Source organism: Colletotrichum gloeosporioides (assembly GCF_011800055.1).
Source record: "Colletotrichum gloeosporioides strain Lc1 chromosome Unknown consensus_113, whole genome shotgun sequence".
In the NCBI taxonomy this organism is placed as follows: Eukaryota; Fungi; Ascomycota; class Sordariomycetes; order Glomerellales; family Glomerellaceae; genus Colletotrichum; species Colletotrichum gloeosporioides.
The window spans coordinates 1-116,633 of NW_025544758.1; the positions used below are offsets into that span (position 1 = coordinate 1).

General features: G+C 50.3%; 38 protein-coding genes and 2 pseudogenes across 40 annotated transcripts; 24 read left to right on the forward strand and 16 right to left on the reverse strand.

The window, feature by feature from the left end:
• Positions 1 to 1,183: 1,183 nt before the first annotated feature.
• On the reverse strand, positions 1,184 to 3,104 carry GCG54_00008532 (Cytochrome P450 monooxygenase; the record flags this gene model as incomplete). The annotated part of the gene is made up of 6 exons (XM_045408497.1): positions 1,184 to 1,315; positions 1,372 to 1,855; positions 1,917 to 2,042; positions 2,109 to 2,455; positions 2,519 to 2,715; positions 2,816 to 3,104. 6 exons carry the CDS (start codon positions 3,102 to 3,104, stop codon positions 1,184 to 1,186), a joined length of 1,575 nt encoding a protein of 524 aa, XP_045256704.1.
• Positions 3,105 to 5,285: 2,181 nt separating this feature from the next.
• On the forward strand, positions 5,286 to 7,098 carry GCG54_00008533 (putative methyltransferase tdiE; the record flags this gene model as incomplete). The annotated part of the gene is made up of 8 exons (XM_045408498.1): positions 5,286 to 5,336; positions 5,884 to 5,971; positions 6,112 to 6,170; positions 6,243 to 6,280; positions 6,355 to 6,492; positions 6,543 to 6,805; positions 6,860 to 7,016; positions 7,068 to 7,098. Coding segments are annotated over 8 exons (825 nt in total), but the record flags the coding sequence as incomplete, so codon positions are not given.
• A 664-nt stretch (positions 7,099 to 7,762) lies between these two features.
• GCG54_00008534 (uncharacterized protein) lies at positions 7,763 to 8,935 on the forward strand (the record flags this gene model as incomplete). The annotated part of the gene is made up of 1 exon (XM_045408499.1): positions 7,763 to 8,935. The coding sequence occupies one exon, from the start codon at positions 7,763 to 7,765 to the stop codon at positions 8,933 to 8,935; it is 1,173 nt and encodes a 390-aa protein (XP_045256706.1).
• A 1,067-nt stretch (positions 8,936 to 10,002) lies between these two features.
• GCG54_00008535 (MFS-type transporter) lies at positions 10,003 to 12,103 on the forward strand (the record flags this gene model as incomplete). The annotated part of the gene is made up of 4 exons (XM_045408500.1): positions 10,003 to 10,712; positions 10,784 to 10,809; positions 10,863 to 11,797; positions 11,891 to 12,103. 4 exons carry the CDS (start codon positions 10,003 to 10,005, stop codon positions 12,101 to 12,103), a joined length of 1,884 nt encoding a protein of 627 aa, XP_045256707.1.
• Positions 12,104 to 12,808: 705 nt separating this feature from the next.
• On the forward strand, positions 12,809 to 14,075 carry GCG54_00008536 (uncharacterized protein; the record flags this gene model as incomplete). Its single annotated transcript, XM_045408501.1, has 2 exons — positions 12,809 to 13,322; positions 13,375 to 14,075. 2 exons carry the CDS (start codon positions 12,809 to 12,811, stop codon positions 14,073 to 14,075), a joined length of 1,215 nt encoding a protein of 404 aa, XP_045256708.1.
• Positions 14,076 to 16,389: 2,314 nt separating this feature from the next.
• GCG54_00008537 (uncharacterized protein) lies at positions 16,390 to 16,865 on the forward strand (the record flags this gene model as incomplete). The annotated part of the gene is made up of 2 exons (XM_045408502.1): positions 16,390 to 16,455; positions 16,515 to 16,865. The coding sequence occupies 2 exons, from the start codon at positions 16,390 to 16,392 to the stop codon at positions 16,863 to 16,865; spliced, it is 417 nt and encodes a 138-aa protein (XP_045256709.1).
• A 721-nt stretch (positions 16,866 to 17,586) lies between these two features.
• GCG54_00008538 (uncharacterized protein) lies at positions 17,587 to 18,289 on the forward strand (the record flags this gene model as incomplete). The annotated part of the gene is made up of 2 exons (XM_045408503.1): positions 17,587 to 17,870; positions 17,896 to 18,289. The coding sequence occupies 2 exons, from the start codon at positions 17,587 to 17,589 to the stop codon at positions 18,287 to 18,289; spliced, it is 678 nt and encodes a 225-aa protein (XP_045256710.1).
• A 944-nt stretch (positions 18,290 to 19,233) lies between these two features.
• On the reverse strand, positions 19,234 to 20,001 carry GCG54_00008539 (uncharacterized protein; the record flags this gene model as incomplete). Its single annotated transcript, XM_045408504.1, has 1 exon — positions 19,234 to 20,001. The coding sequence occupies one exon, from the start codon at positions 19,999 to 20,001 to the stop codon at positions 19,234 to 19,236; it is 768 nt and encodes a 255-aa protein (XP_045256711.1).
• A 1,284-nt stretch (positions 20,002 to 21,285) lies between these two features.
• Positions 21,286 to 21,945, reverse strand: GCG54_00008540 (uncharacterized protein; the record flags this gene model as incomplete). Its single annotated transcript, XM_045408505.1, has 1 exon — positions 21,286 to 21,945. The coding sequence occupies one exon, from the start codon at positions 21,943 to 21,945 to the stop codon at positions 21,286 to 21,288; it is 660 nt and encodes a 219-aa protein (XP_045256712.1).
• Positions 21,946 to 23,112: 1,167 nt separating this feature from the next.
• GCG54_00008541 (uncharacterized protein) lies at positions 23,113 to 24,444 on the forward strand (the record flags this gene model as incomplete). The annotated part of the gene is made up of 1 exon (XM_045408506.1): positions 23,113 to 24,444. One exon carries the CDS (start codon positions 23,113 to 23,115, stop codon positions 24,442 to 24,444), a length of 1,332 nt encoding a protein of 443 aa, XP_045256713.1.
• Positions 24,445 to 25,127: 683 nt separating this feature from the next.
• GCG54_00008542 (uncharacterized protein) lies at positions 25,128 to 26,321 on the forward strand (the record flags this gene model as incomplete). Its single annotated transcript, XM_045408507.1, has 1 exon — positions 25,128 to 26,321. One exon carries the CDS (start codon positions 25,128 to 25,130, stop codon positions 26,319 to 26,321), a length of 1,194 nt encoding a protein of 397 aa, XP_045256714.1.
• Positions 26,322 to 27,990: 1,669 nt separating this feature from the next.
• GCG54_00008543 (uncharacterized protein) lies at positions 27,991 to 28,286 on the forward strand (the record flags this gene model as incomplete). The annotated part of the gene is made up of 2 exons (XM_045408508.1): positions 27,991 to 28,212; positions 28,266 to 28,286. 2 exons carry the CDS (start codon positions 27,991 to 27,993, stop codon positions 28,284 to 28,286), a joined length of 243 nt encoding a protein of 80 aa, XP_045256715.1.
• Positions 28,287 to 28,934: 648 nt separating this feature from the next.
• Positions 28,935 to 29,366, reverse strand: GCG54_00008544 (uncharacterized protein; the record flags this gene model as incomplete). Its single annotated transcript, XM_045408509.1, has 1 exon — positions 28,935 to 29,366. One exon carries the CDS (start codon positions 29,364 to 29,366, stop codon positions 28,935 to 28,937), a length of 432 nt encoding a protein of 143 aa, XP_045256716.1.
• Positions 29,367 to 30,711: 1,345 nt separating this feature from the next.
• GCG54_00008545 (DNA-directed RNA polymerase) lies at positions 30,712 to 34,863 on the reverse strand (the record flags this gene model as incomplete). The annotated part of the gene is made up of 1 exon (XM_045408510.1): positions 30,712 to 34,863. The coding sequence occupies one exon, from the start codon at positions 34,861 to 34,863 to the stop codon at positions 30,712 to 30,714; it is 4,152 nt and encodes a 1,383-aa protein (XP_045256717.1).
• Positions 34,864 to 35,767: 904 nt separating this feature from the next.
• On the forward strand, positions 35,768 to 37,603 carry GCG54_00008546 (ATPase synthesis protein 25; the record flags this gene model as incomplete). Its single annotated transcript, XM_045408511.1, has 1 exon — positions 35,768 to 37,603. One exon carries the CDS (start codon positions 35,768 to 35,770, stop codon positions 37,601 to 37,603), a length of 1,836 nt encoding a protein of 611 aa, XP_045256718.1.
• A 1,101-nt stretch (positions 37,604 to 38,704) lies between these two features.
• On the forward strand, positions 38,705 to 39,634 carry GCG54_00008547 (Nuclease S1; the record flags this gene model as incomplete). Its single annotated transcript, XM_045408512.1, has 2 exons — positions 38,705 to 39,528; positions 39,592 to 39,634. The coding sequence occupies 2 exons, from the start codon at positions 38,705 to 38,707 to the stop codon at positions 39,632 to 39,634; spliced, it is 867 nt and encodes a 288-aa protein (XP_045256719.1).
• Positions 39,635 to 40,337: 703 nt separating this feature from the next.
• On the reverse strand, positions 40,338 to 41,607 carry GCG54_00008548 (putative exopolyphosphatase; the record flags this gene model as incomplete). The annotated part of the gene is made up of 2 exons (XM_045408513.1): positions 40,338 to 41,443; positions 41,493 to 41,607. The coding sequence occupies 2 exons, from the start codon at positions 41,605 to 41,607 to the stop codon at positions 40,338 to 40,340; spliced, it is 1,221 nt and encodes a 406-aa protein (XP_045256720.1).
• A 524-nt stretch (positions 41,608 to 42,131) lies between these two features.
• On the forward strand, positions 42,132 to 42,956 carry GCG54_00008549 (putative glutamine amidotransferase-like protein C13C5.04; the record flags this gene model as incomplete). Its single annotated transcript, XM_045408514.1, has 2 exons — positions 42,132 to 42,605; positions 42,669 to 42,956. 2 exons carry the CDS (start codon positions 42,132 to 42,134, stop codon positions 42,954 to 42,956), a joined length of 762 nt encoding a protein of 253 aa, XP_045256721.1.
• Positions 42,957 to 43,835: 879 nt separating this feature from the next.
• On the forward strand, positions 43,836 to 48,171 carry GCG54_00008550 (DNA repair protein RAD5; the record flags this gene model as incomplete). Its single annotated transcript, XM_045408515.1, has 8 exons — positions 43,836 to 45,391; positions 45,447 to 45,637; positions 45,822 to 45,901; positions 45,950 to 46,002; positions 46,222 to 46,954; positions 47,003 to 47,053; positions 47,111 to 47,435; positions 47,492 to 48,171. The coding sequence occupies 8 exons, from the start codon at positions 43,836 to 43,838 to the stop codon at positions 48,169 to 48,171; spliced, it is 3,669 nt and encodes a 1,222-aa protein (XP_045256722.1).
• A 2,192-nt stretch (positions 48,172 to 50,363) lies between these two features.
• On the forward strand, positions 50,364 to 51,379 carry GCG54_00008551 (annotated as a pseudogene). The gene is given in 4 exon segments: positions 50,364 to 50,530; positions 50,560 to 50,772; positions 50,786 to 50,972; positions 51,040 to 51,379. Coding segments are annotated over 4 exon segments (907 nt in total).
• Positions 51,380 to 51,549: 170 nt separating this feature from the next.
• GCG54_00008552 (uncharacterized protein) lies at positions 51,550 to 53,116 on the reverse strand (the record flags this gene model as incomplete). The annotated part of the gene is made up of 10 exons (XM_045408516.1): positions 51,550 to 51,616; positions 51,676 to 52,095; positions 52,145 to 52,282; positions 52,337 to 52,374; positions 52,437 to 52,459; positions 52,513 to 52,661; positions 52,692 to 52,722; positions 52,841 to 52,931; positions 52,985 to 53,026; positions 53,081 to 53,116. 10 exons carry the CDS (start codon positions 53,114 to 53,116, stop codon positions 51,550 to 51,552), a joined length of 1,035 nt encoding a protein of 344 aa, XP_045256723.1.
• A 432-nt stretch (positions 53,117 to 53,548) lies between these two features.
• Positions 53,549 to 54,439, reverse strand: GCG54_00008553 (putative hydro-lyase C5H10.01; the record flags this gene model as incomplete). The annotated part of the gene is made up of 1 exon (XM_045408517.1): positions 53,549 to 54,439. The coding sequence occupies one exon, from the start codon at positions 54,437 to 54,439 to the stop codon at positions 53,549 to 53,551; it is 891 nt and encodes a 296-aa protein (XP_045256724.1).
• A 603-nt stretch (positions 54,440 to 55,042) lies between these two features.
• GCG54_00008554 (Aldo-keto reductase) lies at positions 55,043 to 56,191 on the reverse strand (the record flags this gene model as incomplete). The annotated part of the gene is made up of 2 exons (XM_045408518.1): positions 55,043 to 55,619; positions 55,677 to 56,191. 2 exons carry the CDS (start codon positions 56,189 to 56,191, stop codon positions 55,043 to 55,045), a joined length of 1,092 nt encoding a protein of 363 aa, XP_045256725.1.
• Positions 56,192 to 57,125: 934 nt separating this feature from the next.
• GCG54_00008555 (uncharacterized protein) lies at positions 57,126 to 57,986 on the forward strand (the record flags this gene model as incomplete). The annotated part of the gene is made up of 1 exon (XM_045408519.1): positions 57,126 to 57,986. The coding sequence occupies one exon, from the start codon at positions 57,126 to 57,128 to the stop codon at positions 57,984 to 57,986; it is 861 nt and encodes a 286-aa protein (XP_045256726.1).
• Positions 57,987 to 58,540: 554 nt separating this feature from the next.
• Positions 58,541 to 61,362, reverse strand: GCG54_00008556 (Lymphoid-specific helicase; the record flags this gene model as incomplete). The annotated part of the gene is made up of 4 exons (XM_045408520.1): positions 58,541 to 58,652; positions 58,705 to 60,428; positions 60,484 to 60,797; positions 60,852 to 61,362. 4 exons carry the CDS (start codon positions 61,360 to 61,362, stop codon positions 58,541 to 58,543), a joined length of 2,661 nt encoding a protein of 886 aa, XP_045256727.1.
• Positions 61,363 to 62,299: 937 nt separating this feature from the next.
• GCG54_00008557 (tRNA-aminoacylation cofactor ARC1) lies at positions 62,300 to 63,577 on the forward strand (the record flags this gene model as incomplete). The annotated part of the gene is made up of 1 exon (XM_045408521.1): positions 62,300 to 63,577. The coding sequence occupies one exon, from the start codon at positions 62,300 to 62,302 to the stop codon at positions 63,575 to 63,577; it is 1,278 nt and encodes a 425-aa protein (XP_045256728.1).
• Positions 63,578 to 63,970: 393 nt separating this feature from the next.
• On the forward strand, positions 63,971 to 65,540 carry GCG54_00008558 (uncharacterized protein; the record flags this gene model as incomplete). Its single annotated transcript, XM_045408522.1, has 2 exons — positions 63,971 to 65,161; positions 65,223 to 65,540. The coding sequence occupies 2 exons, from the start codon at positions 63,971 to 63,973 to the stop codon at positions 65,538 to 65,540; spliced, it is 1,509 nt and encodes a 502-aa protein (XP_045256729.1).
• Positions 65,541 to 66,085: 545 nt separating this feature from the next.
• On the reverse strand, positions 66,086 to 68,200 carry GCG54_00008559 (Pre-rRNA-processing protein ESF1; the record flags this gene model as incomplete). The annotated part of the gene is made up of 1 exon (XM_045408523.1): positions 66,086 to 68,200. The coding sequence occupies one exon, from the start codon at positions 68,198 to 68,200 to the stop codon at positions 66,086 to 66,088; it is 2,115 nt and encodes a 704-aa protein (XP_045256730.1).
• Positions 68,201 to 69,585: 1,385 nt separating this feature from the next.
• Positions 69,586 to 73,362, forward strand: GCG54_00008560 (putative ATP-dependent helicase C23E6.02; the record flags this gene model as incomplete). Its single annotated transcript, XM_045408524.1, has 10 exons — positions 69,586 to 70,754; positions 70,811 to 71,001; positions 71,053 to 71,070; positions 71,184 to 71,263; positions 71,325 to 71,377; positions 71,433 to 71,540; positions 71,596 to 72,112; positions 72,180 to 72,660; positions 72,728 to 72,879; positions 72,949 to 73,362. 10 exons carry the CDS (start codon positions 69,586 to 69,588, stop codon positions 73,360 to 73,362), a joined length of 3,183 nt encoding a protein of 1,060 aa, XP_045256731.1.
• Positions 73,363 to 74,536: 1,174 nt separating this feature from the next.
• GCG54_00008561 (G protein-coupled receptor GPR1) lies at positions 74,537 to 76,204 on the reverse strand (the record flags this gene model as incomplete). Its single annotated transcript, XM_045408525.1, has 2 exons — positions 74,537 to 75,887; positions 75,966 to 76,204. The coding sequence occupies 2 exons, from the start codon at positions 76,202 to 76,204 to the stop codon at positions 74,537 to 74,539; spliced, it is 1,590 nt and encodes a 529-aa protein (XP_045256732.1).
• Positions 76,205 to 85,898: 9,694 nt separating this feature from the next.
• GCG54_00008562 (uncharacterized protein) lies at positions 85,899 to 86,337 on the reverse strand (the record flags this gene model as incomplete). Its single annotated transcript, XM_045408526.1, has 3 exons — positions 85,899 to 86,000; positions 86,081 to 86,246; positions 86,306 to 86,337. 3 exons carry the CDS (start codon positions 86,335 to 86,337, stop codon positions 85,899 to 85,901), a joined length of 300 nt encoding a protein of 99 aa, XP_045256733.1.
• Positions 86,338 to 88,340: 2,003 nt separating this feature from the next.
• GCG54_00008564 (uncharacterized protein) lies at positions 88,341 to 88,743 on the reverse strand (the record flags this gene model as incomplete). The annotated part of the gene is given in 2 exon segments (XM_045408527.1): positions 88,341 to 88,444; positions 88,458 to 88,743. The coding sequence occupies 2 exon segments, from the start codon at positions 88,741 to 88,743 to the stop codon at positions 88,341 to 88,343; spliced, it is 390 nt and encodes a 129-aa protein (XP_045256734.1).
• Positions 88,744 to 91,417: 2,674 nt separating this feature from the next.
• On the forward strand, positions 91,418 to 92,162 carry GCG54_00008565 (D-lactate dehydrogenase [cytochrome] 1; the record flags this gene model as incomplete). Its single annotated transcript, XM_045408528.1, has 2 exons — positions 91,418 to 91,665; positions 91,850 to 92,162. 2 exons carry the CDS (start codon positions 91,418 to 91,420, stop codon positions 92,160 to 92,162), a joined length of 561 nt encoding a protein of 186 aa, XP_045256735.1.
• A 70-nt stretch (positions 92,163 to 92,232) lies between these two features.
• Positions 92,233 to 92,624, forward strand: GCG54_00008566 (annotated as a pseudogene). Its single transcript has one exon. A coding segment is annotated over exon 1 (392 nt).
• A 150-nt stretch (positions 92,625 to 92,774) lies between these two features.
• On the reverse strand, positions 92,775 to 93,966 carry GCG54_00008567 (Nitrilase; the record flags this gene model as incomplete). The annotated part of the gene is made up of 3 exons (XM_045408529.1): positions 92,775 to 93,380; positions 93,437 to 93,812; positions 93,896 to 93,966. 3 exons carry the CDS (start codon positions 93,964 to 93,966, stop codon positions 92,775 to 92,777), a joined length of 1,053 nt encoding a protein of 350 aa, XP_045256736.1.
• Positions 93,967 to 94,713: 747 nt separating this feature from the next.
• GCG54_00008568 (Low-affinity glucose transporter) lies at positions 94,714 to 96,459 on the forward strand (the record flags this gene model as incomplete). The annotated part of the gene is made up of 3 exons (XM_045408530.1): positions 94,714 to 94,924; positions 95,029 to 96,135; positions 96,203 to 96,459. 3 exons carry the CDS (start codon positions 94,714 to 94,716, stop codon positions 96,457 to 96,459), a joined length of 1,575 nt encoding a protein of 524 aa, XP_045256737.1.
• Positions 96,460 to 97,049: 590 nt separating this feature from the next.
• GCG54_00008569 (uncharacterized protein) lies at positions 97,050 to 97,973 on the forward strand (the record flags this gene model as incomplete). Its single annotated transcript, XM_045408531.1, has 1 exon — positions 97,050 to 97,973. The coding sequence occupies one exon, from the start codon at positions 97,050 to 97,052 to the stop codon at positions 97,971 to 97,973; it is 924 nt and encodes a 307-aa protein (XP_045256738.1).
• A 3,132-nt stretch (positions 97,974 to 101,105) lies between these two features.
• GCG54_00008570 (Tyrosinase ustQ) lies at positions 101,106 to 102,327 on the forward strand (the record flags this gene model as incomplete). Its single annotated transcript, XM_045408532.1, has 4 exons — positions 101,106 to 101,227; positions 101,296 to 101,451; positions 101,503 to 101,932; positions 101,995 to 102,327. 4 exons carry the CDS (start codon positions 101,106 to 101,108, stop codon positions 102,325 to 102,327), a joined length of 1,041 nt encoding a protein of 346 aa, XP_045256739.1.
• A 749-nt stretch (positions 102,328 to 103,076) lies between these two features.
• GCG54_00008571 (uncharacterized protein) lies at positions 103,077 to 104,442 on the reverse strand (the record flags this gene model as incomplete). The annotated part of the gene is made up of 3 exons (XM_045408533.1): positions 103,077 to 103,392; positions 103,449 to 103,909; positions 103,966 to 104,442. 3 exons carry the CDS (start codon positions 104,440 to 104,442, stop codon positions 103,077 to 103,079), a joined length of 1,254 nt encoding a protein of 417 aa, XP_045256740.1.
• Positions 104,443 to 105,989: 1,547 nt separating this feature from the next.
• Positions 105,990 to 108,267, forward strand: GCG54_00008572 (putative alpha-L-arabinofuranosidase A; the record flags this gene model as incomplete). Its single annotated transcript, XM_045408534.1, has 8 exons — positions 105,990 to 106,130; positions 106,194 to 106,708; positions 106,760 to 106,843; positions 106,900 to 106,967; positions 107,026 to 107,058; positions 107,115 to 107,257; positions 107,319 to 107,801; positions 107,872 to 108,267. The coding sequence occupies 8 exons, from the start codon at positions 105,990 to 105,992 to the stop codon at positions 108,265 to 108,267; spliced, it is 1,863 nt and encodes a 620-aa protein (XP_045256741.1).
• Positions 108,268 to 116,633: the final 8,366 nt, after the last annotated feature.

Sequence of the window (116,633 nt, forward strand, 5' to 3'; positions counted from 1 at the left end):
ATTTATATATTAGCCCTCTATAAATAAGAATAGACTAGTATTACTTTTATAAACTTATAAATAACTTCTATAGGTATAAACTACCTAATTTAAGAAAGGTAGAGAAGGGTAAGATAAACTTTTATAGGGGGGTAAGCTGAGGTGTTAACCGCGCGAGCACGCGGAAAAGAATTGGACTCCATCGTGAGCTAAAAAAGAAATCCACTCGCCCACTCGCAACGTGGACGAGGTCTGCTTACACCCCCTGGGATCCAGGTCCATCCATCCTTCGTCACTCGTCAGCTTTTCCCCGGACCAATCATCCTTGCAAATCTTGGGTCGCCAAACTCCCACGCCGCAATGCAAGAAACAGCTTGGTTCCCAAGCTTTCCTCTCTCTCTCTCGCTTGTGTCAAGTTTTCCTGGTCTCTGGGAATCCCGAGACATGACGGGGTGGTGTTGCCAGAACGGTGGGTGTGGGGGAGATGCAACTCGGTGGCTGTTGCCAAGGCAGCCTCGCCAGATTCTGGGACGCGAAAGGTACGATGCGGGCGGACATTCGGGCCCCTCTAATGTGCGAGGGTGTAGAGACATCATCTGGGCCATGTGGAGGAGATTAAGGCAGGTTTGTGTTTCTTGATTCTGCACGACGCCGCTCGCTTCCGAATCCGCGGGTTCAGCCTGACGGCAAAACATGGGCGATAACGACTCACATGACTTGGATCACGACGTTGTCGTCAAGGGGAGCGAGCCGACGACGCCTTCCTGAGATGCCCCATACTTACCGAAGCCAAGCCCACTTCCCGGCGTCCTAATGTTCGACATTCTTAACAGGCCAAAAGCCAGGTGACCATTTTCGTCCATGAATCGTCCCAGGAAAGATGCCTCTCTTCGCACTCACATCTATTCCCTTGCCGACGACGCCGAAAATGGGGGCCGTTGTTGACGAAACGCACAACATGCATGATGGTCTCACGAACAACCCACAGTCGTGACTCGTGACTCGCGCGCGGCAGCTTCTGGGTCAAAATTCTACGCTTGCTCATTAACAAATTAACCGCTGATAGCTACAGTCATAATCATCGTAAGTCCCCGTACCGCGGTACCTGCCCAGCCTGTCTACCAGAACACCTGCTTCCCCAAAAACCGGATACAATTTACACACAAAGCCTCCATCCGCTCCAAAGCTGGCTGGCTGGCCAGCACTACTGCTCTTCCGTCTGAAAATCGCGCTTGTACCCTCTAAGCCAGAACTCGTTCTGGACGAAAATGCCGTAGTTGCGGGAGTTCCACGGGTTGGTCGGGTCGACCAGCTTCCAGTCGTATCTCCTCAGAAGCTGCACACCCAAAAGTTAGTCAACCCGTCTTCCTTTAGTTTATCAGGGGGGCTTACCTCGACAAAGATCTTCCTCAACTCCATCAAAGCCACGTCGCGGCCCAGGCACTTCCACTTGCCGTACCCAAACACCAGCTCCAGGGTGCCCTCCATCTGCTTCAACCGGTCCGGGTCCGCCTCCAGCCAGCGCTCGGGCCGGAACTCGAGGGCATCGGGGCCCCATACGTCGGTCCGGTGAAACATGCCCCACGCGCCGTACCCGATCCGCGTGCCCTCCGGAAGGTACACGCCCTTCCACGTGTCGCCGCCCTTGGGCACCTCCTTGGACATCTGGCCGACGACGGGCGGGAAGATGCGCAGGCCCTCCTTGATGACGGCGGCGAGGTAGGGCATCTCGCGGGCCTCGGACTCGGTGATGATGGGCAGCGAGGGCTTGGTGGCTTCGATCTCGGCGCGGAGGGTGGCGACGACGCTGGGGCTGGTGATGAGGTGCAGGAAGGTGCCGCGGATGGCGGTCGCTGTTGTGTCGGAGCCGGCGAGACTGAACGACGCGATGTGAGTATTTCATGTAATCTGGCGTTGGGCGGCGGGCATGGGCTTACATCTGCATGAGGATCTCTGAGGAAGCTTCTTCTTGGCTGAGACCGTGGGCGATGAAGGAGCCGAGCATGTCTCTCTGCGTCTTCTTTTCGGGTCCGAATCGCTCGGCGACGACCTTCTTGGCAATTCTGTCCATGGTTAGCCGCTGTTGTTTCATCGTAACCACAATGCGGTTATATGCTGATGGCACTCACCCAATAGTCTTGCCAACACCAATCGCGTCCTTCTCAGAGGGCAGCATGCTCCTGAAGAGCGGCGACGACATAAGCGACAACAACCAGGGCAAGACGGCGGTCAATACCACGTTGGGCATGTTATGCTCCATGGTGTGGATGTACTCGTGCACATCCGAGTCGCTCGCCAAGTCTCCAAAGGGTTCGCCAAAAGCCAGGTCGGAGATGACGTCGAGGGTGAAGTACTGGGCCTTGAGGCCAAAGTCGAAGGGCGTGTTCTCCGAGACGTACTTGTCGATGAGGTCCATGAAGCGGAGGATGTTCTCGTTGATCTTAGACTCAAAGTTGTCGACTTCCTTTCCGGAGTACTGGACCGTGAATTAGCCCAACAGGTTTCTCCAACCACATTCCGGGGATGCAACATCACTTACACCGGCAGCCATCTGCGCCCTCAACTTGGCATGCAACTCATTGTCTCTCACAGACAAGACGTTGTCCTTGCCGGGGTCAAGCCTCATGGCGTCGTACCATCTCGACCGCTTGTAACTCGTGCGCACGCCCAACATGCGCTTCCACAGCTCCGGGTCGCTGGTCATGAGATCATTCGGCCCAACCCGCACAAGCGATCCTATCAAAAGACAGGCAAGTCAGCAAACGCCTATCTCTTTACTTCCGTCACACAACAACACCGGACGTCTGCTGGATCGGTTGAGCAACGTTACACGTACCGTACTTGAGGAACGCATCGTAAAAGTCGAGATGCTGGCGGCCGCCGTACACGGTCCGGACGAGCCACCACTTTGAGAACCCCGCGCCGGGCGGGCCCTGTACGTGCCGCAGACGCGCATACTGGCGGACGACAGACGTCACGGCGTACAAGACCAAGATCGAGAATGCGACGGTCGCATAGCTGACCAGGCTGTGGCGCAGCAGCGGCTCCTGTTCGTTCGGACGACTAGCATCGACACTACTCATGGCAGTATGCACGAACTCGACGGTTTGATTCATGTTGTGCATTGTGTAAAAGAAGGGAAAGAGGGAAAAGAGGGACAAAAGAGAGGAAAGGAGGGAATGATCAACACAGGAAAAAAATAAGATAACAAAAAAGACTGAGCGTTTCGTTTGGATGGTCGCGTCCGTGTTCCCGCGCTACTGGGAAGACCTGGGAAACGGGGGGTGGTGGGCAACAAAAATCGACGAGGGAGGAAACAATAGTCTGGGACGAGACGGTCGGTATATGAAGAAATCTTGGAAAGGATAAGAAGGTTAAATTCGGCATATGAGACATCAAAACACCAGGGCTCCAGTTCGTCGAGACCAGCAATACGGGCAGATCATTTTAAAAGATCCATGAGGACTGGGGGGAAGGGAGGGATTGATAGGGGTTCAGCTGTCCGTGCTTCACGGCGGGTGACTTGGTGCAAGATTCCGGGTTGCCATCGTGAATTTTTTTTGCCTGGATGGACATGGACTGTGGCCAGCCGCTGGTGCGCTGCCCCCATCACACCTCAACGTCAGAGCACAATGTCACTTCATCTTCCGCGCTATCTGGCCGCCACGATGGATGCAGGTAAGCTTGCTTTGCGTGCCCAGCCTTTTGGCGGCGGTGATGTGCTGCCGCGTGCGTGAGTTGAGTGGAGGTGGTGGTGTATGTGTGTGTGTCTGGTGGTGTATGGATCATGGTGGTGTGTGGTTTATTTGTTTTTTCTTCACAGCCAGCTGCAGCCAACCTGATACGTTGGAGTCCAGACCCTCTCTCGCCCCTTCCAGTGACATGCGTTCATCTGTGTGCAATGTCTGTGATGGGCCTCATATCGTCGTCGTGGACACACACACAACCACGCCGTCCATACAGAGACAGACGCACAAGACCTTAAACAGGAGGAAGATCAGGTAGGGGGCGATGACTGGGTCGCAAAGGGGGGCCATCCTGGGCCCATGCGGCTACCCGCAACGGCACATCGGCGAGGTGGATATGGGCCAATGGTTCCCACTGCCGCCTTGCTTATTTCGCATATGGACGCCCGGTTCGCAAAACGTCCAAAGGTCCATAAACAGCAAACCGAAGTCCTCTTACTCAACGGGTCTCTGCAGATTACCGCACTCTACAAACCTTACGAAGCCATGTCCTCGGGGGTCGTCGGGGGCGGGCGGACAGCGCCAGCACACCGGTTGACTCCTGTCATGGACCCCATGGATGCTCAATTACGCCACTCACACAACCGCTTTGTGGGGGGCACACTGCCTTTTTGACGGCTGCTTGCCTTGTAGCTCCCCGGCTTAGTGTGTGATGATGCAAGTTGACACCTGCCGGACCGCGGCGCGGCGGAGCGGGGAGGGGGGGGCCGCCATGAAGGAAGGACACGGTCTGTTTTTCTGGGTGTTCGGGGAGGACCCGACGGAGGAAAAACTTGGGCCATCTCTCTTCTCATGTTGGATGCACAATCGGTGATGTATGATGGACAGTGATGGAGGGCGCTGCGGCCACCAACGGCCCCCAGGGGCGGTTTGAACTCTGATCGACGGGCGACAGGACGTTTGAGAGTAGACACACTTTTTCTTGATTCTTGCTTCTTCTACCCCGTTCAGTCATTGGGGTCCGCTGGTCTCCCCGCGGAGACAGACAGACACACACTCACACTCACACGCTGCAGTTGCCCGAATGCCCGGGCGCTTTATTGGGCTGAAGCCGTGTGTCTTGGTTATGCCTGAGCATCCGCGTGGGCACCACCCCTTCGCCGAGGTCCAAGACCAAACCCGCCCTCCAAAAAGGTTCCAAAAAAGTCCCCAAAAAGCAACGACGATTAGGCGATACTGTCTCTGCGATCGTTTCTTGTCATCGTCCCCCGTTTTCTTATTCCCGCGCATGCACCTCTTTTTGTTTCGCTCGTCGACTCCCACGTACGACTAATCAACTCGCCGTTGGATCATCAGGTCATCGGGCAATCATCTCGTTCTTTCAGATTTTCTGTCGTTTTCCTGTTTTCTTCTGCCGAGAGTTGAGTGATGGCGAGTTCGGGGGCGGCGGGGTCGGATGCGGGCGCGGGTGCGGGTGTGCATCCGGCAGCACCAGCGGCGGCCGCCACGGCGCCTTTGGAGGCGGATGTGAGTATGGAAGATGTCGCTGTTGGGCTTCCCCACCACCCCATGCGTGGCTTTTTTTTGGTCAACTTCTGGGCTGATCACTTTTGGGGGCAGGTTGGTGATGATGAAAATGACGGCGGCGATGCAGATTCCGCCATGGGGGAGGTGAGCACTTTGCCGCCCGCCCGGCCCCTCTCTCAGTCGCATTACGTGTCTATTCGGAAATTCGGATACTGACTTTCGGTTTTCTTGTTTTGGAGTCTGTGCTTGGGTCTTCAATGTCAATGACCAGCAGCATCATGCGATATCGCGAAGAGAACGGGAGGACTTATCACTCCTTCCGGGAAGGCAGTGAGTTATTCGTATTCATCTGTCATAACCCTTCATAGCCCATCTGCCGAAAATTGTGCCAAAACTGACGGGGCCCCCCTTCCCAATTTCCAGGATATGTCTTACCCAACGACGCGGTAAGTGCCACAATTCTGTTCCAAGCGAAGGGAGCCGAGGCCACGGAACCCGAGAGAAGAATAATTGCCCGTTGACGCCCGAGTCAGGTTGAAAACGACAGACTAGGTCAGCCAGACCCCTTGGCGGGAAAAAGCCGATCGCGAGATTGTTAGACATTTTGGAATTAGCGCTGACGTTTTCATACGTGTGTGAGGGAAAAACAGACCTCCAACATCACTTGTACACCCTCACGTTTGATAACCAGTTGTTTACGTGTCCGGCCGGCCGGGACAAGCCGCTCCGCCGGGTACTAGATGCAGGAACGGGGACGGGGATATGGGCCATGGACCTTGGTACGAAAAATGGGCACTCAGCCACGCTCTCTCGCTGTCTTTCGCCCTGGGCCCACTTCACTTCGCTTCCTTCAATTCGCTTCCAACTTCCTTCGTTCTCTGGCAGGGGGCTTGGCTTTTTATTTCCCGGATTTTGAGAGCTGACCTTTGGTGGCTTGCGTTGGTTTTGACTGCAGCCGACGAGCATCCAGAGACTCTTGTGAGTTCATGCTGTGTTCAGCTTCCCAGGCAAGGGGGTTGGGGTGATTTTCATGTGGCTTACGGGAGATAGATTACCGGCGTGGACTTGAGTCCGATCCAGCCAGTATTGTCAGTATTGATGACTGCATAACCAATCTGCTAGCGTCGCAGGAGCTAATGCATGCATGACGCCAAAACAACAGTGTTCCACCGAATGTCACATTCTACGTCGATGACCTAGAAGACGAATGGACTTATTCTTACAAGTTCGACTTCATATACGGCAGAATGCTAACAGGCTCGATCGCCGACTGGCCGAGGTTTATACGGCAAAGCTTCGAGTGCGTTCTCCCGCAAATGGCGGGTTCCTCATGTGGCTGACGCGCCCCAGATTTCTTGAGCCCGGTGGGTGGTTGGAGTTGTCAGATATCCTACTCGATCTGAAAAGTGACGACGGCACCGTGACACCCGCATGCGCCGCTCAGAAATGGGCGACGCACATGCTCGAGGCAGCGGCGGTTTGGAAGAGGCCGCTTGATAGTTGCAAGTTTTACAGAGAACAGCTTGCCGCAGCCGGATTCAAGAACATTAAGCAAGAGATATACAAATGGCCGTCGAACCCGTGGCCGAAAGACCCAAAGTACAAAGAGCTAGGTATGAGTTTTCTTAAACGACATGGACATCTGGCTCAAACTAACATTGGGTTAGGTATGTGGACATATGAGAACCTTGGAAATGGCCTTTCGGGATTGAGTCTGGCATTATTTACGAGAGCACTCGGCTGGTCGCCAGCACAGCTCGAAGTATTCCTGGCGGGGGCGAGGAAGGATATGAGGGACAAGTCAATACATGGATGGTGGCCAATGTGAGTTCTGAAATTCAGGTTTGAGTGTATCATGTGCCTAATAGGTTTTAGATATGTTGTGTATGGTCAGAAGCCCGGCTAAATACAACCTCTTCGCCCCGCTCCATCTTACAGACTAGTCTAGATCAAACAAAAGGTTTCTCTGCATTGCTGCTGAGATGATACTTCACGCTTGGCTAGGCTTCTCTTCCTGTTTCGTCAACTTAAACTAGAATTGATATATTACCTGTAGACCATGTTGACTACTGGGTTACTCCGACGGAGATATTTACCAGGAGATTGCCTAATTATCACATGTCTGGGCGGCTATATTTCTTCTGTACTCGGTAACTTTGATGAGGATAATGAGAGTGGACGACAATGGTGGACGACAATGGTGGACGACAACGGTGAACGACAATGGTGGACGACAACGGTGGACGACGACGGTGAAAGACGATAACGGCAGCGACAATAGTAACGATATTAGCGACCAAACCAGCAACGACGATGACGGTAAGGCAGAGTATAGCCACAGGAGATAGTCGCTTGGACTGTGAACAGAGAAATCCCTTAGCTCTATGGCTGTGGACACACCTTTTGGACTACTATATAACTCTGACGGGGAAGTAAGTATTCGAGGGCCAGGATGGCCTACGCTTCACGGAGAAACCTCTATGGCCACCTACGAGGTATATTAAGCGGGCGCGAGTCGCCACGGGGCAGGTCCCTCTTCACATCAACACCTTACTCCCTTCAACGTCAAAATGACGAGTCTTCAGCATATGCCCGGCGAGATCATCTGTTTGATTGCAGAGTTTGTTTTCTTCCCTGACCTTCACACGACCAGTCCGTACGACGATGGGGTCACGGTAAGAAGTAAGTACCGCGCTAATGGTACATTTGATCACTGGCAAGATATTGCCGACATGTCAAAGACTTGCAAAGACCTCTACAAGCATGTTCAGCCTCTACTACACAAGTGGGACAATCTGTACAATCACTCTTCAGCCTTGCTGCTATCGGTCAAGAAGGGCAACTTGGACGGCGTTCTGAGATCGCTGCAGTATGGCGCCGACACCGAGAATCCAGACTATACTCAACGCCAGAACACCAAACCATTCAAAGATGATCCGTACAGTTATGGCGTTTCATCCTCGTCGGTGGCTGTGCATTGGGCAGCGATTGGTGGTAACGCTAAGATTGTAGACGCCCTACTCAATCACGGCGCCAATGCCGACGCCCGCTGCACGCTGAGCACCCGAGCTGACAGAGCAAAGGTTCGGTTCGTGCACGATCAGTTCGCTCTCTTTTCATACTGTACGCAGGATGAAAACTGGCTGCTCCAAACATACGCGCGTCGACGACTTGCGAGATCACTTGGCGTGAACGCTCTCTTCTTCGCCTTGAAGTCTCTTGGCAAGGAAGCTGCTGCTGCTTCTTCAGCCAACAGACTTGTTCTCTGCAGAAAATTGATAGAATCCGGGGCATCGCCGGTGATCCGCACCTATGATGGGCTTCACGCCCTCCACGTAGCAGCTATCTATGGACTGGAAGACATCACGGACTACCTGCTTGCAGAGGGGCATTGCAATCCCAACGTGGCTGACGACAAAGGAGACACTGCATTGCATTATATAGGCCGAAACCTCGCGAGCACCCGGACAGAGGCTATTATCCAACGACTTCAAGAAGCCGGCGCGGACATCAACGCCCCGGATAGGGAGGACATGACCCCCTTGGACCTGGCTGTTCGTCGCGACCTTTCTGACACTGCCTTGTGTCTCCTTAGGAATGGGGCACAATGGCGTCAAAAAACAATTGACTACTACTACAGCTATTCCGGCTCCGAAAGTTATTTTCGTTACGATATTGGAAACGATGGACTGGCGCCGCCCAATGTGGAAGGCTACGAATCTGATGTGCCCGAACCATGGTAAGCGCATGCTGTTTAGACGACGGCAACAACAATACGGACAGAGAGAGACAGAAACAGGGACTTTATGTAGGGGCGACGGGGACGACGGGGACGACGGGGACGACAAGAATAAGAAAACCACCACAATAGAATGAATTATCAGACCTCATTACTATTTGCTTAGTTAGCTGAAAGTATCCGGCCAGATAGTAAGACTCATTAGGTGTTGAACTTTAGTATTCTACGTTGCTACCGGCGCATGATGATAACAATAATAATCGAATAATTTCAGTCTATTGCAATAAAAATCGCGTGGAATACATGTTTTGCTTTTTTTCCACATCGCAATACCGAACTAGTGTTTAATTTCAAACCGCCCAGCCAGACTTTCGCTCATAAGGGCCATTCGCCACGAAATGCAGCATGGCTAGCAACATGGACAGCCGGTCCAGGAACGGAGAAATATTCGTTTCTCGCCATCTTCGTCACGCCGTATTTGCAGCGCATGAGGTTTGTTTATCAACGCCTACTGCGTTTCATTTGCATGTCAATGATGTCATTCTGTTTGCTACCTGTCCCTTGCCGAGTCAGTTCTGGCAAAGGGCAACTTTCACACCCCGGGTATGTTTTGCAACACAGCAATGCTACACGAAGGTCGCGGTGGTGTGAGTTCGGAGTTTTAGTTGACCCAATCGCTGGCCACGGAGCGTTTTTTTCACGCGTCAACGAGCTAGATACTTGTAACGCAGTCATAAGCTAATTTCCATTCTTGAACTTTGCTGTGACCACCGCCATCGATGGTCTTTCGGAGTCGTGCCCCCGGAATGTGCGTAAGCACAATACTGCCAAGCATCCTTCAGAGCCTTGGAAAGTCCCAAGCGCCAATCATGTTCGCGTTATCTCATGCTGCCTTCGAATTGTCGTCGGCCAAGCCAATAATCCGAGTCCGACTTCTTCTGACGGCGTCACACCACTATTTGACAAAGGTCCCTTCAGATCTCCGTTTGATCCGATTTTTGCTGATAAATTATCCAACTTTTCCCTCTGACCTCTTCAAGTTTCTCAATACACATGACAATTGAGGCCACCATGTCGTTAGGACTCGCTGCAATCTATCCTGAGGGAACCGGTGACAGAATCGGGATTTCTTCGCGTTTGCAACAAGATGGAGACGAGATACAACCTCCCGCCCCTTCAACCGCGCCAAAATTCGCGCCAAAGGCCTCTCCTCAAGAAACAACAACGACGCAAACCTCCAAGCATTCTAATGTTGCGCATCCCGATCTGCCCCCGGACGACGACCCCAATACCGACATGCCAAAACTCTCAGGGACGACCATTGCTCTTACTATGACGTCGCTCTGCCTATCAGTCGCCCTCTCAGCGCTGGACATGACTATCGTGACCACGGCTATCCCAAACATCGTGGCATCGCTCGATTCGGTCGCTGGGTATATCTGGGTAGGCTCGGCATTCATCCTCGGCTTCACCGCCGTGACGCCAATCTGGGGCTCCGTCGCAGACCTCTGGGGGCGGAAGCCAATCATTCTCTTGGCTCTGACGATTTTCCTGGTCGGAAGTCTGCTTTGCGCGCTTGCGTCTCATATGGACGCCCTCATCGCTGGCCGCGCCGTTCAAGGAGTCGGCGCCTCCGGTATGGGTGTCATGGTTAACACCATTATCTGCGACATGTTCTCGCTTCGCGACCGCGGGTTGTATCTTGCCATCACCTCCATAATTTGGGCCATCGGTAGTGCGGTAGGTCCCGTACTGGGCGGTGTCTTTGCGACAAGACTCGAGTAGGTCCCGCCCCTATCACTCAAGCAGACGCTGTAAGCCAGATGTCTTTTGCTGACTGTCCTTTTACTAGTTGGCGATGGTGTTTTTGGATTAATCGTGAGTGAATCTGCATGTGTCAATTGGAGCATGAAGACTGATTAACAATCAAGTACCGATCGGCGGAGTGGTCTTCATCGTTCTCTTCTTCTTTCTCGACCTTCCATCCCCCAACACTTCCGTCGCGGCCGGACTCAAGGCAATCGACTGGACAGGCAGTTTGTTTTGCATGGGCGGGTCGCTGATGGTCCTTCTCGCTCTGGACTTTGGTGACGTTACGCACCCCTGGTCTTCGGCCACGGTCATTTGTCTCATCGTCTTCGGCCTCGTCGCCATTGGCATCTTTCTCATGAATGAGTGGAAGCTCGCCGCCAATCCCGTGCTTCCCTTGCGGCTGCTGTCAAGCTGGTCGGAAGCGGCTGCATACTTCGTCTTCGCCTTCAATGCTTTCGTCTTCATTGGCATCACGTACTATCTGCCTTTGTATTCACAAGCGGTGTTGGGCGTCGACGCGTTGACATCCGGCCTGTATCTGCTGCCACTAATTGTCTCCTGCTCGTTATCCGCGGCTTGCGCAGGCGTGTTCATCCAGAAGACTGGTCGTTACCGGGTGCTGATGTACGCAGCGCAGGTTCTCCTGACACTAGGCACCGGGCTCTTAATCAACCTCGAGTTCGAACGCAACCTAGCAAAGCTGTTTGTATTCCAGATCCTCACCGGCATTGGCGTCGGGCTCAATATTGAAGCTCCCGTCCTGGCGGCTCAGGCTGCAACCACAGCACGCGACACAGCTGCCGTACTGGCAACGATGAGCTTCCTGCGCTCCATCGCGACAGCCATCTCTGTCGTTGTTGGTGGTGTCATCTTCCAGAATCAGATGAAGGCAGGGAATTCAGCCTTGGCTCGCCAGATCGGTCACGACTTGGCAAGTCGATTCGATGGGGATAACGCGTCGGCTCATGTTGAAGAAATTGGGCTACTTTCAACAGACCAGCAAGTACCTGTGAGACAGGCCTATTTTGGAGCACTGAGGACGGTATGGATTATGGTAAGTAGTTGCTACTCGGTGCATCAGGTTCACCTCGGCGTGGCGTGCTTCGAGAACCCTGAAAAGCCCTTCGTTGCTAACCTTGTCGAACAGTATGTCGCCTTTGCGGGGCTGGCAACGGTTCTGAACCTGTTCGTGTCGGAATATCATCTGAGTGACGAGAGAAATGCGGTCGTTCTCGGTGTCGACAGGGGAAATCCTGGCCCATCGGATCAGCCAGGTCGAGAAGTCGACATACCCCTGGAGACATCAGGTCGGCAACGCGATGGGGACCAGCAGCATAACTTGAGAAATAGAGGGGTTTGATAGCTAATGGTGGTAAAAGCATTGATTTGAATTACCTGCGCTATGATATAAATCAATGTGGACGGCTCGATCCCACCCTGTCGGTCCACCTGTCTAGCCAGAAGGAAAATGGCTTAGGCATTTCGGTAGCTTTGAAAACTTAGAGGCAGCCTGCAGTACGTTTGCAGCAAACTGGGCCCGGAGAAAAGCATATTTACCTAGGCACACTGGGAGGGTCGTTGTTTTGTTGGGGAAGGTTCTGAGGCTTCACATAATCCGTATGTCCCGCCGAGACCTCCTATCCTTCCTGTGCGATTACGTTTCCTCTCTTTGCTATCATCGTCACCACCGTCGTGACCTCGTATCGCCCATACTATCGTCGTCCATCATCGTCGTCCATCATCGTTACTATTTTCTCTACTACTGTCGTCCTCATAGAAGTAAGTTAGGGAACACTGCCCGGGTAGTCAACTGACGCTGCCTGGCTAGCAAAGCTCTTTGAGCTTTACATCTTATCACCCCACAAAGACAGATTATGATCCCAATATGCCACGACTGTCAGATCAAAATAACGTCGTCGAGAAAACAGCTCCATCCATTACTGCCCTTCCGGCAGACGTTTTTCTTCTAATCACCGACACTATTCTTGAAGTCGAGACCCTTGATATAAACAAGAGTGTGGGAAGAGGCCTCACAATATACGACCACATCAAAGTCGTTGACAATATGGATGATTTATTCCAGTTACTGGATAAGACAGAGCTGAATTGGGGCGCGTTCAAGAGATGGAGAGATCTAGCACGCTTCGCAGCGACATCTAAGACGCTCTATTCGATGGTGACCCCGATATTGTATCGATATGATACAAAGTACGGCTACTCCTCTGCGTTGATGATATCTGCAAGGAAGGGCGTGCTTAGTGGGGTTATCAGGTCTCTGGAGTACGGAAAGGCCGACCCGAACACGGAGGATCACACCCAGTTCTTCCACTGGGCTCGGGTACACGGAATATCTCGAAAACTCCCTCCAGTCCCAACTTTGAGGAAATGGCTCTTGCCCTCCCTTACTGGCTTGCACCTTGCATGCCTCTATGGTCATCCCGAAATTGTCGACGCACTTTTGAATCACCAAGTCGATATCAACAAAAGGGCCCACGCGTGGTGTACGAGAGTTACAAATGGAAGTTCCCATTTATTTTGCCGTTTTGCTCCGTTTGCAGTCACAAATTGGGAAGATTCCAGTCCAATGCCACTGTTTGGGGCGAATGCGCTCTTCTTCGCGCTCAAGGCAAGTCTGCACAAATGTTGCTGGTCCGGTAAGGAGATATCTACACGCGAACCGTGACCTCTTTGTATATGCTAACGGCTATGAAGAACACAGGGATCGTGACCCCATGGAAGATCCTAAGGGTATCCCGGATGATGCTAAGGCTGTCAAGAAAAGTTTCAATCAAAGGGATATCGGCACGGTAATACGCCTTTGCGAAGCTGGATGCAGCCTCATCACAAGGCAGTACGAAAATGTCCATGCCTTACATCAAGCATGCGCTCATGGTCTCATCAATATAGCAGAATACCTGATCCGAGGTTTGCACGTTGACGCCAATGTCAGGGATAGCAAGGGACTCACTCCGTTGCACTACATGGCTATACCTACTAACGTGAATGGGTTCTTTGATCAAGGGCTCGACGTCAATCGACTTGAGAGAACATTTTATCTCCTACTTATTTCCGGCGCAGACGTCAACGCCAAAACAGACTCGGGTGTTCGACCCATTCAAATGGCGTTGGAATCACCTAACGGCTTAGATTTGGCACATTTGCTGCTGTGGAATGGATGCAAATGGGGGCGCGAATACGAGACTATCTTGAACGGGAATCAACGCGCATATGACGAAGAGAAACGAGAGGTCAGGAGGGTGCTTAGATATATCAGGATCAACGGTCCAGTCAAAGGGTATAGATTTTTGGCCGATGGAGGGCAAGACTTTTGAGTGAAGTGGGTGCCCCTCGTTGACGTTCTTTCAACTAGGCGAGAGGCAGAGACCGTGGAAGGAAACAAGCATATTGGAGCTGAAATAGATCGGAGCATAAGGTGACCACACTGCTCGGTCTTATTTCCCGACAGAGTGAACAAACAATGAGATTCTTTACTACCTAACTCCATACCCCGTAAGTGCGTATCCGAGTGTCTGTGCCAGGTTCGCTGGTCATAATTTGGAGAGGATTAGTAATCCCCGATGTTTTGACATTCTTTGCGATAGACTTCCCCGCGACGGTAGCTTCAATGCTTGTCTTGTTCATTCCAAGTGCGAACATGGCATATAGAGGACGAGTATCCCGAGGATGTCTCAATTGTAAGGAAGGTAGAGTCAAGGTAAGAATCTCCGACTTGCCCGATTTTCTCCTGCCGCTTGTTACTCACAGTCCACACACCAGTGCGACGAGGAGAAACCGTCCTGCTCACGGTGCCGTCGCCTCAAATATGTCTGCCCCGGCTACTTAGATCAGTGGACCCTAGTCCTCCGCCAGCAGGACACACACGCCAAGGAGCACGTTCGAAAGAGAGTCGAGAGGGCTCAGAGGCGTCGAGCTGAGTCTGGTGGAGGTCAGCTCCAAGGGAGAAACATCAGCTCACCGCCGCCGGCCTGGACGCCATTCGTCGGCCCCGAGACGCCGAGTGTTTACAAATTCTTCAGTGACTATACCTCGAGGTCTGGCATTGCTTACCTCACATCTTTGAAAGACTGCTATGCCTTGCAGCCTGCTTCATGTCTTGCCAACGCCATCCACGCCGCAGCGCTGGCCAGCGTGGCCCGCCAGCAGTCCCAAGCTGGGCTGATGGATCGTGCGCGGCAGACATATGGGAAGGCGATCCGCGAAGTGAATAAGGCAATCCAGAATGAGGTCTTAGTGAGAGATGACTCGGTGCTCGTTGCGCTGTTTGTCATGGGTTTCTTCCAGGTATGCGGCTGCAGACTCCCCCTAGCTCACAGTTTTAACAAGACCCCGCAGGTCATCGCGGCAGAGTTTGCTCCGGATCTTAACCCGACTTCTGAGCCGGGGTGTCTTCCCCACGCCCGTGGAGCGCTGGCATTATTTCGCTATCGAGCGCAGCACCGGCTAAGCAACGCGCTGGATTGCACTCTACTTGTGATATTCCAGCATCTCAGGGTATTATTGTCCCATTCTACTCAAACGACCGGTCACTCTGCTGACTAGACTATCAGCTGGCAGACCTCTTCACGACATCTTACATGATCCCTCCCCTCTGGTTCGAACTTGAAGCGTTCATCAAGTCTCTTGACCAGGGTTCTTTGCTGGATCCCTTGGCTCGACGGGCCGTGGACATTAAGATCCGTTTTATGTCTGCAACATTAGGGCAAGCCTCTGATTCTCTCACAGATATTGTCAGATCAGGCGTTTCTGTGGCTCAAGACCTCCAAGAGGCTGCCAACAACATAACCTTCGACCCCAAATTCGATGGTCCGCCGCCCGCTGTGTTCAATGCACTCATTACCATCTCGAGCGCCACCCACGCTGCTGTCGCAAAATGCCTCTATTTGACAGTACGACTACACATCTTTGAAATAATCTCAAAAGCAACCAGTGACTCATTGGACGACATGAGCATGCATCTCGACCAGCAGCTGTTAAGCATGCCAGCTGCTGCACCTTCTCTAGTGAATGAACTAGGCAAGGCGCTCGGCCTTGATGAGGGGTCGACCCAGAACGGTCCAGGCGTGGGCATGCTAGTCTTTTCACTCCTCTGGCCGATGACGGCCATGCTTCAGTCTAATCTAGTTGACGAGTACAGTAAAGGCTGGGTCGCATGGAGGCTTCGGGAGCTCGGCGCCGCCTGCGGGTTTGGCCTCGCGGAAACCATCGTCTAAAAGGTGCTTGGTGGCGGTGAAATTGACGCAGTTACATGAAAGGCTCCTTGAAGTTCGGACATGTCGGTCTGCGAAAATGATGAGTACCAGAGTGAAAGTTTTGCTGTTAGCAGCACGACGGCGTGCACGAGCTAAAACCAAGCATTTGACTCGAGACACTGGATTGAGGAGGTTTCGAATGCGACCAATCATAGTTCGCTATCGCTCACACCGCCCGAAATGGTTTAGTCTTGAGGTTCTGTGTTTGCTGCTTTGCAGCAACATCTCAAACCACAGGCGCCATGTAGGAATTATAAAATCAAGGGCATTTGCCAGGAACGTAGTATTACTTCGGTCACTCTCATCTCTTCCAGTTTTACCATCTGACCAATATCTCCTTTCTGTGTTCTCTTCCCGGATCCAAATTGCACCGACCATGACATCTGGAACGTGTCTCTGTGGGGCCGCGAAGGTCACCATCAAGGGCGATCCGTTAGCCGCTGTAAGTGGATAGCTTCCGACCTAATCGCAGAATTTGCAAAGCTCATACAGACTACTTAGGCTATGTGTCACTGTCTCGACTGTCGCAAGACCTCTGGCAGTGCCTTTGCCGTCAACTGGGTAGTTCCAGCCAGTCAGTTGTCGGTCACTGATGGGGCTAGCCTCAAGGAGTTCACCGCTCCCGCACTCAGCGGCAACCCGGTCACCAACCACTTCTGTGGCTCCTGCGGCACGACGCTATGGCGAGAAGGCCCAAAGACGCAGGGGCTTTGCTATGTCAAGGCCGGCATCTTGGACGATGCTGATGCTGTGAACATGAGAAAGCCGTCGGCGGAGATCTTTACGACAAGGAGGATCGAGTGGATGAAGCCGATGGAGGGTGCCCTTCAGAAGAAAGAGTTGATGGAATGAGATGATCTGTATTTCAGAGCTTCTTGCTGACAGGAGGCGGTAATATTAACTTAGGCATCGTCTGATTACTGTTGTTGGACATTAGTGGGAGTTTAATAGCAGGCAGCAAATCTAGTGACTTCTGCCTCTCTGGTTCTAAGTTTGGAAAGCCAGTTGCAGCTACTCCTGCATATTGATACCTTGCCTGAGCGCTGAAGTCGACTTTCGCTCACTAATTAGGCTTGTAGTGAGTGATGAAGTAGAAACGGGATATGTAGTAGAATTCACTGTGATGCTTGACGAGGGTTAGTATGCAGTGACCCACTGTTACGGTGCTTCGTCTCCAAACGGTGCGTGACTGGATCGTCTAGAAAGGATGTCACTGGACAAGAACCCTTGCGATTCCATGAGAATTCACCATGATGAGAACTTCCCCAGACCTTATCTGGGTTTTTTCCCGAAGCAATGACACCACTTAAGAAGCTATTTAGTTTCTCCCCTATCGTAACGCAGGATAATCCCAGTCACTTGAATGAATCCTTCCCGGCGGAGACAAAACCAACATGGCTCGCTGTAATCGCTTACCGAGAAGGGCCACCGAAGAATCTCAAGCCGCGAGAGCCATGAAAGCCGCCAGACGGGCTGCCTCCAAAGAGGCAAAGAAAGCATCAAGGAGCCCCAAAACCCCGAAGCAAACCTCCAATGCATGCCACCCGAATTGGTATTGGAAATAGTCGACAAAATGCTTGAAGAGTACCCTCTAGGTGGCTACACGGAGTATGAAAAGATTAGAATTAGATGGCATGAATCACAAGACTATTTGAGCTTCAAATCTGTCAGAGATGCTGTGCACCTTGGCGCCACGTGCAGTAAAATGCACACAATCATCGCCCCCTTTATCCTCGAACACGACAAGAAAGTCAACTTCTCTTCAGCGCTACTGCTTTCAGTTAAGAGGGGGTCAATGGAAGGTGTCATCAGAGCTCTGAGCCATGGGCAAGACATCAATGCGGCTGATCGAAAGATGTTCGACATTTTCCATCACGGACAGTGATGGGTATGATTACGATATTGAGTATTGGAGAATCCCGATTTTCTCTACTCTCAAGTCTTTGCATTGGGCTTGTTTCTATGGAAACGAGGAGCTCGTCGCATATCTTCTTGCAAACGGCGCGGACTTTCAAGAGCGAGCCGACCTCGGATTTCAACACAGTCTCGAAATATATAAATCTGGCGATCAGTGGGAGTCCGAGACCCTCCACTGGAGCCATTCGCATCGAGCTATGATGACTGCCACAAAAGAGCAGTATGCTGAATTTCCGATATTTAGCGACCTTGAGATCCCAATTGGGGCCAAAGCACTATTATTTGCTTTGGAGGGCAGCCCGAGTCCCATTCATCGCATGAAGTGGGATGCGTCGACATTCAAAGAGGATGACCTTTAAGTCACCGAAGACGAAAGTGGCTGTCGTCTTGCAATTATGAAACTTTTGATTCGAGCAGGCTCCTCTGTCATCACCTGCGATGCAACCAAATTTTACGCTTTGCACCAAGCTGCATCTTATCGTGACATTGATGTCGCGAGATACTTATTGGACGAGCTTAACGTGGATCCAAACGTTCGAAACACAGATGACGAAACGCCACCCCACATTTTAGCCAGAAACCACGAAGATGGCCCATACAAACACACAAACGAGATGATAGAACTTCTAGTAGAGGTAGGAGCAGGCACGAACCTGAAAGGTTCGAATGGCCTTACGTCGGAAGAGATGTGTCTGTCGATTCCTGCCGTCTGAGGAGGGTTACCGAAAGGCCAAGCAATAGTATCTGCCGCTCTTTGCGTACGTATTCTTCAAATAGTAGATAAAAATCATTGCAGATTTGTTTGAATGAAGTTTTTTTTGGCAGCAGCACACAAGATTCTGATAACCTTTTTTGCGGTAAGGTAGATATGTTGCAGCCTAGAAGCCAGTCACGAACGCAGGTTAGATACAATCGAAATATTACATGCTTTGTTACGAAGTGCGACTGTCTGTCGAATTGCAGCCTTTCCCACCGGAAACCATGTTACCGGACTTTCTTAGCACGCCTGCCTTGGAGACACTGCGTGAAGCTCCTAAATGAAAGGTTTTGGCGACAATGAAAAGTGAAGAAGAGGGAGGAGCATGGACAAGACTTTTATTTTGACCTACCATAGAACTATTAATTGATCAACGTAAACGTCCTTGGAAGTTCTGACAATGATTATGTGCGACAGCCGAATCAGCGCAACAATGTAAGAAAGATGGTCCTCGTTTGTAATCTTCCAACAAATTCACCTTACTTCCAAAAATACATTTGGTGCCTCCCATTGAAATGTGTCAAACGCATGTGGATTACCATGGTCCTATCCATTGAGTCGCCACTTATGCTGATACTGAGGTGTCAGGCCATCAGAATTCTGCAGTGTTGGGTCTGCTCCTCGGTCCAGTAGCAGTTTCAGGGTCGTCCGGCCCATAGAACAAGAAACATCTCCTCTTGCCAGATAGTGGAGGGGTGTATTACCGTCCTCGTCTCTGGTATTCGGGCAGACCCATATCTCATCAATGAGAAGCTTGATCATAGCTTCGTTGCCGTACGCAGTAGCCTGATGTAAGGCATGGATCGCTCCGTACTCTCGTGTGAGCAGAGATGAACCATGCCTGATTAGTAATTCCGCCATTGAGGACCGTTTATCAGACTCGTTTCCATTAAGAACACTTTTCTGATCGTCGTAGGGATCATCAACCTGTATGAGCCACCTCAGGTAGTTTGCAGAAGTTGTGTCTGCCTTGAGAGCAAAGAAGAGGGGGTTTGCCCCAATGTGAATAGTGTCTCGTTTGCCGAAGTACCCAGACCTTCTGCTATCATCGCTTTCCTTGTTGGAGTGGCAGAACATGATCATCTGTGGATTGCTGCTATCCAGAGGTTCTTCGACCCATTCTTCAGTGTCGTCCCACAGGTAGTAACGATATCCCATATCGGCTCTGGCGTTGACATCTGCGCCTCTCGCGATCAGCAGTTTGGCCAATTCTTCATTGCCGAAGAAGGCGGCCCAGTGCAGGGCCGTGAAAGATGATTGTACTGGGTAGCGTTCCGTGTTGCTTTCCTCGGAATATGTGTAATAGTCGAACATGGTTCTGTCCTGCGCGTTGATGTCGGCGCCCGCTTGCAGCGACAATAACACCGCACTCGTTATCCCTTTCTTGGCTGCGATGAATAGAGCCGATGAATAGTCATGCTGAACATCGTGGTTGTAGATTGCAGGGGTCAGAACGGTGTGCAGTTTCCTGCATGTCGCTGCAAGGTGAATGACATCCCTCTCGGGGTCAAACCTGGAATAAGCCCCCTCTGTTTTCGTATACCACAATCTTCCTCGTGGTCTCTTTTGTGGGCAACGCACCCGCCATGCGTTGGCAGGATCGCTGATATCTTCCATGTCATATGCACTACGTGATGTTTCTCCAAACAAGAAGACGGCGATAAGAAGAACAATCTCTGGAGGTGTTGTCTCCAGGCTAGGGCGGACTTGTTGGCTTTGAGAGAATGAAGCAATCTCTTCTGTGGTGCGTGCCATCGAACCAAAGTTCTGAGTTTTGCTGTATTGCACCAGTGACTTTGATAAACTGTAATGTAGGCTGCTTCATAGGCTTTTCTTGGGATGCTGAAGGGGCGGAAAATGTTTGTCATCTTGGATATGATGACTCTTTAAATGTACTAAAAGAGGTTTCTCCGCAATTTCCTTTGATCAGGCCCACGGCCCAATACCATGGATGGTCGGTCTATGGTCGCTAGATCGGGACGTGGCAGCCAAATGCAGCGCCAACCTGGATCCATCCGGTCCCCCTAAGGTCACACAACGTACCGTCACAGCACTCAAGGTCGTCCATAAATTTGCTTCTGTTAAGGCAAATGGAACCATTCCAGAAAATACTTTGGGAAACCATACGACCGAATTGAAGGGACTGGTTTCATTCACTGAACAGGCGGAATTGAACAGTGAAGGTTGGAGAATAAGGGAACTGAAAAAGATATACGCAAAGTTCTTCCCGTTTCCAAATCGTTCATGCAGACTAACCCCGCTGTTTCGTTCCACTTTGATTCTTTCTCCATTAGTCACTTTGTCGACTTTGGTGTTTCCTCAAAGTTCACAGTCTGTAAAGATAGCCGATATGTGACATGAAAACTTCAATTTGTGTCTACACGAAGAATCTGAACTCCCATCTGCAATTTGGACTCTTGCATCAGTGTTCAAGATGTGTGCCTAAAAATATAGCATGTGTTATATTGAGCCACTCCTTGAATTGCCATTTGCTCGAGATGCACTCAATGTGATAGACCCTCGTGTTTTATACATCGTTGGTAACACAGCTCCAGATTAGTAATGAGAGAGAAGCCCGACAACCCAAGTACGCAAGGCTCATGCCCGTTCAATACACTTGCGGGGCAAGCCAATCTTTTCTGCCGTGAGGCCCTTGAAGTTCTGTAGGCATGGGTCAGCCCCTCTGTCCAGAAGTAGTTGGGTTGTCATCCACAGGTCCTGAATCTGCATCCCGCCTTTCTTCCCCAGCTGGCTCCCCGCGCCAATCGCCACATAATGCAAGGCCGTGTTGCTGTCCTTGTCTTTGATGTTGGGGTCTGTGCCCAGCTCGTCGATGAGGAACTTGACGATATCGTTCTGGCCATACGCACTTGCCTGATGCAAGGCATGGACCTGTCCATTTTCGCGGGTAATCAGAGAGGAGCCATGCTCAATGAGAAGTTTTGCCATGGACAATCGCCACCCATCCGGAGCTCTTCCCGCAAACTGTTCGACGTGGGGGCAAACGGTTGAGGTTCTCCATCTCTGTACCTCGGCCCAGTCATGAATGGATTTGAGGGCGAAGAATAGGGCATTGGCACCTCCAAGGCTTTCGGTGCTCAAGTAGGAGGAAAATTGGGAGTACGAACCACCGCTTTGTCTTACACTGTACTCCCAGTTCGTATGAGAGAACATTGCCCTCTGCGGGTGTGAAAAGCTCAGTCCGCATTCTTCCCATTCGTCGATTCCGTATCCTTCCTCTCCGTCGACTCCATTCATCGGTAACAAATATGACCGGGTCCCCACGTCAGCTCTAGCATTTGTATTAGCACCCCTTCCGATCAACAAACGCATCATATCTTCATTCCCGAAAAATGTGGCCCAATGCAGCGCAGTCAGCGACGAAGACACGGGAAACCGTTCCGAATCTTCCATATCATCGTCAAGTCCGCAGTAATCGCAGGAATCGCAGGAAACAACACTCAATTCTTGGTCGAAGTCAAAGCCGGTCCGATCAGGGGCGTTCACATCGGCGACTGCTTCAAGCGCTTGAAGTGCCACGTTAGACAATCCTCTCTTAGCTGACAGAATCAATGATGACGAGTAATTTTCTCGTACGTCGTGTTTGAAAACGGCAGGGCTAATGATCTTGTGTAGTCTTTTGCAAGTCGCTGCCAAATAAATGACATCTCGTTCGCGGCCAAAGTTGGAGTAGCAAACGGATTGTTGTATGCAGTTTTCGTGCACGCAGAAGCTTTTCTCGGTCACCTTATATCCACTAGGACCCTTGTCTCCGAATATCACGTCGACGATGAGAAGCAGGATTTCCGGTAGCATTCCTTCCAAGGTCGAGCAGGGCCTTTCTCTTTGAGGAGGTTTGGTAGTGGATTCGATGACGCCTGCTGCGCAAGCCGACTGGGATTGATCGGTATCCATTGCAGTCGTGTCGGTTCCCGCGTCCGGGAAGGGGGCCGTTGACTGACGCTGCATCGCGAAAGTGACGAATTGGAAGGTAAAGAGGGCTCGGTTTGGAAAAGTTTTTGTTGTGTTGCGGTGTCGGAAAAGTTCAGCGGAGATGAGATCAGGGAGATTGGAGAGACGCAAGATGCTGCAGCAGACGAGAGCGACGGTGACATGCCCTTAACCTCTGGGCTCTATTACTATGCTTTATAATCGAAGAAAACTTATCAAGGTTACTGCTAAATTTTGCACCCTTACGGACACCCTGATGTCAAAATGTAATGGAAGTACTGCGAACTGGCCCGTCGTCAAGGTGCTGGACAAAGTTTTCGAATGGATGAGTCCGTTTCGTTTTTTTTGACCTTTAACGCAGACAAAACCAGATGACAGCATCACTTGCAGACAGCTCATTTATCCTGAAGTGTGACCTGACAAGCAGATTTCCTAGCATCAGAATTCTCAATATTTACATGAGATCTCACCGCAATGAATGCTTCATCATGTCCTACGACATCTGATGAATGTCCCACTCGCCAGCCTGACGAGCGCCGGCACACGAACGCTTCTCTAACGACCCTACCAACGGAGCTCATCATCCTTATTACAGAAGCTCTTGTCTATGGAGAAAGTTGGGAATACTACGAACTAGAGGAAGATCATTATTCTTACAAGTACTCATCTCTCGACGACTTACCGAAGCCCTTCCCTTGTGTCAGGGCTGCCACACGCCTCGGGTCGACATGCAGGCGTCTGCGTTACATTACAGACCCCGTCATCATGGGTAATGACATCAAACACTGCTACTCATCTTCCCTTCTTCTTTCGGCAAAACGCGGTTCTGTGAGGGGTGTGGCCAAGGCCTTGGCCTACGGCGCTGACATCAACACCCTCGACCGTACAATTTTCGACTCAGAGTTCATGGATGGTAGCGGCTACGAAACACCACATATCGAGAGAATACCGACGAAATCAACCCTGACTGCGCTGCACTGGGCGGCGTTCTTCGGCCATGCAGATGTGGTGGCGTTTCTTCTAGGCAAAGGCGCTGATGTAAATGCTAGAGCCAATATGGGCATGCAGTGGTCGACATATTGGTCAAATCCAGACGAGTTCCCCGACCCTCTTAATCACGGGCATCCCCAGCGAGTGATGCTTTCTCCAACGCAAGACGATTTCGCATCTGAGTGGAGTCGAAGTCACAGTCACGATGACGCCAGATATTGGATTGGGGCAAGTCCTCTCTTCCTTGCTCTCAGGGCTGTTCAAGATACAAAAATAGAAAGTTCCTGGCGTACTTGGGACGATTGGGGTGTAGAGCCCATCATCGAAACTGACAACAGCGGGTGCCGGTTGCGCATCGCCCGCATGCTCATCGACGCCAAGGCATCTCTGACCACTCGGCTGAGGAGCTCCATCCACGCGATTCATCAAGCCTGCGCATACCGGGACTATGAAGTCGTTCGATTTCTTGTTTGCGACTTGAGTGTGAATGTTTCAACAACTGATCGAGACGGAAACTCGGCTCTGCATTATATGGCGATGCATTTGATCTATAAGCCCTCATCGTCCACGGTTGACTTAATGATACCACATCCGATAGAACGACAGAAGCTCATCTTACGCCTGTTACTCGACAATGGGCTAGACTTTGATTTGAAAAACAATCGAGGATATACGGCCAAAGATATGGGGCTGGATGTTGAGGACGATGGCGGCGGGTTGGCAGAGGGACGTGAACCTCGCTATTCTTGTCGACGTAAGAGGGGCCGGAGGGCTACAAGACTGTCGCAAACGACTGGTAGGGAGCTTGCTAGGTAAAGTGTTCCGTGCTCATGGTGGCAAATGATGAGCCTCTTCACTTTGGGACTTGGGAACCCACAAGATCGGGTGGGCGTGCATTTGGCTTGTGACTTCAGTCATGCCAGGGTCGCCGGAATGGTCAACGAGAGGAGACGTCGAGGTTATTTAAAAATGAAATTTGGGGAAGTACTCAGCTATCTACAATAACCATGGCGTGATTAGTTGCAGCACCCCCAGCACGCGTTCTGGTTGGAATCCTTTAAGGAACAAGACGTGCCTCGAAATCATTCCATCTAGCCACGTCAGCTTATTGTCACTAACTGACATCGGGTCAGACAAAATTTCAAAACTGCAACGCTAAGGATCGCCCATTCAATTCAGCCAGCGTGGACCACGTAGTGTCATTTTAAGGGTGAGAAATTGCGGGAGGCTTAGCTTAAGAATGGCAATTCAGATGGCATTTTTGCAAGAGAAGGTCGGCATCAAGAAATCCAGATCACGGAAGGAACGCTCCGGCCTCCCTGCCTCCTTCCTTCCTTCCGTTGTTCACCATCTAATCCCGCTTTGTCATCCATCATTCTTTCCTATCCGAACACATTTTGTTTTTGTTTTCTCTTTTGCCATCAGCGGAAGACGTGGAAAAGAACTAATCAACACCGACCGAAAATATCGCAAGACGCATTTTCCCAGGGAAACACGCCATGCTTCATACAATTCGAAGCGGAACGCCCCGGGCTTCTATGGAGGGCCTGCCGCCTGAAATCATCCTCGTCATTTTTGATATTCTGGGAGGACATAGTGGCGAGTGTAAAAACAGCAACACGTACGACGAGAAGGAGACCATCAAGACTAGCCACGAGGAGATTCGATTCCATCCCGACAAGGGAGAATACAAGCTGGTCACCTTATTCAACAAGCCGTTCCGAGGCATCGCAGATGCATTGCGCCTTGCGTCAACCTGCAAATACCTCTACAAGATCATCAGCCCAGCAACCTACAAGCACGACATCAAGCACCACTACAACTCTTCTCTGCTGATATCCGCGAAGAAGGATAACATCATCGGCGTGAAAAAGGCTATGTCGCACGGCGCAGATGTCATGGCCTACGACCAGACCAACTTCGACCATTGCCGCGAGCCACCTTTCACGAGGCGTGGCAGAATCAGCGTCGTGAGAGAACATACGCTTCTTTGCATGACCTCCTTAACATGGGCATGCTTGAACGAAAATGCAGAGCTGGCCAAGTTCCTCCTCGACAGTGGTCATACGCAGACTGCGCTGGGTGGCTTCGGGTATACGCGATACATTGGGGCCTGTGGCAAGCTTTATGACTTGGGGCTTCTGATGAAACGTCACCCCTCTCGGGCAATGCTCTGTCACACTCAGAAGGAGTACGAAGAGATGAGAATCGCCGATCGCAGCGGCCAGCGCTGGGACGCTGAAGGTTTCCCTGACGTGGGAGCGAGCCCTCTTTTCTTCGCCTTGAAATCCTGTCCCGACGAGTTGCGGTCGCAATGGCAGTCAACGAGATGGCGCAACAACCACCCCATTGTCGAAAGCGACGTCAATGGCAGACGACTTGCGGTAGCGCGAGTCTTGATCGAAGGCGGCGCGAGCCTGACCACCCGTGAGCGCGGCAAAATCCATGCCATCCATCAAACTTGTGCCGCCCGAGACACTGATGTCGTCAACTATCTCCTCAACGAGCTGAAAGTCAACCCCAATGTCACATGCGAGAACGGCAACACGCCCCTTCATTTCATGGCGATGAGCCTCCTTCACAAGCGGCCCCCCGCGCAAGTCCGCATCGACTTCCCCCCGGGAAATGAGGCGTCGGTCATTGACATGCTGGTCAGCAAAGGGGGCCGACATCTCCTTGCAGAACAACGATGAATGGACAGCGGAAGGAAAGGGATTGCCGTTCAGTAGGCAAAATCGGACAGATTTTATGCAACAGAGGGAGCGAGCAATGAAGATGGAGAAGCTGAGACAAGCGAAGAGAGCCAGAGAAGATGGGAACTAAATAGAGGTGACACTGGAATTATTCGAGGAAGCCCTGAGAGTCATGGAGAGCGAATCATGAAAGAAACATCGAGAGAACAGGAGTGCATCAGCTGATGTTCAACATAGTGTTGTATTTCTACGAAGGACTATGCCAACGAGTTCCCGAAAGTCGAAGAGCCCACAAGTTCGCAATGCATGTCGAAGGCGGTTTATGTGTGTTCTAAGATTTGGTGTGGTGAATATCATACTTGAGAACCGTGAATAGGGGAGGATGCTTACTTTCTCAGCTCACGATCTAGCCACACTTAACCCAGTTCGGGCATCTTCCTCCAGGGTTACACACCTCGGCACAGTTTCCGCTGGCAGGTCGTGGGAGTGCCGCGCACCCAGAGGCATCGGAAGTTCGGTTGCACTCACAGTAGCATGTGCCCTGTGCAACGATGGTGGCAACTTGTGCCGCGACGAGGAAAAGAGCTTGTAAACGCATTGTGAAGCTAGGAGTTGGGGGAGAGATGGTCAGATAGTCAACGAAAGTCTGAGAATATTGGATCAAAGCCACTTATTGCGATAAGCTGGAGAGAAATGAGTGTGATTAAATCACATCGATCGAGTTTAGTCGACGGAATTCCAGCTTTTATAGATTTTGTCTTGCTGGTTTTACAATTGTTGCAATTGAGTCAGTTGGACTTTCGTCTCAGAGTCTTGTTTTCTCTAGATATCTAGAAGTTGCCTTTTCTGTAGAGTTTAAGCAAGTCGTTAAAGGCTGTGTAGGCTGTACAGCTTATTGCATAATCTGGACTCGTATCGTATACGACCCCTAATAGATACCGATGAAGGCAAATGTAGAGTCAAGACACCAGGAAACCCATCACTACATGTTACGTCCTGTGCTGTCTGGAAAGACCTGCGCACAGGACAGCAGGCTTACCGTGACGGCTTCAAGAACTGGCACCAACCTAGACACCAACAATCCTCCTTGTTCCTGGGCCCGGTAAGGGGAAGCTCGGAGACTTTAATCCCAGACCGGAGATCGGGCGAACCATTATTTTGCTCGGGGACTTAAGTCTTTCGATGGGCCTTTGCGGCAGCGCCAAGTTGAAAAATGCGGCGTAGGCATGTCCGTAGAGCTGTCCGTAGTTGTCTGGCGTTTGGGTAAACTTTTGGCCAAGTTGCCGATCCTAAGCAATTGGTTAGAAGTCTTTCGTATCACGCCCATACATGGTAAGTCATGTGAACTTTCTTATATTGAGCCAATGGGGGGACCAACCAGGCAGCATCCCGCCGCCTCCGAGTCAGGGGCCCGGTCCACTAATGAAAATGATCAGTTGTATGCAATTTTGTCTACTCGCAAGATAGCTTGCCGTTTCGAGACGGATAAGGAAAGTAGCTAGAAACCTGGGGGAACCAGAAGATGATATAACATGAGCTCTTTGTTTTCGACACCAACTCTTATAGGCGGATTACTTTTTGCATCAAACGCATTCCATCCGAGCAACGCCCATTACAGAATCAACTCCTTCAGCTTTCATTGTCGCCCTGCAGCTTATACGCCTTAAACATGTTGTTCTCAGAGATTTTTGCTGTTCTTCTTGCGTGCGCCAGTGTCGCGGCGGCAGATTGCCGGACTCAAAGCTACCGAGGCACCGTGTACAGGGACGGCACAGCAGCCGAGTGCACCGGAAGAGCAAGCGCTGTTTGTCAGGCTGGGCAGACTCAGGAAAAGCTGCGATACAGCTACGACGGGGACGTTTACAATGAGGGCAACGGTTGCGCAGTTGCGGTGAGTAACCCGAGTGCTGAGTGGGACATTATTCTAATCAGACAAATGTTTAGGTTACTTGCTGCACGAAGTAATTGACATGGACGTCAATCGCCCTCGGGAGAGATCTATCAAGCGGTGCGTTGATGAAGGCGCACCGACGCAACTTCACCGTTGACGCTGAAGACGAAGATAATCACGGGAAGAGTGGTGGGGTGGAAGCGCAGACAAGGGGACGGGTACGCAGGGTATGGAGAGTTACTACGGGTAGGAGGAGGATAATCATACAGGAGGTCGAGAGATTCGACGATTGAATGAAGGCGACAGCGATGGAATTCGTAGAAGAGATCACCAAGGAGCCGGTAATGATGAGCACAAACGAGGGTGACGGAAGACAGAAACCGTAACATCAAACATAGGGTAATACTGCGCTCTAGCAAAACATCTAGAGTTATGTGCAGGTGAACGAGCAACACAAAATAGGTCAGCGATACCCATCTGTCGTGTTTCATATCATTGAATCAGCTGAAGGAACTAATCGGCTTTATGCTGATTGTACAAACAGGATAAGATGCACTGGTTGACTCAGCATCTCGGCATGAAGCGACCAAGCAAAGAAGCCTTCAAAAACATCGCACAGCCGACACAGCATGAACACCAGTGTTGAAAAGAAGAGGACGAATTATCAATTAAACATCTATCCAAACTTTTCCCCAACCCCCTTTTCTCCCCTCCATCCTCATCTAGTTCCAGCTGCAAGGGACCTGGATAACCCAATCCGGGTAAATCAGGTCCTTGTTCGTGATGCGCGCAGAGTTCATCTGCTGCAGCTTGTCGGCCGTCGTGCAGAAGTCGTAGGCAATGCTGTTCAGCGTGTCGCCCGACTGGATCACGTACGCGCCGTCGGTCGCCGAGTTCTTGGCGCAGTCGCGCTGGCGGCCCGCGTTGTAGTGGCACGGCACCTTGAGGTTCATGCCCGGCTTGATGCTCTGCAGGTTGTTCCACTGCTTGATGACCGCGGGCGACGTGCAGAAGTCGGCCGCGATGGCGTCGAGCGAGTCGGAGGAGGTCGTGTAGTACCAGCCCTCGGAGGCTGCGGTGTGCTTGCAGGCGCGGCGCAGGCCGAGGGTGGAGCCGAAGGTGGCGGCGAGGACGAGGAGGATGTCGGAGCGCATTTTGGCTTTTGTGTAAATGAGCGTGGTTTGAAATGAGTGTTGGTAGTTGGAGGTGGGTTGGGAAAGAAAGGGTCCTGGGATGGAGGCAAGGAGGATGCTCGCGATGTATATATATATATCAGAATATTATCGAGCATGGGCAGTCTTGACCCAGCAAGTTCCGTCTTTCGTATTGCTTAGACAGAGGACCTCTCATTAAAGCTTAAACCACCAAGATGAAAAGCTTCCCGTCTGGAAAGAATGTCAACATGCGCCCGCCCGCCCCCAAAAACCGTCCCATCTTGCGATGAACCCGTCGCACGGACTGCTCCGCCTTCCAGAATGCTACTCTATTAGACTTCACGACAGCCCTACCGCTCATCTCCCGCCGGTCGGTTTCACCGTACCACAGGTGTGGGTGGGCTTGCCGACAGGCCTCATTTCTTCGCCTTGAGAATCGTGAGACGGCCTCGACTGCTCGGTGACTGCGGTTCCTGGGCCACGCCAAATGCGCGTAAGATCGTCCTTCCCGGCTGGCGCTGACTCGTTGGCTCGGGCGCCCGTGTGGGGGAGCCATCCCGGAGCGGGCGGCCGGCACTGGACGGCGGTCCATCAGACAACGACAACTTCCTCTACCAAGCGACGTGAGAGGCTGACCAGGGCTGTAGTTATGATGACCAGATGTAAAGCTCCGGTCGGTTGCAGCGGCAAAGAGTTCTAGAAATTCTGCGCACTTTGGGTATGCGAGGCTGTCCGAGTCAACTCGGGTAATCGGAGCAATCGACTTACTCGCGAAGGCCGTCACCTGTGCGTGACACGGGCCGGCGTGGTGGAGCTGCAATATAACAAGCATTTGACGGTTTGACGCCAGAGTTCTCCCGGCAAATTGCATTCATGTGTTGAGTTTGCGAAGAGGGTGTTGGGGATGGGTGGACGCGTCGACTGAAACTCCGGACGGGATGAGCCGGTCTGTTCAGCAAATGCCGCGCTGTCATCGAGTTCAAACCTGCTGTTGATGCGAAAGAGCGAGTGGTGATAAAGTAAGAAAAGTTGTCTTTTGTGTCGTTGGCTTTTTTTTGTCTTCCATCCACAGATGAATTCTATTGTACAGTTACTTTTTGTCTTCGTCGTGGGATCTAGCACTGAACACCGCCAGGACCGACATATCGTCATCCCATCTAGTTATTTATACAGATGTACGTCCCCAACATCCCACACATCTCCAGCCTCCCTTGCCTATTTTTATTTTTGGTGATCCAACCAGCGAACGCCCCCTCTTCAAATAAACAGGACAACAAACGCCTCCCTAAATGCACCATATATGCAATCGTGACAAACGTGAACCAAATATCCATCGCATGGCTGCTCATGAGAAGAAGTACTCGCTATTCTTGAGCGACTGGACGTTGAAGTCGCCCTTCGCTGGGACAGGGGGAAACTTCAGAGGCATCCAGATCTGGGTGGGGAGCTGCCCTCGTTTCTTGGGTTGCTTCTTGTTCAACACGTCCTGGAAGTAGGACACATTATCGCCCTTCTTCTCGAGCATCGCCGCCAAGATACGATCGCCCACCGAGGGGGTCGATTCGTCGACATCGCCGGCATCAGCCTCCTCGCTGTCAACGGCCCCTTCGTCGGAAGCGTCCTCCAAGTCATCGGCCTTCACTTCAGAGATCTCCCCAAGACCGAACCCTGCCAGCTCTTGGGCCTCCGTTACAACATCCTCTTCATCGGCCATCTCTTCGAAAATGCTGGCGGGAGTCACCATCGCCTTGCCCTTGGCGACCTCCTCAGGATCGGAAGAGTTGAGAAGAGTCTGTCTCTCACGCTCTCGGAGCATCTCCTCCTTCAAGCCCCATCTTTTTGCCATCCGGAAATCGGAAATTTTCTTGTGAACAGGGCCGGGCTTTACTTGTGCCATGTACAGAGAGCCTCCGTAGCGGGCTTCGAACTCGGTAGCGAGACGGCCGACAACGTCCTCTTCGTGAATTCTGATGAAGGCATCTCTGAGCACACGGTTCATGGAGTCAACATCTGCAGCATGTGTCCAGAAAGAGTCATGAACGGCGGCAAAGTCGAGACCAAGTTCGTTGCACTCGAGAGCGGAAAGAAGCATGTGCGTAGCGTCGAGAGAATGGATGAAGTTCGGAGGGAAAGCCTGAAGTTGCTTCTTGGCGTGGACAGGATCTGATCTTTCGGGGACGGTGAAGGACATGTCTTGAAGGGCAGTGTGAATGATACGAGTCCCGTGCTTACGGTACGGCTGAGCAACCGGCATTCGTAGCGGGGTTGTCCAGACGATAGTCGCGCGGAATTGTGACAGCATATCGCTTCTGGAAACCTTGGAGTCTTCAGATAGGCCATCCTGAGAGATGAGCTCTATCTGTTCGGGTGTGACAGCCTTGCAGACGCGCCCACCGATTTCGCCGAGCCAGTACTGGATATCGTGTGCGCCCTTGAACATGGTTGACAGTGCCTTGAAAACAAGACCGGCGATATAGGTAGCACTGGTGAGGTTATTGACACCAGTCTCTTCTCGGAGTTCAGGATACAGGGCATCGAGCTGCTTGCAGATTTGCTTCCTGGCTCCGGCAAAGGTGACACCGTAAACATTTGTCATGACTGTCTGTTTGACGACCTTTCTCGTAATCTTGCCGTTGAGACCCATGGCGATGGGGTGCTTGACTTCGACGTCCTTGGCAATGTGATCCTTGACGATGTTGGCAACGGCGGAATAAACATCAGCAGGTTTGTCGCTGGGCGCGAGGTTCACTTGTTCAGCACCCCAAGTATCACCACCAAGGGCAGCGTAATGCTGGAGACCGTTGCAGGTACCGTCCTGGTGAACAGGCAGGTGAGACACGTATTTGGTTGGCTCCGGTGACTCGAGAGCCGCTTTGAGCTCGTAACACGTCGCAAGACATTGCCAGGGATCCTCCGCCTTCAGCCACCACATGTTGCCGGTCAAGGGGTTGTTTGCCGAGTCGAAAATGTTGACCAAGTTTTCCATCGCGAAAGACTCTCTGTCCTTGAGACTTGCCTTGTCGAAACCATAGACGTTGGCTAGGTGAACCTTGAGCCATTGAAGGCCCCGTTCACCAAGCTCCTTGCCCTTGGCGAAACGCAGGAGACCACGAACGTGATCAGCACCCATGTGGTTGAGGTATGTAGGCAGGGGGTAGGCGCGACCTCGGAAGTCAACGTTGTGCGGAAAGTAGAAACTCTGGTTCCTGAAGGCCCGGGCGATTTCCAACTGGAAGTTCATGAAGCATCGCTGCGAGTGAAGAGCGCCTTTCTTATTTTCGATTGCTTTTACGTGCCGGATCCAAGTTCGGCGCGCCATAGGATCGTCGCTGAGCTCTGGTTCAGGTGGGTACGAGATGTCGGGAGATAGTTCGGGGAAGTTGGCAAAGGCTTTTCCAGTGTTCCACGCCTCAAGCATCACGTTGAAGACAGGGGTGTTGATTCTCCATGCGGTCTTGCCCAGAATATCCAGCCCTTTGAAAACCTGATCCATGTCGCCTCGTGAAATAGCTGCTTCGGCGTACAGCTTTTGCTCCTTGTCGCCCTGTTTGACACGAACAACAGCCGAGGTGCTCTCAAGGAAACCCCCCTTGTTGAAATCCGTCCATGGCTCGGGAGGGACCACCATCGGGAGGTGCTTAGCCAGGTAGTCTCCTCGTGGCTCTGACTTCATAATGGTGACCAGGGTCTTGTTCAGCAGGATCATGCCGATCTTCTTGCCCCGCTTCAACCGGAGAGCGTGGGAGAAGGCGGGCTGGTATTGATGAATCAACGTCTGTGTGACCGGCTGCTCCTGAACGACCTTGATCTTGGCTGTCTCGAGGAGCGACGTGAGGAGCATAGCACCCAACTTCACCTTCACCGCTACCGGCCAGGGAGCCTCGACCAATCTCTTGTCTCTGGCCGCGTCATTGCCCAGGAGAGGCTCGGGCGCATCCTTCGGCTTTGGCGATTTATTGGAGCTTTTGGCGGATTCGGCAAGCACCACACGTCGGCGCTTCGATTTCGACTTCGATTTTGACTTATCATTCGCTAGTTGAACTTGAATGTCTTCCTCGACGAACTTGCTGAGACTCGAGATTACTCCCGCTACCGGGATACCCTTGTCGATGCCCGTAAGAGCCACAGTACTCAGAGCACTAAGAATCGTCAATGCAGAGAGTCGACTGGGGGTTGACAGTCGCATGAAAGGACCATACAAGCATCGGTCGTAGTCTTCAGGGGTCTTCTTCGCAACAGCTTCGGAGGCCTCAATCTTGGCCATCTCGGCCGTCAAGCGAGCCTCCAATGCAGTCTGCCAGTCGTAGAGTCGGGAGTTCAAGGATGAGTGGGAAATGGCGGTGTTCAGGCCCATCTTGTTCAACGACTCGTTCTCCTCTCGCCATCGTGCGATTGCAGCTTCAACGCAATCTCGCTCGAGTCGGGCTTGGATCTCTTTGCGTTCTCGAATCGGCAACGTGGAAATATCGCAGGACTGAGGGAGTTCGTCGAAGAGGCTCAGGGTTTGCTTCAGCGACTTCAATCCAAAGCCCTTTTGTGGCGTGGATAAGACCTCGGGCACCTGGTCAGAAGCAGTGCTGAGATTCTCTTCCCGAGGAGCTGCGAGCTCATCAGGCTCTGGAATTGCCGTGTCGTCTGACGATAGATTGTATGTCGGGCAGATTGCAGTGATGGCAGCAAGGTCCTGATCGGTCAGGATTTCAGCCATTGACAAGACCTCGAGGCCTGCTTCGCCGGGGACCATTCCCATGTAACGATGAACGAGGCGGCTGAGCCTTTCGGGGTCGCGCTCGGAGAGCAAAGAGGACTTGAGCATGCACGCGATTGTCTCGGCGGTTTGCGGATAGCCTTTCTTTCTGATATACAACTCATACCACGTTTGGAGAGCCTCCGCCTGTGCGCGATCTGGGTGCAGGCGCAGTTGATCGAGAGATGCGCGAAGATAGCGGGTGTGCAGTATGGCGAGATCTTCTCTTGGGAAGTGGTCAAACGCAGGTAAAGTCAGCCGCTTCAGGATAGTAGCAGCACGATCAATCTTGCCTACACGAATGCAGGCGTCAAAGAGAGGGATCATTTCCTCTGCACTTCCAGGAATGCCGTATATATTCACGCGCTGTCTCTCGGGGGTAGGGTCGTCTTCTGGCACAACGAGGGGCGAAGAGGGGTCGAATGCCCTTAGCTCGTAGTTTCTTGGGCGGTTGTTGGCATCCTGAAAGGATGGCAAGATGGAATTTTGTAGGCGGGAGTAGCCTGATGGCTCAATCGGCTGGTAGTCGTCGACTGCGGTGGCAAGGTTCCTTCCTGGTTTGAATGTTGATGTAGCGTCGAAGCTCTTTCTTCTCGTCACCGGGCGAGCATCATGCTGCGTGCTCAACAGACGTATGCTCGATTCGGTCGCGGGGATGCTCGTGAGGGGAGATCGCAAAGTCGGTCGGAGTGGTCTGAAGACGACTGCTTGATGGAGGGAAAGGGCCTTCCGGCCATGCCTCAGAAGCATCTTGGGCGTCAACCCCAGTCGATGGGATGGAAGGTGGCGGCGGCGGCGGCGGTACAACAGCCCGGCGTGACTGCTGTGCGTTCAATGGAGACGCTGGTACATTAAATAGAGAATGCGAAAACTAAGACAGAGTATATTACAAGTACAGAGAAGGTGCACCTAATTGCATGGCGGTGCGAGAGCGCATGCAAAAAAAAAAGTTTTGGTGTAGGGAGAGTGGAGGTGAGGATGCACTCGACTCGACGACGACCCTGGGTGGTGGTGCTGCTGCTGATAGGAGTCCTTCAGAGCTATCGGTATGAAAAAAATAAAAAATTGCCATCGTTTGGCCCGGGTGGCAGACCGGATCCACTTGGAGGAATGGGCCAACGGCGTTGCTGGGAATGTTCGATGAGCGGGTCTATTCCTAAAGCAGACTAGCGCCTTTCTGGTCATGATTCGTCACGTGGCATCGCGTTTCAAATCATCTTCGCTGTGGTGAGGTTTTCCTTGCAGGCAGAGTAGGCAGCATTATCCTGCGTTGATTCTCACTTGTGATCACAAAATGGCAAACTTATATCACATTGAATGTCTCTCTTCCCTAGTCTGTGGACACGATGTTGGACAGTAAACGCTTTGTAACTGACAAACCTGGGAACCCACGCAGTGTACCATGTCATTGGCAGGCGCCGCGGACGTGCCCACGCGCTCTTCCCCGCTGAAAAAAGCTCTTGCCGTGGGGCGCGCCACCAAAAATCCGATCCATTGCTGCACCGGGTGTGATTACCTAAGAGGGGGAAAAAAGTCCAAAGCTCTAGCTTGAAGCCGCCCGCCTTTCGGGACGCCCAAGCTGGAGTTCATGCGAAAGTCCTGCATCTACCAACCACAACTACGACTGACAATCCCCGTCAAGCTCAGAACGAACATGGCTTCGCGACCAGCGTTCGCAGCTCTCGGCTGCTTGCAGTGTCGTGGCCGCCTCTTGAGAGCCATCACCGCAAACTCCAACCAAATTCTGCGAGCCCCAGCAATTGCGACAGCGGTGCCCCTTCGACCTCACAATCTGCGCCGGGCTTTCTCGACGTTGCCGCCAGATGCACCCAAGCCCGCCACCGAAACAGGCACAGAGGAGGCGGCTTCGACGACTCCTGAAGCCACTCCGTCTACTCACGAAGGCATCGAAGAGAGTAAAGACGGCGAAGACACGCCATGGTTCCTGCAAGTCGACCCTCCAACGCACGCCCCAACCCAACATGTGTCGCCCCTTCCCGAACTACCTGAATCGCCCCCCGCCATTCTCGAGCCGCTTATGAAGTACGTGTACGAGGAGATGGGTCTTGACGAATTGTCTCTCCTCGACCTGCGCGCAATGGACCCCCCTCCCGCCCTCGGCCCGAATCTCTTGATGCTTTTCGCGACGGCTCGAAGCGAACGACATCTCCACGTCTCGTCCTCCCGCTTGGTCAAATGGCTGCGACACACGCACCGTATAGAGTCGAACGCAGACGGACTCATTGGGCCTGGCGAGCTCAAGACCAAGCTTCGCAGAATGAGGAGGAAAGCGAAACTCTTGGGCTCTAGTGCTACGATCACCCCGGGCGGCGACGACGGTATCTCCACGGGATGGATCTGTGTCAATCTCGGAACCCTTGGTGCAAAATACGGAGAGAGTGCGCATTTTGATGCAGAGGGCAACATGTCAGGTTTCGGCGCCCCTGTCAGTGGCACTACCGTTGTTGTGCAAGTCATGACCGACGCACGGCGGAAGGAACTGGATCTCGAGCGACTATGGAGCCAGCAGCTCACTCGCAGTGAGGTCCAGACTCGAAATCTGGCCGAAGGTGCCAAGTTCCAGCATCGCTTTGGCCAGCTTCCACCTACGACTGATCGCTCTGCCAAGGGCAACTCTGCTACGCCCCAGCAAAAACGTCTGTTCTCTACGTCCTTGAACAGGACGATGCCATATGCAGCGGAGCCGACGACGAGCCCACCTGCTCGTAGGTCCCGCGGTGCAAAGCCCACGGCTAAGGAACAGTCCACTCCTGCGACACTTCCCGAGATTCGCCAGTACCTTGATTCGATTCGCTGGGAAGGCATTAGGGTCGAAAGAGAAAAATGTCTGCACCTTCTGGAGCTCATCTTTCGAGCGCCCTCTACGGAGGATAACCACTCTCAGATCCAGGCTGATCTCGCCACAGAACTGATCACCACGATGAGCGAACGGGGCATCCCGATTATGGAGCCAGATGTTATCAGCGTCATTATCGAATCGATCGCAGTCTCTGGTGCGCGCGGAGAAAACATTGAAGCCATCCAGTCCAACTTGGAAAAGGTCTTACTTCAAGCCACATCGTCTTGTCCAACCCCAGCGGATGCCATGCGACTTATGAGAGCCTACCTCATCCAAGGCAACTGGGACAAGCTCTGGGACACATGGTACACTCTGCCAAGATACAGCCAACGCCGTGGACCGGAGATGTATGAGTTCTTCTTCCAGCAGACGGCCGAGACGGGAGACAAACTCAGGTGCATCGAAGTGCTTAGGAAATGCGCGGAGGAGATGTTGACGGAAGAACCACCGGTCCTACCAACAGACGCAGTATGGCAGGCTGTCAGGAAATGCATCAGAGTCGCCGATCCTGCGGCCGAAGCCGTTGCGAAGAACATTCAGACGATGGGCGCCACGAGTGCAAGCAAAGTCAACAGTCTGGAGTTTGTCAAAATCTGGCAGCAACTCGACAGCATTCGACAAAGTCTCTAATCGAGCCTGTCTGCAGCGGGACGGGCTGCGGCAGAATCCTCTTCGCACGATAACGATAGGATCCTCGTCCGTTGTGACGGGCATCGGCGCCCACCGGTCACCGGCGGTCATCTCACGAAGGCACGATAAAGGAACGATGCCGTCGTCCCTTTCTGCATAATGTCGATGCGACAGCAGGGAAATTTGTACAACACTGTCACAATACTATACCATACACACCGCATATGACCAAGATATGATGACGAAATACATATTTCTCGCCTCGCTATACCTTTCAACTTCCAGTAAATCGAGTGAAACAGTGCTATGTGCGACGCAGAGGGAGTGATTTCTCACATCTCAGACCTTCCTAATCGGGCAGGCCTCCGTCTTATCTCTCAGAAGTTGGCGCCGCCACGGCAGAGCATGCGGGGGATCATCGGAGCTGATTTTTTTCGACGCCAATTTTTTCACGCACTAATGCAGGTGTAATCCGACAACAGTGCATCCAAGATTTCCGCCTCAACTCTTGGAAAGGCGTCTGACATGTTTGCCAAGACCAGTCGATCGCTTTCGGGAACTGGTCGTCTGATAGATTTCCCAAAATTCTGTGCGCGCCATTGAAGCATCACTTCTCGGCCGAAATCTGGCTATCAAGAACCCCGGACCCCGGACACCAGCATTGTTGTTTAATTCCTGTCCCCGGCCGAGTTCGTCCAATGACACTTCGACAAGCACCCCTCCGCACGCTTGATCGGCATTAGAGTCAACCTTAGCCCCGTACTTATGTGAACCTAGCGATTCCTGAAGAAGCAGGAGCACAAAAACGTGGTCTGCATCGCCAACCTCCATGGTCGTCTCCTCCTCTCCGATATGCACTCTCCCGGGCAACGCGGCATCTCCCTTACCGCCAGCATGGATTCACCCGACCTTACCTCGCTCGTCCACATCGCACGTGGGCCCTCGCCGACCAAGAAGAGATAAACCACATGTAGTACACTCTTCAAAATGTAACATATAAGCCTTCCCTCCCTGTTTTCCCAATACCATGGTCTCACTCTCAACCACCCCCTTCTCGTCCTCCGCCAAGACCTCTCTTCCCCCGTCAGCGTAACACCCGCAATGGCCCGTCTCCTCCCGCTCGCCGTCTTGGCGTCCCCCCTCCTCCCCGGTGCCATGGCCTGGGGCTCCATGGGCCACGCCGCCGTCGCCTACATCGCCACCAACTTCGTCGCCCCCGAGACAAAATCCTACATGCAGCAGCTCCTCGGCGACACCTCCGACGACTACCTCGCCTCCGTCTCCAGCTGGGCCGACTCCTACCGCTACACCACCGAGGGCGCCTTCACCTCCACCTTCCACTACATCGACGCCCTCGACGACCCCCCGGCCTCCTGCGGCGTCGACTTCGACCGCGACTGCGGGCCCACCGGCTGCATCGTCTCCGCGCTCGCCAACTACACCACGCGAATGCTCACCCCGTCCCTGTCCCTGGAGCAGCGCCAAATCGCCGCCAAGATGGTCATCCACTTCACCGGCGACATCGGCCAGCCGCTGCACTGCGAGAACCTCGAGCTCGGCGGCAACGGCATCGCCGTCGAGTTCGCCGGCGCCAGCACGAACCTGCACGCCGCGTGGGACACCAACATCCCGCAGAGCATCTCCGGCGGCAGCGGGCTCGCGGTCGCCAAGACGTGGGCCGCGAACCTGAGCACCGAGATCAGCGCCGGCGACTTCAAGAGCGCGGCCAAGTGCTGGACGCAGGGACTGAGCCTGGCGGACCCGCAGGACATGGCGCTGCAGTGGGCGACGGAGAGCAATGCGTTCGTGTGCACTGTGGTCCTGCCCGAGGGCCGCGCTGGCGTGGAGGGGCTGGATATTAGCGGCGCGTATACGACGAGCGCGCAGCCTACTGTGAGCATGCAGATTGCGAAGCAGGGGTACAGGTGAGTTCTTCTGATTGCAGTGTGTTTTGAGAGTTTGGCGAAGCTGACTGGCTGTGTTTGTAGGTTGGCGAAGTGGTTGGATGCCATTGTCGCCGAGGTTGCGTAAGTCAAGGCGACAAGGGTTTGCGTGGATGGTTGATGAGTGATGAGAAATCATGTTGAAAAGTATCGATGAAGGCATGCTTTGTCGGCGATCGTGGGCCGATGTGCTGGGGTGTAATGTGTAGTCGCCATAGATCTCGCTTCGCCGAGTTGGTGCAGTCCAATATCTATGAGGTTTTAAGATCCAAAACTGCGTTGTCTATTAATTGACACTGGGAATGCCATGTTATACATAACACCGCTTGAGTTTTCTATGTCTGCGCTCTCGGTGTTGAACTAAGACTTAGACTTCGATTGAAACCAATAATACAGATGATGTTAGTGGAAATGATAAGAATAACAATAACAATGGAGGTGACAAAGAGAACGATGATAAGAACAAGGAGGATAGCAAAGATAACAAAGATGACAACGAGGGAGGACAACAAGGACAACGGCAGTGGTAGAGACAATGATAGAAGAAACAACTTGGAACACCAACGGCAAAAGCGACGATAGCGACAGCGCCAACAACGACGATGTTTCAGATTATACCTCTGCCCACAGGAAATGTAGTCGTTCTGGCATAGGATATAGCCGTACATATGCATGCGGCGGTGTTGGATACAGTGCCCCAATCCATGTCCGGGCTTTTGAGAGTTGCTTCTTTAGCAGGCAAATTGGAAGGCAATTCTTTCGTTTATTCTTATGAACACCCAGCCTTGCCCTTAAAGTCTGGGTTCGCCTTTGATAGCCTCTCTCAACATTGGCGCAACCTGTTTCCTGGAGTGTCGGATGTTGCCCTGACTCCACGCCATCCGCCACTCGTCCTCCCCAACCTGGTCCAACCTCCCCTCACCCCAGCTCTCCAGACCCAGGTCATCCTTCCACCCCTTTACAAAGTTCTTGCATACCTCAACAGCGTTCCTGTTGAACGCCCAAATGAATAGCTGCCGCTGGAACTTCCCATCAGGGTGCGCCGTCGTCATGATGACCCCGATATCCAGCTCCCTTTCCGCAGCCCACTTCCTGAACTCCTCGAGCAGGACGCCGTGGTCTCCGTCGGCCTTGGAGAGCAGGTACTCCAGATTCTGCACCACAGCCGAGACACCCATGACTGCGGGCTTCGGACCGGAGCCCTGGTCGTCCCACTGCTTGTAGTCCTTGCGGAAGATGTCACGGAAGCCGAGCGATGAGATGTCCTCCTTCACGGCAGAGATCTCGTTGAAGAAAGCGTCCCGATCAAACTTTGCGCCCGCAATCTTTTCCAGGAATTGCACGGCCGAGATGTCTTTGGGAGTCGTCTTGTCCTTGGACTGCAGGTTCGTCGTGTCGATCAAGATCGGTGCCAAAGCCAGCCTCGCCAGCTGCGCATCCTCCTCCTTTCCCTCCACACCCTTGACGGCAGCAGCTTCCCACGCCTGACGGCAGTACTCCACCACGAGACTCGCGCAGCTGCCGCACTTCTCCACCACGCGCGGCTCCTCCGCGGTATCCGTCGGGACCACGCCCTCGTCGGCGTGGTGATCCACACACCCCACGACGCGGCTCGCGAACCGTTTTGAAAGAGCGCCCGTGAGCGCGTTGTGGTCGACAAGGACCCAGCGGGTGTCGTCCGCGGGGAGGGACGGCAGGATGTCGTCGAGGGTGAGCAGGTCGGCAGGCTTGAGGTCGGCGTGGGCGAGGGCGGCGGTCATTTCAGGCCGCAGCTTGAGGTCGTCGCGGGGCAGGTTGGAGATGGGGATGTGCAGGTTGTGCGGGGGGTTCGTAGTGCGGAGGTAGGCGTAGATGACGGCGGAGCAGAGGGAGTCGAGGTCTGGTCCGGTATCGTCAGCTTTGTCTTGTTCAAGATAAATGAATAAGGACTTGGGGAAGAAACGTACCTGCAGACTCGTTTCCAACGACCAGCGTCAAAGGGCTCTTTCTCTGCGCAGCGGGCGCGACCAGCGCAGAGCGGGCGCTGGCGAGGAAGGCGCGCAGAGATGTCCTGGCAGACATTTCGAGTCTGTCACCCTTTTGGCGTGGTGTTTCGAAGGGACGAAGTTGCAACCGGGATCACGATTGCTGACGAACCGCAGGGTAGAATAAGACAGGGAATGACGTCGGCGTGTTTGGAGGGGTCGTGGAGGTGACACAGCAGGAACTCCCCAAGCTGTACCTAGCTCCCCCGCCAGCCAGCCGTAAGCGCGTTATCAGTGCAGCGCGGTCCGATATCGCTTATCGCGCCTTTCTCCCCGCTATCGGCGCCACCTGGGCCCATCATCGCGGGGCAATTTGTCACTGGACACTTGAATCGTGGCTCGTCCGGGACCGCGGTGACAACGGCTTCTTTGTCCTCTAAAGGGCGCGAGGCTTCTCTTCTTGTTCCTTTTCGTCGGCGCTTTGTTCCCCTTGCGCTTCTTGTCACTTTTCATCTCATAGATCTAAATATCTTACATACACGGTTCATCTCGTATCGAATTACTTCATTTCTTCCCCCTTTTTGAATATCCAGTACATATTTCAGCGAAACGATCGACAAGATGGGTTCCCAAGCACCGCGCATTCGCCTCGCTATCATCGAGGCAGACACGCCGCAGCCGCAGACGAATGCGCAGTATGGCGGCTACGGCGGCGTCTTCACCTCACTATTGCGCTTGGCTGCGCTCTCCTCTGAGCCGCCCGCGCCGCTGGACTCGATCCTCGATATCTCGGTGTACCACGCCGTCGGCGACGAGGCGGTCTACCCCGAGCTGGACTCCATCGACGCCATCCTCATCTCAGGTAGCAAACACAACTCCTTCGACAACGACCCGTGGATCCTGAAGCTGGTCGATTTTACGAAGAAGTGCATCGAGAGCGACAGGGTGAGGGTCATTGGCGTCTGCTTCGGCCACCAGATTATCGGCCGCGCGCTGGGGGTTGAGGTCAAGAGGAGTGAGCTGGGCTGGGAGGTGGCTGTTGTCGATGTGAATCTCACGGAGAAGGGAAAGGAGCTGTTCAAGTTGGATAAAATGGTATGCTCCTTCCACATATGCTTGACTTGAAGATGAGTACGGAAGGACTGACCGGGTTGCCAGCGCATCCATCAAATGCACCGCGATGTCGTCACCGCCAACCCTCCCGGCGCTGAGTCTCTTGCCTATACCGATCTCTGCCCTGTCCAGGGCTTTTACGCGCCAAAGAAGTACATCACCGTCCAAGGCCACCCCGAGTTCACCGGCCCCATCGTCAGTGAGGTTCTGAACGTCCGCCACAAGGCGGGCATTTTTAGCGATGATATGTTTACCGATGCTATCAACCGCGCGAATATTGAGCATGACGGCGTTGCTATTGCGAGGGCCTTCCTGCGGTTCTTGAGGGAATGAAGCTGTAGATGATTTTGGTTTAGAGCAATAGACTAGCGATTGATTTCAACTGTGTTCATCTGCTTCCGTACTCTCGATTTCCGTACCCCCTTCTGGTTGCTATATTTTGCCTGTGTATCATTGCCACCTTGCCTCTTTCCTTTTTCATATGATCGATCCTTCCCTCCGTAAATGCTCGCTCTAGTAATCGCCCCTTCCTTTTCTTGATGATATCGCGGCTCTTTCTTTCTTACCAAACTGCAAAAGGGACTTGCCTTCCCTAAACGGCGAAAAACTGCAGTTCCCCTTCTGAGAAGATATTTATTGGCCCTGAACTTCAAAATAACCTCGCCTGAACTTCTCCACCTTCACCCTACCTCACACAATTCTTCCTACCTTTCACAACAACCTCAACTTGCCTCTCCCATTCCATCACCTATCCATCTTCACTCCACACACAAACCTTTCTTCCTTACAACATCCCTTTTCACCTCTTTCGACCCGCACCCTCAGGTTGCACCTCACAATCCAACCTTCAGCATATCTTTCTTCTTCAATTCTTCATCCTCCAAGCAGAAACCGGCAGTCTTACCTCGAGTGCCTCGCGCGCCTGTATCTTCTACGACTCACTCCGGTCCTTCCTCATTGGGAAAAAACACCTTCGCCAGAACTTGTCTTCTCTCTTTACTCGTCTACTTCACCTCTCACGATCACACCTGCCTTTCTCACTGCCACCTTTCTCACTGCCACTCTTCACAACAATTCTCTGCATCGACTCCGAAGTGCCGACATGATCGCATCGCCAGACCTTTTTTGATTCACATGACCAGCAACACTGAACTTTCTTCACCCCTCGCTGAACATTCACAGAGCCGGAAAAAGCAAGGCTCCAGTTCCAACATGGCAACCCCTCCCAGAGATGAGGAGCCCGAGAAAACCGGCAAGCCCAACAAGGGGAAGTTCTTTTTCACAGACGTTGGGGATTCAGATGAAGACGAGATGCAAGGCTTTTTGGTTCTTAAAAAGGCGATTTATGACGACACTCAACAGGAAGACATCATTGACCAAACAATCCGCCAGGAGCTTGAGAAGAGTCAGAATTCGAGTCTTGGGGCAAGCGACCACGCGCGAACAGGTCTTCAATCACCCGATGAAGAGTTCAGCGAGCTGTTCGTCTCTCCCAACGAAGAGTGCCAAGTCGACAACTCACCTTCTGAACCTCAGCTTCATGTCGAGGCGGACCCGATATCTGATGACGACTTCATGATCATTGACGCCACTGAAGCCTCTGCCGATGCACAAGAGAGATGGGCTGTGCCCCGTCACTTTCATGCCGATCTTACCAACGTCAAGCAGGAGCCACAGACAGAAACTAAGTTGCCAGAAAGCCCGCAGGTCAAGCGTTCAACATCAGAGGAAATTTCAATTGCAGCCGTGCCTCGTCACAATCAGGATGAAGCTGAAATTGAAAAGCTCAACAAGGAAAGGGCAGAGCTAGCAGACAAAGCTTTGCGCGGTGCATTGAGTCCAGAAGAGCTGTCCCAGTTGCTGCAGATCACGGCGCAGCTGAACGGCGCCAAAGGCTCCAACATTCCTCATCAAGCTGACGATGCTAAGCAGCCCATCAACGAAAAAGCAAAGAAGCCACGAAAGGTCACAACCAAAGAGGAGTACTGGGCCAAGCAAGCAGAGAACGAGCGGAAGAAAAAGCAAGAGCTAAGAGAAAATGGACGCAAGAGAACCGGAAAAAGCAAGACGGCGCAAACCAAGAAGGCCAAAACTTCAGTGACTTCCGCCAAACCTCAAGGCGATGGCGCTTCAAGCGACGAAGATGACCAAGAAGCCATCGGGGAGATAGAACGTCAGATCGCCGAAATGCTCCGACCTCTCGACGCCATTCTGGAGCGATCTCAACAGGGCGACCTACCAGCCGAGCCGGACATCAGGGCCACCAGGAAGGAGGATCAGCTGAGACAGATGAGGAATGCGGCTCCTGAGTACTTTGAAAAGGAACTTCTTGAGAAGCAGGAGAAGGAACTCCGAGACTCGACAAAGGCTTGGGGGCCTTGGGGCGTTCGACCAAAGAACGGGAAGTGGGAAGTCCGGCGGGTCTTGATCAACCCCTTGCACAATCACCAAATCGTCGTCGGCGCCTGGATGATGGGTCGCGAATTAAAGAACACACCAAGACTTCCTCGAGGCGGAATACTCGCCGATGCCATGGGACTGGGCAAGACCATTGAGACATTGTCATGCATTTCGGGCAACCCATCTTCAGACCGGCTCAAGGACAAAGGCCAAGGCGCAACACTGGTGGTCTGCCCATCTCAGCAAATGATTGGTGTCTGGATGTCCGAGGTTAACAAGCATTGCGGAAAGCGGTTTGCGAGAGACATGGTGCAGTACAAGCGCCAAAACAAGATGAGTATCGACCTTTTGGGGTCCTTCAACATTGTGTAAGGAGCAGGCGACCAATCCACATAGCATGACTGGGCTAACAAAAGTATCCAGTTTGGCAACCTACCACCAGGTTAGAGCCAGTATTCCATCGATAAAAGAGCAACAAGAAATGCAGAAAGAGCTGCTGGACACCGAGAAGTACAATGAATGGTTAGCTGAGAATACTGGAGATTTGCACCGCATCAAATGGTATCGCGTTGTTCTGGATGAAGCTCATTCCATTAAGAACCACTTGACACATGGTGAGCCACATCCAACTCTGATGGACTGAAGATTATTCACTGACGGTGCAATTGCAGGAGCGTTTGCTTGCTTTGAGCTCCAGTCCAAATACCGATGGGTCGTTAGCGGAACCCCGCTCATCAACTCTCACTTTGGCAAGTGACCCAACTTGACTATGACATCTACACTTCTAACAATGCGCAGAGTTCTTCTCTTACCTCAAATTTATTCGTTGCCACGGTATTGACAATTTCAATGATTACGTGAAGGAGTATCACAACGGCGTAAGTTTCTCATTGCCCAGTTCCGTCCAAAGCACTCACACCTCGAAGAAAGCAGCTCGAACCAAGCACTGCAGGCTCATCCATCAAATCATGTACAGGAGGTGAGTTATCATACATACTTCTCCAATGGGACTTTGAGATTCTGACGACCTGGGATAGAACTCAAAACGACTGGTTCTTGGGCCAGCCAATCCTCAATCTCCCGCCAACCTTTCCGACGCATCAGCATTTACAGCTGTCGGATGAGGAGACCGTCATATTCAGGCAAGATGCATCTTGAAAAGCCCATGTTAAAAGGAGATAGCTAACATGTCCTTCAGAATGATGGAACGGTGCTTCAGACGCAGAATCAATCGAGACTTGCAAGAAGGCGACGGCTACGCAGAGAAACAAGTTCGAAGTTATCTGACGATCCTCCTTCGTCTTCGACAGGCTGCGACCCATCCTTTCTTACTCGAAAGCATGATGAACGAATACTTCACTCTCAGAGATCTTCGCCTGACCAAAGAGAAGCTTGCGGAGTTGAAGGGCAAGAAGACAATCTACGAGCAAATTGGCTCCTGGAATCAGCGCCACGAGATGTCGAACGAACGGATTAAGAAGGTTCTTATAGCTTCTGCGAAACAGAGGGAGAAACAACGACGCAAGGAGGCTCGTTTTACGAGCTACGGAACTTTCGAAGAGGATGACGAAGAGGCATTCATCGATGAGGACTCTGGATCAAATGCCTCCCAGAAGAAACCTGGAAGGCGATCCACCAAGAACGCCAAGGATACGAATGACGACTCGGACGAGGTTGACAGCCTGGATGACACGGATGAGGATTCTGACGGTATGGTCCCTGAAGAGTACCTGAGAGCGGCTGATCCGACTCCTGCATCAAAGCCTGTCCGTCCAGAGGTTCCCCCTCTTGACCCATTTGGTCGAAGCGACTTTGGGCTGCACTTCGACATGGACAAGCAGATCGAGTACCTGGAGCGAATGGAAGAGATTGCAGAGGCTAGCTGCACAGTTTGCAAGGTTAACCCCCCAGTCAATCCAGTCAAGGGTCAGGTAAGCTATCTTGCGAAATGATTTCAAATGCCCAAGCTAACGAAACAGTGCGGTTGCATATTCTGCACTCAATGTTTGATAGTACACACCACTACCAAGGTATGAACCGATTATGCTTCTTTATTCGAGGTGCTCTCAATGCTGACACGTTCAAAGGGACGGATTTGTCCTAGCTGCCGAAAGGTTGTTGGCATACCAAAATCTCTCGAAGCGTTCCACAGTGGTGACTCCGATGATGAGTCTGACCCGGCGCCTGAAGTCAAACGTCGCCAGAAGATTAACGACAAGGACTACGATTATGGATTCGATCACAACGGCTTTCAGCATTATGAGGATGATAGAAAAGGCAAAAGACCCATCCGATTTCTGCAGATCAGCGACAAAAAGACCAATGCTCCCGTCACACCGAGCGGCAAGATGGCGGCGTTGAAGGAAACTATTCTCAGATGGCAAGCGGAGGCTCCTCAAGACAAGATCATTGGTAAGCCACGTATTGCGCATGTTTCTCTGAGCTATTGAACCTAACAACCTGGCTAGTCTTCAGTCAGTTCAACGTTGTCATGAAGATCATAGGACGCATGCTGGAAGGTGAAGAAATCCCATATGCGTACCTCAGCGGCAAGCAGACAACCGAGCAGCGCGAGAAGTCTGTCAAAGACTTTCAGGAAGGCGACGTCGTCAAGGTCCTCATTGTGTCGCTTCGTGCCGGCGGCCAATGTCTGAATCTTACTCGAGGTAACCGAGTCATTCTCATGGAGCTGTGGTGGAACCACGCCGTCGAGCAACAGGCCTTTTCGCGTGTCTTTCGAATCGGACAGATCAAGGAAACGCATTTCGTGCGCTTCATTGTTGATACGCCCATCGAAAAGCGCATGCTTGCGATGCAAGTCAACAAGATCCTTCGAATCGATGCAGCACTTCAGGACGAAGGAGTCAGAACCCCCAAGGTCGGTCTTGAGGACATTGCTAGGCTTCTGGGCAAGGTAGTTCACCGCAATGGCGTCATGCAAGTCGTCGCGGACTACTCAGATAATGAGGATGATGAAGATGACCTTGACATGCCTGGCTCCAGAGCTGCCAGACGTGCAGCTGCAGAGGAGGAAGACCTATCCGATTTTGTCGTTCATGACGACGAGGTTGAGTTTGAAGTCAATGACGATGACGTGATCGGTCTTTCAGATGACGAGGATGGATCTGGCGGCTCCGACAAAGAGTAGAGACTTGGTGGTCTCCAACAGTACATGCACACCGAAACCGGCGTGTTGCGATTTCGGTTCCGCAACACAATTGCATCTCTTACCAACACCTGCGCGACCGATTTTCGCGTTTACATTTTACGATTCATTTCAGCATTTCATACAACGCTTTTCGCTCTTCATGACTTGAGCGACTTACTTTTCATCGACTTCTTTTGGCTCTCTTTCACGTCACTTGACGACCTTGGATGCGACTGAGGAGCGCCAAGTTGAATGCGAGCGCAAGTTTGGTAGTAGTTGGGATTTGCATACCCAGGGTGATTTGGAGCGACGGGAATTTGAGGAGTGGATAAGGCGGTTTGGTTGGCTTCTCCGAAGGACAGGCGAACCAGGAGACATCATCTAGAATCATGTCTTGGCTTCCCGCCGCCTTCCTGGTTTCGTATCATAGATACACTCTCATAGATGGAGTGCTGATGTCCCCAAGAGCTACTGCAAATACAAAAGTTTCTGCTTTATAGAATCACGTTCCCAAGGGATCATGTAACTGGCGAGGTGGAAATCAATCGTGGATGTCCATTCAAAGTTTGCGCTTTGGTCAAGCTGAGACTGTAGGCAAGTCTGGCAGGCATGTTGCTGAGTCGGAAATTTCCAGTATTAGTTGTTGATTGTCATTGTAGCCGAGGAGATTCAGAGCAAAAGACACATGAGGAGGGTCATGCTTATGATTCTCAACAGGTCAAAGAACCATTTGCCTTCAAAGGGTCGACGGTGTATGTTCTCTTCGCCGTTTGGAGAAAACCCATGCCTCAGCTGAAGATTTTACAGATCCAAGGAAGGATGCCAGGCCAGGTCGCTGCTGAGAACAACGATGAGGGCGTCTTGAAAGACAATCACCTACGGCGTATCAAACGGCGCGAATGGCTATGGTTGTCGGTATTGCAGAATAGGGCCATAGAGAGGACGACAGAGAGAACGATAGAGGCGGACACCAAGATGACGATGAGGAGGAAGAGAGGCGTAACGAGTCGCTGATGGATTTAGTCGCCAGCCTCAACTCATGGCTTCGTAGGTGGCGGCTTCGCGAGGAGTGAATATCGTATCATGTCGTCCAAAAATTACAGAATGGTCTGCTCAAACCGAAAGAGGCATGATTTGTTGCTGTCAGTTGCGAGGGAGGCATGTCAGCCTTACAGCGGTGCCTGCAGACTGCTGCTGGTGTTGTGCATGAGACAGGCCAGCCACATATCTCAGATACTTGTACATCTTACTGTCATATTCGGCACCATGGTTTCTTGCGAGGGCTTGTAATTGGTTCAAGCAGAATCGAGGGCGATTAGACTCAGCTCGCCGTAAAAGGTCTTGCGTAGATCTGCAGTCTATTCGCTCCTTTCGCAGACTTTTACATAGGTAGCCATGCCATTCCAGTCAATGTACGGTGTTTTAGTTGCCTTGAATATGGCGTGGCTACGATCACTCCTCTTACCTTATTTATACTCAGTCTGGCGGCAGGCCCAAGATGCGATGTAGTTCGCCTTGCAACCGATTTATGACCTCTCATTCCCCTGCGGTTTCTGGCAAGTTTATAGAAACCTTGTTATCCACTTAAACCTTCGGTCCTGAGATTCTCTGAAGACCGACAAAAGGAATACAACTTTCTTCACACATTGCCTTCATTCAAGATGGAAGAAGCCCAGGAGCCATCCGCATCGTCCATCAAAAGGAAGCCATTTGCTGATGGTGCTGAAACACACGGTGGCTAAAACACGGACAAATACCAACCAGAATCTCAATCTCTTACTCGGCATCAGCAGAACACTTCTACTCATGACCCATCCCTAGCGCTTTCGGCAGATGATCTGAGATTTCTGCTCTATAACAGAGACTCGCTGGAACAAAACAGAGTTGTCGCATATCCCAGCCCAACTCCTCCTATGTTGATGCCGTCATCGGCCACCGAGAGCATCAGCGCAACATCGGGCCTTTCCAACCAATCGACAGAGACACCAACAGCCACGACAAATGCTCGTTCAAAGGACAACACGGCCGATGAACATGATGACAGTATCTGAGAGAATGCATGATGAATCGAAATCATGGGGTACAACACTTCTTGCTTGTTGGCAGGAACTTCTCTTGTACTTCGCCAGCATCGCGCTCGTGACCACCCTGGCTGGCGTGCTTCTTCATTTCGACAATCAGGGACTGCCATAATGGCCGCTCGGGCTGACCCTGAATATCGTCGTCGCCCTATTATTCACGCTCGCCCGCGCTGCATTTTTGATACCCGTAGGCGGGGGCATCTCACAGCTAAAGTGGCTCTGGTATCGCAAAGAAAGGTCTTTGAATGATTTTCAGGACTTCGACAAGGCTAGCCGGGGTGCGTGTGGGCCACTCCAACTTCTGAAGACTACGAAGGGGTAGTGAGTAATTGTAAACCTAGGGACATTACTTCTACCGACGTACCTGGCTTCCAGGTCACCAGGAATTATCTCAATGGTTCTTCTCGTTACATCCATCCTTACGTCAACCTTAACCCAGTCTACAGTGACGTACCCACCACGTTTGACTCTGCTGTCGGCAAGACCTGCGCTATCATGAGCAGTGACAGTCGTCCTGAATGTAAGCTTAACAGCTGCGTTCAACAACACATATTTTGAGACCTGGGAAAGAGAATATGGACATGTTCGTGGTCTCGCATCGACTAGACACTTCAACGTTCTCAACCTCGTTCGCAACGAAGATGCAGCTTTAGGCGAAGATTTACTTGGGGACGCGATCAGAAACATTGCTGACAACGTGGCTGGAGGCGTGACCGCGACGTAAGTCTTCTTGCCGCGTTATTCTCCATCCCAGATCAGACTGATTAATTTGTGTCTTGTTCCCTAGCTTTGTCGACTCTTCAACGAGTGTCACTGGCGAAGCATACGTGACGGAGACGTACGTCTTTGTGCGATGGGGGTGGCTGGCCTTCATATCAGCTCAAGTCCTGCTGTCAATTTTGCTGGTGGGCGTGGCCATTATCCATACCAGGAAGTCCGGGCTCGGGGTGGCAAAGAGCTCGATTCTTCCAGCTTTCTTTGCCATAAACTCGCAGGATAAGCAAGCCCTAGAGCAAAAAGGCACAAGAAGCATTCAACAGAAAGAGATGCAAAGCATGATACAAAACAAGTCTGGAGCACGTTGGCGCCTTGGGCTGACAGAGCATGGTTGGATTCTTAGGCGATGAGGGTGGGGTTATATCTGTGAAGGAACCTTGATGGCAGAGTAAGTAGACTCTGCTCATGGCGCTTGATTCTATCGCATGGTCATCCTTATTTCTGTCATACCAATTGGTAACGACCGACTATATGGAACTGCATTCCTATCGTGTAGAGACCGTGTAGAATTCATGTGCCATTATTCCGTGTTGTTGTCAGGGGCTTGCGAGGCTTCTTTCTCCGGCTTCCGGCCATAGACAGAGTAACTGCCATGGTCAGTACAAATGTTCCAGCATCTCGAAATGCGATACAAGAGTAAACTTACACGTCGTAATAGGCGTGAATGTCCACCCTCTTAAGCTCATTTCGAACCTCAGCACAGAAGACTGTCGTCTCTGGGACACTCCAATCAAGCACACGGGTAAACAGAGCCATGGTGATGGCCTCGATTCCCTGCATTGCCGACTCCTTATCCCATTCGCCCAACTCTTTGTACTTTGGATCCTTTGGCCAGGGCGTGTAAGGCCACTTCTCCTTCTTCTCGACGACATCGACGAATCCAGCGTCTTCGAGCATCTTCTTGAAGTCCCTAGCAACAGTAATTGGTCGGCCCATCAGATCAGTTCCCTCAATCAGTAGGTTCGTCCACTTGAGGGTTTTGCATTCCTCCGTCATGGTGCCGTCATCGCACTTCAATGGAAAGTCATTGTCGTGTATCTCGAGATAACCGCCTGGTTCGAGATTGCTATGAACTCGGTGTTAGATCGGTCAATCAGAACTCAGCATTTGCTCACTCGTAGGCCTTTGTAATCATGCCTGGCCAGCTTTTAAAACTGGCGATCATGGCCCGGATGAAGATGAAGTCAAACGGCGCCGTCCAAGTCCATTCTTTCTCAACGTCGTCGACTTCGAAACTACAGTTGGGCGGCACGCTAGACAGAAAGCATTCTTAGTACAGCAACGTCATAGTGCTCAAATAGACATACTAGCCAGGTTGAATAGGGCTGAGATCAACACCAATGACCTAAGGGCAAGTCAGTGCTTCGACTTGTTTGAGATATTCCTTTAGGAAACCTAATAGCCTACCGATGCTTCTGGATGGTCGTCCGCTATCAAGTGTTAGCGCCGTATGTTGCCACGCAATGGGCCGAGAACAGCTAACCAAAGTCAAGGGCCCAAATTCCCGTTCCAGTGCCAACATCCAAGACCCTTTTGGCACCGTCTTTCTTGGGACAGTTGCATAGCTCGCCGTCCCATGTCAGGGTCCAAAGATGGTGGGTAATATCTTCATGTAGCCATCCCGTGTCAGTGCTGCACGCACAGGTGCCAGATTGTGCTTACCCAAGCGATCTTGCTCTCGCTTCACGCACCGCTGTTAGATTCTTCAATCGGGGTCATATGCGAGATCCACTCCTACCTCATCGTTTGGAAGAACATATTCTAACGGGTTCGGTAAGTCGACCGCCTATAATGGGACGTATAAGACTCACTACCGTCACTAAGCCGGTGATACGTGCGGCCATTCTCTCTTCGATAGTCTAAGATGCTTGATCTCAGAGACGCCAATGAGTCCTGTGTAGACTATGGGCTGTCAGAAGACGCATAATCATCGAGGTTATCATCGCGCAACCTACCGCATCGCCGACTGAGGATGCGTCGTCGTCAGTGCGGGTGTCCTACGAGATGTCAAATGAGTCATGCCGTAACGGAGTATCTGAATGGGCACAAACCTCAGCTTGAGGGTTGTCAGCGGTGGGCTCGATCATCTTGCGCCACCTTTCTCAAGTTCAATGTTGTTTGTTCGTTCAGGAAACTCCAACAGACGGGAGAAGTGAGGGGAAAGTTGGCTCACCCCACCTATTTGGATTGTTTGTGGTTGTTGGTTCAATGCATGCGGGTTTGTGACCTCTTGATTGGATTACGCTGTTGGACACGAAGCCATCCTTGCATGTCGAGGCTTGGCTCTGGTATCCGGAGCGATCCGTCGCACAGTCATCGCAGAAGCTTCGCTTCCCTAAAGCAGATAATGTGCTAGGTTTTCTCAATTTTTGAGCTAAGATCCACGATCCTAGAATTCCTTCATCTTTGCCGTCTCTGTCATCCCTCCCATATTACGCTCTGGGTTATTCGATTGCGGTGGTTTCATTACTCGTGGCATGCTTTTACCAATGGAACATGAAAGTTGTAGCTGAAAGAAATCAAACAGGGAAGATCTCCTCCTCTCGGATATCCAAACAGATCATGTGCCCGGGGGCGTGTCCCATAACTGTACCATTCAAATTCGCCTTCATGACAGCTTCTTGCGGCGTAACTCCACATCCCCAGAAAACCGGAACATACTCCTCGTCATCATGTCCAAACAGCGTCTTCCCATCATCCTTTAGGGCAGGATCTCCCCACTGTGGCTTCGTAACATCTGTGACCCCAATCCTTGCAGCTCCGTCCCATCCCCAGGCGACTGGCTCGCCATGTGTCGCCACGAATGGCCTTGTGATATCCCGAACCTTCTCGATGTCCGAGACCTTGTATGGCCTCATAGACACGACAAACGTCGCTCCTGTAAAGACACCCGCCGCGCAGAGCGGGATGTTGGTTCGGTACATGGGCACATTGCGCTTGTGCGTCATGTGTTGTGGCGTGAGACCTGCCTCGTGAAGAGCCCTCTCGAAGCTGAACGAGCATCCAATCAGGAACCCAACGTGATCGCCGTCAGTCCATTGATCAGCTACATTGACAGGTTCCAGAGCGCCGTTGATGGAAACGTGTTTGCTGTTCTCATAAACTCGGTACCGGGGTGCGTCATGACGGAGGTCAACGTTCTTGGCTACTGGGAGAAGACTCTTTCCATCGATGCTTTGGACGTATGACTTGAGCTTGCTAAAGTCACCTGGGCTTTCTGACTCGGCAAGGAGCGGGCAGGGGACAGGGTTTCGGTGGCAGAGGAGTCGGAAGTCGTCGGCATAGCGCTTGGGCAAGACAATGAGGTTTGCTTGCAAGTGGGTCGGGGCCTGACCGGCCGTGGTGGTCTCGAAGACGCCCGAACGACACGCGAGGCGATGGTCCTCGCCCGTCTTGTAGACTGCGGTCATGATAAAGAGAAATGGGATTTGGCAAGAAAGGAATTGAATTGAAGTGCAGTATTCCTCGTTGAGTTAACTAACGGCGGCCACGGAGTTAACTGACTCGAGCCTGTACAAAATGCGAAAGTTCACAAAATCTAAATGTCATCCAACGCAAGTTGCATGAGTTCCTTTATCAATAGGCAAGTCTACTCGCGCTCTTATCAAGATCGGTTAAACGTTGGCGATGATAAGAATGCGGCCAACTCCCGAATTGCGGGGTTCACCCGGCTGCACTATCAGCGGAGACCCACCCCGATCTCCGAATCCACTCCGGTCATCGGACCCGTTCCCCGAGGCGAAGTATCTCTGCATTGGACGTGGGCGAGTCGCTACATTTTCATGGTGCTCATTCGATGCCTGTTTCCGTACGTACCCCAGATTTCGGGCCTCGGAACCGGGGCCGGGGACCCATCCCGAGCATCTCACTAGAAATAGCGATTGGAAATAATGACAACACCTATGTCAAAGAATAAGGGTCAGGAATTCTAAAAGAATGACTACAACAAAGGAGCCGAAACCAAATGGTGAATAAACAAAATGTGCTGGAATAGTTCTCAGTCCGCATCCAATCTACAGCGGCACTGAAGTGACGTAGGCGCCGAACATAGCACTCCGGTCACCCTGAACATCCGCCTCGTCAACAAGCCCCCGGATCTCCTTCTCTTCGTCGGCGCTCAGCCGAATCTTCAAAGCGCCGAAGTTTTCTTCAAGGTACGGAATCTTCTTGGTACCAGGGAGCGGGATCACATCATCTCCCTGCGCAAGCAGCCACGCAAGCGTGAGCTGTCCGGCGCTACACCCGTGTCTCTTCTGCGCAATGTCCCCAAACTTCTCCACAAGCTCGATGTTCTTCCGGAAGTTCTCGCCCTGGAATCGTGGGATTTGGCGCCGGAAGTCTGACTCCACGAAGCCATCTGCAGATTTGTACTTGCCTGTCATCATGCCACGGCCCAGCGGCGAGTAGCAGAAGACCGTGACCCCGAGCTCGCGGCAGGTCTTCAGAAGATGGGTGCCGGCGGGACCTTCGATCTCGAGGGACCATGGGTTATATTCAACCTGCACCGCTGAAATTGGGTGGATCGCGTGCGCCCGGCGGAGGGTTGTGGAAGAGCACTCCGAAATCCCGAAGTATTTGATCTTGCCCTCGCTGAAACTCGTTGTCAGCAGCACAACATCCACGAAAGTCCAAATGTGTGAGTCTTACTTCTTCAACTTGACCATCTCTTCAATAGTCTTCTCAATCGGCGTGACTTGATCCACACGGTGGACATAATACAGGTCAATGTCCACGCCCAACTTCTCCAAACTCTTCTCGCAAGCCTCGCGGCAGTACTCGGGCGAGCTATCGGGACGGATGTTGTACGTGCCATCTGCTTGGACCGTGCCGCGCAGACCGAACTTTGTGGCGAGGAAGATGTCGGCACGGCGCTCTGGGTGCAGCTTAAACCACTTGCCGAGCAACACCTCGTTGTCGCCGTACAGGGCGGAGGTATCCCAGTTCGTGGCGCCAATCTCCCATGCATGATCAAGAAAGCTCAGACGCTCATCGTCAGAACTGGTTCTTCTGGTCAGCCATGAAGTAGTATACCAGAGTAGGTACAGAACAAACCCAGGGGTGCCGTAGGCCACACTCAAGCCCATGAGACCAAGCCCAAGAGCGGTGATCTGGGGCCCGCTCTGGCCGAGCTGGCGGGTTGGGAGACTTGCGGGAGGTGCCATTGCTGCACGTATGGAGAATTTGGAACGATCACTAGGGCAAGCTTGATTTGCAGAAAAGCTGTGAGGTTCGTGAAAAGAGATGTGTAGGTAAACTACCTTAGCAAGAGGCTCTCCAACCTTCCATTTGCCATGGCAAGAAATATATATGGTTTTCGAATCTGGTCTCACCGCAGTCTTGATAAATTGATTTCATGAATGCTCCACTGAAAACCATTGCTCCCGATGGGATGCCATGCATGATTCTACATCTCCATGTCTAAAGTCCGGCAGTGGTGCGGAACCAATGTCTGGGATTGGCTCTTCGTCCCCTCCACCAGAATAATCAATGTCAAGTTGAGCCTTGAGCGACAAATTTGCTAGGTTTCACAGTAATGTCAGTTTTTCATCAGTAACCTATGCCCCTGACGGTTGTGTACAAGTCGGACAGGACGTTGGCTGATGGGCTACATCTGAAGGCGGGTTCAATTCCGGGGCTCGGACTTTGCGGCCGCTGCGGCCGCATCTCCCGCATTGCCCGTAAGGACTCCGAGAGACCGTCTCGTCTGCTCATACGAAGCAGCTGCCTAATTAATGGCCATTAGCCTACGAGAAGGCTATGCTCCTGCTTCCCCAACTAATATTGTTCAGATCTGTCTACAAGTTAGAAAATCTACGAACAAGGGGTTTTCAACAACAAAAGAAACACCGTTGTTGTGCTGATCGACCACTTATCTTGCTTTGTCTTGACCATACAGACAACAACCATTTACACAGACATCAACACAAGCTGAAATGGCATTCTTTGTGGCGTCTTACCTTAAGAGAGCATGGCTCCATCTGGGCTCTTTGCAGCAAACCATATGTCCCTATCTCGGCTACGTCACGAATTGCTGTACCAAGATCTAGCAAGCCAAACCAACATCTCTTCCGAAACCCTCCAACCCCCAGAGTCACCATGCTCACCCATCTCCACTATGGAATACGCGCGCTAACCTACCTTACCTCCCTCCCCTCCCGCCCCCTTGAGCGCTGGTTCTACCGCTCCGACATTTCCGCCGCATATCACCTCATCTCCACCGCCTCCATCTACATCACCCTCTGGCTCAACGCCTACATCCTCATCCGCGCCACCGGCCTGCGCGCGCACCTCCGCAAGCTCCGCCAGCACGAGAGCTGCGAGCGCATCGGCCGCATCAACCGCCTCCTCCTCGACGCCTACCTCGGCGGGTTCTTCCTGCTGCCCAACCTCTGCGGCCCCATCTACGTGTGCTGGTGGCTGAATCCGCACAACCGGCAGCTCGACGAGCTCGCGCACTTGTACGGCTTCTGGATCGGTGTGTGGCATGTTCCGCTGCTTCTTAGTTTGAGCCTGAAGTTGGTTTTGCCCGGCGTTTTTGGTTTGCTTGTCTGGGTTGTTGGGAAGGTCTCCGAGGGCGTGTGGTGGGCTGCTGACATTCTCCAGGAAGGCCCGGCTGCGTTGATACAGGGGTTCTTGAGGCGGTTGAGGACGTTCCTACTCGCCGCGCCGGTAACGATATGCGACGGGATCGACCGCAAGGTCCTACGGTCGGAGAGTAAGTATTTGGTGTTTGCGGTGTGGCTGGCCATGGCAGGGTACTGCGTCATCCTTTACGCCATCTTTGTCGAAACGTATCGGGCGTATTTGCAGAGAGCCGTGGCGCGCGTGCTTTCGAGCTTGCTTATGGACATCGGGGACCAGATCTTTGCCGTTGGCTATTGGCTGGAACGAATGGTGGTCGAGAAGGGGTTATATGGGGGGACGAAGAGATGGCAGACCGTCAGCTGGATTGAGTGAAATGTTATTCGATTGTGAGTATTCTTCTATTAAACCTCAATGAGATTCATGTAGAGCTTTGCATTCCGGGCCCGTTGTCATCGTCTCTATCGTCGTCGTCCCCTTCGTCGTCGCCCCCTGTTGTCGTTCCTCACCCGCCTGGATAAACTCGTAAGGTTAGCCCGTAACTTTTTCGCGACACATCTGATGTCTGATTGTAACGTGATGTAGTAAATGAGTAGATCAACCAAGTCATTTTATCATTTCTGGGTATACAACTCCAATCCCTGTTGGGAGAAACACAAGAGTAGTAGGTGCTCCTCGAGGGAAGCATGCCACGTCTAGGACACACAATTCCAATGCTTGTGGCCGTCCGTCTTTCAAACCATCCAATGCCACGCTTGGGCACAACTAAGCAAATATCAAGTCTCGCTATCCACACACTCTCTTTATGTCTAGAGACATCGGTTCGAAATCCTTAGCCATACTCCAAAGCCCATAGTAAAACAATATCGGAAAGTCGAGAGGGACGAGTTGCCGAGATCGGGCAAGCATATGTCATCTGTTGAACCAAATTATGCGTTGGCCTGGCCGGCGATCGTGATGCCATCGGTGCCAGTCTCGATGACCTTGTAGCCATCGGCGTTGCCGGAGCCCTCGGCGGCCCTATCATATGCTGCGTCGCTCCTGTACAGATGTTAGCATGATGTTTCTTACCAAAGACCAGCGATCATCTTACCTATCGCAAAGAACATCAAGATCTTTGTCGCTCAGAATTTCGTGAGAGCCCGAGTACTTGAATACTTGGCCATCCTTGAGCAACAATGTCTTGAGAGTCTTTTCGTCGAGATCTTCCTTCAGATCCATCTTCTGGCCCATCGACTTGAAGTTTCCCTTCTTGATGACAAGCTTCTCCAAGCGGCGCTTAGCGTCTGCGCTCAACAACAGCTCCTCCTCCACGGTTCCCTTGGTCGCAAGGCGGTAGACAATGACAGGGCGAGTCTGGCCAATGCGATGACATCGGTCCTGGGCTTGGAGGTCTTGTTGGGGGTTCCAGTCAGAGTCGAAGAGGATGACAGTATCGGCGCTGGCGAGGTTGATGCCCTGGCCACCTGCGCGGGTCGAAAGCAGGAAGATTCTGAACTCGGGGTTCTCGTTGAATTCCTTAATCTGGTCGCGACGGCTTTCCTGGCTGACTGAACCATCAAGGCGGCAGACATTCCACTTGCGCAACTCGCAATAGTCTTGGAGAATGTCCAGTTGCGTCTTGAACTGGGAAAAAATCAGGACCTTGTGGTCTTTCTCAAATAGCGTAGGGAGAAGTCTGTCAAGAAGCAACATCTTTCCAGAGGCCGTGACGATGCTCTCATCGACAGGAGGCGCGCCTTCGTAGCTCCAGGGATCGAAGAAGTTGTGCGGGCTGTTGCAAACCAGGCGCAACTGCATGATCGGGTTGCCCAGCTTCTTGGTCGCCAGCTCCTTTTTCGCGTGCTCCGTGATACTCTTATTGTACTGGTCTTCCGCAGACAAGACAACATCATCTTCATCCTTCTCGTCTTCCTCGGCCTCTTTGACCAATCGAGCCTCGAACTCGTCATCAGAGAGCTTGTCCTCATCGTCGGCATCAGTCTCGGCGTAGCGGCGACGACCTCTGGTAACGCGGCCTCGGCTAGTCACAGAGGGGGTGGATTGACGTGATGACTTGGCGCTCTTTGGTTCAGGAGTCTCGGCAGTGGGTGGGTTCTTGCGCTTGGAACTTGAACGAGACGCGGTCTTAACGGGCGTCTCCTTGGCGACATCCTTGGGCTTGGATGAAGAGCTTCTAGCCCTGTTCATCATCGCCGAAAATGCGTTCGTCTTCTTGGGCTCCGAAGCGGCCTCCGACTTGGCCTTTCTAGGGCTGTTGCGGATGGGGATCTCGAGCTTCTTTGCCGGCGTTTCCTCCTCTGCCTTGACTTTCGGACGGACGCTTCCTTCGCGGGAGCTTGGGGTAGACTTGTTCACTGCGGTGAGGCGCTCGACGACCTTGTTCTCGAGGAAAGTGCGGGTGTCGACCTTCTTATCCTGGATCGCGTTGTACATGTCCGTTTGCTCCTTTGTCATGGGAGCAAAGAGGATGTACTCCCGCTTCTTGGGCAAGTAGGCCGCGACATCTGCCTTGACTCGACGAAGGAGAAGCGGTTGCAGGATGACGTGGATCTTCTTGATGATCTCCTGGTTTTTGCGGTCCGCGATGAATTCTTCCGTGCCTTCTTCGTCCTGCAGATCGTCGAAGTCAAACCAGCTCTCGAAGACTTCCCATTCCTTGAAGATGCCCGGGAGCAAGAAGTGAAGCAGCGCCCACAGCTCTTTGAGGTTGTTCTGCAGAGGCGTTCCAGTGATGAGCAACCTTGTGGCTGAGCGGAAGTTCTCGAGCTCTTGGAAAAGCTTCGACTCGAAGTTCTTCATGCGATGACCTTCATCCTAGACAACAGTCAGTGATCCACACCTATCAGACCTGGTGGACGCAAAGACGTACGATGATAATAAAGGCCCAGTTGAACTTGGACAGGGCAGCCTTCTCTCTCAGGACCATCTCGTAGGAAGTGCAGACGACGGGAAATCGCTTCGTTGGCTGGTTCTTAACGTAGTGCTTGGCGATCTGGTCCTTCATGACACGTTCTCGATTCTTAGGGTCGCCGTGATACAGAACGACCGGGATCTCAGGGCACCACTTCTCAAACTCATCCATCCAATTTGAAAGCGTGCTCAAAGGGGCAACAATGAGATGAGGGCCGAGGTAATCTTCCTCTCGGAGCTTGGCGATGAGTGAGATGGTCTGGACAGTCTTGCCTGTAAATTGTCAGTGCCTGACCACCTTTGCACACGCTGGGGTATATCACTTACCTAGACCCATCTCATCGGCCAAGATTCCGGACATGCCTTGAAGGCACACCTCATACATCCATGTCAACCCCTCGAGCTGATAGTCTCTCATGGTTCCCCCCTTCATAATCTTCGGTTGCGCAGCCATGGTCAAGTCGTGGGCTCCTAGAGTCTCTCCCTCCAAGCTGGAACCAACTCGACCCAGAACCTCGGTCTTCTTTGTCAAGATGTCCGAGAAGGCCGCAGACTTAGCGAGAAGGTCATCTAGCTCTTTGGCCTTCTTTTCTCTCTCCTCCTTGGTGAATTCGACCTTCTTCTTCTTGCGGCGCTTGGCAAGAAGTGCAGCTTTTCGTTTCTTCTCGGCAGCATCGTTGGTGACTCTGACTTTCTCTTCCTCGTCGATCATGCGTTGAAAATCGCTGTCAATCGCTTCCACGGAGCCCTCTCTCGGGGGTGAGGATGGAGCGCTAGTGTAGGGTCTGGAAGTCTTTGAGAGGACAGACTCTACGTCTGACGCTGGTGAAGAGCTCATGACTGCGGAGTTGCAGAAGCCTCTGCTGGCCGAGTTGCTGGTGGTCGTTGTTGCTCAAGAAAAGGGAAAAGGCAGGAGGTGCCAATCAAATCGATGACGAAGCTGCAGGTGCAACGCTAAATTGAGGTGGTTCGTGCGCCGCAGCGGCAGCAAAATCTGGCTGAGGAAAGAGGCAATTGAGGATACAATGAGCCAAAATTGAGGGAAAGGAGGGTCGAGATACAAGGATACGAGTCTGGAAAGGGATTCCAGGTTTTCGAGAGGTCAAATGGAAAGAAAGGGGGGCGAGGAGGAAAGATGAATGGCAGGAAGGTCCAGGGTCCTGTCAATGGGAAGGCGCGATCCGGGGGCAAAATTCAGGACGCGCGCGGACGCGAGACAAAGGCGGAGTCATGTGACTCCGTGTCACTGAACTAATTAAGACCCTGGTCGCTTTGTCCAGACACTATCGTCATTCATCGGGCCATCGGTGTCCGGGAAGATCGGGACAGAGATCGGGGTCTTGTTTTACTGCGTCGATTCAAAAAAAAAAGAAGCATCCCGGTGCCGATTGACCTCTGCAAGATGTTGGTTGTTACTCGCATTGAGACAGGACGACGAGCTTGAAAGCAACGACTCTTCCAATGAACAATGCATAGTCCCCATGGGCAACTGACAAAGAAGCAAGCTCAGCGCTTTCACCATGATGCTTGTCCAGCTGAACTTGACTATGAGCAGGGGAGGGTGGCATTGAGAAAATTCTGCTGAAAAAGAAAAGACACCGGGAAGCGTACACCGAGGCTCACCGAGGAAGAGCGAGGTGAGTCAGGCCTGCCTAACCAATCAGGCAAGTCAGATGAATTTGGAGGGGCAGTCGCAGCGCCTGTCCGTGTTACCCCGCCAAAACCACACTAAAATTCTGTGATTCCTGACTGTACCCCTCCTCGCCCTTCGACTCATGAACTCCCTCCGCGTACTACGACCCATCACTCGCAGCGCATACCCCTTCCGCTTCGCAAGAATGGTCTCCAACACCTCTTTCACTCCCAACGAGGAGACTGAGATCCAGCAATGGCTCACCACCGCCACCCGCCTCCAGCAGGCCACTGGTGACGATGCGTCCCCGATCCTCGACACCGTCAACTCCCACCTGAGCACCCGAACCACCCTTCTCGGCACCAAGCCCAGCAAGGCCGACACCGCCCTCTACTCCGCCGTTCGCCCCCTTGTCGCCAAGTGGTCTCCCGAGCAGCGCACCGGCGAGAAGGGCTACCCCAACATTGTCCGTCACCTCGACTTCGTCCAGAACTACCCCGCCTTCGCCGCCGATGTCAAGTCCGAGGAGAAGGTCTCCGTCAACCTTGATGAGGTTCTTTACGTGAAGCCCCCCGTCGATGCCAAGGCCGAGAAGGAGCGCCTCAAGAAGGAGAAGGCTGCTGCGGCCGCTGCTGCTGGTGGGAAGGAGACCGCTCTCCCCGACCGCACCAAGGAGCCCAAGGACAAGAGCGCTGGCGAGAAGGTTAAGGAGGCCGTCACCGAGGCCAAGGACAAGGTCAAGGCTGCTGTCGGCGCCGGCGAGGGCAAGCCCAAGAAGGAGAAGAAGGCCAAGGAGCCCAAGCCCCAGAAGGCCCCTGCTCCTGCTGCCCCTCTGTCTCCCGCTCTCATCGACCTCCGTGTCGGTCACATTCTCAAGGCTATCAAGCACCCCGAGGCTGATTCCCTCTACGTTTCCACCATCGCCATGGGCGACAAGCCCAACGACGACACCTCCGAGTACGAGGGCCAGGTCTGCCGTACTGTCTGCTCTGGTCTGAACGGTCTCGTTCCCCTCGAGGAGATGCAGGGTCGCAAGGTCGTCGTCGTTGCCAACCTCAAGCCCGTCAAGATGCGCGGCATCAAGTCCTGCGCCATGGTTCTCGCCGCCTCTCCTAAGCTCAAGGAGGGCGAGGTCGACGACCACAAGGGCCCCGTTGAGCTTGCTGCTCCCCCCGCTGACGCCAAGGCTGGCGAGCGCGTCTTTTTCGAGGGCTGGAAGGGCGAGCCTGAGGGTGTTCTGAACCCCAAGAAGAAGATCTGGGAGATGTTCCAGCCTGGATTCACCACCACCGACAACCTCGAGGTCGCCTTTGACGCCGCTGTTGTCAAGGAGCTTGGCAAGGAGGGTGTTGGCAGACTGGTCACCGAGTCTGGTGGTGTCTGCACTGTTCCCAGCTTGAAGGGTGCTACTGTCCGATAAAGGATAGAATATTAATGTCTTTGAAGATTCATGATAAACAAAAGTTATAGCAACTGTGTCTGCTCACTAAGAATTGGGGGGTTCTTTCCCTTATGCGCAATGTCTACTTCCTCGTGTGGTTTTGGTGAACTGACTTGGCAACTGAGAATGGGTAGTGGTTGCCCCTGGATGCCAATGACACCTACCCTCCCCCATCGTGACTACCCAACACTATATAACATCCCATGTAGAAAGTCCAGCCAGGCTCCTCCCTTCATACTGCCTCCTTTACCATGCTTTTATCTTCGTCAACATCGTCAAACTTCCACCTCACTCGACTCGACATCATCATCCGAGCAGCAACATCCATCCGTCATACACTCATTCATAACACATACATCTCTCAGCATCGCCATGGCTCCCTCATCAGCCCTAGAAAGATATATATGGCCAGCTTTCTATTGTGGTTGCGCTGGAGCTGGTTTCATCATAATCCCACTTCTTTGGTGGCACATGAGTGCTCAGTACGGGAGAAACGAGCAGAACAACAATTGGGACCCAGATACCGGCGAATCCAGTGGAGGACCACGCGTGGATCCTCAGTCTCAAGGCCCCGATACTTGGATGGAATACCTTTTTGGCAAGAAGGAGAACCCCCCTCCTCTTCCGCCTCGCCGGCCTCAACCTGGAACAGCTCCCGAAGGCCCTCCTCGCCCGGATCCCGCGGATGTCCCAACTCCCGAGCAGCGTCAATCTCAGCCTTCAGGCGTTCCCCCTGATTCTTCTACTCGTTCTCATCAACCTCCTCCTCTCCCTCCTTCTCCGACACTTCCACTTCACATTCCTCGAAATTTGTCGACTTACCCATGCCTGGATGTTGCTCGTCATATACCGCTTCCTCCGTCTCGGAATCTGTCTCCTATCTCAGAGCGCTCATCCACTCCTTCTACTCCGTCTCCGATTCTGTCCCCGAAGCAGCCATCTACTCCTCCTCCTCCGGTCTCGACTTTGTACCCAGAGCCTCCATGGGCTCCTCACCAACAAGACCGGATTGGATTAAGTCGCATTCCTCCCCAGTCACCAACTCCTGAACGCCCACCTCGCCCGAATTCCGCGGATATTCCAAATGCTGGGCAGCTTCAGTCTGGTCTTACCTCTGGCTCGTTTACTTGTCTTCGTCAAGAGGCTCCTAAGTCTTCTTCTCCGGAACTTCCACCCCATGTTCCTGGAGATTGGGTTCGTGACGAAGTTCGTGAGACACACCAACCTACGCCTCGTCCTCCGTCTCGCGCTCTGTCTACCATCCCGGAGCACCCATCCACTCCCACTCATCCGTACCATTCTCCGTCTCGTTCCCCAGAGCTTCCACCTCTTCCTCAGCATCAGCGACAGGATCCTCCGACTCACATTCCTCCCCGGACTCCGAACGTTGCTGGAGAAAACTCTGATTCGCCTAACCGCCCTGGGACTCCGCCGCCCTCGCATACATCCTGGCAGCAAAACTCATCCTCGCCAGGGTCACCCACTCCCGGTGCTAGAAGAGCAAATCAGCAACGGGATCGAGAGCGTCGCAGGCGGGTTGGAGGGCAAAGTCGGCGGTGGAATGTGAGTTTGTGGTATCTTCACGTCTATATTTCAAGACTAACGACCACATGAACTCTTCTAGCCCTATCCCCATCGTATTGATTCAATCCATCCCAACGATCAGAATGCTGCATATTGGAGCGAAGAAGACTACTCAGAAGATGAGCCCGAGGAGGTTGACGACGAGGATAAGCCCGGGGGTGATGATGCCAGGGATGAACCGAATGGGGATGATGACGACGATGAGCCCATGGCCGATGACCCAGAAGATGAGCCTGTGACGGACAGCCCAGAAGAGGAGCCCAGGGAGGCTCAGGCCGACCAAGATGAAGCATTCCAGCGCCGGCCCTCTGATGCTCGCAATGACCCACCCGAGATGCAACGAACCCGATTCAGGTGAGGTTCAAAGACTCTCCCAGGAACAGCCTCGATATTCGGCCAACAATGCCAGAGGTGATCGAAAGGGCTAGACACCAGGTCTTGCCTAGGGACCGTACTCTGTATGCCTGGAATGTCACAAAGACTTGCTTCGAGTCCTTGATGAGGGTGCGGGTAGATTCACGCGCTTTAATGGGACCTAGCGCAGCCCGGTTCTTCCTCGAGCACTGAAGGCCTCAATGAGCTGACAGATGTTCTGTGTAGGAAAACAAATACCATGTCTCGGACGTTCGGTGTTGGAATCATGTCACCTTTGGAGCGGCACAGCAACATGTTTTGAAAGTTGGGAGTTCAGGTTTCTGTCAGACTTTTGTCTAAAAGCGTTTGTTAATATAGGATACCCATTGGCAGCATAGCGTCGGAAGCATCACAAACCAGATCATCACCTTTAACAGCTGTGCATTATGACCATGTGCTTTTATACATTCCAGTAACTTTTAGGATCCATCTAGGGTATGACCACACGCCTCAAATAAGCACGAAACAAGAGACCTCCAACATCATCCTTTACTTCTTACCAGCCTTGGCCTTCCTCTTAACACTCGCAACAAGTCCGCTCAGCTCCGCGTCACCACCCTTGCTCTCCTTCTTCGCCTTCTTCCCGCTCCTCTCCGCAGGCGCCTCGTCATCGCCAACCTTTCTCTTCTTCCTGCCCTCCTCGAGCAGAGTCTGCATCGCCTCGGTCTTCTTGAACTTGGGGTTGCTCGGGTCGATGGCATACTCGTGGCTCTCGAAGACAGCCTTGAAACGGTCGTCGTCCACGTTGATCTTGAAGCCCTCCTGCAGACCGACCTTGTCGTCGTCGTCATCGCCGCCGGCCTTCTTGCCCTTCTTGTTCTTGCCCTTGCCCTTCTTCTTCTTCGCCTTCTCCGCCTTGAGGATCTCGTTCATGTCGAAGTGGTCCAGGTGCTCGCCCGCCTCGTCGCCGTCGTCGGCCATGAGCAGCTTCAGCTGCGCCTTCTGCTCGGCGGACGCCTTCTCCTCGGCCTCGCGCGCCGCGCGCTTGGCCAGGCGCTCCTCCTTGCGGAGCGAGGTCTTGGTCTTCTTAGGCGGCTCCTCGGTCGTGAAGAAGGGGTCGTCGAAGCCGAGGTCCTCCTCGCCGACGGCGGGTGCGGCTTCTTCGACCTCGACGTCTGACTCGGTCTCTGCGCCCCCGCGCTTGGCCTTGGCGATCTCGCGCTTCTTCTCCTTGCGTTCGCGCTCCTTGCGCTTGTACTTCTCGATTGTGGTCTCCTCCTCGCCCTCCTTCTTTTCCTTTTTGGTTTCTGTGAGCGCGGGCGTGAAGGTGATCTCCATGTCGCCTACGGGGGCGTCCTTGGACTTCTTCTCCTCCTCCGCGCCGAGGCCGAGCATCGCTCTCATCTTGCGGCGTTGGAGCTCCTTCTTGGAAAGCTTGGGCTCCTCCTCCTTCTCTTCGGCCTCCTCTTCATTCTCCTCCTCGACACCGGCAAGAGACTCTCCATCGTCTTCGCTGTCGCTGGCAAGGTACGCCTTCAGATCGTTCTCCTCGAGCTGGGCACGGCTGCCGGTGAAGGCGCGGTTGATGGACGCCTTGCGCGCCGCGTCGTCGGGGTTGACGTCCCAGGTAAGCTTGACCTTGGAGTGCTGCAGCGCGTCGGTGGTGAACTCGACGGGCTTGTATCCCTCCGGCATCTTGTCGCACTCATCCCTCGGCTCGTCGTCAAAGGTAACGTCGTCGGGCACGAAGCGCAGGTCGAGGAAGTTGGACGAGGACTGGTACTCGGTGCCGTCGGTCGCCTCGTACACCTTCTGCGCGGTCGCCTTGTCCGAGCACGTCATGACGGCGTAGTAATACCTCAGCCGGTCGAGCTGGTACTTACGCAGCGCGTCGCTGTCAAAGTCCTCGGCGTCGCCCTCCTCCAGCAGCTCCTTCTTGATCGCCTCGTCCTCCTCCTCCTCGCTCTCCTCATCACTGTCGCTCTTGAAAATCTCTTTCGGGGGACCCTCAAGCTCTTCCCTCTGCATGCGCTCCTTGCCGAACTCGCTGGGGTAGATGGCCACCTTCTCGATCCGCCCGCCGGTCGACGGCAGGAAACTCGTAAATAGCGCAAAAAGATCTGCCGATTTGATGTTGTCCCAGTCGAGGTTGACAATCGCTATCCGCGTCGTGACCTCGCCGTCCTCGACTTCGGCCTGCTCGTCGCGCAGCCGCGACATGGACGCCTTCGGGTCCGCGACAACCTCCGCCTCCTCCTCGTCATCATCGTCGTCCGACGACTCCGATTCTGACTCGGACTCGCTGAAGCCGCCGCCACGCGCAGGGTCGTACTTTGCATCCGCCTTGGCCAGCTCGCGCTGCACCACGTCGTCGGCGTCCACCTCCATATCACCACCCTCCTCCTCTTCCTCGTCCTCCTCCTCGTCATCTTCCGCCTCGTAGAGCCGTTGCAGCGCCTTCTTCTTCGAGTCGGACTTGATCTTGCGGCCGTAGCGATCGACCTTTGCGGTGGCCGTGAAGGCGTCGTCCTTCAGCACGCCGGCGAAGCGCTTGTCGATCTTGGTCTTTGTTTGCTTCTTCGAGGGCAGGCGGAAGCGCGGGTCGGTCTCGAAGCTGGAGAACCGCGAGTCGGTGATCTTGCCATTCTTGCTTGATTTTGACATGGTGGCGGTGTTTGGGGGGGTGGATTGTGTGGTCGTCAATTGACGGTGGTGTTGGGAGAAGAGGACCGGCTTTTGGTCGCGGGCGCATGGGAAAAATCCATGTGGGGTTCGAGCGACGGTCAATTTTTTAGTGGAGATTTTGCGTTCTGCCGAAGGCGGTGTGGGCTGACCGAGCTCACCGAAGGGCACACCGAAACATCACCAGCTTCGGATCCTTGCGGCAGGCACCCCTGGAGAGGACAATGTCCAAAAAGGAAGTCGCAGAATCCGATCCAATCTTGAGACTAATTGTTTGGATTCTGTCGATAAGCACATTGGTGTAGGCGCACAACTCACCTAATCACTAAGAAACAAGCAGTCGAATAAAAGCTGCCTCTTTCGTAGACTATAGCTGCCGCTTAAGCATCGCGGAATAATGGTGTCTGCTCATAAACCAGCAAAGAAGAGGCGTTCTTAGTATTCCCTTGTGCCTTCCCAACTCAAAGTCTTCAAATCTTCATGTCGAAGATCTTAAAGATAAAGCAGGAAAGAGAAGCCTCCAGTGGTCTCGCTCTTTCCATTTCAAGGACTGCAATACCTTAGCCTCTTTCTGTGGCTGCCAGGTCTCTATTTAAACGGGAGTACCAATCGTCCACTCTCACCACAAACTTCCACCAACACATCGCGAGGTTGTTGAGCCATCTCCTTCACAACCACCTCGTAAGGGTTCAAAGCTTGTTTCTTCCTACTACTACATGGTAGTATGATGACTTGACTTGCGACATTATTCACCCAAGCGCAACCTCACCAGCCACAAGACATCAGCTTCGCTCCTTCCCCAACTCGCTGTGAGCCCCTGACTTCCCGCAGAGACTCCAAATCTTTCCCCTTTGCACCTTCTCCAATCTTTTTGATACCAGCCTCAGGACCTTCTAAAACTATTTCAACCACGACCTCCACCATCCGAACAACTTCACATCTCCACCTTCGCCAACAAACCACCTTTCACAACACCCAGTCGGCAATCACCAGCTGTTCTGAGCAGACAACATTTTATTGCTCTCTTCTTGACATCGTACCCAACTAAAAGCCCCCGGCTTCCTCTTCTCATCCTCTATCCACAATCCATCCGCACCAATTTCTACTCTTTTCTCATGCTCCCCGTTTTCCCTTGCGCAAACTGAGAACGACTGAGAACGCAAGTTCAGTTTGAGTATATTTCAGGCAATCTCGTTCTCACTCCACCTCCACCTCTATCTCTCTTTCAACCGTCGTCGAACCTCACCTTGCACCTCAGCTACCAGACTCTGCCTTCTCATCCACATCTCAGTCACTCGCCGGCAGCGTTCTCCAGTCGTTCGCCTGTCAATCATCGTTCATTCACAGCCGAGCATTACAGCGTCACAATGGATCTTGTCGATTCGGATGATCCTGCTTCTACCAGAGAATTCCCACCCAATCAAGATGTGCCAAGCACGAGTCCAAAGGCACATGAGTCCCAGGATGACGTACCAGACATTCAGCAGCAGCTGCTGGCTGAACAAATTGACGTTACCGAATCGACAGAGAATCAAGCTTCTGCAGCTCCCAGCATTGTTCAGCATGGCCCAAGTGAGGCACAGGGAGAGAACGACGAATCTGACACTAAAGATGAAGATTCGTCGGACTCGGAAACTGAGCCGGAATCAGACACAGCCGATGTCACTTTTCAACCAGAGAACGGCAGCGACAGCGAAGACCAGGATGAGGACTCGCCGGATGAAGAACAAAAGTCCAAGCCGAAGAGAAAGGCGAAAGCGACTGGACCAGTCGCAAAGACCGCCCAGGATAAGGTCGGCAAGAAGCAGAGTCGTCTCGACAGAGCATTCAAAAATCACATCAGAAATGAGCTTGTGAGAAAGAGGCAATTTGGTGAGCTTGATGTGGACATTGAACCGCCAAGGGCAAAGAGACTGTGCATCCGCTTCAAGAAAAGCAAGAACACGTTGGCAGACACTGACAATATGGAAATTGATGATCGCGACAAGCCGAGCAATCTCGGACACGACGACCGCCAAATCACTCAAAAAGAACGCGACGAAGACTTGAAGGGTCGTGTGAGTCATGGAACGAACAACAGGAGATCAGGAACTCAGAAACGGGATTTGAAAGAAGCGACGGGTATTTTCGGAAACAGTAAGGTGAAGTGCTTCGCAAACGGAACATATCACCTGAAAGGAATGCGACCGGATAACCGACTCAAGGAAGAGCAGCTTCCTGCTGTGTCATGGATGGTGCAGAGAGAACGTGGCATAGCGCCTCCCTATGGAGGTCTTCTCTGCGATGATACGGGTCTCGGCAAGACCATGATTGCCATGGCATGCATTGTTGGCAACCCTCCTACACAGCAAGACCGCGAGGAGTTCTCGGGCACCACGTTGATCATTCTGCCATCCGTGGACATACGTGACCAATGGCGAAATGAGTTCAAAAGGCACGTTGAAGTCATCAAGGACCAACATATTCTCACCTGGCACAACACCCAGTTCAAGAAAGATGGCGGGGACCTCACTACTCTTACCAGGTACAAGGTGGTGTAAGTTATGGCGGATTTCTCTATCAGTTGCTGCGGCACGCTAACCATTTGAATAGCTTGACTACCATCGCTGAGCTTCGCCAATATCCTGATGATGACACGTTGCAGAAGCTTGACCAGGAGCATGGACGGAGCTCCAAGGAGTACCGTGAAGCACTGGCGGAAATCGCTGGCGCGATCTTCGGTGTCAAATGGTACAGGATCATCCTGGATGAAGGCCACGCCATCAAGAACCAGAACACTCTGTGTGAGTTGCGCATGTCATGTTCATCTTTATCCTTGGCTAACGGTGCACTAGCCTTCAGATCATGCTATGGTCTTCAAAAAAAAGCATTCTTTGGCCTCACAGCGACCCCATTGGTCAATCAAGAAAGGGGCAAGTGTTCTCACGCCTTTGCTGCCTCGGACCTTCTGCTAACACACACGCAGAAATATTCCCTTACATCAAGCTCCTGGGAGTAGAGGGCATTCAGACATTGAATGACTTGAAGAACAGGTTTTTCAAACCGGTAATCACTCCCGAAGCCACCTTGAGGTTATTGTAGGCGCCACTAACTATATGTGAATTAGCATGACAGTCAGACCAAGTTAGATGCTTTGATCCATCTCATCACTTACCGAAGGTGAACACAATATTTGCCCGTGGGTTTGCATTAAAGGCTGACAGCATGATTCCAGAACCAAGAAAGACGAGTTCCTTGGCCGGCCAATGATGGAATGTCTTCCGAACTTTGAAGCACAAGAGATCTGGGTGCATCTAAGCAAGCAGGAGCGGATGATCTACGAGTGAGTCAAACGCATATCGCATTGTAACACGTTCTTCTTCTGACTTGATCATCAGCGCGGTCACTGAGCATTACGCCCTCACGATTCCACCCAACAAGCTGGGGGGCATGCATTGCCAACGCATGCTCATTTCTCATGCTTGGAATTTGGAACGAGCTTTGCGGGTTGACTTCAACCCTCATTATCTCACCGACATAAGAGTTAAATTGATCAAACTCGCTGGAAAGGCCCATCTCCTCGCAGATGAACAGATATCTCCTCGCATTCCGGAAACAATCCCGAAGACAGAGAACTCCAGCCATTCTAGCAAGAATGACTCGTCAGAAAAGAATGCGCTCACTAAGCCGAAGGGGACCAAGTCAAAGACGAAAGGGAAGCTAAAGACAGTGAAGACCACAAAAGGGAAGGCCAGCAGAAAACACTCGTCCAGGACCTTTCACCCCAAGACGACAAGTAGGGAACTTGGCATGGAGAGCCTCTTGCAATATGCAGTCAATGAGCATATCGTTGATCACGAAAAGTGCAACAAGTGCGGAAAAGAAGATATTGAAACTCCGTGGGTCATCACCGAGGTAAGTCGAAGATCAACCCCTCTCCGACACATTTCAAATCTGAGACTTGACTGTTTTCCCGCTCTAGTGCAACCATCTATTTTGCTATGCGTGCGTTTCCAAGACTTGGAGAAGCGCTCTTGATGGAAAGTGTCCCACGTGTGGCAAGGGTTACGACAAAGAAGAGGGAGCCCACGAAGTTGCCTGTCTCACTACTAAGGAGGCAGAGTACGTCGAGGTCGACAAGCGCACTGCCATTCAGGAAGCAGAATCGGCTCCACCCGCCGCCGTGGCTCTCAAGAAAAAGGGGAAGAGAGCCCCTAAGAAGCCGAAAAAGAACAAGAAGCTCACCGAAGAGCAGAAAAAGAAGATCGAGAAGGATTACACCAAGAAGAAGTACGGAGTGGATGCCAACGGCGTCTTTATGGATCTAAAGGGGGATCACTCGAGCTTCATCCGCGTCGGAACCCATGAGGCCAACGGTGCCGTTCTGCACAGCTCCAAGACGGCCTGCGCCATGGACATCCTCACCCGATGGCAGAGCGAAACGCCAGATGATAAGATTATCAGTATGTTCTCTTGGCTCTTCCGGTTGAGCCCCTTTGAAATGGTTAGGCTAACCTATTCTCGTCGCAGTCTTCCACGAGTTTGCGAAGACGGGCAAGATCCTCGGCATGGCGCTCAACGAAGCCAACATCCCCTTCGTCTACCTGAACGGCGAGTTATCCGACTCCGCGCGGCCCAAGGCCATCAAAAGATTCACGGACGATCCTACCGTAAAAGTCCTGGTAAGTACCCCTTTCCAGCCATCTATGCTTAGCAAACAGGGCAGACCGCTGACCACCTTCAACCACTAGCTTTCGTCTCGCGTAGGCAAGGAAGGCCTCAACCTTACCTGTGCCAACCGCCTCATCATCATCGACAACTGGTGGAACAACGCAGCCGAGCTGCAGGCCTTTGGCCGCATCGACCGCAACGGCCAGAAGAAGCGCACCTACGCCTTCGTCATCAAGGCTGCCGACACCATAGACGAATATATCGAGGATCTGCAGGAAAGCAAGGCGGAGAAGGTCGCTCACAGGCTTCAAGATGACAAACATGAGACCAAGCTCATGAGCGAGTGGGAAATCATGATGCACACGGCGCCGGAGGCGTACAAGGCCAAGTGCGCACAGCTGATCGAAGAGATCGAGGAGGAGGAGGCTAGCGAGGATGAGGAAGAGGATGCTGCGGAGGCTGCACAGGCTGCGAGCCGTTGGGTAAGGGTCTGATTTTCGCGCGGCATTTTGGGTTGTAATTTGATTCGGCATTTTTCATCGCGGGATATGGAAGCATTCTCATACATTTGGTGGAGCGAGGTTGCTTCACGGATCTGGGGGAATCTTTCCAACAGACCTTTATGCGGGTTCTGGTCCGCACCAGCAGGAAGTTACTTTCTTATAATGGCACAGCGAAACATAGATTTTTACAGACATCTCTTTCCCCATTGATCTGCAAGAGTTTTGAAATCCAGGCAGGTACCGAGTGGGTGTAGATGTTAAGGAGCACAGCAAGGATAAAAACGACAGCAACAATAACGACGTTGACGATATTGATAACGACGATGACGATGACGATGATGACGGCAACGCTGATTTATAAACCCCAGCGAAGAGAGTAAAACCAAACTACAAACTACCTCCAGATCGTCTCGACTCAAAACAAGCTATAGAATGCAAGCCCACGCCAGATGAATATTCCGCCTTGCATCGCCAACCCCAAAAGCCCGAATTTCGCATACGAAGTTTACCTACGTCCTGTATACCCAATCCAGCGCTTTCCATCTCAACTGACAAGAAAAGAAACACAATGAGAGATTCCTGTTTGGCTGAGAAAAGGGGGCCAGTGCAATGCATCGGCCTGAAAAGCCGACATTACGAGCATCACCCTCCAAAACCCGAACAATCGCAGTTCCCAGCTCCGAAAAGCCTCATCCTGTTTTTTCCATCCCATGGAGGTGCATATCACGAGATGCCCGTTGTGCAGATGACAGGACGACGTCTCACCAATGTCGCTTCTCCCGAAGCTTTGGGGCCTCCGACGGCGCTAGTGGGGCCGAGATTACCGCCGGCCCTCGAGGACGGGACGACCCAAACAGGGTTGCCTCGGTACCCACCTCGAAAGAAGGCGCCCGGGAAAAGCGCGGGCCAGCCTAAGACTTACACCGACAGACGGCAACAACAAGGACGACGACGACGACAGTAGCAAGGAATCGTTAGTCAACTGCCATTTGATCCTTCGCCGAGAAGCCAAGACTGTGGCGTCAGACTTCACTTGCGTCACGGTTTTACATGTTTCAAAAGTGGCGTGATGTTCGATGGGTATGAAGTGAGATAATCAAAAAGATGGATTCATTCAACTCATGTGGTATCAAAAGAACGCCTTGCCAAAGAAGCAACCAAATGACTATGCTAATGACGATGTCCGTCGTCCGACCCGTTGCCGGGCTTCGTCCTTGTCTCTCCTCAACTTGGACAGTGTTCTTCTGTATCTCGCCCTCCTGTCGATCCAGGGCTTCTCTACCGCGCAAAACAAACACGCATTGACTAGGCCCTGTATTGACAGGCTCACTAGTGATAGGAGCACGACCGCAAACGGGCCGGCTTGTTCTGGGTTGTCCCAGCGCATGACGTGGGCCACGAAGGGGACGGCCCAGATAAGTATGTATACAAGGGGGTACACGAAAAGTAGACGTAGTTGACGGCGGATCTTGTCGCGCGTCTTGGCCATGCCTGTGCCGTCCATGGTCGGATGAAAGAGAAAGGGCGTGCCATTGTGATCGGGATCCGAGTCGAGCGTTGTACCGCGCCGGAGGATGGACCAGATGTTGGCCAGGGACTTGGCGCGGGCTGTCGTCGGGCTGTGTGGCGGGTGGCCGTAGGTGCTGAAGCTGTGACGGTGGGGATGATGGTTGTAAGACGGGCTCAGGTCGATCGTATCCCGTCGGATGTAACTTTGCGGAGGTGGAGATATTGGCTCGAACGTGGCAGATAGAGGACTGGTGCTGGGGTCGAAGCTGGTGTGTTCCACACTCTCATCCTGCTCGGGAATGCGGCCGTCCTCGTTTCCGTATGTTGGCCAGTTCCACTGAATTTTCTGGCGGCTGTGAATGAGTTCAATGTCTGCCGTCATCGTGGTGGTCGTTGACGAAGTTCGCTGTCTTTCCGAGTCCTCCATTGAAGTTTCTGAACCGCGGCGTGAGCTGGGGGTAGCAGGCAACGAAGGAATATGAGCCCAATCGTCGTGCATGTGCGTCGCACTCGCTCTTCTCATAGCGCTCAGGCGACCAAATCGTCGAATGCGAAGGGTGACGTAAGTATAGATATAAGCATATAAGGCGACGATGGTGAGCAGAATCATATATCGAGGGACCCAACTGAGCGCAAGCCTGGTCCATTCTGGGCGAACAGGCAAGTAGCAGTATTCACCGTTGTTCGCATAACCGGGTGAGTTGATGAACGCTAGTGAGGCCATCAATAATGGCAGGAGGATGAAGACGGCGAATGCGATCCGGCGGTGTGGGTAGAGGCCGCTTTGTCGACCGGAATATCTGGGGCGGAAAATGTAGATGGCCGTGTGCAAGGCGATGAGAACGACGGCAATATCAGATGCTTCGATGCCGACCGAAAGGAAGAAGCCGCTCGCTTGACAGAACGAAGAGTTGGAGGGGATCGGTCCATTTCTGAAATCGGCGATGGGGAAAATGATGAACCATAGCGACTTGAGCATATCGCTCGACATGAGCAGCATTATGAGACTAGCCATGGTTAGCGACGTTCCCGGTTGATGCTCATGACCCCTTCCAGCGAGGCTGTCTGGGTAAAGCATGACTTACTCATGTCTGAAGCTCCGTCTCATGCGGGAAAACCAGTAGAAAGCAAGGGTGACGGATGCGAAGCTCAGGGCGGCAACAGCTAATGACGTTGATTGAATAATTGTCCATTGGTGGTCAGTCAGGCCGTCTGGAACGCGGTCCCAGGCAGGGCTCCGGCGAGCACTGATAATCTCGGATGCGGTCGCAGCTGGCGGTTGCGATGCGTCAGGGATTTCCAGTGTGTAGGGCCAGGGTGCCATGGCGGCTGCGTTCTCCTGGACGCCTGGGCCTGGAATCGAAGACAAAAATTGGTTCACGTGGGAGGCTTCGGATTCCTCATGTTGATGGGTGTGGCGAGAAGGTCGTACCAGTTGGTGATACTTGTGTGTTCACGATCGAGTCGTCGGCGGGGTCAAGTCCGGATCTCTCAGGGCTACCTCCAGCCTTTCCGTTGCCGATGCATCCACCTCTTGATGTGCGATGGCTGTTCCCAAACCCCCCTGATACGCAGTCGTGGAATCGAGTGTTCTTTATGTCTGTCGCGGTATTGGCGCAAAGGAGTGCCGAAAAGGTATATAGCTGAGTCGCTCCGCCCAAAACAGACGTCACCTTGTTGGATTGGATGGTCGACCCTGGCGATGATCACAAAGCGTGAAGCGAGCGTGTTCGCACCGAACTTGTCCGTCGAAAGAGTATCGAATTAAGTCGATAAGTGTGGGAGTTTTCTCTCTGAGAACCGGAGGGTGGGTGAAGTTGGGAGGGAAGGGATGATGGCGGATATAAGAAATAGCGGTGCATTGGAATACAAGCGCCTAGCCTCCGTCTGCGTCTTCAGCTCTGGCAGTAACGCAGGCGTGAAAATTGAAGTCCGTCCTCCAGCAGGCATCGGATTACTGTTCAGAAAGGGCGACAGAAGCTTAAAAAGGGACGGACGCAGGCGAGACAATGCAGTACGAATAGGAGAGACGGGAAGCGGATACACTCGAAAAAGCAAGACAGGCTGTTAGCGTCGTGGTTTGAGGCTTTTGGGCGGAAGACGGCTTGGCCAATGAATGAACAGCCAGGGGCAATAGGCATCCGGTGCGGTGTGTGCGTCTGTGTGTTTGTGCGTCGATCGTGTGATGGGGGGCGTGGGATGCGGCGCGGGTGTTTGTCGAGCGAGGATGCGTTGAGTTTGGCCTGGGTTGGAGCCATTGAAAAGCGTCCAGTGTCAGTGTTTGGGAGAGGGTGGGTGGCTGGCGGTCAAGTCTGTGCCGGGGGGAGGGTGTATGAGAAGGGGTCGATTGCTTGTGTTGTCGGTACGGAGTAAGCCCATTATCGTTCCTCGTTGATTGAATGGAGCGAGCAATTCAGCCCAGTAACAGGCGAAAGACAAGAGAGAGACAGCCACCTGAGTGAGCGCATCTCATTCTCCTTGTGGTGGTGGAAGTGTAAAGGAGGCGGCACAGGGGACTGGCCAGGTGGGACTGGCCTCGGTTACTAGGCGCCAGGGCAGGAACAAAAGCAATTATCTATTCATTGCCCTGCTATTATTCTCGATATTGGGGGCTGATGGGATGGGGAGCTATGGTGAGCGCTGCGCTCGCGGCGGCCGAGCTCACGGGGGTTCCCCCGTGGATTGACGATGACGATGGTACAAGTCTTGTGCTTCATCCTCGAGCGGTCTTGTGGTGCAGTGCATGTTAGGTGTATTGGGCGGAGAGGTACCGACAGCAGGATTGTGCTGGCGTTGCCTATGCACGCGACGAGGACGCAAGGTGCAGGTGCAGGTGCATGTAGATGCAGTAGCAGCAGTTGGACAGACGGGTGCCGATTAGGTGCCGGGACATCAGCAAACCTCTAGGCGAGGCCATGTTTAGATTCGGCAAAGCGAGACAGGTGACGGATGGTGAGGAGGACCAACGCCAACAAGAACGGAACGTAGTTTAGGTAGGCGGCCAAGGTTGGTTGTTGGATGGAACTCGGTACTCAATCCGGTGAGGAGGGAGAAGGGAGAGCGGTGACATGCCTTGCGTCGACGGACCTGAAGAAGGGCTTGGGTTGATACTCGACAGGGTATGATGTGTCAGTCCCCAAGATCGCCAACGACGTCGGTGTAGGTGTTTTCCTTGTCTCTGGCGGCTTTCGAGGGTCTCGCTGGAAACGGTGTCAAACAGGACTGTCACGGCCGTTGGCGCGATGATGGTGAGGTTGGGGATGCCAGGGGCCGCATCCGATCCATGCTTGCGGCATGTTCGTCATTGGGCTTTGAGGGATCTCTTTGTTCGGGAACAGCGCTGAAAGATGGAAATGATTAGGGTATGGTAAGACCAGAGGTGTGCATTCGTTGTACTGCGTGCCTTGTGGGTGCCGATAGGTAGGCGCACAGAGTGCCGGCATGTGTGGTGGAGGAGGGGTCTTTGGGGGATTTGTGTACGGATAGTGAGATTGGGGGGACGGCACGGGAATGAGGCCATGATGATGGGTGAGGTGAGATGGTGTCTGGTAGTGTGTCGGTGCGTGCCGGTGCTCCCTCTGAAATTCTAAACCGCAGGTTGAAGAGGCGCACAAGACTTGTGCACCCTGGAGTGGTAAGTGAAGGGGCTACGTACCTTTGCCTGCCTCTGCCTCTTCCAGCGTGCAATTTGTCTGCCAGCCAACAAGTTGCCAGTCTCGAGCTGGGCTGCTACCACCTGCTCGAGGTCATTTGGCCATGTCACAGCACAAGCAAGGCCCAAGCGGGACTTTATGGATATGCATAAAGTAGTTTGTGCGGGATAAGTCAATTAGATGGGCCAAACCAACGGCGGAACGCTTTGAGCTGGGCGACCAACGACATTGGAGCGAATGAGGCAACAGTCGATGGCGACCAACCAATGCCAGGGCCACGAGCAGCGGGTGGTGGTGGCTTGGACGGGTGCGCAGGGACGGTCATCCAAGTGGAGGTGACGTGGACGTGGTCGACATTGAATGGACGAAACCGGCAAGCAGATGCGCTTAAAGGGCCTGGTTGAATGAAATTCGCATCCCCCACGATTCTGCCCGGAGTCTGTTCGAGATGGCCGAGTTCGCGCTTGGGTTGAGGGGAATGTGAAGTCCAGTGTCTGTTTTTGGTGAGTTGACGGATGGGAAAGGAGCTTTGGGCGCCGCCGAAGGAGTGTAAGTGAGCTGACCAAGACTTTGGCAAAAGGCTGTGTGTTGACCTAGACTAGATGGGTTGTTGTTGATGCGGATAATGATGGACCGTCAACGCCACCTCAAGACCTGACGGGAGTGGAGAGGGTCCATCTATGTGTGTGAGAGATGGAATGAAGGAGCCGGATTCCGAATCGTTGTCAGGGAGCGCCCGGCGAAACTGTTCAGGACAGCATGCGAAGAGGAAGGTGAGAGAGAGGATCTCGTCAGCACGATCGATTGGGGAAGCAAGTGCCAAAGCTGGGACCATCAAGCGAGGTGAGGTAAGTCCGGGGAAGGCAGGCAGGGCAGGGCAGGGCAGGGTAAGGTAGGCACGGCGGGGATAGCTCCTGCAGCAGCCCCCGTAGCAGGCAGTGGCAGTCGCGGCATGAGATGCACCTCACCTGGTGCCTCCTGCCCGTCTGTTGGCACGGTACCTACCTTACGGCACGGCGGCATCCCCCTTCTCCGCATCCCAAGCAGGCTGCGGTTGCTTACTTTGCCCGTCAATGTCCGGCTTACACGGATTGATTACAACTCACGAAGGAGTCAACACTGAACCTTGACGCCTGCAAGAGGTGAAAGTTTGAATTTCCGTTTCTTTCCATCCTGGGATGCGCCTGCAACGGCTGCCGCACAGAGCAACCGCTTGCATGGGACGCACCTGCCGCCGGTTCTCTTCTCCTTCCTGCAACTGCCATACGACTGCTGCCACTGCCACATCCTGCCCTGTGCCCGTGTGCACCTGCTGCTTACCTTACCTACCGGGCAGGCAGGCACGCAGGTAAGGTGAGGTACGTGCACCTGCCTCTGACTCTTTTTGCCCAGTTCGCTGGTCCGGCAGGTGGTCCAGGCGTTGTAGCCGCTGCAAGTGCGAGAGCACGAGCCAGGAAAGAGTCAATGGACATCGAATCGCATCACCCATCTGTCATCCCTGAGCTCCATGGCGAAGGAGCGAATCATCTTGAACCAACCTCACTTTGGCAAAAATGTCGACCAACTGACTACCTCTTGCCACCAGGAACGCAAAAACACCTACACAAAAACACCACGTCTGGTACGTACCCTCACCGTCCTTACGTCCGTTGGCGCGCCGCCCTTTGCGCATCTCACCCATCAGAGGGCTTTGTGCTAGCTGACTGACTGTGTTGATAGGGGCGCACGCTCGACTCTAGCAGTCGAGGTACCTTAGAGCCTCCAGGTCTCCTCCGGCGATGGGACTCAGCGGAGGGCCTCCTTTCTCATGCCAACTGGGAGCGGTGAAACGCCGCCATTTCCCTCGTGGCCGTTGGCACCGGACCTCCTCCTCCTCATCGTCAACCTAGGTACCTACCAACGCAAATGCATCCATCCACTGGCACCGTCAATCAATTGCCTAGCGACTTGGCGGTCTGCCTTCAGCAGCTTCAATCAACCACAGCAGCCGCATGTTCTTGATGGATCGGCGAAATCACGAACACCTCGTCAAGCAGACCTCACGCGCTGTCTGATAGCGACCGCCGTTCCCTGCGTCTGGAAACAGGGCTACGTCCGTATTTTCTTTTTCTTGTCGCGGCACCCGGGGCCACATTCCCATTTCCAGCCAGCAACCCCAGGAAACACGACCCCTAATTTCACCTCTCATTGGACTCGACCTGGATCTGGCTTGGATCGCCTGCTTCTGCAATCTCTGGCAACCGCAGGCGGTCGACCACTGCTGGCAAGCGTGAGACAGGTTTCGACCCATTGGGAAACGAGAGACGGAAAATGCGGCTTTCTGCTCCTCCGGCGTACGGCCCTTCTACTCCTTGCACCACCGCCGCAGTGCCATGCCTGCCTTCCGTCTGGTGCCTCAAGGCTCTCGATATTGAGCATTCACAAGCACAGAGATGGCTTTCACGCTATCGAGCCTCGAGTCTCCCAGCGTGTCCGCAGCCCTCCTCTGGATTCTCGGCACCGCCGGGATTGGTATGCGACGCTACCCAGGCCTTGCTGATCGTTCGACCTTGCCTGAAGATGCCAACATGCGCATAGCATCCACCAAGACCGAGCCGAGACGCCTCCATTTAGTTGAGCCCTATTTCCATACGAACCTGAACACTCCGCGTCGTCGGCAGTCGTTGGCATCTCGGGGCACTTTTAAGGTTTGCCCTTTTTGCCCGCGTCTCCTGCAGCCAGCGCGGCCTGCAGTCCGTATTCGGTCTTGGGGCCCGTAAACTCTTGCGTTCCAAAATTAACCCAAATGCCTGCTTCGGTCTGACTTGCTCTACTGACCATCAACGCTGCTACTCCTGCCTTACTTTGCGCCTTTCAGACGAAGCAGGTCTGACCTCAGGTGCCATTTTCCACTTGAGGTAACACGCGTCATCAGCCACGGGAAGGAACAGACGGCCCTTAACGTATCTGGGCAATGTTGCCGCAACACCCAGCTGGCTCGTGGGCTGTGACCTGCGGGATGTGGGCTGTGTCAGCTTCCCACGGTCTACCTACCGTGCTACCGTCGCTGCCAGAGCAGTTCAGCAGCCGTTGCCCTACGAATACAAGCTACACACTACCTCGTACAGACCTGCTGCTCAGTCCAGCGCAACCGTGGGATACGGCAAGGACAAGGACCGGGAGGTGCGGGTGCAGATGGTCGTGCAGACGCGTGTGCAGCGCATACCTTATGCCCGGGCTCTCTCCCTCCACCTTTTTGATGGGTTAATTTGGTCGTCACCTCGCCCGTCTCCCGTCGATCGTGTTCGAGCATCTCCTCTACAACCAAAAACATCCTCGCAACAACCCTCGCTGGTAAGGGACCCCCTGCCGATTCGACTGACGACATCTGCCGAAGTTACCCTCAATCGTGGTTGCGTACCATCACTGATTGGCTGATCGCACTTCGCGCCTCCCGCGAGCCGTGCCAACCCAGTCGCAGCTCCAAAGCTTAACCTTTAGATTGGGACGCAACTATCATCGAGGATGGCAACCAGATAATAGGATGGATGGGGTTCCCTTACCAGTCACTGGTCAGTCAGTCTCAAACTGTCCATCCCACCCATCCGCCTGGTGAGCCCAGCCGTCGACTTGGCATGTTTGGGTCCCCTCAATTCCTATTTTCAATCAAGATCCAAGCAGCCTCTACGAACTTTATCTGCTTTCAGCTGCCACCAACACCTCCACAACTACCACCAACATTTTTCAACATCTCACCCAGGTAATCGGGCTATTTGGAATGGAGATTATCGGTATGAAGGTGAAGCCCCTCATGACGCTGGCTCAAATCTTTGCATTACTGACCCCTTTACAGGCCATGTCGCTCGTGGCGCCACCTCGACGCACCAACTGCCGCTACCATCGGCTCCGCGAGCCACCTTTCATCCGAACCGATCGGCTGTCCTTCCTCCACGTTGCTTCACACACAGATCGTCGTCGCTCTCCGATCACCATCTCCACTGACCGTGCCCTCTGCCGACGCTCGAACTTGGCCACCGAAAACCGAGACCGAGATGCTCGTCGCACGGTCGTCAAACCCCATCAACTCTGCGAGCGGGCTATTTGCCCACTAAAGCCGGTCCCTTGGCCTTTGCCAGCCCACTCGAGCAAAGGGCCCAAATGCCGCTCCATGTCTATTACCTCAGCCAGCAGATCACTTTCTTTGACGTCCAAGCTGTCCCTGCCTAATTGTGTTTTAGAAAACCGTTGCTCGGCTCCTCGTCCCACCTTTCAGATGATGGATTCCTCCCACATCACGAGGTGGGCTTGCGAGCCTGTCGCATACATCCAGAGATGATCCAATTGCTATCTTTTCCTTCCGAGACCAGACAAGTTTGTGCCTCATTACTTGTTCTCGTGCCTCGGACGGGCCCGTCGATCCCTGTGGACGTCTAGCCCGCGGTCTAGCCAAGCCTTCTGCTGACACACATTCATCTACATAGCAGAGACACCCATATTCCAGGCAAGAGCCACGGCAATTGCCATCTACTTGTAAGACATCGATAAAGCCCTATTTCCCTCCACGTAGGCTGTTCTGGCACAATGAGGAACTCTCACCAAGACGGGCGCGGTTCATTAGAGCCATTAAACTACAAGCCAACCTACGCAAGCCATGGGTCTGCACGACTCGAGGTTCGAGGTCTCATCTAGATGCCGGGAGCTATGGTACTTACCGGCAGTGCACCCCCAGATGCGGGCTCCTCAGGCCAGTCATGGCCATCGCCTGCGTCTGGTCCCCGTGGAGTCCGCGGCGGGTGGAAGAGTCCAAAGCCTCCCGCCGCAAGCGGAAATCAACCCCACATGTCATTCTACAATAAGACCTTCCGACAAGCAAAAACCAGAAAGCCAGCAAGCTTGGACAGTTCCTCAACGTTACGAGTGATACAGCCGACTTTTTGGCGTCCACATGGCGTGCATCTAAAATGCCTTGACATGTAGAGAAAGGACGATGCTAGGTAATAATATGTCGACCAGCCTGATTTAGGCATTCCTTTCGAACGACATCCTCGGGTCCCTAGCATATCTCTCAATCCTCACTTTGCTCCCAGCGTTCACGGGCTGAGCTCCATGGGATGGAGTGAAAACCCCGCGCATCCTGTTGCGAATCTGATGCGATGTCTCTGCTTCTCAGAGTACTCGATCAGGACCCTACGCACCTTGGCTGAACTCAGCGGAGGGTCTTATGACTCTGGAGCTATGACATTGATGGCACAAAGCAGAAACTAAGCGTTGATGTCCGAGTAGAACATGCTGGGCGGTGTTACTTCAACCCAACGAGATAGACACCTCTCCGATACTCTGACTCAGAGTCGATACTCTTGGATGAGGTTGCCCATCTTGAAAGCGCGTTCGCCATATGCCATGAAAATGGTAAATGACTTTGCATAATGGTAGGTCTGCTCGGGCCGCTCGCCGAGCAGTCACGTCTCCAGGGATATTGAGACGAACAACTCCAAGGCGACCAATGAACACGGTGGGTGCTGACTCCGCGTCGAAAGAGAGCCCAGACTCCTACGTCAATTGTTTCATAATTAACCCAACAGTCCACCTTTGAGGAGGAAAGAGCCGCAGCAAACGCCTGGGGTCACGCAAAGAACAACGGGACCATCAGATGATCTGTCACGGATCTTTTCGACACCTTTTGCCCTTCTCATGCGCTATGTCTATGAGCAAATCAAAGCTCCCCGGACTCGACTCCGGCAGCGACGGAACCCGTCACACGTCCATCATCCTCGGCCTCTTCCTTCTGACCTTACCCAGAGAAAAGGTAAAAAGAAAAGAAAGACCTGCCGCCCCACCAATATGTGATCTACCAATGTTCCAGCGGAACCATCAACATGCCGAACCGTGCAGTATTTCTCCCCTTCAATCGTCCAGGTGTTGCGATATTCCACAGACCTGCTGTTCGTTGATGTCATTCCCGTCGCAGAGATTGGCAACCTCGGAGATTTATCTAGATCTATTTCACCTTCTTGGCGGAAACGCGGCCCGAGAAAAGGGTTGCGCCGATACGTGAATCTTGATGCTGCATCGGGGACTCTGCCGCGACGGCGCTTTTGCTTGCCGCCACTTGCTTGTTGCCGCGGTTGAATGCTTTTGGAGATTCATGTGGGATAGGAGACGGCTCTCGCATAGCTAGTCATCTCCATTGATAGACCAGAGAGGAAAATGCCAGCGGTCTGTGATGAGGCATGTTTCGCTTTGGTATTCTACGAAGGCTGCTTCATGCTGTTACAGATTAGCTCCGCGCGAGGGCTCTCGAGCATGCTCTCGTAGGTGATGTGCATCCTTCTCAACCAAATGCTCATGCTGTCTCCAAAATGCTCAAAAGTTTAGCGACGAGAGACGCTAGCCAGGCATCGAACTGAGACTTTATGTAGTAATCGTCTAGGCGGTGGACTGGCTATGAGGTGTGCTTTTGAATAGACGTATTATGCTTTTCTGGTACATCATTATCTAAATTATGTTTACTGTCGTCACTGTTATCCCTGTTGTTCTTGATGGAAGAGAACCGTGAATACACTGCTCGCATATCACTCTTCCCAGCGCAGGACCAGCAATGCTCGTCTCCCCAGCCCAAGTCGCCGCAGCCGTTGACGCCTGCCGCTCCTCTATCGCTGCCCAAATTCGCCGTCTCGTCAATGTCTATGTCCATATCTCTCTCGCCTGGAGCCAGAAGAGGGAGACTCCCCCGACGGCATATTCTATAGACATTGATAAAGTCTGCGTTGAGAGCCTGCATGCTATTCTCGGTGCACACCTCGATACGGGGTTCTACATTGCCACGTCAGACGAAGTACTCGCGGACTACGATGAGTTGGCCACTGATATGACCCTCGATAGAATCTTCATGCTCTGGAAGGATGACCTCGCTATACACGCTACTAAACGCGCCCAGTACACCTTATCTATCGAGGGTAGGAGGGTTCAGGTAAACGTCCGGCGTGGAGATGATCGACTGTATTTCTTTCCCTTGAGGCATTCGCATGATGATGGACCACGTTGGCGGTATCGTCAGCTGCGGCGTAACTTTGTTATTCGGAATACGTAAAGCCTTCAACGTTTGACAGCTCTACAGAGAGACCAGAATCTAAATGAGAAAGATCGAGACACACGAAACATCCGCATGAGTTAAATCTCAAGCAAAAAGATTCAAATGTTAAGACACCCGCTTGCCTTTTTTAGCAAGACTGAGAGGTACTTTTGTCTATAATATGAAAGAGCAGAACTTTTCTCTATGTCGTGAAATCCCCATTTTTGTCTATGCCCTTGAAAATCGGAAAACTTTTATTTATCCCAGCCCCGCCCGCTTGTGCATTTGTATAATCAAGTTGTGGTATTCCGTATTCAAAGGTTGCCGGCATGGTTGAAAATGACGTCCCTCTGGCCGCTGCCTGAGCAGCATGCCTGCAGGTATTTGATGTTTTCTTCGGTTCCTCGGACGCAACACTGCAAAACAAATGTTAGCTCCAAAAGCCTTCATGGCAGTTTCCAAAGGTCCAAGGACGTTTGGGAAGGGGTGGACTTACGAATACTCCGGGACCATCGTTGTACGTTGAGCCGTGGGGAGGTTGGCAGCAGTTCTGTGTAAGCCCGTCGTGGGCGAGACCAGGGGCGCCGGCATCCATGCAGACGCCGGCGTAGTTTTCTCCGACGCAGTCTGCGATGGATGCTGCTGAGCCGGCGATGCACGCGCTGTGATTTGTGAGTTGGGGACCGGACATCGTCAAGGGTTTGCTCAACGGGCGACTTACGCAATGGTGAACAAGACTGTTGCGGAAACCATGTTGTGAAAATAAAGTCTGGATTAAGAGAGTCGATATTATTAGGTGCTAAAGCTTGAGTTTGTTACATGTTTCAGTCCATTCAGCTGTTTCCATCTTCTTTATCTTATATGAACGTCCACCTGAGCTATTTCGGGACCGCCGAGATCACAACAAGTCCCTGACTCAACCTCTCACCGTTATCTCGCAAACTCCCCCACGCGCCACATGTGGCGTGCGCTCACCCCGAGCCACGGTCTGGAACCGTCCAAATGACTCTGCAGGGCCATCCCAGATTGCTGTTAATTTGGCAAGTCGTCTCTCGCTTCCCTCGTCAAACAATACTGACTGTGATCGACAGGAGGTCCTTGCGGTCTGCTGCCAAAAATTGACGCGGAAAAATTTGAAGAAACTTCGCGGAGCCCGAGACGATCGCTTCGATGGGGTTGACGGCACGCGACAATTTTTTGGCCCCCAGCGCCAGTGGGAACCCGACATATCCATGTTTACGAGGTCCAGAAAATGCTTTGGAAGATTGGAAGAGAGAGATGTGGTAGGAGAATTTGCGAAATTTCTTCCACTGGTGAAACATTCCCAATGTGCAAGTTGCAGCAACGATAATGTCTTATCGGCTGTTCATGACACGATGTAGTTCCAGGAGAGGACTTTTCTCGATCTCCTTCGATTTTGAACCGGACAACCGGCGAGGCCTAAGCCGGCGTTTCTCTAGCTCACGCCCCAATTGTGGGAATGCGAGATGTTCGGTCGTTGGGCCTCCAATGTGCTGTGAGTTGAGTCAATGTATTCATTGTGTATCGTGGTATCTGTGAAGAGTTTTGTTTTCGAGGGGAGCTTTGGAACTGATTGCTGCCCAGTTTCTTCATTTGGACCTCGTCGCATGTCCCCGTCCTTCTCAGCCGTGGCATTCTTCCCGTCATTCCCCATGTCCTTTCTCAGCGCACCCGTCATCGCTCCCGCCTCTATCTCCATTGTGCCGCGAATAGCTCAAGACTTTGTGGAACTTTACAGCCCTTATTCGATTTTTCTGTGAAAAACCCATACCTACCTATATATTGAGACCCTTTTTGCAGATTGCGCTACCATGTATATATGTCGTCCTGCTCTGTGTCGTCCTCATCTGAGTCGAACTTCTTCGGAAAAGGTGGCTCAGGGCCCGGCTCTGAACGTCGTCTAAGATCGTCTGCAGATAAGTGATAGAAACATCCGTATGTGTTTCCCAACGATTCTATAGCATCATTCTTTGCGCTTATGAAGGTTTGCCAATCCGCGATTTGAGAATCCATATGATAATTGAACAGTTCACCCGCTGGGTGGTCCCATTCCTCCCAGTCCTTGTTGTGTTCGTCAGGTGTATTGTGGAGCTCTTTGGGTAAATGCAAAAGATAGCTCGTTCTGTACATTTCCTTCATGCGTCCAAGGTATCTGTGGCTTCCTGCCGAGAAAGTTCTGTACAACGTTACTCCCTGGGCGTCAGCGTATTTCTTGACCTGCTCTCGATCGTACTCGTCTGGACACTGGTAAGCAACCTCCCACATCTCAGTTGTTGACGTCACATTGACCGCCAACTCATCAAACAGCTCCCGGTATTCGCCGGCGATACATGCAAGAGCAATCTGATGTTTCATATTGGGCCGACGCCATGCAAACTCCCGTAGCCTTATTGGATGTGGGCAATGAGGCCACCAGAAGAATTCAGGAAGGCTATCTCCATGTGTAAACCTGTCTATCCTGGACAGATCATTATTCATGATAAAACGGGCGTTTATGGCTTGTCGAACTAGCACGCTTTCCGACTTGTCAAGGAAAAGATCTTCTAGGCAGGTTTCAAGCCACCTCGCAAAGGGAGCATGATGGTATGCTCCGCGAATGACGGCCGAGATCTCGTTTTCAACAGGTTGCGGGCGCCTTAACCGTGAATAGCGATCAATGTTGCCGTCCCAAGCAGCCATAATGATGAGGATATCCTTTATGATAGGTGGTAGATCACGGGGCAGTGGCTTGTAAATCAGGTCCGCATACTGGCTTTGTAGAACCGTATGCTCAGGGCCTCGCCAATGCTTAGGGCGTATGTGGCGGTCCTCTTGGATGTCGAAGTAATGAGAGTAATATCTGAGAAAGTCACATTCTTCGGTATCGTGGCCATGACGACGCTTCTTTTCGAGAGATGACCTGACCGCAGTATCACCGTTAAGACATGCGCCGGCTCTCGCTTTATCTATATCGATAGTCCTGGCGTAGTCGTTCATAACGGCGTACCTCACTGGCTTGCTAATGATAGCATCTCGGATGTAGGCGTTGTTGCTGTCTTCAGCCTCTTCCGCAATGGAGACGTCTAGAAGCAGTTGCAGCTGGTCGAATAGCTTGTTATAGCCTGCGACTGCGCAAGCTCTTCCGACCTGATACCGCATTCTTGGATACCGCCGAGATAGTTCGCGATACGTCTCTTCTGTGGCTACATCGGGATACCATATGCAGTAAGGCGTCACTGCATCTGTTAGCATCTCCGGTATTATATTACTCATGATGAGGCGAGCGTTACGGGCCCTCGCACATAGCTCATTCCCGGGTCGTGAACATAAGTCGGCAACTTCTGCAGAGAAGGCGAATAGCTGGTGATGCCGAATGCCATGGATGAGGGGACGTAAGTCCGGTCACGTGTAGGTCGGTATGCATTTGCCGTTATAGACATCCACATCTTCCATGAATGCTAGCGGTGGATTCAACAATTTGAAGTTGTTGTTCGCTGGAGGTGCTAACAATAACCTTGAGTCATGCCTCTTTGGAGGTCCCAAAAACAATTTTGGGATTTGGCTTTTCGATGGTGCTGCAAGCTGCGAGATACTAGAAAATCGCCGGCTATTCGCCCATCCGACGGTGATGCTTGGGATCTGACTTGGCAGCTGAGATGCGAGGCGAACACGGGCGTTCTTTGACACCACGCTGCATGGACGGAACCTCGAAGGTGGGGGGCGCGGGATTCTCGACAAAATCAGCGACGACAGGCTAAAGGTGCAGAGGAACATGGCGTTGGGAGAGCGTCGTTGGTATGACCCCCGATTGAGGACACACAACCAGCCGACTGAAGTTGCGAACAGATATGTCCGTGAAGTGAAGAAACCAGAGAGGCCTCAAAACCAGCCAAATGTTCAAGGTTTGTGAAAGATTTGATAGCCTAAGGTTTTCGCACCTTGGAAGCTGAGAGTATGTATAATGGAGACTTAGGTGGGAGCACGTGAGAACTAGTGTCCTACCCAGCAAGGTCTCTGAACTCTTCGAAGCTTCATGCGCTATGATATTGATGACAATAATTACAAGGACTCCAATAATAATAAAGACAATTAAGACGATAGTAGGAATCACCCGCAATAATGAGGATAATATTCAAAAAAGGCTACAAAGGTTGGTCTTGCTATCCAAGCGGATAACTGTCTACATTAAGCCTATTAGTTTGTCTTATCTGAAACACTTTATCCCCATCATCCTTCTTACTCCTATCATCCTTGTCGCCCATGTTGTCCATGCTGTCCCTATCCCTATCGTCGCCGCCATCCCTACTCTCGCTTGCTTGTACTTACTGCCCGCCTAGATACCTAGCAATATCCACCCGGATGGAAAATCTGTTGAACTGGATCTAGCCACAAACACGCAACTTGAGGCGTAAGGATCTTGTATTTTGTGAAACTCAGGGTAAAAGCAGGGGTGCTGCATTGTGTCAGGAACCAATTTAGTCAAGATGTGTGGGGGCTGCTCGCAGACTCTTCTGTGTGGAACGCGACGACTTCGTCCATGTACGTGAAGTCTATGCAGATACCGTTGTAAGGCGATGGAACGTTCCCTTCGACCAACGAACCGGCCCCGAATGGTACTACACGGTCAGTCAGGAAAGACAATCTGGACTGATGGGGCCCGTACCCATAGGAACGCTGTGCTTGTAGCAAACTTTCGCGATCTCAGATATATCTTTAGTGTTATTCGGATACACAATGGCTACAGGCCGACCGGATGAGTTGGAAGTGGACCAATCTGAGTGGCCATGCGCTTCGATAACATCTTCGTCAAAGCTGACAGCTCCTGAACCCAAAATGGCTTCAATCTCTTTTGCTGCCTTTGTAACTTGGTGAAAGTTGCGACAGCAACTCTGACCAGAACCACAGCTCACCTCTGCTATCGAGTAGTGATGTGCTTGTTAGCAGTCCAGACCTGTTCCAAGAATAGGCCGACGTCCATGGTCTGGATGGCAGCCATCTGTCTACTCAGTTGACCTCGTTCTCCAATTCGCTTTCACTTACAGAATCGGATGATCGCCTCAAGACGAGAAAGGCAGCGGCTCTCGCAAATAGCACAGCCCTTGTGGGCTTAGGCATGCCATGCGCCAGCGACGATGAACTGGGTTTGGCTACGTCCCTTCTATCCACAGCTCTCAATAAACCTAACCAGAGTAACGCCACAACTGTTGAAGAGCTGAAATATCGTGAAGAGGCACTTGCTGAACCATTTCCTTCAGACTGTGGCTCACGTGCTGGCAGTCGTAGATGATCGTTTCTACCCATTTTCTACGTGTCATCGTGCCCATGGCACTCGAGCAACCGGCGATGCGCCATGCGCTAGTAACATTGTTACGAATTCCCAGCACATGTCGCCTCCCGTCCTCGAGACTTGAAGTTGTTGAAGCTGTGTTGGTTACTTGTTATGGAACTGAGAATCGCTACCGAGTTCTATCTTCCGGATAATTCGTCTCTGGCAGAGAACTATCTGAGATTTGCAATTTGTAAGGAGGACTTGGTGTTGTAAGATGCAAAAGAGCGTCTCCGTGGTCTGAAGAAGTATTTAATCCGTAGACGCAAATGAGTGAAGTAGGATCGGCCTACTCTCACAATATAACATTCTTTTTATATTTGCTACATCAGACTGCAAGGGAGTTTACCTTTCAAAAAAGTCGCAGTCGCTGTTGTAACTCGTCCATCACCAACAGCGAGGATTGGTGGTATGGTCTCGACAAATTGCAGGTATGTCGTTAATATCAAGACATGTTCTTCCATCTAAGGAAGTCGCAGCGGTACCAATGCATTCCGATACGGTACAATGAAAGACTGGGTCATCAACGTTACAGTTGTGCTACCTGACAGCCGTATCGTCAAGACCAGACAGAGGCCAAGAAAGTCTTCTGCCGGCTATAACCTAATTTCCCTGTTCGTTGGAGCAGAGGGCACGCTTGGCATGGTCACCGAAATTACATATAAACTTGCTGTATTACCGCAGGAAACAGAGGTCGCCGTCGTCTCATTTGCTTCAATGAACGATGCTGCTACTGCCGCATCTAAGCTGATACGGTAAGGGATACAGCTGGCTGCTTTGGAGCTCATGAATGACGTGCAGATGGGGGTGTTGAACATGCATGGCAGTGCGGCAGTAAGACGTTGGAAATTTCCGGAAAACCCCGCGCTTTTTCTCAGGTGAGTTGCTGTCATCTGGACCGAAATGTCGAGAACCATACTAATGGCAGCCTTGACTCAGATTCTCTGGTACCAAAGAGGGTGTTCATGGCGATATTGCTTCCGTCAAGTCTGTCATAGAACCGTTCAGCCTGAGCAAGATATTGTCTGCCGCAAACAAGCAAGAAGAAATCGATTTATGGTCGGGAAGGAAGGAGGCGCTGTGGACAATGACGTCCATTGAGCCTCAAGGTTTCAACATTTGGTCAACTGATGTTGCAGTTCCTATATCTAAGCTTGCAGAACTTAATGGTACGTCTGAGATCTGGGAGGGTGACGCGATACTGAGCATGCCCTTCACAGATATTTCCAAGCAAGAATCCGACAAACTCTGAGTTTTTGCTATTATCGTCGGGCACGTCGGAGACGGAAATTTCCACCAAGCCGTTATGTACGATGCAAAGAATGAAGAGCACGTCCAGCGTGTGGAAACTGCGTGCTCAAGATGATGGATCGAGCCGTCGAGCTTGGAGGTACAGTCTTGGTAAGCACTTTCCAACGATTTCATGTTTACCAAGCTCGCATTTGAGACCAGGCAATAACATGTGTGTAGGGGGAACATGGTATTGGCATCGGAAAGAAGGTCTGTCACTTTTCCTCATCCTGCATGTAAACAGTGTATTGATACTACAGAAGGAATGCCTCCTGAACGAGCTGGGCGTCAACACGACTGCCCTGATGAAAGCTCTGAAGAGCTCTGTAGATCCCAAGTGAGTCCACTCGATCACACGCTAGCACATTTAGTTTGGCTTCTACGTCTGTCGCGTTACATCAAGTCTGACTTTGACGGTAATTAGATGGATCATGAATCCTGTCAAAGTGTTTAATGCGCCAAAACCATTTAATACAGTCACAAGCAAGTAAGGTTTCGTCCTTAAAACGGTCCTAGTCTTCATGTATCAAATCTGAAATTGACACTGGTGCTTTCCACCAATTGCAAACTATTCTCATCCTATCGGGAGATCGGGAAACCTTGATACATGATCAATATTGCTTGTTTCGTCGTACTCACATTGCCGCCTGAGTTTGCCCCTGACCTGCAAAGTGAAAAGATCAGGGCGTGAGTATTGCCCCACCGTGTCGACAATACTCTTTGCGATGTAGATCTCGTCAAAATCGAGCTCTCCATAGAGGAGACCCTCAAACGTAGGGCTAGGCGCCTTCACCAGCGTGCGACCATCCGGAGCGATGATCTCGGAAAACCCGCCGCCTACGACCGCCGTGTGGGGCTTTCCCCCTTGACCGGCATGTTCACTCTCATCCACAAGCCCGTTGGCTATAAGCCCTTTCTCTGTCTGCGTTGATGAAGCGAGAAGAACGAATGTTGCGCCTTCTACGGCAAGGGTGTGGGTAGCCATCATACACGATTCGACAGTATTGAAGAAGGGCATTTTGCCGACTGGAGGGAAGAGATTCGGCCATGAGGCAACATGAATCTGTTCTCCTTGAAAGTAGGTATTGTATTTCAAAAGAGGTTGCAGATGCTCGAAGCACTGAAGGCCACCGATCCGGCCGATGGGCGTCTGAACTACATTCGACGTGCAGTCACCCGACTTTGGGCACGACGAGGTCAGCACAAAGGCTTGCTGGGGCTCTATTGGCCACTTACTGCGTCACCAAATAGAATTCGCTCTTGAGCGGTGGGCTTGAACTTCCTTCTGTGGAGAAGCACGTCTCCATCTGGCCCTATGAAGGTCTGGGCCATGTACAGACTGCCTTTGTCGCGCTCCGATATGCCCACGACAACCATGATGCTGGCATTCCTGGCAGCCATACGGATGCGCTCCATGTGCTCGGACCGGACATCGATGGAGTTGCGGTAGTACTTGAGGTTGTAATCCATGGTCTCCTTGGCTGCTTTCGCATGGATGAAGTTGGGGTATCCGGGAATCCAGAGCTCTGGAAACGCTACAAGTTTCGCACCGTTCGCGCCCGCTTCGGTTATGAGTTCGCATGTCTTGACAGTTGCAGCTTCAACGTCGAACCTAGACAAGAAATGACCGTTAGTATTACAAGATACACAGAAATGCCGAAGATGCGATGAAGATCTGGCCGGTCAATCACTTACCAACAAGGCTCGGCTTGCACGACTGCAACTTTGACAGGGTCGTTGGGGTCTCCATACACGTGGCTGTTCATCTTTCAAGTAAAAGGGAGAGATCTTTGGATGTTTTCCAGCTACAGTGTATTTGGTTTGACTAGGCGTTCGTGATTGCGGACTTATGATAATGGTATTGACTTTAAGCCAGTTTTCAGTTGCTCGCAATCGCTGGAGTGATAAAGCTATTATTGAACTGGTCAATGCAGCCAAACCTACGATTCCAACCGGAGGTATTGATACGGCACACGCAGTTCACCTCCTTATTTCCTGTAAAATCTTGACACATTGTTTTGGCGTCTGGTGTCAATGATAATTCAACGGTGTGATCGGTATATCGGTATCCGTATATCAACTTCCGGTTGGTATCATGACTGGGACCCACAGACATAGCCAACCTGACGCCGGACGGATCCCTCCGTCCATCTAGAAAGCCGGAATCTCTGATACGTCAAATGCACTGAAAGAGCTTCCGATAAGCTACTTTCCCCTTTTGTCTTATCAGATTCATGGCGGTATCACCCTGGCGTTATTTCCAAAGGTTTGCCCGATCCGCGAAATAAATTCCGGTTGCTATCACGCAGATAAGGAGTGCGACCTCTCTTACAACACTGCTGTCTATGTGAACTCCCATTAATATTTCCTCCGGCATGGAAGCAACAAGCGACTCAGCATTATGAAAAAGGGCAAGGGCCACCCGCTGTATTTGACCCATGCGACGCCACCAGTCCCGTCTCATTCAAAATCACACAAGTCTTTGTACCCGTTGTCTTGGTTATTCAACTGCAATGAAGAGCAAAATTGTTTCACATGTCACCCGTGGCGACTCTGGCGACTTCGGCCTGGGAGAGACAGACGCGATACCGAACGGCGTTCCAGCATGGGCTCGATACATGCCAGGGCCATCCCCGACGTACCGTTTCGTTGGGCTGCCTCCTAAGGTCTCGAGGATTGGCGTAGTTGCTTGTGGATGCTGCATCATGTCACTTTCAGGATTCAGTAAGTTATAATTGTCATCCTTCCTGGTTTCGGCACCATTCACTGCTTGTTCTGTTGAGGAGAAATTCTCTGCAGAAATCACATGCAGCTGACACTAATTATAGATCTCGCACTCATGGGCAGCATTTCCGGTTTAGACTCGTACCTCCAAGTCGTCGGACTTACAGACGGAAGCAATCATACTCAGCTCCTCATCGGCCTGATCAACTGCGTCTACTGGATTGGTGTCATCCTCGGCGCCCTTCTCGTCGGCTCGTTTTCGGACCGCGTTGGCCGCCGACGTGCTATTGTTTTTACCGGCATCTTCGCCGTTGCCATCATTCCAACTTTTGCATCTCTGCAGAGCTTTCCATGGGCTCTGACGCTTCGTTTTCTCAATGGCTGCGCTACGGGATCCTTCGATTCTGTGGGACTGAACTGGTCAGCTGAAAGCGCTGATCATCGCCACCGAGGCCGCACAATGGGCATTTTGATGTGCTGCGCTGCTACGGGCGCGGCCATCGCTTACTTCATCCCGTATGGTCTGGCCAAGCACACTACAGGCGAGATAGTCTGGAGGCTGCCGATGTCATTTCAGTTGATTTACGTCATCACTGTTCTGTCTATGGTGTATTTCCTTCCTGAATCGCCACGCTGGCTCGTCAAAGTCGGCCTCATCAATGCAGCCCGGGATGGTCTTCGGAGTGTCAAGTCCATCGAAGATCCCATTGAGCTTGAGGAAATTGTGGAGTCCGAGCTTCTTTCGATTGCACAGGCGATAGAGACGGAACGTATACACAATTCATCGGCAAGCTACTGGGCTATGTTGACGGCTGCGGACGATTTGAAAACGGCTCGACGGACTTGGTCGGCAATTTTCATACAGTTCGCAACACAAGCAATGGTCGGTTCGGGGTTTGTCTCTGGGTATGGTATCCAAATCCTCGAGACTGGCGGATGGTCGTCCGAGCTAGCAGCACTTCTTGCAGGACTGGGTATTATCACTCAAGCGGCCTTCGGCCTTCCTGGTGCCTTGCTTTCCGACACTATAGGTCGCCGTAAAGCCATGATTGGTGGTTCAGCCATTGGGGCCGTCGTTTTGGCTCTGATTGGCATGTGCGGCTACTTCGTCAACAAGTACACATACACAAACCCCGCACTAGCTAAATCCTATGGCTCGGCAACAGTTGCTCTGGTGTTCCTCTGGGACGCCGTTTTTGGCGCAACATGGCGTATGTCCTTACATCTTCTTCGGCACTTCTTGTGAAACATAAGCTGACAGTTGATATTTGCGAACAGTCTGGTGTCCTTTTACGTATCCTTCCGAAATTTTCCCTGCTCAATCTAGGGCTAAAGGTAGTTCCGTGGGTATAGTTGGTCTTGGAATAGGTTCTTTCTTTGCCAGCATGATCAGTCCTTACCTCTTTGCTGCCATTGGGTATCAATCCCTTTTCATGATATGTGGTTTCAGCGTTATGGTTGCTCTCATTTGTTACTTTTGGATGCCCGAAACCGCTGGAAAGACTTTAGAAGAAATCGACGGGCTCTATGACTAGGATACACATAGGCTTGTCATTATTGAAATGATACAATTCGCACTTGATGACCTTCGTAAATCTTACTTTCTTGTCCTCATCGTCCTCATTATTCCCCTTGTCCTCGTAAGCCTTGTTGTCCCCGTCATCCCCGTCGTCCCCCGTCGTCCCCCGTCGTCCCCCGTCGTCCCAATTATTCCCGTCGTTCCCCGTCGTCCACGTCGTCTCCGTTCCCTTATTATCCTTATCGCCCTTATAGGATACGAGCTTTTGTTAGCACATCAAATGAGACACCCACGGCTAACAATTTTTTATTTTTTTTTTTTAATCCAAGCCGCTCATGGTGATTGAGCGGAATATATTTTCCTATGATATGGTCGCTGCATTTCATTGGTTGAACTTCGTTCATCTTATCGGCCCCGCTCGTCATGGATGGCATAGGTTACGCACATGCTCAAGCTCCGGCTAGGTACTCAAGGAATTCTCTATAACAACTTGTCTGAGTCCAATCTTCGCCCTAAGTATGGATGGAAATTTTCAATTTCCTGACGCAACCCATCATGTCTTCCAATCGATTGCCGCGAACGAGGCGACAGACATCTCGGGTATCAATGGCATGCCATCAGTGCCGGACAGGAAGGATTAAATGCGACGGCGTCAAACCGCAGTGTGCCACATGCGCTCGACTTGACCGAAACTGCGAATACAGTCGAATCGATGGCCGCAAGTCACGACACACGGAATCCGAATTCAGTGCCTTGAACAACAGAATCGCCTTTTTGGAATCTCAGCTCAGAAAAGCGCAAGCTAGTGCGTCACTCGGACTTGATCTAATGACTGATTCAACTTGGGATGCACATTATGGCGTTGCTGTCCAATCTGATTTCGAGGAGCATGAAGAAATGAAGCTCGAACGGCCTCTTGAGTCTCTGAAATTCAGTGTCTTAGGTCTGGAGTTTGACGACGAGAAGCTGACAACTTCAGCTCTTGGGGCTATGTGCTCTGTGAATGGTGCATTGATACACGACGAAGTCGCCGGAAAGACGGTCTATGTTGGACCAACTAGCAACTTCCATTTGTTGCCCGCATCCGGGACAATGCGACCTTCGATAGCCGAAAAGGTCGCTCATTACCGCCGCACAGAATGGCTACCAACAGAAATTGAGTACCTTAGGAGTTACTGGGATCACGTTCACTCCCATTTTCCGCTGTTCTCTTCACCCGCCGAGCTCCAACAGACCGCAGCAACCAACCTTTTACTCAAAATAAGTGTGCTAGGCGTTGGGGCTTTTTTCTGTCACTCAGACAGCGATCCTGAGCGACAGCACCAAGTCAACCTCGCATTCTCGAGTCGTTTCACCGAACTGAGTGGGGGTGAGATCGAGCATGTTTGCATACCCAACATTAAGTCGTTTCTACTCCGGTCGTACTTGGCTATCTTGCAAGGAAAGCTTGAGTCAGCAGCTGTTTTCCTAGGTATGTTGTCATGTGAAACTCTGCATTCCCTCACGTCCACGCTTAATGGAAATGTCTAGGGATTGCCTGCAATGCAGCAAAGCTTATGGGTCTTCATGTCGAACCAGCTTCATTGCACGATGGGCCTTGCATGCGACAAACTTCCGACAACATAGAAAGACACACGACGTTTTGGGCTTGTTTCTTTTTAGACAGGTGAGTAGATACCGGAACTCAGCATCGTTCATGGGCTAACGTCACTGTGTGCTAGACGCCTGGCAATTCTTCAGGGGCGTGCTGTGTTGATGGCTGCTTGCGATGTTTCCGTCCAGTCCCCCGTTCATAATGTTGAGAGAACCCTCAAGGAGAGAAACGATGTTGGTGTCACTACGCATGATGTATATGCGTATCATCTTAGCTTGGCTGATATGCAAGATGTATGTCTCGGGGACATGTAAGTGCACGAGAGACCCAGTGTTATTATTCCTTGTTTCTTATCCACGATCAGATATTCTTTCATGTGCCCTGCTTCGACAGAGGAAGCAATATCAACGGGTAATCTTCGATATGTTTCATGGCTCACAGCTTTACCAGCCTCTCTTCGAGCCACAAATCATCCAGAGTGCCCGCCGAGTTTGATTTCACTTCAGTCAGTCCGATTGTAAACAAGACAACGCGCTTCAGAACTGACATCTGAGAAAGTTTATGCTACCACTCCGGCATGATCCTCCTACATCGTCCATCTTTGAAGCAGACTAGTGCTGAGCGTCAGCTTGCCAACAATCACTGTTTGGAGTCTGCCTCAACAATAACTGCACTTCTCAAAACATACCGAGAACGTTACTCTAATAGTATCGCTGACTTCATGATCATACATGCAGCCTTCACTGCTGCATTGGTACACCTAGTCTTGCTAGATCACCCGGAAATCTCCTCGTATCATAAGACAATCAGGGCACTGAGATCGACAATGAACTCTCTCACTTGGATGATTCCAAAATCAGAGTACGCAAAGGAGGTTTATACTGACCTTAGGCAATTTGCAATATCTTGGTCAATCAAGCCAGCGAACTCGCCAATGTTTTGGGAAAGCAGTTTTATTTCTACTTCAAGTTAAATAGGAAGTTTAACATACACAACCTGTTTTGCAGAAATCTAAAGCACCGGATGCATAGAACATGCCCAGGTTTGAGTCTTTCGAGGAAACAATCAAGCTCGCCTTCAAATCGCTGCTGCTCTTCCATCCCTCGCCCCTGGTCGTAGAGGTCCACAGATCAATTTCCAGCGGGGTCAGCCTCTCGGACACGCTTCGCGCGCTTCGCGCCCGGCATCTGGATCTGTCATTTTTGATCAGACAGCCGAGAATATCAACCAATGGACCGCCTCACCGCGTGTGGCGGCTTTACGCCCAAGAACACAGCCAATGACAGTAATCACTTATCTGCGTCTTCCCCTACGTAGAGCGAGTTCTATCTCTGTTTCAAAAGATCCCCATTTCTATCGTCAGCAACAAAGGGGACAAACGTTTTGAACCTTGCACTACTGAGTGTCACTGATGTGTGCATAGCTTTCCTGTCCATTGCCTTCGTGTCGCTGGTTCCATATTCGCTCATAAATGGCCTCAGAAAAATGGTAGCACTCAGTTTTACAGGAATCCTTTGCATACGAGCTTTTGTCTTGGGGCTTGTGAAGATCGCTGCTAGGTTACAGTAAAGTCTCCTTTTTGGAACCCCTGGCAACGGGAAACATAAAGTACGATTGAGCTTGATTCGGTTGGCACTGCCTCGTAGCGACGCGTACCCTAATTCGTAAACTATCGGCTCCGATATCGCGGTTTTCCTCCGAGCCGGCAGCCCCACTCCGGGTTGTCGCCGAGAAAACGTGCCTGGATCTCACATCTACTTCAAGTAGGCGAGGGCGAGTCCACCAAGATGGGAATAAAATTGTTTACCCCCCATTCTTATGTTACATAATGCTGAGCGATCCCCTGACATACCCACAGTTGTTTCTTTTGCGGACATTGATGACTTGTCGTACCTGCAGGGGGTTCAGTTTTTGAAATAGCCTCGCGACAAAGCACACATTTCATTTTTGGGGTATCTTTACATTTCTAGTTCCTATCTTTACAATACATGTTACTAGGGATGCTAACTTGGCGAGGTGTCTAGCTGAAACCCGTTAACGTCGGATATCAGACGTGTTACAGTTGACTGGAAATTACTCTGACTCGTGTGGACTGGTCGCTAACGCTCGTGTGGGCGAATAGGCTGCGGTGCCAGGTCTCTGTCAGAGGGAGTTCGACAGATAAGAAAGCTCTTCAAATTGAGCTTCAAGATGAAATGCCCGACAAGGCATTTGCTCTTCCAGTCGGATGGTTGAGCAACCGAGGCGAACTCGCTGTCGTCGTCACCAACGCCACATGCGGAACCAAGCAGAACGGCTGTCTCCATCGGAGCCACCCAGATCAAGATGTCACAGGTCTAGAAGTTAGCCCCGTAATAGAGTAGAAGCGATGTGGGAGCCGAAACCATCAAATTTTGTCCGACCGGCTTTTCCGGTTTTATTCTCCATTAGATCAGTAAACGCCAACAAACGTGGCTCAAATGCAGGTCCAAGGTAGTCCCTCTCGGACATGACCCAGAGGACCGGTATGTGGGAGATGTGGCAGGAGGTCAAGCCAAGAAGTCTCTTCCTTGTTCAATGATGGCTAAGGTCCATCTGGACTCCACAAATACTCGGTTTCGGTCACCTTCCATGCTTATTCAAGCCCTGCGAATTTCTTGGGACGAACACGGACAGGAATTTAACTTGCCGATCCCTGGCTAATGTGCATAAAATGGGCAACTTGAGACGAATCGGCGCATGGGTCAATCTTTATCTCGAGCATCGCCATATTCCGCGATGGAGCACTCCCACAGGTCCCGCGCAACATGCGGGCTGCGCGGCTCCCTATCGTAGGTCCATCGCAATTCTTTCCGTAGTCAGTGGGTTTCGGGGCATGGCAGTTTTTGTATTGATCTCCGAATCTGGACCACGAAAAAGAAATCCTGGAGTCTTGGCGGAGTTGATGTCGTAGTATAAGTGAGCCTGGTAGGGCCGCGCTGTTGCAATTGCTGGAACGTCAACCAATCCATCGGGTTGTTCCCTCTTTACTTGTCGTCCGAACTCTTTTGCAGATCTGTGTGAGATCTGCACGTCCTTCGTTGATCAACATGAGGTCGTCCACTCTTTTCGGCTTCGTTTCAGCCCTTGGGCTTGCTAGCGCATCACCGTTCGCTCGCAACGGCAGCTACTCTAACTCTACTTGCACTTCGCTTAACCAAAGAAAGGCATGGTGAGTGACATCAGACCCACCTATACCAGCTTTGTATCGTTAGTAGGGCTGACAATGACACTCAATAGGCACGTTCTCACCAATGATGAGAAGTCTGACTACCTTCAGGCCGTCAAGTGCTTGATGGAGTCCCCCGCCAAGAGCGGCATCACAGGTGCTATCTCTCGATGGGACGAGCTGCAGTCTTGCCACGTCGAGCAATCGAACTTCATCCACGGAGTCGGGTATGTGACACACAATTCAACGTCCAATCAGTATGTAACTGACATGCGCAGTGCTTTCCTTCCTTGGCACCGCCTTTTCCTTCGCCTCCAAGAGATGCTTCTCCAGGACGAGTGTGGATACAAAGGCGCTCTTCCCTACTGGGATGAGCAACGTGATCTGGAGGTCCTCGGGTCCATCGAGAATGCCTCTGTTTGGGGATCCGACGAGTTCAGCTTCGGTACTAACGGCGTCAACACCACCGACGGCGTCAACTGCGTTATCGACGGTGCTTTTGCCAACACAACTCTCCGCATGGACCAGATCTGGGGTGTTGACTACTACGACGAGTACTGCCTTTCTCGTAGATGGAACCAGACGGCCTGGGAGTTCGCGAACCAGACCAACGTCGATACCTGCTTCGCCAAGGACAACTACAACGAGGCCAACTTCTGCTACGTTGACTCGCCTCACTCTTGTGGACACCTTGCTACTGGCGGAACCGTAAGTCTTCCTATCAAAATATTCCACACGAAAGGGAAGTCACTAAACAATGGCTTTTTCAGATGGAGAACCAGAACGCCAGCCCTGGCGACCCTGTCTTCTTCTTGCACCACGCCAACTTGGATCGCCTCTGGCAGAAGTGGCAGGAGGCCAACCTCACTGCTCGTCTGACGGACATGAGCGGCCAGATCATCCCTCCTGAGTTCATTATGACACAAAACCGCTGGCTCTACCCGTCCAAGGCCTACACCGACTACGACGGTGACCCGGGCAACGAGACCACCCTCAACCACGTCCTCTGGATGGGTGGCATTATCCCCAACAAGACTATTGCCGATGTGATGGACCTCAAGGGCGACCTCATCTGCGCCGAGTACATCGACGCTGATTACTAGGGCGAATAGCATAATACGGAGTCAGGAACTGCACTTCACTTGTACATAGAGTTCGACAGAGCACGCGCATTAGATGATACCACATAGATTTGAGACTATAGACCGAATCACATATTGCTTCTACGCACGAGTCTTGCTATGCGAGCGGAGATTAATAGCTACAAAGTAATTATCTTCCTTTCTTGAGAAAGAAAAATGGATACCCCATGTCGTTCTTGTCATTTTTACTGCTGCCGTCGTCACTGCTTCTGCCATTGTTATTGCTTCTGCCGTCGTCACTGCTTCTGCCATTGTTATTGCTTCTGCCGTCGTCCCTGCTTCTGCCATTGTTATTGCTTCTGCCGTCGTCACTGCTTCTGCCATTGTTATTGCTTCTGCCGTCGTCACTGCTTCTGCCATTGTTATTGCTTCTGCCGTCGTCGTCGGTTCTCGTTGCCACCTCTGTCACCACCGCTGTTGTGTAAGACTTATTGTGACAAGATAGCACTCTATCGGGGAAATTATAATGAAGAAATCCCGAAGGAATTGCTTAAAATTGAGATAATAATGATGAAAATAGGCATAATGAAGGTGTGAAAATCATAACAGATAATCAAGGTAAAAACAGCATCAAGATCTCCTTCGCATGCCAACCAACCAGCCATTCCACAAAACGTCCTAATTACCTCCATCTCCAATGCATCAATTTCCAAACGACTCTATTGCACGTTCAATTTCACGAATGAAGACGCTCGATTAGTTTCTCAAGTTTAGCTGAGCAGTGCAGCAAGGCCCATGGCAAAAGAAACGACCAAAATTGCACCAGGCATCAATCCGCTGGCAGCCCCAGTTGCAACCGGAACAGGCTGGCTCGTCGTAGCGGTCGCATTAGCTGAAGGGGTGGCGACAGCAGCAACAGTTTGAAGCAAAATTGGAGTCGTCGTATAAGCCATAAGGTCCGTCGCGAAAGAAACACTCGAGAAAGGCAAGCTCGAGACCGCGGAGGCATTTGGGAACGCGACTCGCTCAGAAGCCGGCTTAGACGGCTGTAGAGACGCACGATCAAAGTTTCCAGGGCTCAAGACACTAACAATACGTCAGTATAAAATGCGAAGAACTGCTGTTGACTGGAGTAAACCAACCTGTCAATCACATGAGCCACGCCATTATACAAAATGGTGTTGGGAAACGTGATTCTTGCGTTGTTCACCCAGGCAGATCCGTCCGGCAACACGGTGAAAGTGAGGTTTGCGCCTTGCAGAGACGGAACTGTCACGTTTCCAAGAGACGGCGAAAAGATGACGTTGTTGGGAATGATGTGGTACTGGAGCACCTGCTGAAGTGTCTCTAGATCTGCTGTTTCAAGTACAGAGCCGATTGACTTGAAAGCGTCATCAGTTGGGACGAAGATTGTGTAGTCGGAAATGTTGAGACCCTGAACATCGGCTCCAGTCTCGCCAAAGGCAAAGTTGAGGTGAGCCGCCTCCAGAGCGGCATTCATGGCGCGGTAGCCTGCTCGGAATGTGAAGAGCTGAAATGGGGCTCCAAAGGACAGCACGGTATCGACCTTGTGAATTGTGATACCTTCACCAAGTTTGATGTCCTACGCGTTACGTTAGCGCCTTTAAGAGCATGGGTGTTGATGAAGATGTCACACACAGCTTGAGTGACCGTGGAGATGGTTTGCTCCCCAGACAGGATGCACACGTCCTTCCCGTTCTTGACGAGTCCGTTGTAGGCGCCTCCAGTGAAGTTGGAGAAGGGCTGGCGAGCGGTGATGTAGGAACCGTTGAGCAAGGTCTGAGCAAAGGTGGGGACTTCGGTGATGACGCTGGATGGATAAACTCCTTTGAAAACATGGTTGGCAAGCAAGGCTGCAATAGCGATGGTGTCGTTGCGAAGCTCGATGGCCTCGCCCTCTGGAACGTCTCGTGGCACATTGGCAAATGCCGAATTGGTCGGGGCTATGATGGTTATGTTGGAAGCCGATGCCAGGGTCTCCGCAAGGCCATCAACAAGGCCGACTAGCTCAAGCAATGTGCTGAGATCGTCTTGCGAAGCGAGAAGCCCAGCGAGATCACCTTGTGCCAGACAAGAGCCGGCGAAAATCGCAGCAGACCAGAATGACAAGCGCATGCTGAAAGCTTCTGAAGTCGGTAGACAGAGTTTGATGGAGTCTGTAGTGTTGAAGAATCCGAAGTCGAGTGTAAAATGCGATGCGATGCGATGCGATGGTGATAGATATCTTCTCACAAGTCGCTGTGCTCAACGAATAGTCTTTATACAACCAAATTCAACGAAGATTTAGCAGTGCGGCGGCTGTCTCAACTAGATCAGCCATCGTGTCCATTGGATACTCAAAGTCATGACGATTATCCAGAGATCGTAAATCGAGAGAATCAGGATTGATCGTGAAATCCCAGATCATTGTTCTACTCATATTTCGGTTCTCAAGAGCGATTCGGTGGCTCGCACTTAACGCTGCACAGCCCTTTGCCCGAACACGCTGACAGTGAATGCATTCAAAAACCTGCGCAGACAGGCGAAACTCTCGCAATTCCGTTCGTAGGCTGAATCACTCCAAATCCAGTCCGCGACATGTTTGTGGGGTTACGAACGGTCCTTTTAGGCTTAGTCCGTCCCGAAGCAGACGGGGTGTAAGCACAACGGCCACGGTTTGGCCTTGGCAAGCCATCGCTGGGCGGCACAGGCATATAGTATGCAAGGAATTAGTAATAGGAGATTTCATATCCAAGTAAGTCGGTCCCTATAGAGCCCGAAGGCGGTGAGATCTCAAGCCAATAGCCCTATGGAACTGAAGGTTATAGCGAGAAACCGGTCTTGTGACCCTCAAGCTTCAAGGGAACCATACTTCAGGGTCATCACTCTATGTGAAGCGGATTTTCAGTGCCTTGTGTCTCAATGCAGTAACTGCATAGCATCAGTGGTACATCTAACTGTGGCCATTTGCGCAGGGACGCATGTTAACCGTTCTCACAAGGCTTGGCGCTTCCATCGTTTTCTCGGTGATGGTAGAGTTTTGGTTATCGAGGTTTACTTAGGCACGGTCGAAATGTAGCCTCGTGAGAGCTTTGAGATTTAGCATTTAAGTCTTGAAAGTCTTGGCCCTCGGTGCATTGTGAACCACATACTCCTCGGGCCACCCCTTAGCTATAATGCCGAGTGAACTCTTACTCTTTAGTCCCAACGATGTACACAGGATCTGCGATATCAATGTGCCGGAAGACCCAAGTTCATGGTTTTATTGCGATCGCCAAATGCAACGCGCTCAGGTACGCCCAGTCTTGCAGAACGCTACATCTCGGTGATAGCATCGGCGTCGCGGAAATGACCTCGGTGTGTCACGCCATTGGCGCGTTACCCGAGTGGCACAGCGTACGGCAACCTGCCCAATCCCCAGATTCTCCGTCCCACGACGAGGAATGCGACCAGAGTCAATCACACCTCATAAACAGTATCCTCAAAGACGGCCGGTGGGATATATCGTCGGCTACCGTTCGAACGACAAACGCTTGCCGGTCATTGGCTCTGGACTTATACCGCGATGGTTAGGATTGAAGCATATAAAATGCCTATAATATTCTAGATATGTTTGTAGACTTCAACAAACAATGGGAATTTCACTTTGATCAAGAATTCGTTTCTGATTATTTGCCGACATCATGGTTTTGTCCTCATCTTCGAAGGCCTTGGCAGGGCTTTTGATGTCCTCGCTCGCAGTCCAGTGCGGTGCCATCAGTTTGACGGTATCGCAGAATCGTGGCAATGAGACTTCTTCTACCATGTGGGGAATCATGTTCGAGGTGTGTACTATGCTGGCTGATGCGACTTGGAAAATTGCAATACTAATGGACATGCCCTGCAAGGACATCAACTACTCCGGCGATGGCGGTATTCATGGCCAGCTCATCCGCAATAACGGCTTCCAAGGCGACAATCCTGGATTAGCAGCTTATTCGGCAATCGCGGGAACCCCCCTGGAAGTCGATTCTTCAGTTCCCCTCTCTGACGTTCTCCCCAACACACTCAAAGTCAGTGTCGAAGCTGGCGCCACAGGTCAGGTCGGGTTCGCCAATGAGGGCTACTGGGGCATTCCGGTTGATGGCAGTCCTCACTCGCACAACATTTTCATTTGTGGCAACTATCAAGGCCAGATGAACTGGATCTTGCAAAGTGTTTCCACCAAGGAGGTTTTCGCGAACGTTACTTTCTACGTCGACTCCACCACCGACAAGTTCACCGAGTTTCACCAACGTGAGCCGACTACCTTCTCGTCGTTGACGGATATAGAGTACAGGATGACCTTTGATGCGGGCCTTGTCGCCGGCTCTTCGATGTGGTTTGCGCTTCCGCAGCTCTATCCTACCACCTTCCATAATCGGTATGTCTTGTTCGTACTCAACCAGAACTGCGGCTCAGGTTAATGATCTAGCTACAACGGACTCAAACCATCACTGGCCGAAGCGGTGAACAACATAGGTGGATCGTTCCTTAGATTTCCTGGCGGCAATAACCTGTACGCTCTGCGCCCCGGATGCTTGCGGGAAACCTGCGATGTCTAACTAGAATTAGGGAAGGGCCGAATGTCGAGAACCGCTGGAAGTGGAATGAGACGATTGGTGCCATAACTTCGCGTCCTGGTCACCAAGGTATTAGCAGAATCTCTTCCAAACAGGATGTCAAGCTAACAAAGCACAGGTGCCTGGGGATACCCGAACACTGATGCCCTTGGTATGCATGGCTTCTGCCGCACGAAGTTGAACTCAGAAAGAGCTAATGTACCGCAGGTCTTCATGAATACTTTGAATGGTGCGATGACATGCGCCTTGAGCCATTCCTTGACGTCTACTCTGGATACTCTCTCGACGGGACCCACATCACTGGTGAAACTCTGAAACCTTTCGTTGATGAAGTTCTCCAAGAGCTTGAAGTACGTATTACAAGACATGAAGCCTGCTGTTACACTTAATCTAACCACTTATGTTAAAAAGTACGTCCTTGGCGATTCCTCGACACCTATGGGAGCTCTTCGGGCCAAGAACGGGCGAGAACAGCCATGGCCCGTCAAGTGGGTCGAAATTGGCAACGAGGATGACTTTGGCTGTAGCAGCTATGCTGAGAGATTCGCCGCATTCTATAATGCCATTCATCCCAAGTATCCGGATCTCCAGCTCATCGCCTCTGCCACCGGCTTCAACTGCCTGCCTGACCCTTTCCCCGAAGACGCGTGGATCGATTACCATGAGTACAACATCCCTGAGAACTACATCCTCAACTTTGCCCAGTGGGACAATGTTTCTCGCAGGAACAAGTACATCATCGCAGAGATGGGTCGCTGGAGCGTGCAGTATTCGGACATGAGGGGTTCAGTGTCCGAGGCCGTCTTCATGCTTGGACTGGAACGCAACAGCGACCTTATTCGCGGCGTAGCTTTTGCGCCTTTGCTCAGTCTTGTGGACCACCAACAGTGGGCGGTAAGTTCTTGTCCTTCCCTGATTGGGAATAAAACGGCAAGCCGAAGCTAACTTTTGGAAACATGTGAAGCCCAACCTGATCCCGTTCAAACAGGCACCTGACGCCATCGTTTACACGTCCAGCTACTGGGTCCAACAACTCTTTGCACACAACGCCGGCGATGTGACCCACGAGGTCACTTCTGACTCTGGATTTGACCCGGTCTTCTGGAGCGCTGTAAGCGCCGGCGAGACATACATCGTGAAGCTGGCCAACTACGCCGCTGAGCCGCAGCAAATGGACATTAAGATTGCAGGAAAGGGTATTGCGACGCTGTCGATTCTGGCCAATGACGACCCGGATAGTGCCAACAGCCATGCCGGATCTCCCATCGCCCCTCCGGTCATCTCGCGCATCGAGTCTTCTGGCGACAACTTCAGCTTCGTCATGCCCGCTTGGTCCGTTGGCGTTCTTCGCGCAGACTAAAGCTGTCCCTTGAGACGTTTGCAATTTCGTATATATCCCACCGCGCAGACATGACGGTGGTTTGAGCATCAAAATTTCTTCCTGCCCCCCAATGGCGGTAATTCCCATTGGCGGAAATCGGTTCGGGTCATACAATCCGTGAAGGGATTTTCACGGAGTCAACTGTAGACGTGGCCAATTTGCACACTCCTTTAAAAGATTTAACAAAGGCTTTTGGAACATCGCGGTTCTCTACAAATCATCATATGAATGCCATTGCATATGTAGCTAGTCACCGCCTCTGGGCTCTCTGCCATCCGTTGAGTCTAAGGAGCACCTAATTTTGGCGCTGTATTGCAATTAGATCCGTGCCATGTTTCATCTCGATCATTCCCCCGGATCTTGAGTTGCAATAAACGTGGATCACAGTTGTGACCAGACCCCATCACTGACCAAGCCTCTTCGCGACCTCCACTTGGGTAAGTTGTCGGAGCGCATTTAAGCTTACTTTGCGATAGCGGAGTTGTGAACAGACATTGGTCCCAGTTTGGCTCGGTCTCCGGCTTGATGACTCGCACGGTTCCCAATTACTCCCTTCAAGAGCGATTCATTATGATCACAAAACGTCACGGTTGTATGCTCTTCGGTGTTGATTCGAGACCATGAAGCGCCGATGCATCGCGAAGGATCATTAAAGTCGTGAATGGTGAGGAGCATCATGCCATAATGGGGTTGGCCTGCTCAACGAAATTCGTCTTATTTCCAGCAGCCAAGCCGAATCTCGAACCAGTCACCAACGGCATGGACGCAATCAAACCATCCCGCCAACCTCCCCAAAAGCTGCGGGCTGCCTCCCCCAAAGTGGCCGGGCTATGCCAAGCTCCGCCTAGCTGAAGCAGGGATACCCTTCGTTAGCCCTACGCGTGACCACTGTGACCCCGGCTGGCTTATCGTCGCCCTCTAGGCACCGATCACGAACTGTCCGGGGTTCCGGTGCTTGATTGGACCTTTCGCAATGCGAAGCGCACGTGGGTGTGGGCTCAGCTATCAATCGGGCGCCATTTGCTGACCGTCATGGCGTTATTGGGGCATATCTTCTCATGTTGGACCCTGAAAGTTTGCGGCACGGCGCTGTCAAAATTGCCCAGCCACTACGGTGCACCATTGGGGTAGATCCACTAACCGCTGGTTTTAGGGTTCTGCGGACGAAAGTTAGGCTAACTTAACCCTATACCTTATTTAAATTAATTAATATAAGTTAAAGTTAACCTAACTTTAACCCTATAATTACGTATAATTATAGGTAAATAATTATAATTATACCTAAAGCTATTTCTATCCTAAAGTAGTAATTATAAGCTTATAGCTCTATCCTAATATATTTTTATTACTTATACCTTCTTATACTACTTTTTTATCCTATCTTATACTTTATTATACTTAATACCTTTTATATACTTACTTTAATAATAAATTATTAATAAATACTCCCTATAAAATAGAATTAGATAGCTATTTAGTCTAATTAATATTACCCTCTACTAATAAAACTAATAAGTCTCTAGAGCTAGTAACTCTAGAGGGTTATTATTTAAACCCTAAAAATAATATAATATATTATAATAATTACCTTAGTTCTAACTTATTATATCTTAATTAGAAGTACTAATTTATATCTAAAAACTAAATATACTAATTTATATATTAAAACTAAATATATATTATCTATCCTCTCTTAACTAGCTTATATCTAAAAACTAAGTATTATTTATTAAATTATAGTTATTTTATAAAAATCCTTAGACTTACCTATCTTCTATCTACTAATTATAATAAGGTTAGATTTAAGATCTTATTAATTTCTAGTTTATTCTTTAAGATTAATTTAATAGATTTATTCTATTAAATTAATTTTTTACTTTTTTAATTAATCTTTTATTTTACTTTAGTTAAAATAAAGTATTACTTCTAAAGTAGTATTATATCTTTAGAGATACTTTATATATACTCTTTATATATACTTCCTCAATATTACTTTATAATAATATAAATAACTATAAAGTATCTACTAAAGGAATTATTTAGATATAGAAACTTTAACTCTTTATAACTTTATAAGTAATTANTATAGTTAGTAATTTCACTATTAGAAAGAGTAAATTAAGGTAATTAAAATAATTAAATATTTAACTATAAAAGTTATCTATAGTAGGAGATATCTAAGAAAGAGGTTTATAAATAAGATAGAATAAAGTAATTTTTCTATTTAAAAGTTTCTCTAGATATATTTATCTAAAAGGGATACTCTCTAGCTTTAATATAAATATAAGTTAATACCTTAAGAAGTTAAGTAATTATATATAATTACTTAACCTCAATCTAAGCTACTTAGAGTAATAATAATAAGGATAATAAGGATAATAAGGATAATAAGGATAATAAGGATAATAAGGATAGTAAGGATAATAAGAGCGATAAAGATAATAAGAACGATAAGGATAATAATAATTATAAGTAATTATATATAATTACTTAGTTTATTCTATACTAGCTAGAGAGCATTATATAGTTAGGTTATATAAAGAGAGCTATAGTTATACTATAAATTTAATTAAAAGGCTAATATAGCTTCTACTAAATCCTTATTATACTTCTCAAAAAAGCCTATAATCTTATTTATAAATTCCTATAGTATAATAATATTTACTAATTTAGGTAGAATTATCTAAAACCTAATCTAATTCTTAAGTGTTATACTAAAGAGAGCTATTAGTATTAATAATTAAGACTAAATATATATATCCTTAGTAAAAGTCTTTAATTAAATCTATTTAATAGGTTTTAAATTCTACCTAAGAAATCTTATAGAAATTATTATAGTTATAGGGAAATCTTACCTGCTTATTTATCCCTAATAATAGTTACTTAGGCGTAGAGGTTAAAAACTAGCTATATTATAATAGTAGATATAGTAAAGCTAAAAAAGTGCTTACCTTTTAAGCTAGCTACTTTATGCTAGAAAGCTATACTAAAACTAATTATTAATAATAGTAATAATAAAGATAATAATAATAGGATTAGCCTCTTTAATTATAGCGCTAGTATTTTTATCTTTAAGTAGGAATAATAGTATAAGTATAAATAGGCTAAGTAGGAAAAGAGTTTATAAGCTTCTTCTCTTATAAAAAGAGGTTTCTTAGTAAGATAAGTAAATAAAAAAGCGCTTACTTTTTAAGCTAACTACTTTACGCTAAAAGGCTATACTAAAAGGCTATACTAACTATATTAGCTGTTTAGAGGTTATTATATATTAATATACTATTAACTTTATTAAAATTTCACCTTATAAATTTAATATCCTCGCTCTTAGTATTATAAAGTATTCTATACTAAAAAGATTACTTAGAGGTTTTATAAAAGAGTATTATTTACTCTTTAAAGGAAGAGAAAGCTATTAAACTAGAGGAAGAGTATTTATTAAAGGGAGAAGTAGAGTTTTATATAGAGTAATAGTAATAATAATAATAAGCTTATATATTAGGTATAAATAGTTTAAACTTACTATAAAACACTAGCTAACTTTATAAATTAGTTATTATACTACTATTTAGTATTAGTAAGCTCTACTATTTAAGGTAACTTTATAGTAACTTATTAGAGATTATAATATTAAATAGTAATAGAGCTATTTATATTATCCTCTATTATATTATAACTTAAATAGAGGAAGTATAAAGTAGTTTATCTGCTTAGACCCTTTAAGTTTAAATATAGTGTTAGTATAGTTTCTAACACTTAGAGGAATACTCTCTATAGAAAAGCTACCTATAGCCTTTCTTCTAGAATATTAGTATTATTAGTTATAGTTTACTAATACTACTCTACTACTTAGTCTATTTATTCTTATAAAAAGTATATTACTAAAGCTAGTATTAGTAAAGATAGTATTAAATACTATAAAGATAGAGAAAAAACTCTAAGTCTATTAGTTTTATCTTTAATAGTATATTTATAGGAAGAGAAAGGAAATAATAGTAAGTAGGTAGAAAACAGGCCTTTATATAGATAACTAGAAATTATTATAATATTTCTAATATTCCTATAAGTAGAGTATATATAGTATTATTTAAAAGAGGAAAAAAAAGTATATCTTTTATATATATCTGCTACTTAATTATAACTTTAAGTATAGTTAAGTATCTAAAATAGTTAAAAGCTATTAAGTTATAAGTAGAATTAATAAGTAGCTTTAGTTAAATATTAAAACTAAATAAATACCTTATTAATACTATTTATAGAATATTAAAGACTACTTTATATAATAAATATAAAATATTTAAGTAGAATAGTTTATTATAGCTTACCTTTTTATATATTATATTAATATATCTTATATAATAAAAGATATTATCTTAAAGGTATTTTTTATTCTATTCTTCCTAAAAAAGACTATAATATCTAATAATACTTTTACTTTCTTTATTATCCTTATACCTTCTTTAGTATATATATACTCTTATTATATTTATATCTAATATTATTTCACTTTCCCTTTAATATTTACCTTCTCCCTATTTAACTTTATATTTATTATAGTAAACTACCCTACTTTATATTTATTATAATAGACTAACCTTACTTATTTCTTCTAAAACCTAAAAAAGACTTATTAATCCTTCCTCAGAATATATCCTATATTATATTAATAATAGTAGCCTTAATAGAAAAGATAGCTAACTAGTATAACTATAATAATATCCTTAGATCTTTAGAGTAAACGCCTTCTCACTTTATTAGTCTTAGTACTAAAAAGCCTATAATTAAGTAGGTATATAAGAAGCACTTCTTCTAAAAGTAAGATAATAATAAAGCTACTAAGTTTACTCCTTCTTATTAGTAGAAGATTACTACTACCTAGAAGCTTGTGAAAGCGTCCTCTTCTTAAGCCTTAGCTTAGACTAAGGTTCTTAAGAGTATATCCTTCTCTATTTATTTATTATATATTATATACTAATAAAAGAATTATAGCTATCTAGAAGTATATCTATACGAAAGGTCTTATTAAGGACTTCTAGAAGCCTATTAAGGGTACTATAAGCAATCTTACTAATACTTCTATCTAGTATAATACTAAGATTAATATTAAGATAAATAATAAGTTTAAGAAGGGTAAAAGCTACTATAATACTATTATAATAATAATTTAGATTAGTAGTAATAAGGCTAAGAACACTTATATTAAATGTAGTAAGGGTGAAGGTATATAAGTTAGATATATTCTACCCCTTAATAATAAGGATAGTATTACTTCTAGTATATATGCTAACTACTACTATAATAGCTAAAGTAATAATTGCTCTTTTTATATATTTAACTACTAGTAGTTTAATACTTTAAATACTAACTTTAATAGGTAAAGGTAAGTAAGCTGCTTCTATTACCCTTAAGAAGTATAGCTAATAGGTCTCCCCTAATATTAATAGTACTAATGCTACCCTAAGTATAAGCTAGCTTAATATTAATACTATAAGCCTAGCCTATTACTACCACCTTAACACCCTAACTTAAACTATAAGCCCTCTCTAAGGTAATAACTACTAAACCCTCTATAATTACTACACTACTATATCTAATACTAAGCTTTAAGAGGTTAAGTACTTACTAGAGGTTATAAAGTAAGCTACTATTAAAGCTTACTAAGATAGAGAGAGTGCTAATAATAGTAATAATAGTAATAATAATAAATAGATATATTATTCCTACTACTATACCTCTAGCTTACTATATTAGTTATTATATTTATAAGTAGGATTTATATAAGCAAAGAGGATAGCTAAACATTCTTAGGTATAGGTAGAAATATCACTAAATTACTAAACTACTTAGTATAAATATATTTAGGATTATAAAAGTTTTAACTTATACTACTATAAAGTATATTATAGAGCTCTTTACACACTACTAGCTTATAAGAGCTTTATAAGTATATTCTATTACCTATATAATTACTTTTAGGAGTATATTTAGCTCTTTAATAAATATTTTATTATTAATCTTACTATTAAAAAATATTAAGCCTATTAACCTTATAACTCTAGATAAATCCCCTCTAAGTAGCCTATATGTATTAAATACTATAAGTAAGTTACCTTAGTAGCCTTATAAGAGGTAGAGGCTTAAGGATAATACCTCCTCTTAATACTTTATAGTAGGAGAGCACCTATAATAGTAATAAGTAGCTACCTCCTCCTAGCTTATTAAGTACTAATAAGTATACTAGTAATAGTAATAAGCAACTATTAGGCAGTTCCTAAAGAAACTAACGTAAAGTGCTTACTTTATACTAATAGAAAGGTTATATTACCTTATTAAGCCTTACTAAAATAAGGTAAGCGTTAAAATAAATACTTATAATTATAAGTAATTATAGGTAATTTTAAGTAATTACTTAGAGGTTAAGCTATAGTTAAGTTAAAAAAAAAAAAGCTATCTATTAAACTTTAGAGGTAAACTTATACTTTATTACTATATAAACTATAACGCTAAGAGGGGCTTATAGTGCTCTAAAATAGTAGAATACCTAACTAGATAAAATAATAGATATAAGGGAGACTAGCCTGATATCTTAACTAATCTCTCTTATATACTAACACTATAATAAATTAGCTTAAGATACTATCTTAAACTATACTAAGAGGTATAAGAGGTTTATAATAAATATATAATAATATTTAAAAAGGGGTACCCTAATTATATACCTAACTATATATATATCTTTATTTATCTCAGCTTAAATTAAGAGTTATTCTACTCCTTAATAATACTAAATCCTCTCCTTTTAAATATATTATCCCCCTTACTATTATTATATTAATATTACTAGTATAGTACCCTATATATATAAAATATAATATCTAAAACACCCTAAACATCACCTTCACTATAATATTAGAAATAAACTTATTACTTATAGTTTTAATAACTACCTATAGTGTAGCTAGGTATTATCACTAACTCCTATTAAAATTATTAACCTAGCTACTAATAATAAGAGACTACCTAAGCCCTATATCTAGCAGCCCTCTAAGGCTTATATTTAGCAGTCCTCTAAGGCTTAAGATAGGCCTTCTACCCTATATAATATACTAGTATAATCTATTAACATTCTAGATAGGTCTACTTAGCTAGGTTTTAGATATAATAGCTCTTTTTAGTATAGCTAATTTATACTAGCTACTACCCTAACTTAAACTATTATATAACCTATTCACTATAATTAAATATTAAACTTTAAGAACTATTACTAAAAGTAATAGATTAATAAATCTATAGAAAAGTCCTTATAAATCCTTATTTAGAAAAAAAGAGGGGCTATAATAACTAAAGAGGATCTTAGCCTTATATATACTATTCTTAATATCTAAGTTAGACTTAGGGAATTATTACTTAGTATATAAGTACCTATCTTTTTAAACTACTATTTAATTTATAAATTTTCTTCTTATTTATAATACTATAAGCTAAGCTAAGAGATAAATAGATAGTATAGTAATACCTCTATTTAACTATATTACTTAAGTGCTTCTAACTCTATAAGATTAAGTTTTCTAGTTTATTAGGTTATCTATTAAAAAGCCTACTACCTAGCTATTTAATAAATAATAGGAATTTTAGTTTATTACTAATATTTATATAAAGAAAGGACTATCTATTATTAGTATATCTAAAGATTATAATATCTTTTTAAAAGTATTTAGAGATTATTAGTTAATATTAAAGAAGGGGGAAAAAAATAATAAGCTTCTTTAGTTTCACTTTTATTTTTATTACTTAGATATTAAAGAAGTAGAGGATAATTATATAGCCTCTATTACACCTTTATTTAGGTATATAACCTCTATAATACTTTTATCTAAATATATAGCTTCTACCCTCTATTAAGGGAAGTAGGAGTTAATTAAGCTACTAATTAAATAAGAGAAGGAATTTATATTTAATATTAAAGACTTTAATTCTTTTAATACTAAATACTAAAGCCTTAAATAACCTAAGAAGTAATAATATTATAACTTATAATTAATCTTTAAAATAAGCTTAAACGCTTAATAAATAGGATCTCCCTATAGTATCTAAGAAGTTATATCTCTATTATCTCTTCTTAATCTTCTTAAGATTATTACTAATCCCTTAAATAATAGTAATCCCTTAAGTAATAGTAATCCCTTAAGTATTTTAGACTCCTTAACTATCTTAGATCACTCTACTACTTTAAATAACTCTATAACTTTAAATAACTTTACTACTTTAAGTAACTCTACTACTTTAAACTGTTAATATATAACATTCTTTTATAATAATAATAATAATATAAGAATAATAATAACGCT